The sequence below is a fragment of the Bos indicus x Bos taurus genome, chromosome 29, assembly GCF_003369695.1.
Source record: "Bos indicus x Bos taurus breed Angus x Brahman F1 hybrid chromosome 29, Bos_hybrid_MaternalHap_v2.0, whole genome shotgun sequence".
NCBI classification, from domain to species: Eukaryota; Metazoa; Chordata; class Mammalia; order Artiodactyla; family Bovidae; genus Bos; species Bos indicus x Bos taurus.
Genome location: NC_040104.1, coordinates 24,511,688 through 24,640,594, shown reverse-complemented (window position 1 = coordinate 24,640,594; position 128,907 = coordinate 24,511,688). Strand labels below are relative to the sequence as shown.

The 128,907-nt window shown below is 39.4% G+C and overlaps 8 protein-coding genes, 2 non-coding genes and 2 pseudogenes across 11 annotated transcripts; 6 read left to right on the top strand and 6 right to left on the bottom strand.

Moving 5' to 3' along the window:
- Nucleotides 1-9,518: 9,518 nt before the first annotated feature.
- Nucleotides 9,519-10,466, bottom strand: LOC113886054 (olfactory receptor 6M1-like). Its single transcript, XM_027531991.1, has one exon. It carries the CDS (start codon nt 10,464-10,466, stop codon nt 9,519-9,521), a length of 948 nt encoding a protein of 315 aa, XP_027387792.1.
- A 10,122-nt stretch (nt 10,467-20,588) lies between these two features.
- LOC113885906 (olfactory receptor 8D4) lies at nt 20,589-21,524 on the bottom strand. Its single transcript, XM_027531707.1, has one exon. The coding sequence runs from the start codon at nt 21,522-21,524 to the stop codon at nt 20,589-20,591; it is 936 nt and encodes a 311-aa protein (XP_027387508.1).
- Nucleotides 21,525-30,956: 9,432 nt separating this feature from the next.
- LOC113886604 lies at nt 30,957-31,063 on the bottom strand. Its single transcript, XR_003509490.1, has one exon. It is a non-coding gene; the product is annotated as a U6 spliceosomal RNA (small nuclear RNA).
- A 4,669-nt stretch (nt 31,064-35,732) lies between these two features.
- Nucleotides 35,733-36,677, top strand: LOC113885818 (olfactory receptor 4D5). The gene has a single exon (XM_027531497.1). It carries the CDS (start codon nt 35,733-35,735, stop codon nt 36,675-36,677), a length of 945 nt encoding a protein of 314 aa, XP_027387298.1.
- Nucleotides 36,678-44,047: 7,370 nt separating this feature from the next.
- On the bottom strand, nt 44,048-44,962 carry LOC113886053 (annotated as a pseudogene).
- Nucleotides 44,963-51,057: 6,095 nt separating this feature from the next.
- On the top strand, nt 51,058-52,041 carry LOC113886398 (annotated as a pseudogene). Its single transcript, XR_003509434.1, has one exon. The product of XR_003509434.1 is annotated as an olfactory receptor 8B3-like (transcript).
- A 1,178-nt stretch (nt 52,042-53,219) lies between these two features.
- On the top strand, nt 53,220-53,351 carry LOC113886617. The gene has a single exon (XR_003509501.1). It is a non-coding gene; the product is annotated as a small nucleolar RNA SNORA71 (small nucleolar RNA).
- Nucleotides 53,352-56,495: 3,144 nt separating this feature from the next.
- On the top strand, nt 56,496-57,428 carry LOC113886441 (olfactory receptor 8B3-like). Its single transcript, XM_027532630.1, has one exon. It carries the CDS (start codon nt 56,496-56,498, stop codon nt 57,426-57,428), a length of 933 nt encoding a protein of 310 aa, XP_027388431.1.
- Nucleotides 57,429-66,198: 8,770 nt separating this feature from the next.
- Nucleotides 66,199-67,167, bottom strand: LOC113886052 (olfactory receptor 10S1). Its single transcript, XM_027531989.1, has one exon. The coding sequence runs from the start codon at nt 67,165-67,167 to the stop codon at nt 66,199-66,201; it is 969 nt and encodes a 322-aa protein (XP_027387790.1).
- A 13,038-nt stretch (nt 67,168-80,205) lies between these two features.
- LOC113885803 (olfactory receptor 10G6) lies at nt 80,206-81,174 on the bottom strand. The gene has a single exon (XM_027531460.1). The coding sequence runs from the start codon at nt 81,139-81,141 to the stop codon at nt 80,206-80,208; it is 936 nt and encodes a 311-aa protein (XP_027387261.1). The 5' UTR covers nt 81,142-81,174.
- Nucleotides 81,175-94,847: 13,673 nt separating this feature from the next.
- On the top strand, nt 94,848-95,810 carry LOC113886051 (olfactory receptor 10G9-like). The gene has a single exon (XM_027531988.1). It carries the CDS (start codon nt 94,848-94,850, stop codon nt 95,808-95,810), a length of 963 nt encoding a protein of 320 aa, XP_027387789.1.
- Nucleotides 95,811-119,340: 23,530 nt separating this feature from the next.
- On the top strand, nt 119,341-120,276 carry LOC113885760 (olfactory receptor 10G9-like). The gene has a single exon (XM_027531372.1). The coding sequence runs from the start codon at nt 119,341-119,343 to the stop codon at nt 120,274-120,276; it is 936 nt and encodes a 311-aa protein (XP_027387173.1).
- The last annotated feature ends 8,631 nt before the right edge of the window (nt 120,277-128,907 follow it).

The following is a 128,907-nucleotide window of genomic DNA, read 5'->3' as shown; positions in this document are numbered from 1 at the left end:
TGACACTACTGAAGTTACGGGGCATGCACTCACGCATAGATGACTGTGCAATAGATATACTTACATCATATTGATTGTAGAGCAGGTGGGATTTTCTTCACTCAAATATGTTAAGAACCATGAACTTTGGCTATTCCTACTGCTTTCTGTCCATTTTCTTTAAATTCTCTTACTGCTTCTATTTGAATTCCATGTAACTCTAAGTTTTACTCTGAAACTCTTTCCCATATAACACATCCTCTTTTACGAAACCACATCAAATGGTTTTTCAGTTTTTGCTGAAGTATTTCATCTTCTTCACTTGAATGAAAAACAGAAACAAACCAATAAAACATAACCTGTCTTTTGATAAACTCTGATTACTTTTCCCAATTCTTTTTCTTATTCCTGCAGAAAAAAATCTGTCTCGACTTACACTAAGATTAATTCCAAGTGGTATATTATCATTTAATCTTATATTTTATACATTCAGCGAACCTTAATTTTAGACTGTTTCTCTAGGTTTTAAGTAGTATGTATTTTGGATCACATTTTTCCACAAAAAAAAAAAAAAAAAAAAGAAAGAAAGAAAAAGCCAGAATGGTGAGTTTGGTGATGACTCAAGAAATCAAACCCAAAGAATTAAGAGCAGGTCCTCCAACTTCTAGTTTAGATCTCTGGCAAGAACCCTGAAAGCCTTTCTGACTGAAATCTTTCCAAGTTTCAGATCCTTTTTTTTTCACTTATAGATATGTAAGTTTATGTTTGTTCTGATAATTTCTGTCTTTTGTGCATCCATTCAGAAACTTGGAGCTATTCAGAATGATAAACTTTTAGATTAGATGAGAACTAAAGGGCATATGAGATAGTCTGGTGCTAAAATAATCTGTAATGTCTCTGTTGTCTAATCACGTGAAACTCACTGTTTCTTAAAGGATCTCATTCTACTTTACTGGTCCTGATTGTTAGAAAATTTCATATTTGTATTGACGGAACTATCTCTCTGAAGTTTCATCTTTTATTTTTGTCACTCCTGTTCATTCTTCACCTGTATTGTAACTTGACTTCAGATATATCTACTTAATTTAATTTCTCCTGGAAGTAATAACTACCTTGTGCATATTAATGTGGTTACGACTGGATGAATGTGATATTTAATGATTCTTTAATTCACTTTTGAAAGTTTGCTTTAGAATGGCTCTTGGGATTCTAGCATAAAAAAGTTTAATTATAAGTAGTGCAGTCCCAGGATGTTAGAAGTGAAGTAACTAGTCACAGAAAGTTAAGGTCCCCTGGGAGACTCTCCTGGGTGTTTATTTTATTTATTTAAAGAAAAACTTATAGCTCTGCTTAAAGCCTCTGGAAACTAAAAATTTGGATAAATTAAATTAAAAAAAAGTTCATCATATATTAAAATAAATTGTTTTTCAAACTGAAACTATTTACATAGATATATGTCTATGTACATATTCAAAAAAACCTGTAGATCGACTATACTTCAATAAAAAACAGTATCCATTGGGGAAAATATTTTATTGAGCTATTATTTATAGACAATAGATAAACATATAACTTTTTGAGTTTTGATAAATGTATGCATTCATGTAGCCACCACCACCAGTATATCAATGGTGTGAAGTATTTAACATTTTTTTGAAGTAAATTGCTGTCCTCTCCCCTCCTTATCCCCTGACAACCATGGATTTGCTTTCTGTCAATGTAAGTTTGAATTTCTAGGCTAATGTATACATTCTATATTACAACATATAGCTTTGATTTGTTCCACTTAATCTGATGCTTTGAAATTAATTTGAGTGTTTCAGGCATGAGTAGTTTCTTCCTTTGTGGTATTTGAAGATTTATCTACTCTACAGATTGTGTAGCTATATGAGCTTGTATATTCACCACATGATAGATACCTGAACTGTCTTCAATTATTAATTATGAATTAAGCTTCTCTGAACATTTGAGTTCATGCTTTTGGTGAATATTTGTTTTCATTTCTCTTGGACATGTTCCTAGGAGTAGAATTACTCTATTGTTTGGTAAGCATATGTTTAATTGTACCAGAAGCTGACAAAGTGTTTTCCAGAGTTGATGTATTGTTTTCCTTTCTACTAGCCATGCGTGTGAGTACCATAGTTCCACATCCTTGCTAATACTTGGTGTTGTAAATCTTTATTTTTAGCCATTAGATCATATATAGTGGAATCATCTAATTAATTTTTGCATTAGCTTTATTGAGGAATACTTGACAAAATTGTATATAAAGTGTGCTATTTGATGATATGACATACAAGTATTTGTGAAAAGACCATCAAAGAGGTTAAGTATTAACACATCCTTCACCTTGTGTGTGTGCTTTATTGCTTCAGTCATGTCTGACTCTGTGTGACCACAAGAACCATAGCCCATCAGGCTCCTCTGCCCATGGGATTCTCCAGGCAAGAATACTGGAGTGGGTTGCCATGCCCTCCTTCAGGGGATCTTCTGACCTAGGGATCGAATCCTTGTCTCTTAAGTCTCCTGCGTTGGCAGGCGGGTTCTTTACCACTAGTGCCACCTGGGAAGATACCTCCTTCACCTTACATCAGTTCAGTTCTGTTGCTCAGTCATGTCTGACTCTTTGCGACCCCATGAACTGCAGTACACCAGGCCTCCCTGTCTATCACCAACTCCCGGAGTTCACCCAGACTCATGTCCGTTGAGTCGGTGATGCCATCCAGCCATCTCATCCTCTGTCATCCCCTTCTCCTCTTGCCCCCAATCCCTCCCAGCATCAGAGTCTTTTCCAATGAGTCAACTCTTCCCATGAGGTGGCCAAAGTACTGGAGTTTCAGCTTTAGCATCATTCCTTCCAAAGAAATCCCAGGGCTGATCTCCTTCAGAATGGACTGGTTGGATCTCCTTGCAGTCCAAGGGACTCTCAAGAGTGTTCTCCAACACCACAGTTCAAAAGCATCAATTCTTCGGGCTCAGTTTTCTTGACAGTCCAACTCTCACATCCATACATGACCACTATTATTGTTATTTTTTTTTTTTTGGCAAGAGTGCTTAATATCTCCCTTCTTAGTAAATTTCAAGCATGCAATACAGTGTTATTAACTATAGTCACCATGCTGTACATTAGATAACTGGAGCTTATTTGTCTTGTAACTGAAGGTTTCTAGCCTTTGACCAGCATCTCTCCATCTCCCTTTTTCCCTCAGGTACTGTTTACCACCATTCTACTCTTTGCTTACGTGAGCTAGATTTTTAAAATCCTGTATAAAACTGAGATCATGCAGTTTTTTTATTTTTCTCTTTCTGGCAAATTTCACTTAGCACTTAGCATGTCCTCTAGTTTCATCTATGTTGTAGCAAATGTCAAGATTTTCTTTTTTAAGGGTGAGTAAATAATATACCATTGCATACACGTATGTTTCATCTTCTTTCTCTGTTCATTCATCATTGGACTCTTAGCTGTTTCCTTATCTTTACTATTTTGAATATTGATACCATGGATATGGGAGTCCAGATATCTCTTCAAGATGCTGATTTCATTTCCATAGGGTATATACCCAGGAGTGGAATTGCTGATCTTATGATTGTTCTATTTTTAATTTTTTTCAGGATGCTTCACATTGTTTTCTATAGTACATGCATCCATTTACATTCCCACCACCAATGCACAAAGCTTCCCTTTCTTCCACATCCTTATCAAGGTAGTGTATGTTGTGATTCTCAAATGATATTAGTGACTTCAGCAGGGCACACTCAGGCAGACTAAATCTTTATAAAGTCCTGTGATGTCACATAGAGGTAATTTGGACCATGAAATCACCGGAGGCTATCTTCAGGTGTATTCTTTCATTTATTTTTATTTTTGGCTGTGCCGGGTCTTTGCTGCTGTGCTTGGGTTTTCTCAGTTGCAGCAAGCAGGGGCTACTTTCTAGTTGCTGTGTGCCAGACTTCTGGTTGCAGTGGCTTCTCTTGTTGCAGAGCATGTGCTCTAGGGTGCACAGGCTCAGTAGTTGTAGTGCATGGGTGTAGTTACTCCATCTTCCCAGGCAAGGGATTGAACTCATGTCTCCTGCATTGGCAGGTGGATTCTTAACCACTGAACCACCAGGGAAGTCCCTTTAGATTCTCTCTTGGTGTGCTGCTTTGCACATTGAACTCCAGTATATCAGATTGTGCTTCATAAATAAGCACAAAAAATACCATACCTTCAGAAGTTTACAGAATTGCCACTTGAGGTAGAACTCTGCATATCATGATAATCATTCTTTGTTGATGACTTTTATATTAATTTCAATTCTACTTTGTAGCTATGATTTATTAATATTAGATATGGGGTCTAGAGTACTGGATAAATTACTGTATTCTTTAGTAGCTCAGCTGGTAAAAAATCTGCCTGCAATGTAGGAGGCTCTGGTTTGATTCCTGGGTCAGGAAGATCTGCTGGAGAAGGGATAGGCTACCCACTCCAGTATTCTTGGGCTTCCCTGATGGCTCAGCTGGTAAAGAATCTGCCTGCAATGTGTGACATCTGTGTTCGATCCCTGGGTTGGGAGAAGGGAACAGCTACCCACTCCAGTATTCTGGCCTGGAGAATTCCACGGACTGTGTAATTCATGGGGTCCCAAAGGATTGGACACAACTGAGCAAGCTTCACTTTTAGTTACTATGGTCATTTCAGAACTTCATTGCTAACTTCAGTTGGAGACAGTCTGAAAATAGTAAAGGTTGCAATCAGTTTGGTTTGTCTTAATACATTTCCCTCAGGATTAATTTTCAAACTTAAGGGAAAAATGGAATTCTTTAGAGTGTTTAACTATAATAATAAGGCAGAAAATAATTGGGATTTTAAAAGAAAGTTTTAGGTATTTTTGTTCCTTCTTCTAAAATGGACATCAACTTTAAGAATATGACCTGAGTTTAACAGACTGAATAAAATAATTTCCTATTTATATACCAAATACCAAATATGGGATTCACTTCTTAGGTTCCAGTACATTAGTATAGAGATAACTTTAGCCTCTTCAGAAAAATTCCCATTCCAATATTTTAAAATTAAAACATATGCATTCCAGGCATAGAAAATGTAGAACAGTAGAGTGTTTAAAAATGTCACCTAAAGCATCACTCAAATTAATCAGCATTGATTATTTGGAATATTTTCGTTCAAACTTTAAAAAATTTTCATGTGTGAGATAACTATGAATGAATAAAAGAGTTTTGAAACTTTCTATTCTAACTATTTAGTTTCATATTTACTCATATGCTTTTTCTAGTGAAAGTGTAAGCACCTTCCTCTTTCCATTTGAACACAGCCCCTCCTCCAGGCTTCCACTGTATAAACTAAATGGGATGTAAGTCTTTTTAAAGTAAGGAAGACCATCCTGGACATTTTTAAATGCATGAGTGAAATTAGATACTGCTACATGAATTCAATTATTACTAGGATGTCAAAACCATAAATAGGAAAAAAAAAACTGTCACCATAAATAAAGAGCCTTTTGATGAGGGTGAAAGAGGAGAGTGAAAAAGCTGGCTTAAAACTCAACATTCAAAAAGCAAAGATCATGAACTCTGGTCCTATCACTTTATGGCAAATAGACTGGGAAGAAGTGGAAACAGTGGCAGTATTTTATTTTCTTGGGCTCCAAAATCATTGTGGATGGTGTCTGCAGCCAGCAAATTAAAAGACGTTAGCTCCTTGGAAGAAAAGGTATGACAGACCTAGACAGTGTATTACAAAGCAGAGACATTACTTTGCCGACAAAGGTCCATGTAGTCAAAGCTATTGTTTTTTTCAGTAGTCATATATGGATGTGAGAGTTGGACCATAAAGAAAGCTGAGAGCCAAAAAATTGATGCTTTTGAACTGTGGTGCTTGGGAAGACTCTTGAGAGTCCCTTGGTCTGCAAGGAGATCAAACCAGTAAATCCTAAAGGAAATCTACCCTGTATATTCATTGGAAGGACTGAAGCTGAAGCTGAAGCTCCAATATTTTGGCAACCTGATGTGAAGAGCTGACTCACTGGAAAAGACCCTGATGCTGGGAAAGATTGAGGGCAGGAGGAGAAGGGGGTGACAGGGGATGAGATGGTTGGATGGTATCACTGACTCAATGGACATGAGTTTGAGCAAACTCTGGGAGATGGTGAAGGACAGGGAAGCCTGGTGTGCTGCAGTCCATGGGGACATAAAGAGTTGGACATGACTTAGCGACTGAACAACAACAACAACAACAACTAAATAATTTCAACTCAGGCTTTTAGTGTACAGGATAGAAGCTTGTGTTTCGAGAACTGATCTCTAAGAAATTTGGGGTAATTGTCTAACAGCTTTCTTAGACAAATGAAATGTTGAAAATATGGAGGGAAACAGAAATAAAAGACATTTAAAAATGATTGATTTTATAACTGGCAAGGCCTTAGATAACTTAATATTTCCAATTATCACAAAATTGCATGAGAAAATCTAGTAAATGGGAGCTGTTTAGTAAATTTGTAATGAATTCCACTGGATCTCTTTGGGTATAGAGTGCAAGCAAAATATAATAGGATTTAAAAAGTGAGCAGCTCCAAAGCAGAAATAAAAATCTAAATAAGATTTGAGGAAGAAGTAATAAAAATAGGGCTTTTCTTTTTTTTAAAATTTCCTTTATTTATTTATTTAATATAAATTTATTTATTTTAATTGGAGGTTAATTACTTTACAATATTGTATTGGTTTTGCCAATCATCAACATGAATCTGCCACGGGTATACATGTGTTTCCCATCCTGAACCCCCCTCCCATGGAAACCCACTCCAGTATTCTTGCCTGGAAAATCCCATGGACAAGGGATCCTGGCGGGCTACAGTCTGCGGGGCTGTAAAGACTTGGACACGACTGAGTGACTAAACAACAACAATATGTACACGTATAATGAAGTCATTTTGCTGTACACCTGAAACTAACACATTGTAAATCAACTCTACTCCAATAAAAATGAAAAAAAGACTGCCAGGCACACATCTATAGTTGAAAAATTGGGTTTATTATTCACTGCCTACCACACAATTGCACTCATCTCACACGCTAGTAAAGTAATGCTCAAAATTCTCCAAGCCAGGGCTTAAGCAATATGTGAACCGTGAACTTCCTGATGTTCAAGCTGGTTTTAGAAAAGGCAGAGGAACCAGAGATCAAATTGCCAACATATGCTGGATCATGGAAAAAGCAAGAGAGTTCCAGAAAAACATGTATTTCTGCATTATTGACTATGCCCAAACCTTTGACTGTGTGGATCACAATAAACTGTGGAAAATTCTGAAAGACATGGGAATACCAGACCACCTGATCTGCCTCTTGAGAAATTTGTATGCAGGTCAGGAAGCAGCAGTTAGAACTGGACATGGAACACCAGACTGGTTCCAAATAGGAAAAGGAGTTCGTCAAGGCTGTATATTGTCACCCTGTTTATTTAACTTCTATGCAGAGTACATCATGAGAAATGCTGGACTGGAAGAAACACAAACTGGAATCCAGATTGCCGGGAGAAATATCAATAACCTCAGATATGCAGATGACACCACCCTTATGGCAGAAAGTGAAGAGGAACTCAAAAGCCTCTTGATGAAAGTGAAAGTGGAGAGTGAAAAAGTTGGCTTAAAGAACTCAAAAGCCTCTTAATGAAAGGGAAAGTGGAGAGTGAAAAAGTTGGCTTAAAGAACTCAAAAGCCTCTTGATAAAAGTGCAAGTGGAGAGTGAAAAAGTTGGCTTAAAGCTCAACATTCAGAAAACGAAGATCATGGCATCCGGTCCCACCACTTCATGGGAAATAGATGGGCAAACAGTGGAAACAGTGTCAGACTTTATTATTCTGGGCTCCAAAATCACTACAGATGGTGACTGCAGCCATGGAATTAAAAAACGCTTATTCCTTGGAAGGAAAGTTATAACCAACCTAGATAGCATATTCAAAAGCAGAGACATTACTTTGCCAACAAAGGTTCGTCTAGTCAAGGCTATGGTTTTTCCTGTGGTCATGTATGGATGTAAGAGTTGGACTGTGAAGAAGGCTGAGCGCCAAAGAATTGATGCTTTTGAACTGTGGTGTTGGAGAAGACTCCTGAGAGTCCCTTGGACTGCAAGGAGATCCAACCAGTCCATTCTGAAGGAGATCAGCCCTGGGATTTCTTTAGAAGGAATGATGCTAAAGCTGAAACTCCAGTACTTTGGCCACCTCATGCGAAGAGTTGACTCATTGGAAAAGACTCTGATGCTGGGAGGGATTGGGGGCAGGAGGAGAAGGGGACGACAGAGGATGAGATGGCTGGATGGCATCACTGACTCGATGGACATGAGTCTGGGTGAACTCCAGGAGTTGGTGATGGACAGGGAGGCCTGGCGTGCTGCGATTCATGGGGTTGCAAAGAGTCGGACACGACTGAGCGACTGATCTGATCTGATCTGATCTGATGAGAAAGAACTCACACTTTGGAGAATGTGGAATATCTCAGTGAAACAATGAACCTAAGGAAATGGGGGCTTGTTCTGGATTGGGTGTTATCAGAAAGATGTGGCAATTCTAGGATTGGGTAGCTCAGTAAATCTTTTCTGCAGTGAGGGTAGACAGAGTGAGATGTAATTGGTATGTAAAAGATGTAATTGGTAAAGAGGTAGCGGTCATTCCATTTGGCAACAAAGGAGGAGGTTTAATATTTTGTGTTGCACAGTGACCTTGTGTAAAATAGATATTTTGTCAACTTTTGTCCAACAAGTGAAAAGCATGATGATATGTAAGCATTGTTATCAGTTTGCAGTTCACTGAGACCTATTTGTGAACGTCAGATGAGTTCTGGGTCAGGTAATGATTTTTTTCTTAAATGTTATTATTCATATAATCCTCCTGACAGTGGCAGTGTGAGGCTCCCTTCTCTAGGACAAATCTGCTTTGATTCATAAGATTACATTTATTTGTTGAGCCCCTTTGGGGTTCTTATCTTCTAAGATACTCAGCAACAGGGTCAGAACTTCCACCATCTCAGGGCTGATGAAAGCTTCCTTTTTCTATCTCAACAATCTCTCCATGTGAAATCAATGTTACTTTTATGAAAATCATCTCATTTTGTAGCCACAAGTGCCCAGTAAGATAAACAGAGCAGAAGTTCTTGGCTCTATTTTACAGATGAGCAAGTGGCAGCTTAAAGAAGTAACTTACTGAAGTCCATTGAAAAAAAAAAAGTATTGTGTTAAAAAAAAAAAAAAAGAAATTAGTGCCTGAACAAATGTTAGACATCAGCTCTTAGAACTCAGTCTGGAATGTTTCTGCCTTTCTACATTAATTTATGCAAAATACTTCAAGGACTAGGGAGCCAAAGAGTCCTTATTTATTCCTGGTTTTCCATAGCAAGATCATAACGCTTGAGTCTTGGTGATATGTGATGCTTTCTCATCCTGCCTATAGACTGTGAGACTTCAGTCACGATTCTGTGTCATTCTTTACGCAGAGCAAAGTGACATATAGAGGAAGCAAGTCTTAGATGTCCTGAAACTGCTGAGTGTCATGTTCCTTTGGAATGTGGTAGAACTATCCTGCTAACTGACTCTCTCAAGACTTCCTTTACCTTTTTGTTCCTTAGACTATAAATGAAGGGGTTCAGAAGAGGAGTCACTATGGTAATGAGGACAGTGGCTATCTTGTCAAATTCCAGGGAGTGGTTCTGATTGGGTCTCACATACACAAAGATGTTGCTCCCGTAGGCAATGGAGACGACAGTGATGTGAGAAGCACAGGTGGAAAAGGCTTTCTGACGTCCTTGGGCCGAGGGGATGCGCAGGATGGTAGAGATGATGTAGATATAGGACACAGTGGTGAGCACCAGCGAGGTCAGGAGGATGAGAGAAGACAAGAGGAAGCTTATCATTTCAATGAAATGAGTGTCTATGCAGGCCGCCTGCAGTAAAGGGGCGATGTCGCAGAAGAAGTGACTAATTTCTGCAGTACAGTATGGCAGCCTGGACACCACAATAGTTGGGCAGAGCACGGACAGAAAGGCCCCCACCCAGCAGCCCAGAACCAGCAGGAGACACGCCCTGCTGTTCATGATGATGGTGTAGCGCAGGGGCTTACAGATGGCCACATAGCGGTCAAAGGACATCACCACCAGCAGGATGAACTCCACGGTCCCCAGGAAGAAGTAGAAATATGTTTGGCTGATGCAGCCTGCAAAAGATATGGTTTTCTCCTCCTCTAAGAGGCAAGCTAGTAACTTTGGAGTAATAGTAGTTGTGAATAAAGTGTCCAAAAATGACAGATTACTGAGGAAGAAGTACATTGGTGTTTGGAGACGATTATCGGTCCATATTAAGGAAATGATGACAATGTTTCCTGTTATGGTGAGCGTGTAAACTAGCAGGAGAATGACAAAAAGCAATGTCTGAAGCCCCTGGACAGCAGGAAAAGAGATAAGCGTAAATTCAGTGATGGTGGTCTGGTTTTTTGTGGCCATTTCTGTGTGGAAGGAGAAGAAACAAAGGAGGTTAGAACAGTTTAAGATGTCTTTCAAATGTTTTATGATTTTGCTAGATGTAAAAGAGAATGTTCAAGAGGGGGTGGGTTCTAGTCCTGTGTGGGACTCAATTATGTGGCTCTGGGGAAATCACTTGGCCTCAGTTTTCATCTATGTAATTGATGCGCTAGGGGAAAAAGCCCCCCCAAATAGCAACTCTGTGAATTCTTTAAACTTTAACTCTTTGATTTTTATTTGATATATTTCTTTTCTCCTTATTTCCTTCCTTAAACCCAAATCTATTCAAACTAGCTGAAATATATAATTAACTGAAAATCACTCAACTTATTTTGATCATACAATTCAAGAATAAAAAAATAGGGATTTCCCTGGTGGTCCAGTGGCTGAGACTCCCTTGCTCCCATTGGAGGGGGCCCAGGTTCATCTCTGTTCAGGGAACTAGATCCCACATGTCACAACTAAAACCTGGCACAACCAAATATATTGTTGCTGTTTAGTTGCTAAGTCATGTCCAACTCTTTTGTGACCCCCACGAACTGTAGCCTGGCAGGCTTCTCTGTTCATGTTCATGGAATTTCCCAGGCAAGAATACTGGAGTGGATTGCCATTTCCTTCTCCAGGGGATCTTCCTGACCCAGGGATCGAGCCCACGTCTCCTGCATTGGCAGGCAGATTTTTTTTTTTTTTTTTTTTTACTTACTGAGCCACCAGGGAAGCCCTTCCATGAGTAATAAAAATGTGAAAATATTAATATGAAGTAGAGATGTGAAAACTCAGATTTGTACTGCATCTGCCTGACTTCTGTCTACAATAAAATTTTTGATAAAGACCCTAAAGCTATTTGGCCTTGTAAGTCATGTTTCTTCCAGCATATGCTTCTACCACACAATAAATGGAAGATAAACACACACATTTGTATACCCTGTGGGCAATTCAAAACTGACCCCATAATTCTTGGCACGTGTTTTGTATATTTAGACATAGAAAGAACCTTAACTTTTCAGAATTGTATTTGTTTGATTCCTTCTCAATGCTGTATGATGCACTATTTTCTTGCTCTGATTTTCTTGGAAAGCTTCACAGTCCAGGGGCTACTTGTCCAAACCTGCTATATCTTCCTCTCCAAAAAGTCAAACTATCTATGCTTAGAATCCTTCATTTGTGGAAAACATGCAAGTTGCTTATTCGTGCATCTTGTTTCATATTTGATCATCTCTAACTCTTAGAAATTCTTTATTAACTTGAGGTAAAACCTTTTTCCCCAGGAACTTTCATCAGTTGGTCTCAGTACTGTATAATTAGTGTTATTCAGATGAAGTCATTCTCCTCAAAAGGCCTTCGTTTCTATTTTTAGGTTTTAGGTAATAGCCGTGATTTTTGTTGTTTAGTCGCTAGGTTGGAGAAGGAAATGGCAACCCACTCCAGTGTTCTTGCCTGGAGAATCCCAGGGATGGCGGAGCCTGGTTGGCTGCCGTCTCTGGGGTCGCACAGAGTTGGACATGACTGAAGCGACTTAGCAGCAGCAGCAGCAGTCGCTAGATTGTGTCTGACTCTTTGCGACCCCATGGACTGTAGCCCACCAGACTCCTCTGTCCAAGGGAGTTCTCAGGCAAGAATACTGGAGTGGGTTGCAATTTCCTTCTCCAGGGGATCTTCCTGATCCAGGAATCAAACCCTCATCTCCTGCAGTGCAGGTGGATTCTTTGCCTCTGAGCCACGAGGGGTAGCTGTGATACTACTTAACATACACTGAGTTCCTGGTCATTATATGCTAAGTGCTTGAAAAATTTAGGTACTATTAAAAAAGAATGTGAGAAGGGAGTGGCAGGGGATGAGATGGTTAGATAGCATCACTTGACTCAATAGACATGAACTTGAGCAAACTCTGGGAGACAGTGGAGGACAGAGGAGCCTGTGTGCTGCAGTCCTTGGGTTTGCAAGGAGTTGGACCTGACTGAACAACAACAACAGCAACAGCAACAAAATGAAAAGTGTATCGCCTACTTAGACACAAAATTTTCTTGCTGATTTTTAGGTTGGCAGTGTTTGTTTCCACATCATCTTTTGTTTTGATCTATTAATTTCTGATAGGTGACTATTAAATCATCCCTATAATTGATGTTGAATGTGTCATATTTTTCTTGCATTTTGTCAGTAGCTGTTTTAATCTGTTTCAAGGTTTTGCTATTTTATACATGTATGTTTGGCAACCTTTTGAAGTAGGGAGTAGATATTGTGATTTACATTTTGCACATGTAAAACTTGAAATTTATAGAATTTAAAGGGGAGGGAGGCAGGAGGGGGGTTCAGGATTGGGAACATGTGTACACCCGTGGCAGATTCATGTTGGTGTATGGCAAAACCAATACAATATTGTAAAGTAATTAGCCTCTAATTAAAATAAATAAATTAAAAAAAATAATTTTCTTGTCACATAGCTAGTGTGTGACAAAGCCAGATTCAGTTCCAGTTCTATCTGATCCAAAGATGCATTCTTTAGTAAAAGTCACAATCTGGATTCTTATTCCCACTTTTGTAGAGAGGGAAAAGAGGTCAGAGAGGCCCTAGTTATGGTCTAAATTATATGTTACATAAGCCTGGATCAAGACTCACTTCCCTAGTTTAGTTAATGCAAAAATGTCACTCTCATTGCTATGTTCCGTATTTAGGAATGTTGTTCTTACTGTTGTAGCCTCGTGTTCTGGGAAACAAACTCACTCAGATGGACCATGCAGATAGTGGAGTGCAGTTTATTACACCAGCGGGCCCAAGGCAGAGTCTCCTCTTAGCCAAGGACCCCGACCAGTTTTTGTGAAAACCTTATATACCATAAGTGTAAGTGCCCAAACCCACCTCCCCAAATTCCCTGAAACTAGTCTGAACAAAGGAAAAGAAAGATACAATCAAAGTTAACCCATGATTCATATGCCTCATACCTCATACCTCAATAAGCATAATAGAATGTATGATTCTATTTGGTTACACAGATAATCAGGGTATTCTTTTAGGCAATGGAGAGTCTCTTCCTTCCTGGGGCCTGGTTTTCCAGTTGGTAGGTCATTTCCATAGATACTGGGTATATAGCTCAAAGTCCACAGTCTAGCCCAAGATGGAGTCCTGCTTTCAAGCTGGAGCCTGCTTTGTCTGTTTCCTCTTTCATTACTATTTTGAATAATTGAGTAACTGGAACATTTTAGATTCAGAAAAGTCTTAGCATTGGAAGGGATATTTAGGATGAGATAGTTCTACCAAAGCAACCTCTGGTGGCTCAGACGATAAAGAATCTACCTGCAATGCAGGAGACCTGGGTTCGATCCCGATCAAGAAGATGCCCTGGAGAAGGGAATGGCTACCCACTTCAGTTCTTACCCGGAGAACTCCATGGACAGGGGAGCCTGGTGGGCTGTAGTCTACGGGGTTACAAAAAGTTGGACATGACTGAGCACACACACACAGTTCTACCAAGGGCTAAATATAAACATTCTTTTCAACTATTTTTCTAGCCTGAGACCTACTGTGGATTGCCTATTACATCTTTGTTAAACTCTGTCACAAAATCCATCATTACTTTGACTTGAAATCTGCTTACCAGTTGTTTTCATGTGTTTATTCTGAAACTCCGAATCCTTTATAAGATAAATGGAACTTTGAACATTTTTTTTCTTGCATCTAAGATGTGATGTGTCCTTTTCTCTATGAAAATAGGCCATGAATAAGCTGTGATATTTGAAACTCTTGCTTGCTCCTAAGAATTTAATTGAGAATGACTCTTGGGAATATGAGGTAAAAGAGGTTAATTACTATTATGATAATCAAAGACTTTTAACCCTGAAAATTAATCACAACTACAAATTTAGTTGGAGATGCCAAATACACATGTTGAGGCCTCTAGGGGAATTACACCATGTTTTTGCTTTATTCAGTTAATAAAAGTTTGGTGGCCTGCTTTAGAGTTTCAGAGAAACTGAAACACAAAACTTTTGAGGGAGTCCCCTAGTGGCTTAGTGGTTAGGATTCCAAATTTTCACTGCCATGGCCTGGATTCTGTCCCTTGTTGGGGAACTGAGATCCCACAAGCCACACAGAGATGTTAAAAAAAATTTTTTTTTTAAACTTTCTATTTTGTATTGGGGTAACTGCAACCATGAAATTAAAAGACGCTTACTCCTTGGGAGGAAAGTTATGACCAACCTAGATAGCATATTCAAAAGTAGAGACATTATTTTGCCAACAAAGGTCCGTCTAGTCAAGGCTATGGTTTTTCCTGTGGTCATGTATGGATGTGAGAGTTGGACTGTGAAGAAGGCTGAGCGCTGAAGAATTGATGCTTTTGAACTGTGGTGTTGGAGAAGGCTCTTGAGAGTTCCTTGGACTGCAAGGAGATCCAACCAGTCCATTCTGAAGGAGATCAGCCCTGGGATTTTTTTGGAGGGAATGATGCTGAAGGTGAAACTCCAGTACTTTGGCCACCTCATGTGAAGAGTTGAGTCATTGGAAAAGACTCTGATGCTGGGAGGGATTGAGGGCAGGAGAAGAAGGGGACAACAGAGGATGAGGTAACTGGATGGCATCACGGACTCGATGGACGTGAGTCTGAGTGAACTCCTGGAGATGGTGATGGACAGGGAGGCCTGGTGTGCTGTGATTCATGGGGTCGCAAAGAGTCGGACACGACTTGAGTGACTGAACTGAACTGAATCCCAATTAACAATGTTGTGATGGTTTTAAGTGAACAGGGAAAGGCCTCAGCCATACATATACATGTATCCATTCTACCCCAAACTCCCCTCCCATCCAGGCTGCCACATAACTGTTGAGCAGAGTTCTTTGTGCTATACAGGAGGTCCTTGTTGGTCATCCACTTTAAATACAGCTGTGTATACATGTCCATCCCCAAATCCCTAACTGTTCCTTCCCCTCATCCTTCCCCTTGGCAACCATAAGTTCGCTCTCTAAGTCTGTGAGTCTCTTTCTGTTTGGTAAGTTCATTTGTATCATTTCTTTTTAGATTCTACTTAAAAGGAATGACATATGTATTTCTCCATCTCTGTCTGGCTTACTTCACTCAGTATGACTATCTCTGGGTCCATCCATGTTGCTGCAAATGGCATTATTTCATTCTTTTTAAAGGTTGAGTAATTTATGATGTTCTCAAATAGTTGACAAAATTATGCCAGATTTTCCTTTCCCAGGAATGGCGCAATAATGGTATTTCCAATGCTCTGAAAATGATAAATGTGCCCTTCTTTCTCTGTTAAAATGGAAGAAAACTTTTTTGTTCTTGCCAAGACCTGTAAAAGGTGACTTTGTCTTCATTTATTATTTTCGACTATGCACACATATTTAGTCATGTCTAATTCTTTGTGACCTCATGGACTGTACAGCCTTACAGGTTTTCCTGTTCATGGAATATTCCAGGCAAGGATGCTTGAGTGTGTTATCATTTCCTACTCCAGGGGATCTTCCCAACCCAGAGATTGAACATGTGTCTCTTGCATCGCCTGCATTAACAGGCTGATTCTTTACCACTGAGCCACCTGTGAAGCATCATTGTGTATACTTCATCCTTAAATTAGCCTAAAAATCCTTAGGTTGTGACTTGGAGTAAGTTTAGGTGCCATTAAGTGAGCACAGGCATTTTCTAGATTGATCAAATGTAATTTCTAAAAGTGGGTAGAAACCCTCCAAAGAGGCCAGGCTTGGAATAGAGAGGTGCCATGCAGCATTACTCTCAGCCAGTGGACCCTTACATGTGTTTTTTTTTTTTTTTTGTATTGTATCTCTTGTATACTCCATTTAGCTCACATCAAAAGCTTAGTTTCTGGGACTCATCCATTTTCCTCTGTCAAAGCCTAGACACTTTGACATTTCTACCTATTAAAAGTCAGAAATTGTTGGATTAGTTAAAAAAAATGCAACTACATTTTAATTACTGGAGACACATCTAAAATAGAAATTGTGATTGAAAAATAAAGGGAAAGAAAAGGGATACACAAGACAACACAAACCAACTTTGGTAGATTGCATTATTGTTCTCAGCCATTTTGTACCCCTTTTCTTTATAAGATGATTACATGTCTCCACTTACACATCCCATTCTCACACTGGCCTTGTGACATGCTTTAGAAAATGGCAGCTGAATGGACCTGCAGTGCTCAAGGCTTGAGCTAAAGTTTGAGCTATTGCTCTGTTCCCTCTGTCACAGAGTGGCATGTCCCAGGTAGGGGCTGCTGCTTTCTCCTGAATCCAGAATAAGGACATATGTGGGGCAGAGACAAAGCACATAGGGAGCCAGTAACATGCAGTGTGGTCGAGCAACACGTCTGCTTTCTTTCTTTGTCTCTCTTTTGGCTGCACTGTGTGGCATGTGGGATCTTACTCCCCAGTTGAAAATGGAACCCATGCCCCTGAAATTGGAAGCTTGGAGCCTTAACCACTGGACCACCAGAGAAGTCTCTAAATCTTCTTATTTTTGCTAGCCAATGAAATCTGGGGGGTTGTTTATTAATGTATCATAACATAATCAAATTGACTCCTATGCTATTGAAAAGCAACTGCCAACTTAGAGGCTAAGCCCCCCAGAAAAATTCATCAAAAAATGAAATAGAGATATTAATATTTTCAAATAAAAAGTAACCTGAACGTGTTTATTGTCAGCACATCTACATAAAAGAACTACAGATTATTATTAACATCGAAGAATAGAAATTTAGATATGCAGAAAGAAATTAAGAACAACATAGAAATTAAATATATGAGCAATGTGAATTAATTTAAACTTTATAAAATAATTATAGTGGTTTCATAAAATTTTAAATATATTTATAATAAAAACTCATCATAATAATAATGTGAAATGAAATTAAGGACATACATATGTCAATATGTGATGATATTACATGTAAATATATTTGATTTTCTAATTAAAAATCTAAATTTTCAGATTGGATACAAATCCCAACTATACACAGCTACAAGAGACTTTAAATATGAGGGACAGGCTTGTTGAAAGTGAAAGAACTGAAAAAGATATATAATGCAAACTCTAAGAAAAAAAGCAAGTGTAGCTATATTAATGTTAAACTAGATGTTATGACAAGAAGTTACTAGAGCTATACTGGAATATTCTGAAATATAAGAATTCTAAATCTGTACCTACCAAAACTATGACATCAGAATATACAAAGCAAATGCTGACAGTGCTTGTAGGAGAAACAGACAAATTCATATTTGTAGATGGAAGTTTAATAATACTTAAGAGATAAGATGGCTTCTTAAGCAATAGAAAGCAGACAAAACAAATAGTAACAATAAATAAGATTTGAATAATACAATTAATAGTTTGATTCAACTAATATACAGGGTATTTCAACCAAGAGGGACAAGATAAAGAGGAGCTTTACGTAATGATAAAGGGCTCAAACCTAAAGAGTACACAACAATTGTTATTGTGTATGTGCCTATCTACAACAGCAGAGTGTCAAAGTATGTGAGGCAGAAACCAATATGACTGCAAGGAGATATACACAAGTTGACTATTATAGTTGAAGAATTAAAAAACCCTCTATGAGAAATGAAGAAATCCAACAAGCCAGGAAAAAGCATATAGTTGAACTCAATAGCAGCACTAATCAACCAGGTATAATTTACATCTACAGACTATTTCAACCCCAAACAGAAAAATACACATTCTTCTGAGACTCACATAGAACTTTCTTCAAGATAGATGTAGTCTACATTCTGGACCATAAAACACACCTTAGCAAGTTTAAATGATCAGAAATTCTACATGTTTTCCCCATACAGTGCATTATGAGTTATACAGTGTATATGAGTTTATTAGTGAAAACCATAAACTTTTTCATTATGTTTAATTCAAAACATTTTCTAAGGAAGAAATTAAAGGCATCTGGTTTAGCCTAGAAAGAAAAAAATAACTCAAATAAAGTTGTAAAATATTGCATATGTACTGGTCACACAGGAAAAAGCAGGATGTTTAGATAAGTCTGTAAATGTATAATCTCCTAATCTAGATATTCTAAGTTTTATCCTTTGATCACCAGAGACCAAATACTGGGACTGTATTAGTTTTTCCTTTGGTCAGTCTTCTTCATTAAATTGCATTTTGATTTAATATTGGCCTTTTATAAGCCAATTATTAAAATTAAAATTCTTCCTCATTTATTACAAAGTTGTTGTAATGATTTTTACCATACTGTTCAATGTTTCCTGTGCAGATTTCTATTAAAATATCTCTTTTGAGTAAAATAAATAAGAGGAAAGACTTTGTCATACTAAAAGAATTGAGTGTGTTTTTGTTTCTGATATAACTATACAGTATTTCATGATTTTGTTTTATTTTTGCTTAGATTCAGGGAACTGAATTTCTAAAGGATAGAAATTGAGTTTAAATCACAGGAATGATATTAAATTTTAAGTTGAAAATATTTGCTACTTCTTACTTTTATACTTATTTTACCTTTTATTAGTCTTGTGTGTAAATATATTTAGTAACCTGAATGTATATAATATCATATATATATATATATATACATACACACACACAATCTTTGTTGTTCAGTCACTAAGTTGTGACCGACTCTTTTCAACCCAACGAACTGCAGCACACCAGGCTTCCCTGTCCTTCACAATCTCCCAGAGGTTGCTCAGTCTCATGTCCATTGAATTGGTGATGCCATCCAATCATCTCATTCTCTGTCATCCCCTTTTCCTCCTGCCTTCAATCTTTGCCAGCATCAGGGTCTTTTCCAATGAGTTGGCTCTTTGCATCAGATGGCCAAAGGATTGGAGCTTCATCTTCACCACCAGTCCTTCCAATGAATATTCAGGACTGATTTTCTTTAGGATTGATCTCCTTGCTGTCCAAGGGACTCTACTCAAGAGTCTTCTCCAACACCACAGTTCAAAAGCATCAGTTCTTTGGCATTCAGCCTTCTTTACAGTCCCGGACAGTATCCTGTGGGGTCACTGCTCTTTTCTCCTGGGTCCTGGTGCACAAGGTTCTGTTGTGCCCTCCAAGAGTCTATTTCCCAGTTCTGTTTAAGTTCTAGCAGCTCTATGGTGGGGTTAATGGTGACCTCCTCCAAAAGAGCTCATGCCATACCCAAATCTGCTGCTCCCAGAGCCCCTGTCCCTGCAGCAGACCACTGCCGACCTGTACCTCCACAGGAGACGCTCAAACACAGTCTGTATCAGTCTTTGTGGGGTCCCTGGGTCCTGGTGCACACAAGGTTTATTTGAGCCCTCTGAGCGTCTCTGGCTGGAATGGGGCTTGATTCTAAACGCGAATTCCCCCCTCCTACCATCTTGCTGGGGCTTCTCCTTTGCCCTTGGAAGTGGGGTATCTCCTCACAGCTGCTCCAGCGCCTACTGTCTTACTGGGGTTTCTTTGACCTTGGATGTGGGGTATCTCTTCTTGACCGCTCCAGTGCTGTGCAGCTGCTGAAGAATTGATGCTTTTGAACTGTGGTGTTGGAGAAGACTCTTGAGAGTTCCTTGGACTGCAAGGAGATCCAACCAGTCCATCCTAAAGGAAATCAGTCCTGAATATTCACTGGAAGGACCGATGTTAAAGCTGAAACTCCAATACTCTGGCCACCTGATGCGAAGAACTGACTCATTTGAAAAGACCCTGATGCTGGGAAAGATTGAAGGTGGGAGGAGAAGGGGATGACAGAGGATGAGATGGTTGAATGGCATCACTGACTCAATGGACATGAGTTTGAGTAAACTCTGGGAGCGGGTGATGGACAGGGAGGCCTGGCGTGCTGCGATTCATGGGGTTGCAAAGAATCGGACATGACTGAGTGACTGAACTGAACTTCTTTATGGTCCAACTCTCACATCCATACATGACTACTGGAAAAACCACTTTAACTCCTTTCAAATTATTTTTAAAGACTCAGGACATAAATACAAGCAAGCACATATGATTATGTGATGATTAATACATAAATAAATCTTAATATGGGTGGTATGGGGGGTACATGTAAACATACAGCTGATTCACTTTGTGCAGCTGAAATCAATACAATATGGTAAAACAACTATACCCCAATAAATTTTTAAAAAACATTTTCATTATGAAGATATTTTTCTTCTTAAGAGTTTCATCAATGAGTTTTTTACTTCCTTGTTCCTCAGACTATATATCAGGGGATTCAACATGGGAATCACATTGGTATAAAATACTGAGGACACTTTCTCCTGGGTGAGTGAACTGCTGGAAGCAGGTTTGAGATACATGGACATGAGAGATCCATAAAATACAAGGACAGCTGTCAAGTGGGAGCTGCAGGTGCTGAAGGCTTTGGACCGACCTTCTTTAGAATGGATGCGGAAGATGCTGGAGAGGATAAAAGCATATGAAGTGATGATGGTCATGCTGGTGGCTACCATGTTAAATCCTCCAATGACAAAAATCAAAAGCTCATCAATATAAGTGCTGGAACAGGAGAGTTTAATGAGAGGAACGATGTCACAGAAATAATGTTTAATGATGTTTGATTTGCAGAAAGTCAACCTTAACATAAAGCCGCCATGCATCATAGCATCAGTAAAACCTACTGAGAAGACAGCAGCCACCAGCAGAGAACAGACCCTGGGGGACATGATGACATTGTAGAACAGGGGGCTGCAGATGGCGACATAGCGGTCATAGGCCATTGCTGCCAGCATGTAGCACTCAGAAATGATGAAAATACAGAAGAAAAACAGCTGGGTCATACATCCAGAATAGGATATAGCTTTATCTCTGCATAAAAACCCTGCCAGCATTTTGGGGGTAATGACAGAAGAATAGCAGAAATCTATAAAAGACAAACTACTAAGGAAATAGTACATGGGCTTGTGGAGTTGAGAACTCAACCTGATTATCAAGATCATGCTGAGGTTTCCCACTGCCGTGACTACATAAATCCCGAAGAAGAGGCAGAAGAGAGGCAGCTGAAGCTCTGGTTGGTCAGTTAATCCTGCAAAAAGAAACTCAGTCACTGTGGATTGATTTCTTACACCCATTCTCCCCTGAGAACTCTGTGGAGATAAGGAGAAAGAGTCAAATTAGACAGGCAGTCCCAGTTCCTCTCCAGTTCTTTACAATTCAGATATTCTCTCTGTGAAAACACTGAACCCCGGTTTTCTTACCCTTTGGCACCAAGCCTGTGCTTTTACTGATGGGTAGGGACCCATCAAAAGTCAGGTCCCAGATAAAACAGAGTAAGTATCCTCTCCCTGTAGATTTTGTGTGCTCAGTAGCTTCAGTTGTGTATGACCCCATGCGACCCCATGGACCGTAGCCTCCCATGCTCCTCTGTCCGTGTGATTTTGCCAACAAGAATACTGGAGTGGGTTGCCATGCTCTCCTCCAGGGGATTGTCCTGACCCAAGGATCAAACCTGCATCTCCTGCATTGCAGGCGGGTTCTATACCTGCTGAATCACTGCGGAAGCCCCCATAGATTTTAGGAACCATATATAAATTTTCACATCCTCTTTACTGTCTCAAATTCTTTTAGCAAAGTATAAAACCCTTAACTTCAGCATTAAAAATAAGTCTAATGCTAAAGAACATTGGAGAGTTTTTCTAAAGCAAATCAGTTGAAAAGGCACATAAAGAAGACCTATGTGCTTAGAAAATACTTCTGCTAATAACATAGTGGCCTAGGGCTGAAACTGCCTCCAGGATTTCCCATAGAGAAGGTATTTATTGTTAAAATTAATTATAATGTCCACATCAAGGTTTTCAAGGGTGTTTAAGAGTATTAATTCCAGGGTGTACATGAAATAAGTATGTTAGGATCATACTGGTTTCAGACATGCAGAATTACATAAAGTTAAACACGTTTTGTAACTAAGACTATTTCAGATTCTCCAAGACAGCTCTACAACAAACAATTTTTTCCAAACTAAATTGATGATAGAATCCCCCTTCCACTTTAAAACAATCATGTTGTAGCTCCAGTGTGGCTCAGAACATGTTTCAGGAAACTGTATTTTCATTTCTGCTATTTTATTGTAATCTAATCACAAGCTGATTTCCAGGTAGAAAGCATATTCTTCTAATACCTCAGTAAAGCTCGATGATGGTGGAATGGCAGCACTCCCACAAATATTTCTGCCTTGTGAACCTCTGTCAATCCTCTGAGCTAAGCCTACCTATATCACCAAGGCTACTGAGCAAGACAATGCACTTCTGCTAGTGCTGCCACTTGGGGATTTCAGTTTTTGTTGGAGGCTTTTAAGTAGTGGTTCCTGTCTTTCACTCACACTTCCCCTGCTACTGCTGCTGCTAAGTCATTTCAGTCATGTCCGACTCTGTGTGACCCCACAGACAGCAGCCCACCAGGCTCCCCCGTCCCTGGGATTCTCCAGGCAAGAACATTGGAGTGGGTTGCCATTTCCTTCTCCAATGCATGAAAGTGAAAAGTGAAAGTGAAGTCGCTCAGTCATGTCTGACTCTCAGCGACCCCATGGACTGCAGCCTACCAGGCTCCTCCATCCATGGGATTTTCCAGGCAAGAGTACTGGAGTGGGGTGCCATAGCCTTCTCCACACACTTCCCCTAGAAGGAGGCAAAGAGGGCACTTGACTTGCAGATGCCTGTCCTGGGGTCAACAAAGTCCGTATCTCTGAAAAATCAGACCAGTTTCCTTTTGGTGTTGGGCTGGTCACAGTCTGCAGTCTTCTATCTACCTAGAAGTTATACATGGCAATGTTCAGACATCTGGTCTATCATCTTCTCAACCTGCCACAGATCTACTTTTCCGCCTTGCTCTTTCTTCCCTACTGGCTCTTAAAGAAACTCTTGTGCCTCTTACCTCCATCCATTCCTGCCATATAAGGACAGAGCACACTTCCTTTGGTCACATGCATCCCCAAGTCTGTTTAAAACAAAGGAGCTTCCCAACACTGAACAGCTGTCCTCTGAGCAAGGTGGCCAGATTTTACAGAACACGTGACTTTTGCATCTGCTCTTCTTTTCCTGTCCTGAGGGATGGAGACAGGGGAACCACGTGCAGAAGAGAGATTGTCCAGTTGCCCTGAGTTTGTTGCTAAAACACCCGTGAGTCCTCCTTTCCCTTCAACTCTTGCCAACTAACACACAGGTGTAGTCTAGTCCTAGAGACCACACACAGAAATAGAAAAGGAATGTTAAAGAAGAGCCAATACTCAGCTTTTGGCCTATAAGGTCTTTTCAAGCATGCCTTCAGAATGCCCTGAATGTCACAAACTCACTAACCTCTTTCCTCATGTGTCTAATTCTCCCACATGCCCTCTGATTTTTACTGGGCTCTCGATCACAGTGAAATGTCTGCCATTCTGCCCACGTTCCTTGTTCTGTTCCAGGGCTCTGCACCTGTATTCCTTCCACTCAAGCCAGCTCACTTCTCTGTCCTGTCTTTGCTCTTTCCCAAACATTTCTGTGCTGTGGGTCCTTATTACTCAACATGGAACATCACTAACACCACTGGGGATTTGTTGCACCATCTCAGGTCCTAAGCCATACCAGCTGAGTCGGGATCTGCATTTTAGCAAGATCCGCACGTGATGCGTGTGCACATGAAAGTTGGAGAGGTGCTATTCTAGGTTTCTGTCTCCTAGAACTGGAATCATTTCTCTTTGTTCATAATTTCTCCCCAGAACCTCTCTCTGCTTCTTTTCTGTGCCAGAAAGCATTATAGGATCATTTAAAGCCCATTCTTGAAAACATCCTCTCAAGAAGGGCCTTTTGAATGGAGGATAGAGCTGCACCATTTTACATTTTGGTGTTTTTCCACCTTTACATAGTCTCAGAGATTCCATGGGAGTGTAATACGCATTCCAATGGCTTATTACAACACATAGAATTGCAATGTTTTGTTTATAGGAAGAATTTTTATACAGATTACATCTTAATCCACATAAAAATGAATAATGCTAACCAGTATTGACTTTATTTAACCATTACTAAGCAGTAGATTCTACTAGGCCTGGGTTAAAGTTTTTTATGTTGTATGTTTGACCTCCCTTGAAATGATCTACTACACTGACTCAGCTGATTCAGGCCTTATGTAAATTTTGGATTCAAAAGCGATTTAACAATTTATCTTTTTTTTCAGTTTAGCAACTCAAAAGGTAAGTTTATAAACATTTCCATGTACCATACAGTGCTATTAAAACTATGACAATTGTTAACTTGATCAGCATTGCTTGATAGAAAGATAATGCAGTCACAAGGGTGATTTATTAATATAATGTCCTAGAAGCCCCCCCTTTTATTTTTACAAAGCAAAAGCAAATAGCTAAAGTCAATTTACTACTATATTTAATTTAGTATATACAAAAAACTACACTTAATGTAATGATATAAAAATTCTTATGAGGTATTTTATATTTTTTTGTATAAATCTTTGAAATTTATAGTGTGGCTCAGATGCTAAGGAATCTGCCTGCAATGCAGCAGACCTGGGTTTGATTTCCTGAGTTGGCAAGATCCGCTGGAGATGGGAATGGCAACTCACTCCAGCATTCTTGCCTGGAGAATTCTACGGACAGAGGAGCCTGGTAGGCTATAGTCCATGGGGTCGCAAAGTCCATGAGTGACTAACACTGATTGACTTAACACTACACTTCAAATCACACTACATTTCAAATGCTCAGTGGCCACATGCAGCTAGAGGCTATAGCATTGGACAGCTCAGGTCTAGAACATAATTTAAAAAATTGGATTTGATTTTCAAAAATTGCTTCCTTTAAAGAAGGAAACCATTAACACAGAGTGGCAGAAAGAACACTGAATCATGAGTCAAATACATTTTGTTTCCGTACTAATTCTAACACGGTGTAACGTTTGACTCAGCAGAGAATCTCTGAGTTTTATGTTTTAGTCTATAAAAAATAATAAATACTTATAAAGATGGCCATGCAAATTAAATAAGACATTTTTTGCATTGTCTATTGTGTGTAAAAATATTTCTAGTATTGTAATTCCTACTTTAGAGGCTGATGATTCCATAGGTTAATTCACTAGGCTACTCAGATAAGGAATCTGAGTCTGAGATAGGTGTCCACAGGCTCTTCTCTCCCTTCCTGTGTCTTGGTGGCCTGAACCTCCAGCTTTTGGGAAAATCAGGAGGTAATTTAAAACCTGTTTATTTTAATACCTATACAACATGAGCATTGTAATTGTGAAACTCACCTTCCTCCTTGTTCTTATCACTTTAAGAATAAAAATGAGTCAGTTGTACCTTTTCATCTTGGCATGAAGCAGAAGCAGATCTAAGTGAGTGTGACTTCTGTTCTCAGTTCAATTATTTTATGCCTAGAGATATAAAAAACAAGCGTCCCCCAAGGGATTCTGATCTCTGGAGTTTAGTGGCTGGTATATTTGTAAGAATATATCCTATCGTATTCTTTTTACATAAGAAAACCTAGCCGTGTAATATCACATTTCCAGAACATTGTAATTAGTGTAGCTCAAAATCAGAAATATATTTACAGCACGTAATGAAGAAATAGAATGTATGAGGAAAGGAATGTAATACTCTCATAAGAAGTATTTTAAACTGTAGTGATAGATTTCCAGTCATATTTTTTAAAGTCATGGATAAAATTTTAATTTAAAAGGTATGTATAGAACAGTCTTTTGGACTCTGTGGGAGAGGGAGAGGGTGGGATGGTTTGGGAGAATGGCATTGAAATATGTATAATATCATATATGAAACGAGTCGCCAGTCCAGGTTCGATGCATGATACTGGATGCTTGGGGCTGGTGCACTGGGATGACCCAGAGGGATGGTATGGGGAGGGAGGAGGAAGGAGGGTTCAGGATGGGGAACACATGTATACCTGTGGCAGATTCATTTTGGTATATGGCAAAACCAATACAATATTGTAAAGTTAAATAAAATAAAATTAAAAAAAATAATAATTCAAATATTACATAAATTAGTGGCTACAGGACTGGAAAAGGTCAGTTTTCATTCCAATCCCAAAGAAAGGCAATGCCAAAGAATACTCAAACAACCGCACAATTGCACTCATCTCACACGCTAGTAAAGTAATGCTCAAAATTCTCCAAGCCAGGCTTCAGCAATATGTGAACCGTGAACTTCCTGATGTTCAAACTGGTTTTAGAAAAGGCAGAGGAACCAGAGATCAAATTGCCAACATCTACTGGATCATGGAAAAAGCAAGAGAGTTCCAGAAAAACATCTATTTCTGCTTTATTGACTATGCCAAAACCTTTGACTGTGTGGATCACAATAAACTGTGGAAAATTCTGAAAGAGATGGGAGACCAGACCACCTGATCTGCCTCTTGAGAAATTTGTATGCAGGGCAGGAAGCAACAGTTAGAACTGGACATGGAACAACAGACTGGTTCCAAATAGGAAAAGGAGTATGTCAAGGCTGTATATTGTCACCCTGCTTATTTAACTTATATGCAGAATACATCATGAGAAATGCTGGGCTGGAAGAAACACAAGCTGGAATCAAGATTGCCGGGAGAAATATCAATCACCTCAGACATGCAGATGACACCACCCTTATGGCAGAAAGTGAAGAGGAACTCAAAAGCCTCTTGATGAAAGTGAAAGTGGAGAGTGAAAAAGTTGGCTTAAAGCTCAACATTCAGAAAACGAAGGTCATGGCATCTGGTCCCATCACTTCATGGGAAATAGATGGGGAAACAGTGGAAACAGTGTCAGACTTTATTTTTCTGGGCTCCAAAATCACTGCAGATGGTGACTGCAGCCATGAAATTAAAAGACGTTTACTCCTTGGAAGGAAAGTTATGTCCAACCTAGATAGCATATTCAAAAGCAGAGACATTACTTTGCCAACAAAGGTTCATCTAGTCAAGGCTATGGTTTTTCCTGTGGTCATGTATGGATGTGAGAGTTGGACTGTGAAGAAGGCTGAGCGCCGAAGAATTGATGCTTTTGAACTGTGGTGTTGGAGAAGACTCTTGAGAGTCCCTTGGACTGCAAGGAGATCCAACCAGTCCATTCTGAAGGAGATCAGCCCTGGGATTTCTTTGGAAGGAATGATGCTAAAGCTGAAACTCCAGCACTTTGGCCACTTCATGCGAAGAGTTGACTCACTGGAAAAGACTCTGATGCTGGGAGGGATTGGGGGCAGGAGGAGAAGGGGACGACAGAGGATGAGATGGCTGGATGGCATCACTGACTCGATGGACGTGAGTCTGAGTGAACTCCGGGAGTTGGTGATGGACAGGGAGGCCTGGCGTGTTGTGATTCATGGGGTCGCAAAGAGTCGGACACGACTGAGCGACTGATCTGATCTGTTCTGATTCCTACTCCAAGATATTTGAAGCTACTTTTTTTTTTCTTAAAATTCTTTTATTGAAATATAGTGGGCTTACAGTACTGTATTAGGTTCAAGTGTACTGTAGTTATTTAGTTATTATATGTATATACAAATATATTCTTTTTCAGATTCTTTTCAATTGTAAGTTATTTCATAATATCGAATATAGTTCCTTGTGCTATACAGTAGTTCCTTGTTTGTTTATATGTAGTAGGGAGTGAAGTGAAGTCGTCAGTCGTGTCCGACTCTTTGCGACCCTATGGACTGTAGCCTACCACGCTCCTCCATCCATGGGATTTCCCAGGCAAGAATACTGGAGTGGGTTGCCATTTCCTTCTTCAGAGGATTGTCCCAACCCAGGGATCAAACCTGGGTCTCCTGCATTGTAGGCAGACGCTTTACAATCTAAGCCACCAGGGAAGTCATATGTAGTAGTAGGTATCTGTTAATCTCAAACTTTTAATTTTTCCCTTCCTCTCCTTTGGTAACCATAAGCTGTTTTCTATGTCTGTTTTGTAAATAGGTTGACTTGTATAATATTTTTTAGATTCAAGGTATAAATCATATTATATGATACTTATCTTTCTCTATCTGACTTACTTCACTTTGATTGATAATCTCTAGGTCCATTCATGTTGCTGCAAATGGCATTATTTCATTTTTTATGGCTGAGTAATGTTCCATCGTATATGTGTTCCACTACTTTCTCCATTCATCTGTTAATGGACATTTAGGTTGCTTCCATGTCTTGGCTACTGTAAATAGTGCCGCTATAAATATTGAGGTGTATGTATCTTTTTGAAGTTTGATTTTCTCTGAATATATGTTCAGGAGTGGGACTGCTGGGTCATATTGTAACTCTATTTTTAGTGATTTTAGGGAACCTTCATACTGTTCTCGATAGTGGCTGTACCAATTTACATTCCGACCAACAGTGTAAAAGGTAGAATTTCTATTCTTAATAAATAGTTCACAAATAAGATAAACAAAACTATAAAAATGATAATGCATGGAACATCTGGGAAAAGAATAAAGAAACACCACTATCAATATGAATGTCATGGAAGAATTTTTAAGACAAAAAAATAACTATCTTCAATAATTTTAAAAGTGCATGTTAAAATCAGACTTTTAGAAAATTCAATTGAAAATGATGCAAAGATTGATAATTATTGTTGGCAAAAATATGGTGAGATTGAACATCTCACATACATCAATTGGAATAAATTTTCTGAAAATAAATAACAAATAAATATAAACAATAAATATATAACATATATATAACAAACATTTAATAAAATGTTCATATGAGAATATGTATCTCATATATATAAATTGTAATAAATTTTTTGAAAATAAACATATAACAAGCATTCAGTAAAATTTTCATATCTGAGAGTTCTAAAACATCTACAAATTTGAGGATTTTATGAAGTATATACTTTGCCTTATTGATATGCATAAAATATTGTCCAATACACAGATGACCTCAAAAATCTTTAACAAAGACAATGATACAAAAAGCAATTGGTTGGGAACAATAAAGTCAGATTGAGGAGCAGCAGGTTTGTGGTAGTTGGCTGAACTCTTACTTTCTCAGTGAACACTCACATTGGTTTATTTTATGCATTTAAATCTTTGATCTGTATGGTAATTAATAAACATTATAAAATAGGGTAGGAGAAAGATAGGAAAACAGATAACTGGAGACAAATAATTGCAAATTTAATTTTTGAATTATGGTGCCATGATATGGTAATGCAGAAAAATCTTTCAAGCCAGAGGGAAAGCAGTTCATTTATCCCACAGGGATGGTTTACTCAAGCCATTGCCCCTCCATGCTCTGGTTCTTGGTGTGGTCTCCAGTGACATTTGACTTTGGAGAGCACCGGGCAGGTTTGCCTGCCCCATACCTGGAATTTGCCTCCTGTTGTGCCAATAATCCCTCTGCACTAAAATTAGCCAAGTTCCATTCCCCAAAGCCCTTTCAAAGGCTCAGCAGAATCTTTACACTCAAATATTTTTCCCCATATTTATAAATCTATATTTGCTATTGGTATATCTTAAATGGGAAGCTGCAGGTAAGTGAACCACTGCTATTTCATGTGTTCTTTGGCTTTTTCTCATCCATTTGGAGATGTAGATCCTGAAATTTCCATTGAAAGGATATGATGTAGAGCACGGTCTAGTCTGTGCTACTAATGAACTTTGAGAATTTAGCAAGTCATTTTTGTTCTCTGAGACTCAACTCTGCTGGAGTGACTTTGCATTAAAGTCTAAGACCATTTTTCATGCTGTGGTCACTCTACTTTTAGGATGAGAAATAAGATTTAAAATTAGACTATTTCCTTTTTTTTTGGTAGGTTTTATTATTTTTTAGTTGGAATATAATTGCTTTACAATGTTGTATTAGTTTCTACTGTATAACAAAGTGAATCAGCTATATGAATACATATATTCCTTCCTTCTTGGAGGTTCACTTAAATGGAGTGAGTAAACAAGAGGTTTAAATATCTATAATTCCACTGACCAAAGAGAATTCACAAATTTTAAATGTTTACTTAAATAGGGTGTTCAAATGGCACAGCTAAGCAGTACTAATGCCTTTTTGATTTCCTTACTCCCCTGCTTGTAAACTCTATCTAAAACAGGAACTTCTTAACCTGACATTTACCTAAAGCTGAAGTTATGATCTGAGTCCTCTGTCTACTTTTCCTACATTATCGCTTACCACTATTTCTATTTCAAGAAAGACATTCTGACTCTATTCAGACATTCCCTCTACTGTTGCATCTCTGTGTATTTTTTATTTCTTTCTTTTTTGTGTGGTTTTCCATTTACCATCTTTGTATTTGACAACATTATATAAATCTTTAGACTAGATTTTTGTTTTAAAAATATTTATTTATTTTGGCTGCACCGGGTCTTAGTTGCAGCATGGGAACCCTTAGTTGTGGCAAGTGGGATCTACTTCCCTGATCAGGGGTCCCCTGCATTGGGCGCAAGGAGTCTTAGCCACTGGACCCCAGAGGAAGTCCTAGAGTAGATTTTCCAAAATTATTTCTCTAGTTAGCTTCTTACAAAAATATAAAAAGCCAAACAAAAACAGTTACACAGTTATTATACAAAATGTATTCTATAAAAATATGGAACGCTTCATGAATTTGCATGTCATCCTTGTGCAGGGCCCATGCTAATCTTCTCTGTATTGTTTCAATTTTAGTATATGTGCTGCCAAAGCGAGCACTCTGTATTTTCTTAATGTTTCTTCCTTCAGAAATGCAGCATTTCTATCCTTCCCTGTTTCTGAGTTAAGAATACTTTCTAAATTTCAAGATACAGCTACTATTTATTTACATTCAAGATACTGTTATCTAGTATTCTTCTAGGCATTAGGCTAAAAGCTTTCTTTTTTTTTTTTCTTTTTTTCTAATTTTATTTTATTTTTAAACTTTACATAATTGTATTAGTTTTGCCAAATATCAAAATGAATCCGCCACAGGTATACATGTGTTCCCCATCCTGAACCCTTCTCCCTCCTCCCTCCCCATACCATCCCTCTGGGTCATCCCAGTGCACTAGCCCCAAGCATCCAGTATCGTGCATCGAACCTGGACTGGCAACTCGTTTCTTACATGATATTTTACATGTTTCAATGCCATTCTCCCAAATCTTCCCACCCTCTCCCTCTCCCACAGAGTCCATAAGACTGTTCTATACATCAGTGTCTCTTTTGCTGTCTCGTACACCGGGTTATTGTTACCATCTTTCTAAATTCCATATATATGCGTTAGTATACTGTATTTATGTTTTTCCTTCTGGCTTACTTCACTCTGTATAAAATGAAACTAGACCACTTTCTAACACCACACACAAAAATAAACTCAAAATGGATTAAAGATCTAAACGTAAGACCAGAAACTATAAAACTCCTAGAGGAGAACATAGGCAAAACACTCTCCGACATACATCACAGCAGGATTCTCTATGACCCACCTCCCAGAATATTGGAAATAGAAGCAAAAATAAACAAATGGGACCTAATTAACCTTAAAAGCTTCTGCACATCAAAGGAAACTATTAGCAAGGTGAAAAGACAGCCTTCAGAATGGGAGAAAATAATAGCAAATGAAGCAACCGACAAACAACTAATCTCAAAAATATACAAGCAACTCCTACAGCTCAACTCCAGAAAAATAAACGACCCAATCAAAAAATGGGCCAAAGAACTAAATAGACATTTCTCCAAAGAAGACATACAGATGGCTAACAAACACATGAAAAGATGCTCAACATCACTCATTATCAGAGAAATGCAAATCAAAACCACTATGAGGTACCATTTCACACCAGTCAGAATGGCTGCAATCCAAAAGTCTACAAATAATAAATGCTGGAGAGGGTGTGGAGAAAAGGGAACCCTCTTACACTGTTGGTGGGAGTGCAAACTAGTCCAGCCACTATGGAGAACAGTGTGGAGATTCCTTAAAAAACTGGAAATAGAACTGCCTTATGATCCAGCAATCCCACTGCTGGGCATACACACTGAGGAAACCAGAAGGGAAAGAGACACGTGTACCCCAATGTTCATCGCAGCACTGTTTATAATAGCCAGGACATGGAAGCAACCTAGATGTCCATCAGCAGATGAATGGATAAGAAAGCAGTGGTACATATACACAATGGAGTATTACTCAGCCATTAAAAAGAATACATTTGAATCAGTTCTAAAAGCTTTCTATACATTGTCTAATTTCATGCTTAAATCAACCCTCCAGGGGAAGTGCTGCTGTCCTCATTTTGCAATACTGAAAACTGCGATGTAGGCACCATTGCCCATACCATACAGACTAGATTCAGAACAATTCAGATTCTTTAACCAGGAGATCACAGTTTATGAGTCCAAAACCCAAGGTCTACTGGTGATGCTGGGAACACGCTTTCCTCTCTATCCAAGCCGGTTTTTATAGTGTTGGCAAAAGTTATGGCTATTGAGCACCATAGGTATCTGGAAGTAGAGATCCTAAAATGAGTGAAATAGACTTCTCTCCTGGAGGTCTCACAGTTACTCATTCCTTTAAGGGGAAGGAATTTTTTCTCCCCCCAATAGCACTATATTTATAGCATTTTAGAGACATGTATCACATTTTAAATTTATTTAAAAGTTTTATTTTGTTCTTAATTTACAAAATGATTTTCTTATCTTTCCATCTAAAATAAGATACAAGAAGGTAGAGATACTATGTATTACTTCTTCACTATTTTTGTAGTTGCTAGTACTCTTTGTTTACATAAAATATCCTGAGAATAAATGATCACTGAATTGGAGTGAATGGAAAATTCACAAATGTATGCCTAGTGATGGTTTGGCGGTTTAGTCGCTCAGTTGTGTCTGACTCTTGTGACCGCATGGGCTGTAGCCTTCCAGTCTCCTCTGTCCAGGGGATTTCCCAGGCAAGAAGACTGGAGCAGGTTGCCATTTCCTTCTGCAGGGGATCTTCTTGACCCAGGAATGGAACCCAGTTCCCCTGCATTGCATGTATGCCTAGAATTATACTTAAAAATACCTAAAAATGTATGCTGAAGAACAACCCACTATGTCAGTTAAAAATCTAATATTTACATTTACAATGCTAGATATAAGATACATTACAGTGAATTTACCATTTAGAAACATTTCAGGTATGACAAATGAGAGTAAACTCTTTCCTATCTTAGGCTCATTGGCAACAGAATCTGCTTAGAATCATAAAAAGCCTGGGAAAAAAAATCATACCTATATATTAATTTACATATTATGCTTAAAATATCTCAGTGAGGCAAACTGGGTATATTGTCATCATTTTCATTTTACTGGCAGGAAAATTAAAGTTGAGAGAGGTTAAGTAACTTTCCCTAGATCGCATGTCCCAGTGCAAAACTAATTAAGTTAAACTTGAATTGATAAGTGACCATTCTGTTATGGGATGTGAAGAGATGCATTCCAGGTGTCTTGTAAATAGCTAACTTTTTTCAGTTCAGTTCAGTTCAGTCGCTCAGTCGTGTCCGACTCTTTGCGACCCCATGAATTGCAGCATGCCAGGCCTCGCTGTCCATCACCAACTCCTGGAGTTCACTCAGACTCATGTCCATCGAGTCAGTGATGCCATTCGGCCATCTCATCCTCTGCCGTCCCTTTCTCCTCCTGCCCCCAATCCCTCTCAGCATCAGAGTCTTTTCCAATGAGTCAACTCTTTGCATGAGGTGGCCAAAGTACTGGAGTTTCAGCTTTAGCATCATTCCTTCCAAAGAAATCCCAGGGCTGATCTCCTTCAGAATGGACTGGTTGGATCTCCTTGCAGTCCAAGGGACTCTCAAGAGTCTTCTCCAACACCACAGTTCAAAAGCATCAATTCTTCAGCGCTTAGCTTTCTTCACAGTCCAACTCTCACATCCATACATGACCACAGGAAAAACCATAGCCTTGACTAGACGAACCTTTGTTGGCAAAGTAATGTCTCTGCTTTTGAATATGCTATCTAGGTTGGTCATAACTTTTCTTCCAAAGAGTAAGCGTCTTTTAATTTCATGGCTGCAGCTAGCTTTTTAAGTATCTTTTAAAATGCTTAAATATATGAAACATCTCTTTTATTTCCAAGGTTTTCAAATGTTGAGGCAGCTCTGTATTTTGATAGTGATTTTAAAACTCAAATCAGTATTTGTGATCTTCTCTTGAAACTTTTCATATGTATAAGAAATTACACTTTAGATAAGTACCCTGAGATTAATATTGAAAATCACACTCTGTTCTAGTCACCCTTCTATTTGTTTCCCCAGGGGACTATCATTTCTCTGGGTTTCCCAGAGACACATGATAGAAAGCTTTTCTTCCACATGTTTTCTAATCAGACAGTAGGTCGTTATCTTTATAATGTGCAGAACAGTGGTTTTTTTTTTAACTTTTGATTTTGTATATAGAGTGTGTCAATTAACAATGTTGTGATAGTTTCAAGTGAAAAGCAAAGGGGCTCAGCTGGACATGTACATGTATCCATTCTCCCCTAAACTGCCCTCCCATCCATGTTGCCACATAACACTGAGCAGAGTTCTGTGTGCTAAACAGCAAGACACCGTTGTGTGTACATTTAAACATAGCAGTGTGTAATGCCCATCACAAGCTCCTTAACTCTCCTTTTCTCTATCCTTCCCCTCTAGTAAGCTTAAGTTCGTTCTCTTATGTCTGTGAGTCTGAGGAACAGTGTTTTCTATTTGGTCCCTTGCCCATGATTTAACATCCTTCTAGGATGAAAATCCTAAAGCAGGAAATACATGTCCAAGTTAGAGCTAACTCAAAAGGAAACTGAATATTTTTCCAGGGATATGATGGGAACTTGCACTTTTTTTTGTTTGGGGATATAAAAGAGCAATCTGTCATACCATGGAAACTAAATATCTGCCATGGGAATTTATCAGGTTTCCTACATAAATGCCACATATAATTATAAACTATAGAATATTTTGCAGACATTATGGCTACTTTATATCATAGATGTGGGAAGTGAGGTTTAGAGAATTTCTGAAGATTGATATTGTTTATACAGTTACTGAAAGAATAAAAATTCACTCCCAGTTTGGCAATATTGCCTCTAGTCCCAGTTTGTCATTTTTGAGGACTGATGATTTGTGATTCTCATGAACTATAAATACCAGTGCTATGCTGTGTTTTATGGTCTTGGTGTTTGATTATACCAGTACTTGATGTTCAAATCCTGGGTGTCCCGTAGAACCACTTACAATCTTCTTCTTGTATTAAGTGACAGGCAAAAACTCTATTCCCCAGGGAAGCCAGAAGATATTGTCCCAGAGAAGCTTGTGGAGCCCACAGTGAACATGCCCGTTTTCCTCAGCAGGCTCACTTGCCAGGCCACACCAAGCAGATGACCACAGCGAACCATTCCCAGGTGACAGGTTTTGTCCTCCTGGGGCTCTCTCAGGTATGGGAGCTCCGGCTTTTCTTCTTTATTGTCTTCTCAGTTGTGTATCTTATGACTGTGACTGGAAATCTCCTGATTGTGGCCGTAGTGACCTCTGACCCACGCCTGCATACAACCATGTACTTTCTCTTAGGCAATCTTTCTTTCCTGGACTTTTGCTACTCGTCCATCATGGCACCGAGGATGCTGGCTGACTTGCTCTCGCGGAAGCCTGTCATTTCCTTTGGTGGCTGCCTGACTCAGCTCTTCTTCTTCCACTTCATCGGAGGCATCAAGATCTTCCTGCTGACGGTCATGGCATATGACCGCTATGTTGCCATTTCCCAGCCCCTGCGCTATATGCTTATCATGAATCGGACAGTCTGTGGGCTCCTCGTGGCGGCCTCCTGGGTGGGGGGCTTCATCCACTCCATTGCACAGGTTGGACTGACTGCCCAGTTGCCATTTTGTGGGCCTGACAAGCTGGACAACTTTTACTGTGATGTGCCTCAGCTGATCAAGTTGGCCTGCACAGACACCTTTGTCTTAGAGCTTCTGATGGTGTCTAACAATGGTCTGGTGACCTTGATGTGTTTTCTGGTGCTCTTGGGATCCTACACAGCACTGCTAGTCATGCTCCGAAGCCACTCGCGGGAGGGCCGTAGCAAAGCCCTGTCCACCTGTGCCTCCCATATTGCTGTGGTCACCTTAATCTTCGTGCCTTGTCTCTATATCTATGCACGGCCATTTCGGACATTCCCCATGGACAAGGTGGTCTCTGTGCTGTACACAATGGTCACTCCCATGCTGAATCCTGCCATCTATACCCTGAGAAACAAAGAAGTGATCATAGCCATGAAGAAGCTGTGGAGGAGGCAAAAGGACCTTCTGGATCCCCTGGAGCACTGATGTCCAGATGAGCAGAAGCAGGGAGCTAAGAATCTGAGCTATGCTTCAGTGTAGCAACCTGCCCGAGAAGACCCATAAAGTAGCCAGAGCTACGAGTACGTCTACTGCTTCTTTACTGCTTTAACCTCAGCTAAGTTCTGCTGACCTGAGCTTTTAACAAAGCTAGAAAATGGAATCAAGAGCTTCCTTGGTGGTAAAGAATCTGCCTGCCAATGTAGGAGACATGGGTTAGATCCCTGATCTGTGAAGATCCTGCATGCTATGGAGCAACTAAGCCCATGTATCACAATTATTGAGCCTGTTCTCCAGAGCCTTGGAGCTACAACTACTCAGCACATGTGCCACAACTATGGAAGCCCGAGTGCCAACAAGAGAAGCCACTGCAAACAGAAGCCCATGCTCCGCAACGAGAGAATAACCTCCATTCTTCACAACTAGAGAAAAGCCTGTGTGGCAACGAAGACCCAGCACAGCCAAAACCAAACAAACAAACAAATAAATAAACATTTTTATTGGAAGTAAAAAAGGAAGTGGAATTGAGAAGTTCTTCCAAGTTTCCCCTAGAGAAAAAGCCTCCAGAGCTATTCAGAAATGATGTTAAGCTCCGATGGCACTTTCCTTTACAATGTTGGCCCTGCTGAGAACGTTCAAACTGCAGTATGCATGGAGGTGGTGCATCTGTGTTTTCTTTTCTGATTTTGCTTCTTGGACACAAAATACATTTGAGGAGCTCAAAATGATTCTAAACTTCCAGAAGACAGCAGGGATCTGTAGGTTAAAATAAATGTCAGAAGTCAAATCATGATTTCAGGAGGCTGATTGAATTTAATGTTGATGAAGAGAAAAGGAATCATCTTGGGCAAAGTTCTTTCTTCCTCACAGTTTCTTAAAGTCATTGTCATCTCATGTCATCTCCATCATTAAGTAGTATCTGTTAAGAGCTTACTGCGTGCTGGGCATTGCTCCAAATGATTTAGTTTTATCGTTTACTTTCATTCATTCAACATTCTTATGAGATTGGTACCTTCTGCATTTCAAAAGTGAATCAGTTGCAGGTTAGAGACATAAAATAATTTACTTAAAGCCCCAGAGCTCGTTTCTGAAATGTTTCTGTTTATTTAACTTTTGAGCCCAAGTTCTTGATAATAGCTAAGACTCTCAGATATGAGAGCATATGAATGGCAACCACTCTAGTATTCTTGCCTGGAGAATTCCATGGACAGAGGAGCCTGGTGGGCTACAGTCCATGGGGTCACAGAGAGTCGGACACGACTGAGCGAAAATATCTGAAACCCAGGAAAGAATGCAAAATTGGGATATAAAGTGGGAAGAGAGATTATCCTCTGGTCACTAAATAAAGAGTGGTATAAAATAATACATAAGCACCCCTACTAGCTCTACTTCAAATTAAGAAGGTGTGGAGAAATTATTATGGCCTTCTCCTTCATCATCTCTGTTTCCCCCCAGTACCCTATCTCCTTGATCCAGGTTCCTGCATTTTCTGTCACCAAGGTAACAGTTGGCTTCTCATCTATGTCAGAAGACCTGTGCATTTTTAAACTCACTTCCATATCTAAGAATCAATTTGAAAACAAAGCAAAGCAATGCTTGTTTAACTTCTTGAATGTATTTAATCCATCAGTGATACTCTCCATGGATGCGGGATGAGATGAGGATGACATGTGTCTGTGATCTTAGCATTAAGTCATTATCCGTTGCTTAGTAAGTAAATTAATTAAATTAACTGACAGATTAACTTACTAAGTAAGTTGATTAAATTAAATTAGTAAGTAAATTACTGTAAGTGTAGTTTCCCTCCACAGTAATAGGCAAACAGGGCCTAGATCATGGGTCAGACTTGAAAGAGGAAAGGCAAAGGATTAGAAAAGAGGAAGCTGGGATATTGTAAGACAAGTCATGACAACATAGAGCAAACAAACTGTTTATAGAGTGTGTATTTCAACGGAAAGAGAATTTCAGAATCAGGAGATGTTAAGTCAGAGTCCTCTTTCAATGCACCTTAATTTAGTAGCAAAAATCTAACTGTCTTTTTATTATATTCTGAACTTGTAGCAAACTTTAATTATACAAGTTATATGTGCAAATAGATTGTAGCTTCTCAACAATCAATGTAATTTTCCTAAAAGTGTCCTCTAGCCAATAGTAGGGAAAAATAGCTAAAATTTAGGCAAGTTTAGTACACTTACTTTTATGTATAAAGTCAAATAGTTCCGTAAAAGAAGTGGTCTTTTTTTTTTTTTTTTCCAGAAAATAACTCAGTCCTTTAGAATTGTGGCCTCTCCTTCTTTCCAATTTTGTCCCTTTAAAAAAACTTCTTTATTTATGGCTGCGCTGCTTCTTCACTGCTGCATGGGCTATTCTCTAGTTGCAGCCTGCAGGCTTCTCATGGCAGTGGCTTCTCTTATTGCGGAGCACAGGCTGCAGGGCACGCAGGCTTTAGTAGTTGCTGTGCTCAGGCTCTAGAGCATGGGTTCAGTAGCTGTGGTGCATGGGTTTAGCTACTCCACCACTGTGGGAGCTTCCCAGACCAGGGATCCAACCCGTGTCTCTTGATTGGCAGCTGGATTCTTTACCACTTAGCCACCGGGGAAGCCCTTTCATTTTGTAAAGTGACATCAAAGTGCACAAAGGAGGTGTGCAGTTTACTTGATCCCATGGTGATGAAGCGAGACAGGCCTCGCGTGCACACGCTGTCCTCTGCTACAGAGTGGCTGAACCTGGACTGCTTTCTGGGCTTGTGACTGGACACCAGAGTAACTCCACGTCTGAATGTTCTGCTGACCCCAATGCTGAAGTCTGTGACTAACAGGCTGACATTTGGTTTCTCTGTTTGGTCAGGCTGGGTGATGCTCCCATTGGAGCTTAGTCTCACCTAATCTCTGGTTTGAGTCATAGATCCCATTGAATCTGTTGCTCTTTTTCCACCCATTCCTAGGCCAATTTTTTCATCCCACAGAGCTTAATCATGTGACCCCTGGCCACTGTGAAGCCAGGACACATTCACTTGCTGTCAGCTCAGACCCCAACTGAATCCCTCCTCGGCAGAATATGGGATCTTGGGGTCCATCCATTATCACAAGGAAATTGAGGGTGCTTGAAAAGCTATATTGCCAACCCATCCTTTGCCTTACTACCCTGGTTCTCTCAGCTGACTTTAATGTGACCACATACCAGCTTGGTTTGTGGACAGCCTGTGGGACCAGCTCATTCAATGCCCTAAACGTGAGCAGGAAGAGGGCTTCTGTCCTCGGCATTCCCCTTAGTCTGTTCTCAGAGGCAATGCAGTGAAGGAATATGGAGACACCCCTCTGACCCTCTGCCTCCTCTACCTATGTATTCTTTTGTTTCCTTTCAATATTTTGCTCTTTCTCTTTCTGACCAGAACCTTCATAGGTGAAACTCTATGTTCTGGTAACTAATCAGGCCTAGATCCCAGTGTCTCAAAGAGACATTAAAGAAAAACAGAAAATCCTTTTCACTCTGCCAAACTCAAGTTTCATGACTGTTATCTTGATAAAAGATCAAAAGAATCAAAACTAATAGGTGTCTTCTTTGTTTCTGTGTTTTCTCTATGTATCTATCTATGAGTCTTGCTGGGAAGCCTTTGGATTAGAAATATTAATGAAACCATGGTTTAAGGAGGGAATCTAAATGCTTCCGCTTATTGTTCATGGACTATTTTCCCTTTGCACTACTGATGGGTTCTTCTTTTCGTGAGTAGAATGGCGGAAGTTCTGGAAGAGTACAGAGATAATATGGGAAGCAAACGACTTACTCAGTGTTAGCATGTCTATCGGCATATGCCAAGAGTTCAGGTGGAATGTACTTGCATTGGCTTCCCAGGCAGTGCCAGTGGTAAGGAACCCGCCTGCAAATACAGGAGACATAAATGACCTGGGTTTGATCCCTGGGTTGGGTAGATCCCTTGTAGGAGGGCATGGCATCCCACTCTAATATTCTTGCCTGGCCAGAGGAGACTGGTGGGCTACAGTCCATAGGGATGCAAGGAGTCGAACATGACTGAAGCGATTTAGCACACAATGACTTGCACTTAAATTTAGGGGGCTGAGAAAACTAAAGAGATTTTAATATTAATAATAAAAATAGTGTTTTAAAGATACTTGACAGATGTGGTATGTCTATCATTTCTTTCTTCTAGGAGGGGAGTGTTGGGGGATGTATTTTCTAGGGTTAGCTGAAATAATTAGTATAGCACAATTGGGAAAGCAATAAGCAACATGTTGACACCTTCCTGTTACTGTTCCTACAAAAATCCTCAATAACCCTTGTTCCCATAATAGATTGTTATGGCTGAAGTTGCCCAAAGGGTAGTGATAGTATTTGGAACTTAGAACAGTGAGTTGTTCTCGAAACAGACTAAATGTCTATGCCATTCAGCATATGCAACTTAAGAGCCTGCCATGTCCAGAGTGCCTGCTGGTTTTTCAGATGAGTTGCCTGAGACAAGAATATTTCTGGTCTTTCCTGTAATATGCAGGAGTCTTCCCCCAATGTCTACTTACACGTATTTATACATAGTGTCAGACACGACATCAATTTGTCTCTCATCTATTTCTTTCTATTTATCTATCATGTATTTTTATCTATCAATATTATTACCAAAATATGATGCTAACAATGATACTTGCAATCATAATGTGTTAGTAAAAGTGTGTTTGAATAGACCTAGATGTAATTGAGGTTCTTTCAGAGTCATACAGAATCATAGATTGCTAGAGCTGAAAAAATATTAAAAATTATCTAATTCATGGTTCCAGAGATGGGCTTAAGTGCTCCATAAACAATCTGAAATTATATACTAGATTTTATGTCTGTATAAATTATTTGGAGTGAAAAGGGTATATAGATTTAAAAAGAGATTCTCAAACAGATGCATGATTCCTCCAAATAGTAAAAACCATCTGATTCAGTTCTTTTATTTTACACATGAGGAAAATAAGGAAAATGAGAAAATCATTTGTTCAAGTGCACTGGGCAAGTAAGTTGGGACAACAGGAACACTGATCTGCTTTCTGGTTCTAAACTCCCCCCGCCCCCAACAATGGCACTTCTTGAAAATAGTAAGAAGAGAGCTGCATTGATTGGCTCCTACTTATCTTTCCATTCTCAGGTCTTGCTTCTCTTTGCCCCAAGTCTATCATGTTGTGTATCTTTCGTTTTCCTGAATATGCTTGGAGCACCTCTGGGACTCTGTACCTGCAGAAGTGTTATAGGGACCACCCAACACCCCTCTTAACCTGGCATACTTCTCTGTGATCTAAGGGGAGATAACACCTCAGGAAGTGTTCACCGTCCCTTTCCCTCTGCATTAAGTGTACTTCTCTTCTTTTTCCCATAGAATCCTTGCCTTTCACATTGTAATGCTTATAACTGCTGTGGTTTCCTTTTACTACCCTGGTTCCACTATAGACTGCAAGATCTGTGGGCAGGAAGAGTATTTATCAACTCTCTTCTAAATTACATGTGTACTGTTCATTTCTCTCAACCTCCATTGTCAAGTCTAAAGTCTTACCTAGCCCATCTGTTGTTACCTAGTTAATTCTTGAAAATCCACGTTTGCCTCCCTCTAATCAATGGTTCCTACAACGCAGATTGATCTTTTAAAATATGATGTGAGCAGTCCCTTGTTTAAAACTCTTCAAAGGCTTTACATGTCCTTTAAAAAGAAAGAAAGATGCCTATAAATTTTATTGATAAGATCTTGTCTGCATTGACCTTAACCCACCTCCCCAGTTCCACTCCTTTACAACATTTGTTTCTCTCAGCCACTTCTTTCTTTGCAAATACTGCTCACTTTTTCTGAACGCTCCTCTATTAATTTTTCCTGGTTAACCTCTTCTCAATCTCAGGCCTCAGTTTAAAGACCACTTCTTCAGAGATGTGGTGTTCCTTGATCTTTAATCCAAATTATTTGTCCTTATTACTCTCTTACAAAACTCAGCACTTTCCTCAAAAGCATTCCTCACAACTTACAACTACATATTGACTTATGCATTTAAGATGTTTTTTTGTCAACTACCCCGATGATACTATAAATTCTACCAAAGTGAAGCTATGTCTTCCTTGTTTTCTACAGTATCTCCCAAAGCTTCGTGCAGAGCCTAGATCAGGGAGCAGCAGCAGAGGTGGCTCTGGTGCAGCAGTGACGAGTCCTTTAGTCTCAGCTTTGTGCACAGCCTGACCCTAACCTTGCCCAGTCATGTGGGCAAGTGTGTCTTTAAAATGTGTGCCCTAGACATCTCCCTTGGTTCACCTTAGTCCTATCCCTACCTAGTTCAGTGCCTAAAACATATTATTTAATAATATTTCTTAAATAAATGGTTATCCCCATATTTGGAGTCTATTAGGTAGAATTTGACTTGGGAATTAGAAATAGCTAAATATTTCTTGAGAGTCACCTGGACAGCAAGGAGATCAAACCAGTCAATCCAATGGAAGTCAACCCTGAATATTCACTGGAAGTACTGATGCTGAAGCTGAAGCTCCAGTCCTTTGGCCACCTGATACAAAGAGCTGACTCACTGGAAAAGACCCTGATGCTGGGAAAGATTGAAGGCAGAAGGAAAAGGGGATGACAGAGGATGAGATGGTTGGATGGCATCACTGACTCGATGGACATGAATTTGAGCAAGCTCTGGGATATGGTGAAGGACAGGGAAGCCTTGTGTGCTGTGGTCCATGGGATCGGAAAGAGTCAGACATAATTGAGTGACTGAACAACAACAATAAATAGTTTTTTGGTCTCAGCATTTTTCCTATGTGAGATTGTTTCAGGACCTGCTAGTCACATAAAGAGTATAACACAAGAGAATCAAACAGCTCATAAACATTTGTTATCACAGCCAGAATTTGATTTTCTGATACGGGGATCCTGGGTAATCTTATTTGTCATATCCAGTCTAGATGCAAGGCCTCAGAGGGTCTCTTACTCCCCTCTAAGCTGCAAATCTGAATCTCCATATTTTAGCATTTCTGTTTGGCTTTATGACCTACCATCTTGAAGCAGTAATAGGTGTGCTTAAGCACACACGTGTGAAGAAAAAGAGGAGCAGCCTCTGTGAATGGAGGCTACATGTTTAAGCACCTCAAAAGAAACATGTCATCGCCAGAAGTTTGAAACTTGACCAAATGGATCAGTTTTCTCTGTGTGAAGATTCAAGGGAGGAAAGCGAAGGCTGATCTCCACATTGCATATTTATGAAGACCTATTTCATTATCTGAGAAACGTACAAGGTATTGCCTATGTGACCTGAACTTCAAATATTTGCCCACTCTAGTAGGAATATTTCCTTTTACACATGACCCTCATGGTGTCTTGCAGCCATGGGTCAGTTCCACCTGAGGGCATCTCTCAGAGCTCACTTCACCTTCTCATTGCAGAGGCTGAAGATGAACGGTTTCAGGAGGGGCATGATGATATAGTTCAGGACCGAGACCCCTTTGTTGAACAGCATGGACTGAGTCTCTGGCAGATAGATGTCGAGAAAAATGGAGCTGCTGTAAGAGATGATCACCACTGTAAGGTGTGAAGCACAAATGAAGAACGCTTTCTTTCACTCAGCAGTGGTCCCTGAGAACAGTGGAAAGAATGCAGGTGTAGGGAACTGAGGGCAGTGTCAGCGAGTCCAGCAACACTGACGTGGATAGCACGAAGGCCAGCAGCCCCAGTAGGCAAGTGTCTCCACAAGAGAGCCTCAGTAAGGGCTCACCGTCACAAGAGAAGTGGACAATACCGCTGGGGCCACAGAGTGGTAGGCTGACCGTGAGGACGGAGTGGCAACGGACACAGAGAAACCCAGCTAGCCAGGAGGCCAAGTTGGGAACCGACATGACCACTCATCAGGGTCTCATAGCAGAACGGGTCTACAGATTGCCAGGAAATGATCCAGAGACGTGACAGCTGAGAGGAAGAAGTCGGTGGTGCCTAGGAGGAAGTAGAGGTAGGACTGGATGATGCAGCTGGCAAATGAGATGGAGCGGTCCCCTGGGAGGATGACAAGCATCTTGGGAACCACAACAGACATGAGCAGCAACTCCAGGAAGGACAGGTTCCACAGGAAGGAGGACACCTGTGTGTGCAGGCATTGGTCCATCCAGCTGAATCCAGTGATGAGTAGGTTGCCTGTGGTAGTTACAATGTAGACCACTGGCGGTCTTGGGAAAAACAGGAACTGCAGAATATTGCTTCTGGGGAAACCCAGGGGGACAAACCTTGTTACCTGAGTCCAGTTTTTAGGGCTCATTTTCAGTCATCCGCAGGGTAAATGGAACAGAAATTCATAACTGGTCCACAGTGACCAATCCTTCAATCAATCAATCAATGAGATAATACCTCATGCTTAGCAATTTCTTACATTCTGACACTTAATCTGTATTTCTGCCTGTGGGTTACTTACAAAAAGAGAAACAGATTGTGATAGCAACCAGAATACCAGTAATAACACAGATGATATTGAGCACCAATTACTTATTAGGAAATTTACAGCCAGTATCTCCTCTCTCATCTGCCCTTGAAGACAGGTAGTGCTGTGCTCATCTTGCAGATAAGGAAAGGATGACTGAAGTTTAAGGAACTCTTTTATGATCACTCAGAGTCAGAGGCATGATTTCATGCCAAGTCTCTGGCTCCAGTACACATACTACTGGACCTATTTCACTGAGGCTTATTTCACATGAGTACTGTGGTTTAGGGGAATCCAGAAGAGTAGAGGGGTCAGAGAACACCTTACAGAATAAATGCACCTCGAACAAAATCTTATTGGTTTTAAGAACTCTTCTTTTAGTGTTTGCAGTCCTTCTGTGTCTTGGCGTAATATAAAAATAATAGAATGAAAGTTTGGGTTTTCAGTGTCTTTACAGATTTTATTTTTCTTAATCAGCCAGAGAGCCACATTGGATTGGACTGTTCAGAGCCCTTGTCCTGTCATAAGGTTTTTTTTTTTTTTTTTAACCAAGACTTCCCTCTTTAGGTTAGAAATAATCCCTCTTCCTAACCTAAAGAGGGAAGACTTTGTTAAAAAAAGAAAGAATCAACAACAACAACAAAAAGAGTTGGCTCAGTGGTAAAGAATCCGTCTGTCAGTGCAGGAGATTTAAGAGACGTGGGTTCAATCCCTGGGTCAGAGAGATCCCCCAGAGAAGGAAATGGCAACCCAATCCAGTATTCTTGCCTACAGAATTCCATGGACAGAGGAGCCTGGTGGGCTACAGGCCACAGGGTTGCAAAGAGTCAGACATGACAGAGTGACTGAGCATGCACTTGTGCATGCTTCAATAAATCTGGAAAAACAAGTCTACTTTTTTTTAGCCCAAGGACCAGGAAAGGGGTAGCCAAGTAAGATAGAAAATTTTAGTACAATAACCACCATACCATAGACCAACCCCAGGGAAAACCTGTAGCTAGCTCCCCCTCCATGACAGCAAAGTTCAAATAGGAATCCATAGACTGCCTCTCTTACAGGATGTAATGATTGCCCCAATACTTTCTCTGGTGGTAGAATCAGAGAATGCTATGTAGAGTCAGGGCTTTGATTCTCACTGGGTGACAAGAGCTCCCTACATGGTGTGAGTGGAAGCCATTGAGGGAGCCTGAACTTCCATCAATACCCGTCAGTAATGAGGGAGTCCTTGTCCTCCATGAGGTCATGTCAGAGGAGGACTTAAGGGGAATCAAGACTCTTATTTTTAAAAAAGAAAATGTCAGCCAAAAAATAGAAGATACAATGTTATACTGTGTATGCTTCTATTAAATAATATAACATAAATCTTGAAATGATAAATTTACAGAAATGGAGAACCTGGTTGGTCATGGTTGCCAAAGGTTTAGAGAAGAATAGGATAGAAAGAAAGTGGTGTGGCTTTGAAAGGAAAAATGGGTGTGATGGTTGGATGGCATCACTGACTCAGTGGGCATGAGTTTGAGTAAACTTCTGGAGTTGGTGATGGACAGGGAGGCCTGGTGTGCTGCAGTCCATGGGGTCGCAAAGAGTCGGACACGACTGAGCAACTGATGAGGGAAAAAGTGGGTGTCAAAGGGAACATGAAGAAGCCTTGTGGCAATGGTAGAAACAGTATTTTGACTGAATCAATGTTAATGACATAGCTGTTATATTAAAAAAATACAATATTGTAAAGGTAAAAATAAAATAAAATAAAATAAATTAAATTAAAAAAAAGCTAAAAAAATTAGTAGCAGTCATCTGTATAAAATTAGTATCTGATAACTTGCTTTATTTTGCTTAAAAATTATAATATAACCTCAGTTATACATTTAATTTTGAAAATATATTAGTTAATATTTCTGGGTGATTGTAGCTTGTTAGCTTAGTGTCACATAATCCTGCCAATTAAAAATCCATTTAGTTAAAATACATCTTTATGTTTTATGCATCTTTATCGTATAGTATAAATTTTTTATTACCACTGACTTTGACAAGTTAGAACATATTGGGGTTGAGATACTTAAAAAGGAGTCAAGAATGAATAAAATTGAATGTATAATTTTTATGAATATTTCCACTATTTTCTGAATTTTTCTTCTGCTTGTAGTAACACTATAGTTTATCCAAACATCTAGGCTACTATTTTTTGGAATTTTTTGGTCTTCTATCATCTTTGTGAGAAGTCCTGATGAATCTTTCCTTGGAATATATCTCAGTGAGAGGGTGACCATTTGAGAGTTACACCTGAATTAGGCTAACCTGATGGTTATGGAGAGAGAAGAAAGAAAGGGAATGAGAATTTTGCTGTGTAGGTATAAGCTCAGAATTGCTCTATATTAATTCCATGTTTGCTTATATTTACAGTGGCAAAAATGAAAGAATGATTTTTCAACTCTAGTGTAGAACCCTGGCATATAATTCTTCTTGCAATGTGATTTGATATACTATAAAATTAGAGGAAGTATTTCTGTCTATTGTATTGCCTAAATAAGATTTTTTAACTTTCCATAGAAAACACATTTTAATAAAGTTCCAAGTTCTTTATCATTGCTGAAGTCAAGGAATGTCTACCTTGTGGGATAGAGTTCAACTTTGGCTTGAGGAATTTTTGGTCCCCTAGTAATTGTGAAGGGTCTGAGAAAAATGACTGGGACTCATTTTAGTGATGATTGGGTTTAAGAGATTATCCTAAGTATAATACTCACAATTTGGGGAATTTCCCAAGTATTCTTCTACCCTCTGCCCTTTTTCTCTTTACTTTCTCTTATTTAGTTTACTTAACCCCATGGCTTTAATCTCTATGGAAACAATCCTCAAACCTTCTCATGTTCTGACCTTTCTTCTTACTTTTAGCCTTTGTTGTTCAGCCACTAAGTCATGTCAGACTCTTTACCACCCCATGGACTGCAGCACACCAGGCTTCCCTGTGTTGAACTATCTCCCAGAGTTTGCTCAAACTCATGTCCATTGAGTCGATGATGCCATCCAACAAAGTGCTTTAGCTTTAGTTAGGCATTTGCCCAATTGTACACTTTTACTTGGATGTCCCCTGGTGGCTCAGCTGATAAAGAATCCGCCTGCAATGCGGGAGACCTGAGTTCTATCCCTGGGTTGGGAAGATCCCCTGGAGAAGGAAAAGGCTACCCACTCCAGTATTCTGGCCCAGAGAATTGCATGGACATGTTAGTCCATCTGAAAGAGATGGGAATACCAGAGCACCTGACCTGCCTCTTGATAAATCTGTATACAGGTCAGGAAACAACAGTTAGAACTGGACATGGAACAACAGACTGGTTCCAAATAGGAAAAGGAGTACCTCAAGGCTGTATATTGTCACCCTGCTTATTTAACGTATATGCAGAGTACATCATGAGAAACGCTGGGCTGGATGAAGCACAAGCTGGAATCAAGATTGCAGGGAGAAATATCAATAACCTCAGATACGTAGATGACACCACCCTTATGGCAGAATGTGAATAAGAACTAAAGAGCCTCTTGATGAAAGTGAAAGAGGAGAGTGAAAAAGTTGGGTTAAAACTCAACATTCAGAAAACTAAGATCATGGCATCTGGTCCCATCACATCATGGCAAATATATGGAGAAACAGTGGAAACACTGACAGATTTTATTTTCTTGGGCTCCAATGTCACTGCAGATGGTGACTACAGCCATGAAATAAAAAGATGCTTACTCCTTGGAAGGAAAGTTATGACCAACCTAGACAGCATATTAAAAAGCAGAGACATTACTTTGCCAACAAAGATCAATATAGTCAAAGGCTATGGTTTTTCCAGTAGTCATGTATGGATGTGAGAGTTGGACTATAAAGAAAGCTGAGCACCAAAGAATTGATGCTTTTGAACTGTGGTGTTGGAGAACACTCTTGAGAGTCCCTTGGACTGCAAAGGAGATCCAACCAGTCCATCCTAAAGGCAATCAGTCCTGGGTGTTCATTGGAAGGACTGATGTTGAAGCTGAAACTCCAATATTTTGGCCACTTGATCTGAAGAGCTGACTCATTTGAAAAGGCCTTGATGTTGGGAAAGATTGAAGGCAGGAGGAAAAGGGGACGACAGAGGATGAGATGGTTGGATGTCATCACCGACTCAATGGACACGAGTTTGAGTAAACTCTGGGAGTTGGTAATGGACAGGGAGGCCTGGTGTGCTGATTCATGGGGTCGAAAAGATTCGGACACGACTGAGCAACTGAACTGAACTGATTGACAGTTTTAATAGCTTCCTATCGTAGACCTGCCTCCAGTCTTCCTTACTCTAGTCTGTTCCTGCCAGTGACCACGTTATTACTTTCTAAGTTGGCATTTTGATTATTTCAAACCTGTGTCAAAAAAGAAATGATTTTGAATGGTTCCTAATGATCTCCCTAATGAGCTGACCTTGATTTGAACATTTGGAAGCTTCCTGTGTTGATCCAAAACTGCCTTCTGATCTGAGTCTATGCTGCAGACTTCTGAGAAGAGGCACTGGGGCCTCTGTAAGAGGAAGTCGTCTGTGTGACATTCAGGGAGGACAGAAACTTGTATTTTCTCTGAGTTCAGTAACTTTGATCTACAAGGCTTATAGATGGCCACTAAGACTTTACCCATGACCTTCACTACCTCACTGGTGTTTGTCCAGTCCCACACTCAGGCCTACGAGGAAAATCACTAATACTATATAAGCCTTTGCCCATGGGGCAGTGCTTCTGCTGTGGTATCCAGTCTTGGTCCCCAGGGAAATGAGGAAAAGGGGTTCTCATTCATTCATTTTTATTAAATGAGTATTTATATAATACCTACTGTATATGTGTGGTTTTACTCTAAGTTGCTATAAAAACAGTACTGAACAAAACAGACAAAATCTCTGCCCTTATGGAACTTAGGTTCAAATGCATGTGAATGTATGTGTTTGTGTTGTGAGAAGACACACCAAATAAACAAATAAGTGACTAGTGTTTCTTAAGAGCTGTGGATGCAGGAAAAGTCACTGCTTTTCCATTTGAGGATGTGCTCCATTTGGCAACAAACCAAAATGTATGCAAAATGGGTTACTTCCAATACACACTGATATTCTAGTGAACTCCTCTTAAATGCAGAGTGGGTAATTTTTCTTTCTTACAAATCATATCTCTGGGGAAAACACAATGAAAACCTAAGACTTCTTAATCAGGTCCCTAGGATTTCCCAATTCACAATAACCCCTGGGTCATATTAGCAGGTGGCTCCCTGGGCACCAGCAGATGCTATTTCCACCCCCTAGACTGGAGAGGACACTCTGGCAGAGCCACCATCAGAAATCGTGACCTGTAACTCATGTCACCTTAGAGCCTGGTGTACTGAGGTCTGTGCTCTGACTCTCTCAGTCCGAAACGCACTCAAAACAAAAACAACAGCAAAGAAGAAGAATCTCTGTTCTGGGCTGTTCATCTCTAAAATTCATCAGAACCACTTGAGAATAAGGAAGCAGAGTTAGCAAGTCCCAACACTGAAGTCTCTGTGCAGAAGGGTGAGTGTTGAATCTTATCTGTCCAGTTACTCATCTTCCAAACCTCATCTGTGGAAGCCAAGGATTCCCTGAAATGACAGCTTTCCCTCTGCTGAGATGACCACTGATCATTGGGTCTGGTAAACTGTCAGAGCAGAAGTAGAGCAGAGATGCTGTTGTCATGAGGCTAAGGTCACTGAATCTTACCCTGTAGAACTTGCCCGTTAGTGTTTTTAATACACATCTTTAAAAATTCCCTCAGCCTTTTTGTAAAGAAGAAGAAAAAAAAAAAGATACAGAGGGTTGGGCTGGGGTTCCTTCTCACATTCTTGGTCTCAGCCTCATTAGAGTGGGATTGGGTGGAGAGAGTGGGGTACTCATTTTAATGTTACCCTCTGTCCTGTTCCCACAGGTATGTCCTAGGGAAGAATGGCCCCAGGGAATGAATCTTCAGTGACTGAGTTTATCCTGCTGGGTTTAACACAGCAGCCAGGACTCCAGCTGCCTCTCTTTTTCATTTTCTTAGCAGTTTATGTGGTCACTGTGGTGGGGAACGTTGGCTTGATTATTCTTATTGGTCTGAACCCTCACCTGCACACTCCCATGTACTACTTTCTCTTCAACCTTTCCTTCATTGATCTCTGCAACTCCTCTGTCATTACCCCTAAAATGCTGATGAGTTTCGTAAGCCAGAACATCATCTCTTATGCAGAGTGCATGACTCAGCTCTGCTTCTTCTCCTTCTTTGTTATTGATGAGTGCTTTATTTTGACATCAATGGCCTATGACCGATACGTGGCCATCTGTAAGCCCCTGCTCTACAAGGTCTCCATGTCCCATCAGGTCTGCCTCATGCTGACAGTGGGTGTATATGCGATGGGGCTTGTGGGTGCCATGGCCCACACTGGGTGCATGCTGCGACTCTCCTTCTGTGATGGAAACATCATCAATCACTACATGTGTGACATTCCTCCTCTCCTCCAGCTCTCCTGCACAAGCACCTCCATCAATGAGTTGGAGATTTTCATCGTGGTGGGTGTCAATGTCATAGTGCCCAGTGTCACCATCTTCGTTTCTTACACCTTGATCCTCTTGAACATCCTTCGCATCCGTTCTGCAGAGGGCAGGTCCAAAGCCTTCAGTACCTGCAGCTCCCACATAATTGCAGTTTCTCTTTTCTTTGGATCAGCAACATTCATGTATCTCAAGCCTTTTCCTGCTGGGTCTCTGGATGAAGATAAAGTGTCCACTGTTTTTTACACCATTGTGGGGCCAATGGTGAATCCTTTCATCTACAGTCTGAGGAACAAAGATGTCCATGTTGCACTGAGTAAGACTATTAGGAAAAGGGTGTTCTGAATAGAAATTGTGTTAGCTGTTGATGTCAAATTTTAGTAAGGGCACACAATGTATGATGATATGGAGAAAAGAATTAAAATAAAAAAGCAGGTGATTTAAATAAAAAGAGAAGCAAAGTTTTTTATGAAAACCACTTTATAAGAAAAGATAGTATAAAGAAGAGGAGAATCAGCCATTCATCCTTTCATAGAAAGTAGGAAAGTACTGGGTTGGACAAAAAGTCCAACCCTATAATTCATTCTGTCATGCTCCAGCTTATTTTCAGAGATTATAAGGTTTTAAATAGAAAAAAGTGAATGGTGATGAATCCAGAAACACTAAGATTTTGAGATTTTTGACTAAGGTATGTCCAGAACTCCTGTGAAGCTTTGTCAAGGACATTTGGACTTTGTGGACTTCAGATTCAGTAAGTTACTAATTTATTTAATAAACCTCTATTGAAATTGCTGGAGAGGATTTTGTCTGGTAGATTCCTTTGTTTCTCAGAAAAGAAGATGAGGAAAATACTTCTCACTATTGTCTCTATCTTCTCAATTTAGTCTTAAGAAAACATGGTAAAGGGAGATTGTTTTTCGATCTCAGTTCAAGGACAAAAAAACTCAGATAACCATTTATAGCAGTCAGGAATGAAAAAGGTAATGTTTTATTTTATGTAAAATATATCTATTCTGCATACGGTAATGTGTATATTTCCATGTTTCTCTCAATTTGTCCCACCCTCTCCTTCCCCTACTGTGTCAACAAGGCTGTTCTCATGTCTGCATCTCCACTGCTGCCCTGAAAAGAGGTTCGTCAGTACCATCTTTCTAGATTCCGTATGATGTGTTAATGCACAATATTTGTCTTTCTCTTTCTAACTTACTTCACTCTGTATAACAGGCTCTAGGTTCATCCACTTCATTAAGACTGACTCAAATGCATTCTTTTTTTTTTTATAGCTGAGTAATATTCTATTGTATATAAACGTACAACTATTTCTGTATCCATTCATCTGTCGATGGACATCTAGGTTACTTCCACGTCCTAGCTACTGTAAAAAGTGCTGTCATGAACATTGGGGTACATGTGTCTCTTTCAGTTAGATTTTCAAAGGGTATATGCCCAGTATTCATAGTTACTTATATTTTTACTACAATGCTGCCATATAGTTTTATTACAATGATTCAGGTGTCCTGGGGTAACTGAAGGTCACTGAAACTTTTAAAGGAGGAAGGGACTCCTGCATCGAAAGTGATTGTGGGCTGCCCGTGCCCTGGTCATCGATACTGCAGGGAGAGGAGTCTCTGAAAGACCTGTCCCCGTGTTTGAAGAACCCAGCCGTCCCTTCCAAACCCTGGAGCTTTCACACACTAGTTTTTTTCTCCTGCCATTCCCTTCAGAGCTTAGACCTCGTCTGGTCCCTGGACTTGCAGGGGTTCACTTTGTCTTTGAAGTTCAGGGGCCTCTTGGCAGAAACCAGTCAACACATTTATTCTTGGTCTTCACACTGGAATAAGTTCATGTAGTGCGAAAGAGCATGGGGTGGGGAGGAAGGGCTGTAAACCGTGGCTTCTGCTCTGTGGACTTAACAGGAGTGGAGGACAACCTGTAATGTATTATTCAAGACAGCCTGTGACTGACATGCTTGTTGGTGTGGCTGACAGAGTCACCAGGCCTGCCATCAGCAGAGGGCTGATGACCTGCCTTTTGAAAAAAAAAAAAATTAAAAAAAAAAAAAAAGAAGGAAGGGAGAGTTGTGTGCTTCCAGAACTTATCCTCCAGTTGTGTATATGGCCAAATAAGAGGGAGTATGTGAGAAAAGCTAGAATTGTTACTGGAATCATTACATTTCAGCATTTAGTTCAATAAAAACCTCAAAAGTACCTGAACTTGTGTGGTGGCTAGGGGAAAAGGATGGAAGTCAGTGTGGCTGTTGACCCTAATGCTGAGCATGTGAGAAACGTGAGAAACACTCGGAAGGCTTTCACCAGAGAACAATGTAACTTACAGAGTTATTTATGCAGTGCCTACTGTGTGAGTTAAAGTCACTCAGTCGTGTCCAACTCTTTGTCACCCCCATGGACTACACAGTCCATGGAATTTTCCAGGCCAGAATACCGGAGTGGGTAGCCATTCCCTTCTCCAGGGGATCTTCCCAACCCAGGGATCAAACCCAGGTCTCCCACATTGCAGGAGGATTCTTTACCAGCTGAGCCACAAGGAAAGTCCCTGCACTATTCACAGCAGTACAAGAGAAGTGGCAAATAAGACAGAAGAGATGTTAGTCCTCATTTATAATTTATAAGGAGACACAGGAATTAGAGAGAAAAATGGTGAGTGGTATGATGGAGGATTTACAGAAAGTTTGGAGAACATATATGAAGACAGCTGGCATTATTTGACTGTATACTACATGCCAGGTACTGTTCTAACCATTTTTTGGTATTTTTTTCATTTAATCATCAAGATAACCCAATGAAGGAGATGCTATTATTATTATCAATATTTTCAGTTCAGTTCAGTCACTTAGTCATGTCCGACTCTTTGCTACCCCATGAATTGCAGCACACCAGGCTTCCCTGTCCATCACCAACTCCCGGAGTTCACTCAGACTCACGTCCACCATCTCATCCTCTGTCGTCCCCTTCTCCTCCTGCCCCCAATCCCTCCCAGCATCAGAGTCTTTTCCAATGAGTCAACTCTTCGCATGAGGTGGCCAAAGTACTGGAGTTTCAGCTTCAGCATCATTCCTTCCAAAGAAATCCCAGGGCTGATCTCCTTCAGAATGGACTAGTTGGATCTCCTTGCAGTCCAAGGGACTCTCAAGAGTCTTCTCCAACACCACAGTTCAAAAGCATCAATTCTTTGGTGCTCAGCCTTCTTCACAGTCCAACTCTCACATCCATACATGACCACAGGAAAAACCACAGCCTTGACTAGATCCTGAGGTATGGAGAGTTAATCACTGTGTCCAAGTTAGTAAGCATGGGGGTAGGCCTCAAACTCATACCCTCTAACTCTATAGCCCCCACTCTTTTCTACTATGAGAAATGATTGATGACTCAGTTAATTAAATAATATATTTAAGGACCCAGCTGGAACCTTAGGTAGATATTTCCAGTAGGTGTTTAAAATGTAAAAAATTTAGTAGGGAGAAAGGCATTTAGCATTTTCTTTTTGAGATAATCCATGAGAGACAATAAGTGAAGTGAATTACTAGAGGCTTTGTAAAATTTCAAGTAAAGATGTGAAGAAACCCCTAGGTAGACTCTGGAAAATTTCCTCTTAGGATCTGGGAAGACACAGAGAAAGAACCTGTACAATAGATTTTTCTAAAGTGATGAAGATGATAGGAAGATGGGAGCTTACTTTTGCCTCTTCCCTGGGGGATGTACAATCCCTGGAGTGATGTGTAAACTGGATTAATATATTGAGTCTCTAAGGACCTAGATAGAGAACACTGTAAATGTAAATCCCTTACTTCTTTTTTACATATAGAATCTATTCACTGGGGAGAGACTGATCAAGCTTCCACCCTGTTTATAACCAAGTGTGCTACATCATTAAACTCACAGTCAGTCTTCTGTTTATTATCAAGTGGCAAACCTGATAACAACGCTGTGAAATTTTCCTTACTGAGTGAGAAGACTCAAAGTCATAATTAGAAATTAATATTTGTAGTTCAGAAAGATTTCCAGGGCATAATCTGAAATTAAGTCTGGGCTGCTCAGACTTTTCATTTTAGAATCAAATGAACCAGAGCCTCCACTGCCTTTCAAGGACAAACACCAAGGGAGAGCTCTAAGGTTTCTGGCCACATAAGGGTGAGTTTCTGAATTCTGTTGACATCAGACCTGCCACTTTCCTGTCTCCCCCTCTCCCCACCATATTGTGCAGTCATGAGATTCAAGTGAAACTCTTAGGAGACTATATCGAAGGGGATCAGAGAGTGTTCAGAGGTTAGGAGGTGCAGAAGTATCTCAGTCAGTAAGCTCCTTTTCTATGGACAGACTCTCACTCTTCTACTTGGGCAATAACTAAACCTCCTCTAGCATTCGGTCCCTTAGTCTTTGGTTAGAGACAATCTTCTTGGTTCCAACTCACACCAGATCTAATCTGCACCAGAAGCCAGCACCATGTAGCTGGGGTCTCTGCCTACAATTTTGCTGATGAGGAGAAGGCTCAAGTGAATGAAGAAAAGGTGAAGTTAGAGAAGGACTTTCTAACTTGATCCCTCTCTCTTATCTCTTCGTTTTTCCAGCAGGCATGTATCTGTATGGCAGCATTGCCTTCTCTCTGTAGGCTGTTTGTTATGATCTTTGTTTTATTTAGCTTATCAAGACTCTAGAAAGGGAAAGCCCATGGTAAAGGCAGATTCTATGGGCCCAGGTTGGCCTAGTGTCAGACATGCTCAGTATGTACATTCTCTTGTAGGATGAGATATTGTCAGAAGGACTGAGCTGTTCCCCAAGGTAAATATTCTCTCCTGTGTCCACAGATTTTCTTAGGGAGGAATGGCTCCCGGGAATGGGTCTTTCGTGACTGCATTCATCCTGGTGGGGTTAACAGATCAACTGGATCTCCAAGTTCCCTTGTTTTTCCTGTTTCTATTAATGTATATGGTCACTGTGATAGGAAATTTGAGCCTGATAATCTTAATTGGGATACATTCACATCTACACACCCCCATGTACTTTTTCCTCCTTAACTTGTCCTTCACAGACCTCTGTTACTCTTCAGTATTTACACCCAAAATGCTGATAGATTTCTTATCGAAGGAGAATATTATCTCTTACATGGGGTGCATGACTCAGTTCTACTTCTTCTGTTTTTTTGTTGTTTCTGAATGCTATGTGCTGACATCAATGTCCTATGACCGCTATGTGGCCATCTGTAAGCCATTATTATATAATACTGCCATGTCCCCTAAAGTGTGTTTCAGCCTTATGCTTGGTTCCTACTTGATGGCATTTTCTGGTGCCATGGCTCACACTGGATGCATGCTGAGACTGACCTTCTGTGATGCAAACACCATCAACCATTATTTCTGTGACATCCACCCTCTGCTTCAGCTCTCCTGCACAAGTACCTATGTCACTGAGCTGGTAGTTTTCATCATGGCGTGCATCAACATCATTGTGCCCAGTCTCACCATCTTTGTCTCTTATGGTCTCATCCTGTCCAGCATCCTCCACATCAAGTCCACGGAGGGCAGGTCCAGAGCCTTCAGCACCTGCAGTTCCCACATCATTGCTGTTTCTCTCTTCTTTGGGTCTGGGGCATTTGTGTATCTCAAATCATCTTCTACTGGATCTTTGGATGAGGGAAAAATCTCTTCTGTCTTTTATACCAATGTGGTTCCCATGATGAACCCCTTAATTTACAGTCTGAGGAACAAAGATGTTAAAAGTGCTCTGAGAAAAACCCTGAGGAGAAGAAAGTATTGATTAGAATCAGTTTCTGTGTCCAGGTCATAGGATGGGAGAGATTTTGTGTGTTTATTCACAGTATTTGTAGTGGCAACCTTCTTACCATATTTATTTCTCATCATAGGGAAGGAAATTTAGTCTTCCGTCAAGTTGTTTCCAGTTTCTTAGAGTAGATCATCTTTCTTTTATTACTACTTTAGCAATATCCTTTCCTTTTCTTCATGTTTCCCATTTAAAAATGACATAAATAAACTAACATATTTTTTTTTTTTTTGCCACCCAGCATGGCTTTTGGGGTCTTAGTTCCCCAACCAGGGATTGAACCCTTGCCCCCTGCAGTGGAAGTGCAGAGTCCTAACCACTGGACCACCAGAGAATTCCCTTCTATTTATTTTCCTTATTGTTATTATGGACTTTTTTTTTCACTTGGAAAAAGATGAATGTTTCTGCTAATGATCAATAAAGTAACACTAGTGTGACTTTATTAGAGAAGGAAATGGCAACCCACTCCACTGTTCTTGCCTGGAGAATCCCCGGGATGGGGGAGCTTGGTGGGCTGCAGTCTATAGTCTATGCAGTCTATGGCTGCAGCTTGGTGGGCTGCAGTCTAAAAAGTCTTTTAAAGTCTTTAAAGTCATTGATTTTGAATGTTCAATAAAGTAACACTTTCTTAAATGACACTTATGCCACTGGAAGCATGAATCAGACAACCTGTCCTACCTTTTTCTTTCTCCTTACAGTGGTCAGGCATGTGATTTCTCCAAATGCCATTGTTTCACCCTTATAGGAGATTCCATAAAGACTATCAAAGATACTCCACTTTGAAGCTGTATACATTAGTCATTAAGCTACTTTCATGCTTATCTCCAGTATTTCATATTTATTTTCTATATTCAAAGTAGCACATCAGATTTTCAATATGTATTTATTTCATGAATACAATACTGAATACTGAAACTCAGAGAAGTGTAATTATTTACTTAAAGTCACACAATTTCTTTATGAAAAAATCTGGGATAAACTATTAGCCTTTTGATTTCAAATGTACTACTCTTTCTAGTATACTTTCTGTGTACTTCATTTTATTTGTATTTTAGTAAACATAAGGTAAGGCTTCCCAGGTGGCTTAGACAGTAAAGAATCCACCTGCAATGCAGGAGACCTGGGTTCGATCCCTGGGTTGGGAAGATTCCCTGGAGAAGGGCATGGCAACCCACTCCAGTATTCTTGCCTAGAGAACCCCCATGAACAGAGAAGCCTGGCAGGCTACAGTCCATGGGGTCACAAAGAGTCGGACATGACTGAGAGACTAAGCATAGCATAGCAAACATAAGATATGAGAAAACATTTGTTTTGAAAGCTGACTTTTTCTGCAAAAAAAAAAAAAAATATTTTCAGGATCTTATAATTCAGAGAACAGGCATTCCTAAGAAATAAGTAAAGCATTTCTTAGGAATGTGTCATTAGTCCATGGTCTAATAAAGAAGGCCAATAAATAAGAGGTTGCCGGGGACCAGCCCCGGCTGATCCAGGGTATTCGAAGGAGAGACGGCGTAGGCGAAGATCAGGAAACAACTGCTTAATTAAACGTTAATTAAGGATATAAAGAGTAATAGAATGAGGATAGCTCAGTAAAATTCAGTGAAGAAAAGAGGCTGAATAATTCAGCCAGAAGGTAAGAGAAAGAACGACATGGTGAGACCAAGTTTTGGTGAACAAGGCCCGCACTTTATTTTCCAAAGTAGTTTTTATACCTTAAGTTATGCATAGAGGATAATGGGGGAAGGGGTAGAGTCAGGCAGCAAGCCAGGCTTTCTTCCTGCAAACTTATCATATGCAAAAGCTTAGGTGATTTGCATCATCTTCTGGCCCAGAGGCCTGTTAACATTTTAAGACCTTTTCTTCAGAAGACTTATTTTTCTCTAAAGGTGTCTGGTCAGGAGCCACCCTCCAAAAGCATTAGATAAAGTTGCATTCCTACAGCGCAAAGATGTGGTGGGCTATAACAAGAAAAAGAATTAACTCAAGGGTCCCAGGTTACAAACATTAAAGCTACTACTTACACCAACTATATTAATCAATACACTGCCAGGGACACAGCAGGTAAGGGATATGGAAACTTAGCAGCAAACATTGGCCCAAAAAGTGAAAATCCCTTCACCAATACAATTTCTAATCAATCTTTTAACTGCTCAAAGGAATCTGTATTTAGACAGTTTAGAACATCTCCTGCCTCTCACAGTTGGGAGGCTCTGAGCAATCACATGTGGCCGGAAAAACCTATTCAGGCAGGCTAGAGGATTTCCAATGGAGTTTGTAGGTTAAACAGTGTCACACTCAGGAATTATTAACTGGAGCTGTAAGCTAACTCTTTTTTCAGAGAGGTAGTGGGGGACAGCCCCCCGTAAAGTCAGAGGTGTAGGTGAAAGCACAAAGCAGAAAGTAGGCAGACTCTGGTTTTGGGTGTAAATGCTCGAGAATTTCCAGGGGGACTCCTGAGGCTCGATCCCGCCTTTGCGATCCCGCCTTTGCGTATGCCGAGCCTCCTTCCTCATGACCTTTGTCATGGGCGGAGTTCCTCACGCTGGCTACCGGCAGTGATAGAATTCCAGTTGAGCTACTCCAGATCCTGAAAGATGATGCTGTGGAAAGTGCTGCACTCAATATGCAATATGCACTCAATATGCAATATGCCGGCTCCCCGCAAGAGGTACCTCACACAAGGCCAATAAATAAGAGGTCCCTCAGTAGGGAATGGAAAATGAGATTTAGAAGTCACACTTCATCCTGAATTTGTTTCCTTATCTGTACTTAAATTATCCTCCATTGTCCATAAAGCTTTAAAAAAAAAAAGCGAAAAAAGTTAATTTTGAATAAAAAAATTGCAATTTGGGGCAAATAGATTTTGGTAGCAGCCCAAACAGTGTCCCAGCTCAGGAGTAAAATCAAAGGCTTTTAGAGGTAAAGAAGGAAAGTTGGCACTGCAAAGAATTTTAATTTAAGGGTTGGAGACAGAAGCTAGTCTTGGCTAAACAGGATTGAGTACTAGCTATCACTTGCTATTGTTTTGTCGCTAAGTTGCGTCTGACTCTTTTGCGACCCCATGGACTGTAGCCTGTTAGGATCCTCTGTCCACGGGATTTTCCAGGCAAGAATATTGGAGTGGGCTGCCATTTCCTTCTCCTCCATAAAGCTTTTATTAAAACTTATAATACACAATGACCACACATTAATAGTAATTTGGAGGATGAAGACCAATGGCTATGGCCACATCTGTTGGGAATCAGGTAGAGAGAGGACAGTATCTTAAGGAGATAACATAGTGATTTGTAATCAAAACTCAAGTTAGAAAGAAAGAATAGAAAATAAAATTATGAGAAAAGAAAGCTCTTTCTATGATTTTCTTCTTCTTCTTTCTAGAAGGCTCTAGAAATATTATGGAGGTCACAGGATTTCTCTGGAAACCCTTTAGCTTATTTGGTACTTATAAAATGTTGAACACACATTCCTGTTTCTTGGCTTCCACATGCTACTCTTATGTGGATTTTAAAGTACAAAAGCCTCAAATTTCAGCTGTGAGAGCAATGACTATTTGAAGGAAATATTTGGGGAATAAACTAAATTTTGAACAAGATGTCTTTTTCTTTTGAGGTACTAGGAAAAAGAAAACCACTCAAAAATATGATGTGTTGAGACAATTTAAACATGTCCGAAAATAACTGTAGTAACATTTATTACTTTACTGTTTTCCAGTCTCCATACAATATTTAGATATTTTGAAATTTAGTATAGCTGGATTGTTGGCTTGTTTTTAGATGTTCAATGTTGCTAAATTCTTGACATAGTTTTACTGACCATTCATATCCCATCCCCTGATCCAATATTAGTATGTTTGATTTTCACTTAACTAGTTCTATGTATGTGAAATAATTGATCTTGGTTGAATTTTTTTTTTTTTTTCATTTTGCTTTTCTTTTAGTAACTGTTCTGATAAAATTACTTTCCATATTGAAGGGAAAATATATCTCAATAGGCAAACAGTATCTTGCTATTTGGGAGCCTTTGCAGACATTGCAGATTGTGTTCAATATGTTATATATTTTACTAGCATTTGAGGTGACTCAAAGAGTGGGTTAAAACTGATGGTTGATCTTTCATTTGATGAGACTCAAAATACAAATGAAACCCGTTTCAATCTCAGAAAAAAATCTTTAAAGTTAGCTTTCAATAATTAAAAAAGATGCATGTACCCTAATGTTTGAACTTCCCAGGTGGCACTAGTGGTAAAGAATCCACATGTCAATGCAAGAGACACTGATTTGATCCCTGGATTGGGAAGATGCTCTAGAGAAGGAAATGGAAGCCCACTCCAGTGTTCTTGCTGGGGCAATCCCATGGACAGAGGAGCCTGGTAGGCTATAGTCCATGGGTCTCAGAGTTGGACATGACTGCATATCTAAGCACCTCAATGATCACAGAAGCACTATTTACAATAGCCAGGACATGAAAGCAACCTAAATGTTCATTGACAGAGGAATGGATAAAGAAGATGTGGTACATATATACAATGGAATATTACTCAGCCATAGAAATGAAATTGGGTCATTTGTAGAGATGTCGATGGACCTAGAGTTTGTCATACAGAGTAAAGTAAGTCAGAAAAGAAAAACAACTATCATATATTAACACATATATGTAGAATCTAGAAAAATGGTACAGAGAAACCTATTTGCTAGGCAGGAATAGAGATCCAAATGTAGAGTGAACATGTGGACACAGTGGGGGATGGGGAGGGTGGGACAAACTTGGAGAGTAGCATTGACATATATACCCCATGTATAAAACAGATAGCTAGTGGAAGGCTGCTGTGTGGCACAGGGAGCTCAGCTTGGGGCTCTGTGATGACTTAGAGTGGGATAGGGGTGGGGTGGGATGGGGTGGGGTGGCAGGGAGGCTCAAGAAGGAGGAGATATATTAATATGTATACATATAGCTGATTCACTTCACTGTATAGCAGAAACTTAACACGACATTTTACAGTAATTATACTTCAATAAAAAATTATCTCATTCCTTTAGATTATTTTGGAAATGATTAATCAGAAAAACAGATATACCTACAGATTGTAAAAGTTAAGGGTGGCTAAGTTTTAATAGAGGCAATTTAGTCTTTTAGTTAGTGCCTTTAAGTACTATATAGCTATGTGGACTTCTTTTAACAAGGAGGAATACATGTGAGGAAACAAGTCAGTTATTCTATATACATAGCATAGAATTTTGAAATGGGATAAAAGGGGTTATGAGGGAAAGTATGATTCTATTGAAGTTGGCACAGCTGAGAATCAAACAGGTAAGTCATGGGATTCTTCTGTGCCTGTGTACTAGGATGGAGCTGTTTTTAGGTCAGTCCAAAAGCTTTGATATTGTAGGCTTAACAAAAGTGGTCTTCCTAGTTAGGGACCAGAATGTTCCCTGATGACATCATGAATGTGTTTAATGTGAACTTTCTCTAAGTGGGCTACTTTTGTTAGGATCAGGTTTGGAATGAGTATGACGAGGGTGCACTGTGATTAAGGGCTAAAGAAACGAGAAGTAAAAGTGGTTCTGATAATTCCTGAACTTTACTGAACCCCATTATATACTTCTCCTTATACGGCCTTGCCCCCAACACACAGAATGTCTTTAAGTCTTGTATTTTATGAGATCACTGCCTAACATCAGTTCATGATACACACCCACTTTTAATCTTTGCAAGCTCATTCAGGTAAGTGGTTCTTTACTCCAGTGCCTGAGGGGCAAGGCTGAGTAGGAACTACTTGTTGCATCTAGCAAGAGGAAATGGCTGTTGATTCATTCACCCATTTGATTATGTGACTACAACGAACAAAACATGCATTTAATATCCATTGTTGGTGATATGTACAATGAGCTGTATGTCACAAGTGAGAGAAAGTCATCGAGGCTGTTTTTCTCTTTAAAATGTAGTGGAGTTGCAGGCTACCCATGGGTTGAATGTGAGATCAGTTGTTTGTATTCAAAATTCTTACTGAAATTTGATTCTGGTAAATTGACGTACATATTGAGGACAGACACAGCGTTTCCCCAAAGCTGGCACAATTGGTTTTTCTCTCAAGCTCTGGGACATTTCCCTGTGTAGTCAGCCTGGCACCAGCTGAAGTTGTTGCTTTACATGCTGGGTCTGGTGTACAAAATAAGCACCTTTAAACATTAAAGCTCACTCAGTGGAGACATCTTATGTTCTGAAGCAGAGACACCCTCTTGCTCAGTGAGTGGGAGGCTGGTGGAATCACCTGGGCTGTTTGAAGACTCCCTATGCCATGAAGTTCAGTAGACCCACTTCACACATTAATAGAGAGAACTTGCAGGGTGTCACAATTGTTCTTAGAGGTCGTGTTGCAGTTTTCTCTGCACCTTTGCATCTGTCAGGCTGTGTGTTCCTCAGGGAAGGACAGTGAGGGAGTTAGGGAAGGGGATCCTAGTTCCCATCTCAGGGATGATGAAACTGAGGCTCAGAGATGTTCATGCTTGTTCCAACTGGCAATTTATAAGTGGTAGAGCTGAGACTAGGACTTGGGTGTTTTTTTTTGATTCTAAATATGTAAAGTTAAAAAAATATACAGAATTTACTATATACTTTCAAAAATCAGTGACACACAAACAATGATTTTAGTGAGTAAAAGGCATCTGAACACAGACAAAGGCAAAATTCTAAATTAAGAAAAATGTAAAATATCTTCACGTTTCTTTCACAGTTTATTGCCTAATTTAGAGTACGTGAACAAATTTTATACTTCCCTGCATCCATGCGTGCTAAGTTGCTTCAGTCATGTTCAACTCTTTGCGATCCTATGGACTGTAGCTCAGTAGGCTCCTCTGTCCATGGGATTCCCCAGGCAAGAATACTGGAGTGGGTTGCCATGCCCACCTCCAGGGGATATTCCCCTCCAGGGGATATTCCCCACCCAGGGATCGAAGCTGCATCTCCTGCATTGGCAGGCAGATTCTTTTTTTTTTTTTTTTAATTTAATTTAAAATTTTAACTTTACAATATTGTATTGGTTTTGCCATACATCAACATGAATCCACCACAGGTATACATGTGTTCCCCATCCTGAACCCTCCTCCCTCCTCCCTCCCCATACCATCCCTCTGGGTCATCCCAGTGCACCAGCCCCAAGCATCCAGTATCATGCATCGAACCTGGACTGGCGACTTGTTTCATATATGATATTATACATGTTTCAATGCCATTCTCCCAAATCATCCCACCCTCTCCCTCTCCCACAGAGTCCACAAGACTGTTTTATACATCAGTGTCTCTTTTGCTGTCTCGTACACAGGGTTATTGTTACCATCTTTCTAAATTCCATATACATGCGTCAGTATACTGTATTGGTGTTTTTCTTTCTGGCTTACTTCACTCTGTATAATAGGCTCCAGTTTCATCCACCTCATTAGAACTGATTCAAATGTATTCTTTTTAATGGCTGAGTAATACTCCATTGTGTATATGTACCACAGCTTTCTTTTTTTTATTTTTTATTTTATTTTATTTTTTTAAAATTTTATTTTGTTTTTAAACTTTACAATATTATATTGGTTTTGCCAAATATCGAAATGAGTCTGCCATAGGTATACATTCATTTCTGATCTAGCTTTTGCTGTTTATTTTCTTGCGCTTCCTTTAGGTTTCAATTACTTTTCTTTCTCTAGTTTCTTAAATTGGAAGCTTAGTAAGATATTTTTCTTTTCCTATTAATAACATATGCATTTAATGCTGAATATTTCACTTTGATCTTTGTTTTTGCTGCACCCCATAAATTTTGTTAAGTTGCATTTTTTTGTTTAGTTTAAACCTTAGCTTGTATAATAAGCACTCTTGACTTCTTCATTTTGCTTTGAAAGAAATGGGAATATCCATTTTTCAGCGAGCACTTAACATAAATATATTATTTAGCCTGCCTAAAATTCTACTAAGTAGTTAATTTTAATCTTACTATATTAGAAGAACACACTGAAACAGCAAGTTATTATAAAATATGCACAAGATTTTATATCAAATGACAAGTGGAATCAGGATTCGAGTACTGGTAGTTCCACCTGATGTCAAGGTCCATGTCTTTCTATCACTAGTTATAAACCACGTGGAGTGGGAAAATAAAGACAATGACACTTTCTAAGCGACCTTGGGCAAGTTGTTTTTCTCCTAATAGTTGTATTTTATCATCCTAAAAACTGTCGCTTCTTCTTTTAAACTGGAGATACATAGACAAACATTGTCTATACTATACTTTTGTAACCAGCATTTTAAAATATGTTATATTTAACACAATTATTTCATAGTTAAAAAAAGATATACTTGCTAAAATAAATGAGGCTGTGAATAGCATTTCACATACCTCTGAGCCATAAAACCTAGGTGGTAGAGATTTTCTGGGATCACCCGATCCAGCCCTTTAGTTTTCTGCATGCCAGGAGGCATGGCAGGATCTTCGTTCCCCGACCAGGGGCTGAACCTGCATCCCTTTCAGTGGAAGTGGAGTCTTAACCGCTGGATCGCCAGGGAAATGTCCCAGCCCTTTGGTTTTAAAGATGAAAAGTTTGTGACAGACATTGACACCAGTCAGTTGGCTGAAGTGAGGGGAAAAAAGGTCTTGGCTGAGCTGAAACTCAGTTTTTCTCATTTCCACCTGAATGATGCTCCTTTCCATTTTGACACGGAAATAGACGCTTTCTTGGCGGGCAAATGAAGAGAATCGCAGTGTAGGTTAGCGGAGCAGGCTGCCTGCTGGAGAGTCTCTGGAGCCTTGGCCCAGAAGTCTTCGCAGAGCCTGCTTCACCTCTGTGTTCCGCAGGGTGTAAATGAAAGGGTTGAGCATGGGAGTGACTATGGTGTAGAAGACGGTAGGGGCCCCAACGCCTGCCCCACTGGAGCGAGGCTGCAGGTAGATGCAGACCGGGGGCATGTAGTACAGGAGCACCACCGTGAGGTGGGAGGTGCAAGTGGAGAAGGTGCGCTTCCTGCCTTCCGCTGTGCGGATGCGCAACACAGCTGCGGCGATGAAGACATAGGAGATGACGATGAGTATGAGGCAACCTGCAGCCACAATGCCAATGTTGGCAAGCATGACAAGCTCATTGACAGTGGTGTCTGCACAGGCCAGCTTCAGCACTGGCGGGATATCACAGAAGAAGTAGGCGATGTGACGAGGCCCACAGTAGAGCAAGTGGAAGGTGAGGCAGGTATGGAGTGCGGAGTGCACCGCACCCATGGTCCAAGTGATCCCAGCCAGCCCTGCGCACATCCGCCTGTTCATGGCCACCGGGTAGTGCAGGGGTCGGCAGATAGCCAGGTAGCGGTCGTAGGCCATGACTGTGTACAGGAAGCACTCGGTGCTGGCCAGGAAGTGGAAGCAGTAAAGCTGGATAGCACAGCCCTCAAAGGAGATCACCTTTCCATCCGGAGTGAGGAGGCCTGCCATGACCTTGGGCACTGTCACCGTAGACAGACATGCATCTAGGAAGGAGAGGTGCGCCAGGAAGTGGTACATGGGGGAGCAGAGGTGAGGGTCAGAGCCCACGGTGATGAGAATGAGGAGATTCCCAGTCACGGTGATGCTATAGATGAGGAGGAAGAGCAGAAAGAAGAGGCTAGGATGTTCAGCTGTGTACATCAGACCCTCCAAGAAGAAGAAGTCCACCACGGTCTGGTTGGGGTCTTCTGTCTCCCTGATCATCTTCTCAGGCAGGAGAGGACTGACATCAGCAGACAGAATAAGTAGCCATTTGCCTTCCCTGAAGTGTCATTAGCCAGTTGGTTCATGTCATGGATATACATGTTCAGTTAACTCTTTTGGCCTGTTCTGGTGTTTTCTTGCTGCCCTTTCAAAATGAGTCTTTTAATATGGGAAACACTATCTTTTTGAGGCACACAAAGAACTGTAAGGATTATTTGGGAAAAGTACACTCCCTAAAAATGGCAAGAAAAATACAGATTATAAATCTTACTCTCATGGAGCCTATATATATATATATATGCATATATATATATATATATATACATATATATATATATATATATATTTTTTTTTTTTTTTGCAGAGTTGGAAACTGTGGTTCCTCTGCTCCCCTGATTTACTCTGCTGTACTGCATATGTGGATGACCAGGTTCTTATTGCTTTGAGTCATCAGGGAGTCACATCTCATCTTCCGGGAGACTTGTCCAGAGTCTGGGAGCTATTACATCAGCCAGGAACACAGCAGTCCCATGCATTCTTCATCCAGAGGGAGTTCTTTAGCCACTCACAGTCAACTCTCAAGTGTAGGAAGATGAAGCCTTAGAGAATTGAGTTAATAATTACCACAACAGATTGTTCAGTTTCATTTCAGTCTCTTCCTGTAAACCTTTATTTCAGCCTTTTGGGAAATGTTTTCCTGTTCCTTTGTTTTTAAGCCTAAAATGAAATTTAAGTTTTCTTTAATTCTTTCAATCTGTTAACTCTTAAACCTAATTAGATGTTAAATTATATGAAAATTTTCTTTAAACTGCTTATTTCTGCTGTATCTTCAGTTCTATAGGTTTTACCTAAGACTTCCTCTGCATATTTCATACCTAAATTTACACAAAGGTGTTTTATGTCTTAACTCTCAATTCTCTAATATATCAAATGTTCTGTATTCCACTTTGTCAGTTTTCTTAAAACAACATGTTTAATTTCTCTCTCCCCTTTACTGTTCCTCTCTGTCTAAGGCATAAATTGACTCTCTTTTCAATATGCAAAACTATCTGCAAGCTAATTCCATTATAAGCACAAAATCTTTATCTCCTGCAGTCCCAGGAAGAAACTTCTCTTATCTAGGGTTGCTGTCTACCTTTTCACAATTTGCCATAATCTCCCCCTGATCTCATCACAGCATTCCATCTTAGAAAGTAAATGGAATTCTTTTCGTCTCTGCTTTCACTAATCTACTCTCTATGGCTAATTTTGAACATTAATTCCTCTAGTTTCCCTTTATAAATAATATTTTATCTCATACTACTTTATTCATTCATGAAATATGTAGTATTCAGGATAATTATTAATAATAATTAGACCAAAGTACATGCTTATGTATTATTAATAATTATCCTAAATACAGTATGTTTCATGGATGAATAAAGTTATGTGAAATAGAATATTTATAAAGGGCTTCTAGAGGAATAAATGTTCAAACTTAGCCTTCTTTGGACTTAGTGTTCCATGGGCATATGTCATGTCTTTCAAAGAGAAACAGAGAAAATATCTTAGGCCTTATTTAGTTTCTTTTTTAAAAATTTATTTTTAATTGGAGTATCATTGCTTTACAATGTTGGGTTTAGTTTCTGCTGTATGACAACGTGAATCAGCCATGAGCATTATATACAATCCCTCCTTCTTGAGCCTCCTTCCCCCCACCCCTCATTCTGCCCCTCTACGTTGTCACAGAGCACTGGGCTGAACTCCCTGTGTTACACAGCTCCTTATCTAGTTTCTGATTAATGTTTTTGGTATAGAGAAGTAGAAATAGCAAGGAGCCAAGTTTATTTGGATGCTTGTAAGCTTACGTTTAGAAGGAAATGGCAACTCACTCCAGTATTCTAGCCTGGGAAATCCTATGGACACAGGAGCCTGGTGGGCTACAGTCCATGGGATTGCAAAAGTCAGACACAACTTAGTAACTGAACAGCATTTAAGGGCTTCCCAGGTGACTCAGTGGTAAAGAATCCATCTGTTAATGCAGAAGATTCAGGTTCAATCTCTGGGTCGGGAAGATCCCCTGGAGAAGGAAATGGCTACTCACTCCAGTATTCTTCCCTGGAGAATCCCGTGGACAGAGGAGCCTGTCGGGCTATAGTCCATGGGGTCACAAAAGAGTCAGACACAACTGAGTGACTAAACAACAATGATGATGACAAACTTAAGTTTAAGTCTCTGGTCAATCACTTACCAGCTGAAAGAGAACAATAATTGTGCTAAATTTCTTGGTTCCTCCATTCATCAAATTTTAAATGGGGATATTATTATTTGTGACAGTTATTCATTTACTTAGAATAGAGTAGGACACATAGTACATGACCTTAAATTTATTCATATTCATTAATTCAGTTTTCCTATAATGCTCCTGATGAAAAATTGCATAGATTCTGCTTGAACAAATTCAGCAATGGAGTATTCCCTGTTTCACAAGAGAGCTCACTCCAGTGTTGGGTAGATTGATGTATTGTAATGTCCTTTACATCAACTGTATATATGTATGCCTGATATTTCAACCAATTAGGTTTAGATTTGTCCTCTTCTCACTCACTGGAATGGATATGATTTTTAAAGTAGACAAACAGTAACAAGTGTTATTGGTTGTGGAGAAACTGAAACCTCTACACATTGGCATTCAGAATGCAAAATGGTAGAGTCCACTTGGGGAAACAGCGTGGAAGTTTCTTAAACAAGAGTTTTACTATATGATCCAGAATTTCCATTTATAGGGATGCACAAGAGAAGTGAAAACATGTGCATATAAACATAAATGTTTATAATGGAATTAATCATAACAGTCAATGCCTGGAAACAATCACGTTTGTTGGTCATCAACTGGTGAATAGATTTTTTTTTAAAGATAATCTGTACACTGAAATACCACTCAGCAATACAGAGAAACAAAATGCTAATGCAGATTATAAAATGGATAGTGCTCAAAAACATGATGCTAAGTGCAAGAAGCCAGACACAAAAAGTCACATGTTGTATGCTTTTAAGGAAACATTGTGTTAAGACAAATCTGTAAAAAGAGAAAAGTTAGTGGATACATGAGACTGGAGTGAGACCAGGGAATGAATACAGACTGTCATGAGGAATCTTTCTGAAGTGAAGGAAATGTTCTAAAATTGGATTGTTGTTACATTGCACAAGTTTGTAAATTTACTAACAATTTTTGAATTATATACTTAAATGGGTGAATTTTATGGTGTACAAAAATGAGTTATTAAAAAGGAAGAAGTAAATCAAAAGGAAGAAAGTTTGGCCAAGTGATGCAAAACATGATTTAAATAAATGGACAAATACTGTTTGCTGAAGGATAGTATAATAAAGTATTTAAATTCCTTCTAATTTTTAAAATGTTTTTGTTTTGAAATGTTAAATTTATAGAACATTAAAAAATAGAGAAGATGATATATATTGAGTTAAATTCTCCTAAAATTGACATTGTAAAATTATAAGAATCAGGGAATTAGCATTAGTACCATACCATAAACTCAAATATAGACCACATTCAAATTTCACCAGTGCTTCTCCAATATCACTTTTCTTTTCCAGAACCCGGCAGAGGATCTTAGTCTCCTTTAATCTGTGACAGTCCCTCATTCTTTCCTTGTAATTAATGACTTTTACCCTTTTGATGAGTACCAATTAATTATTTTATATAACATATTTCAATTTGGATATGTATGATGTCTTTTCTTGAGTAGATTGAGATTATGCAGTTTTGGCATAATACCATAGAAGTGATCTTGTATCCTTTTCTAGGTATATATCATTTCAGGTGTATGTGATGTCAATATGTCTTATTGGTTATGGTAAATGTCTTGTGGGAGAGATACTTTGAGACTATGCTTATATTTTGTATCTCCTCAAATTTTCACTCAAGAATTTTAGAATCATCCATTTTGTCAGGGAACATTATTACCTTGTTGTTTGTCAAATGGTGATTAAAAAATAATGCCATCAATTCTGTACATTATTATTAATAATAGGAATTCTTCTGTATGGAAGAACAGTTTCTTCTTCCTGTTTATTTATTCAATTACTTATATCAGCAGAGATTCATGAATATGTATTTTATTCTGTGATTAAACATAATGCAGTGTAATATATATTTTGTTATTCAAGTTGTTCTATTTTGACCATTTGGGGCTCCTTCAGTTTGTCACCAGTATCTTATTGATATGCTTCACATTTTTCATACATGTCCTTGTTTCCCGACACAACAGGATGTTCCAGGCTGCTCTTGTATTTTCCCTTCTCCAAACCTAGATGCCACAACTTCTCTAAAGAGTCTTTCTATTGGAGAATTGCATTAAAATTTAGAAACCAAATCTGATTTCTAAGTGCACTCCTTGCTACTGAGATGTCTTTACTCCTAGGGACCCTCAACAAATAGAAAAATATATGTATGAGTACTAACCTATCCAAACATATGCATCTATACTTATTCTGTATCATTTTATCATCATAATTTTAAAAGCTATTTATTTGTAATGATACTTCCAAATTCCAATCCAACACCACTTTTGCTCTCTTTATTTGTTGTTTCTTTCTCCAAGAGTGAGAAACCTACTTCTCATTACCTAAATTTGTCAGTTCCATATTAGATTTTTTTCTTCAACTGCTTTTGGATTTTGAGTCATAATACAAAATTATTACCTTATGTCATGGTTGAAGAATAATTCACCCATGTTTTCTTCTATTATTTATAAGCTTTCACACTTTACATTTAGATTCCAAATCTGTTTGCAGTTTATTCTTTTCTGTGGTGGAAGAGATATGGACCTAATTTTGTATGGCTTGTGTTTATGAAGACTTTGATTTTTGCATATTAAATTCCTTTTTATTACTGGTCTTTTAAATTGAGTTAGTTTTATTATTGATTCTCTGGGATTTTCCAGATGTCCTATCTATTATTTGCATATGGAGATACTTATTTTTTATTGTTTATGCAGTTTTTATTTATATTTAAAAATTTATTGGAGTACAGTTGATTTAAAATGTTGTGCTAATTTCTACTGTACAGTAAAGTGAATTAGTTATACGTATACATATATCCATTCTTTTAAATAGTCTTTTCCCATAAAGATCATTACAGAGTATTGAGAAAAGTTTTGTGTGTTATACAGTAGGTCCTTATTAATTATTTATTTCCTATATAGTAGTGTGTACATGTTAATCTCAATCTTGCATATGGAGATAGTTCTAGTTATTCTTTACCCATTCTTATTCCCCTAATATTCTGTAATTTATTTCTCTTGCTTAATTGTATTAGCTAATTGTAGGCAGATTCTTTACCATCTGAACCACTAGGGGAAGTGCAGCACTTCTAATATAGCATCAAATATGAGAAAAGAGCATGTGTATCATTACTTTGATCTTGTTTTAGTTGGAAATGCGTCTAGTGTTGTCCAATTAAATAAGAAACTGCCTGAATTTCTTATTATACATATAAAATATTATTATATATTATCATGTTAAGTATTTCTCATGTCAATTTTCTTGAGTATTTTGATCATAATGGGTGTTGAATTTTGTCAAAGACTTTGTTAAATATCTGTTAATATAGTCATATGACCTTTCCCCCACATTTATTAATATGGAGTATGATATTAATTGATTAGCTAACATTAAAACATCATCCTCTTCCAATACATCCCACTTGGTTATGGTGTATTATTTTCTTTTATGTGGTATTGGATTCTGTTTGCAAATATTTTATTTAGTGATTTTTGAATTGACATTTATGAGTTCATTTCTCTACAGTTTTCTTTCTTATACTGATTTTAAAAATCTAGTTTAGCTTTCTGTTTTATTATTTTATTCTTTATTGTCAGGCTTATTAGTTATTTTCAGTATCTTTTAAAGTACGTCTATTGCCTGTACAACAATAAGCTTTTTAATTTCTCTCTTTCCTTTCATTTTTCTCTCATATTTCAGTTGTATTATTTCAACTTTATCGCAATACATAACCTTTGTGCCTGAGTCTTCCACCTTCATTCCTCCTTTGCTTCATTCTTATGTGTACATTTATATAATTTAAAATATTGACCATCTGTATTTTTGCTGAAGTTTTCTCAATTATCTTTTGATTGGTTGATGTTCTTTCATTAGTAGATTCCTTAGGAAGGGTTGGTGAATGCAGAATTCCTTAAGTACTTAATATGTTGAATGGTGTTTTTTCATTGCCTTGATCTTTGAAGGGACAGTTGTGCTGCATATGAAATCATTGGTTTATACTTTCTCTTACTGAGTTTTTAAAAACATGTTGTGCCATAGATTCTTTGCTGTGCATTTTGCTTTTTAAATGTCGGATGTCTTAGTTAATTATTTTGCTTTTTAAATTACTTAATCATTTGGTTGAAGTCCTTGATGGTTTTATCTTCATATTTGAAATCTGGTAGTGTCTTAGATTTGCTTAGGATATCTTAGAGTTGACTTTATAAAATATAACAGAGACTAGATTTAAAAATTATATATCTATTTATAACATGAACATAACCTTGATATCAATTTCAAATAAAAACAGCAAACAAAATAAACTTATAGACTAATATCATTTATGAATATAAGTGCAAATAATCACATAGAAGCAAATACATGTCAAATAAAGTAATATTTGCATAGAGCATAAGGATATTTTAGTATCAGGAAACAATCCTTTGTAGTTCACCACATTAAGAAATTTATAGGAGAAGAAAATATTACCCAATAAATTTAGGAAACAAACCTCAATAGTCGTTATGAAAAGAATATCTTAGTATATTAATAATTTAAAACAAAATAATGGGTATAATTATTTTAGGGACAATCACATTTATGGTGACAATTTACTTGTATTCCCCTCAAAGTCAGGTAAAATAAAGAACATCTCTTTTATCCTTCACTGCTGCTGCTGCTGCTGCTAAGTAGCTTCAGTTGTGTCTGACTCTGTGTGACCCCAGAGACGGCAGCCCAACCAGACTCCGCCGTCCCTGGGATTCTCCAGGCAAGAACACTGGAGTGTGTTGCCATTTCCTTCTCCAATGCATGAAAGTGAAAAGTGAAAGTGACGTTGCTCACTTGTGTCTGACCCTCAGCGACCCCATGGACTGCAGCCTACCAGGCTCCTCTGTCCATGGGATTTTCCAGGCAAGAGTACTGGAGTGGGGTGCCATTGCCTTCTCCGTATCCTTTACTACTTAGCATTTTATAAGTATCCTTGTCAACATGATCAAATAGGAAAAAGAGAAAAGATTGTGCCAAAGAAATAAACTTCGTTTTTAATTTAGGAACAAACAAGAGTATCTGGATTCTAAAAATCAGCAGTTGCTTTGAAAAATTTCAAGAAGCTTCTTTCTAAAATTAGAACTATGTTTTTTTGCAGAAAATATAAATACTCCATGCATTCATTGAATAATAAAAAGGAAATGGTCAGTTTAAATACATTTTTGTGTGTTTATAATGCAAATGCAATAATAAATAAATATATGACAAATTCATTATTTATTGTGAAAAAGGGAAAATTGCTATAGGCTGTATGAATTACATCATTAGGGGCTAAAGATACATTACAGGTTCTTAGTCTTATACATTATAGAACCAGTTGGCTAATAGTTATCACTTTAGGTGAATGAAAGAAAAGTCTGAAGAATAAAATATGGTATTTAGGTTATAGGACAGGCAGTAGTTAAGTTTAGTTTCAACGGTATATTGCTTTGACTTGTTTAATCTGATAAGCAAAATATTTTGCTTAATTTCAATTTATCATTGCTTATCACAGCACTGTATCTGAGTGAACCAATATTCACAAGTTGAGTGAGATAGTTCTTTCCTTGTGCTTCATATTTCATAATTTTTGTTCCTTTTAATAAAATAAGACTGAGCAAAAAGAGATTTATAAATATTTCTTGCCATTTTTCTTTTTTATTCCAGATATGAGATTTAAAAAGAAAATCAAAGAAAACACTTAGGTTTTCTTTCATTATGGCAAATAAGATAGTTCAGCAACCATTTTGAGTATGAAACCAACAATTCAAAAATCAAGACCATCTGTCTGTTCTGTTAATACAAAATTAACTGCTGCAGGAAATGCATTCCAACTGTAAAAGTCTAGAAAAATAGACAAAAATCTATACATTAATTCTTTTTAGACATTGGACAAAAGGCAGTATAGGACTATGATTCCTGGAATAGGGGAAACAAATGAAGTAAGTCCTGAGAGTGCCTGAACTTAATGCCTGGAGACAGTTTCTGTAATTCAGAAACCCATAATACATAGAGTATGGGTTAAAATCCTCAAAGGTTAGTGCCTTAGTATGAGGGCTTATGAGATCAAGAATAAAAGCTGTTGCATACCTAGTCATAAAAAGAACCAAACGAAAATCTGAGAGGTGATATGTATAACAACTGAAGTAAAAAGACACAGAGTAAGATGAACAGTAGCTTAGATATTGTAGAAGAGAAAAATTCGTGAATTTTAAATGTTAGAACAGGGCCTCAGTCAACTGTAGGATAGTATCAAGCAATCTAATTTGTATGTAATTGGAGTCGAAGAAGAGGAGAGAGGTTAAGTAGAAGTAAAATAAAATAAATAATACCTGAAATTTTCCAAATTTTATGAAAACAATAGACCCACAGATAAGAGAAACACAATGAGCAACAAGTAACATAAGCATAAATAAAGCAGCACGAAGGCACACTCCCCACACAAACTACTGAATTTACTGAAAAAGAGAAAATCTAAAAGGAAGACAGAGACAAAGAAGACTCATTATACTGAAGGAACAAAGATAGGAATGACATGAAACCTTAGAAACCTGTCAAGCCAGCCAGAAGAAGAGGGAGCATCTCTAAAGCAATGAAAGAAAAAAACCTACTATCAACCCAGAATTCCATATTCAGCTAAAATATCTTATATAAAGAAGGTGAAGTAAAGATTTTTTTCAGTCAAAAGCATAAATCCCATTTTCATTAGGCCACAATTATATTTGAAAAATTTAACACTTCCTTGTCAGTTATTAATCAAAAATGTAAAAATAAATCAGGAGAATATAGAAGACTGAAACAATGCTGTTCACTAACGAGCTAACGGACAATTATAGTAATAGTAATACTGCACCAATTCCTGTAAATAAAACTTCTTTAAAAGTGGTGGGGTGATATGAGAGAATAGCATTCCCAATAGTATATTACCGTGTTAAAATAGATGACCAATGCAAATTTGATGCATGAAGTAGAGCACCCAAAGCTGGTGCTCTGGGATGACCCAGAGGGATGGGATGGGGAGGGAGGTAGGAGGGGAGTTCAGAATGGTGGGACACATGTACACCCATGGCTGATTCATGTCAATGTATGGCAAAAACCACCACAATACTATAAAGTAATTACCCTCTAATTAAAATAAATAAATTAATTTTAAAAAGATAAACTGAACTTGGTGGTATAAGCGTTTGAAGGGCAGGTTTTTTTTTTAAGGTTAAAACCAGATAGGTCAATTGTTTTCTCACTTTTAGAGAGAAACTGGAAATTCCTCAAGTAAGATGTAAGACTTAGGTGCTTATTCACTTGCAAGTCACGGCTGACGTCACTAGAGGGCGCACTCCTACCATAGCCCATACAAAGTTCTGAAACTAGACTGGTCACATTTTTTAAAATTAAAAAAAAAAGTCATAGGGATGGTATGGGGAGGGAGGGGGGAGGAGGGTTCAGGATGGGGAACTCGTGTATACTTGTGGCGGATTCATGTTGATATATGGCAAAACCAATACAATATTGTAAAGTTAAAAAAAATAAATAAAAAATAAAAGGCCTTAAAAAAAAAAGTCAAATGTATTTTCATCCATTTTTAAACACCAACTTGGTAAAAAAAAAAAAGTGACTTCCCCAAAGTAATATTAAGCACACTTTATTCAAATACTTTGGCCACCTCATACGAAGAGATGACTCATTGGAAAAGACCCTGATGCTGGGAGGGATTGGGGGCAGGAGGAGAAGGGGACGACAGAAGATGAGATGGCTGGATGGCATCACTGATTCGATGGACGTGAGTCTGAGTGAACTCCGGGAGTTGGTGATGGACAGGGAGGCCTGGCATGCTGCGATTCATGGGGTCACAAAGAGTCGGACACGACTGAGTGACCGAGCTGAGCTGAACTGAAACAGGACCTTGTTCTTAATTACTGTTTTCAACACTGGTTGAACATTCAGATTAACCACTTTTTCTCTTCTGCTTTATTTTTTTTCTCACTTTTAAGGCTAGAGAACCTCAAAATGAACTTGAAAACGAAATTTCCTCTTAAGAGTTGAAGTTGCATAAAAAGTATATACTAACCTACATAGTTCTTTCTAAAGGAGGCTTTCAAGTTTTGGACTCAGACTTAAGTTCACTTGTTGGCTCTGCAGTTGTTTAACTGTGAATAGAGGATAAAGTCCCTGGTTTGGAAAGATCCTCTGGAGGAGGTGATGGCAACCCACTCCAGTATTCTTGTCTGGAGAATCCAATGCATAGAGGAGCCTGGTGGGCTACAGTCCACAGGGTCGCAAAATACACACACACACACACACACACACACACACATAGGATAAAGTAAAATTTGTTGCTTGCTGTTTTTATGAGGTAGGTTTCTTAATTTAAAGTGATGAGATATATTTTATGTTTCTCGATTACCAGTTAAACAAGAAATTAAATTTTTTATGTAACCCTTCATTTTTGCATGATGTGTCATTGGTCTTGATGAGAAAAGAGATGCCACGTTTACTTTAATCCAACTTTCAGGTCTCTGTTCTGACCCAGGAGGCTTATTAACTGAGTTCTGCTGCTGTTTGTGCGGTGGGATGCTGAGGTGCCTGTAGCACTGAGGTGTTTTATGTTTGTCAAACAGAATTTGTAACTAACTGCTTTTTCCCATCCCCAGGGCAACTTCACCCAAGATAGCTAATTAAACGTCTCTAGGGGTTTCTCTGGAGAAGGCAATGGCACCCCACTTCAGTACTATGCCTGGAAAGTCATATGGGGGGAGGAGCATGGTGGGCTGAAGTCCATGGGGTCGCTAAGAGTCGGACACGACTGAATGACTTCACTTTCACTTTCACTTTCATGCATTGGAGAAGGAAATGGCAACCCACTCCAGTGTTCTTGCCTGGAGAATCCCAGAGACGGGGGAGTCTGGTGGGCTACCGTCTATGGGGTCGCACAGATTCGGACACGACTGAAGCGACGCAGCAGCAGCAGCAGCAGCAGCAGCAGCAGCAGCAGCAAGGGTTTCTCTTAGGATTATCTTTAGGGTTTATATTGTTCCTATCACATGAAAAATTCTATCTATTTACTCTTTTTTTTTTTTTCTGAGTAGATTTTACAAGACCTGCAAACTGTGGATCATCCTATACTTTCCAGGGCGCCAGCTTTATAAATTCCAGATCCAGTTATCTTTCTCTAACTCCTTTTCCTGAACTACTGCAGTACTTATTGTATGCTGAATTATAAACTCATTTTAAATTTCAGTTTCTAGTCATGGAATGGCATGAGTGCTCTGTCGTGTCCTGCTCTAACCCCATGGACTGTAGTCCGCCAGTCTCCTTTGTCCATGAGATTTCTCAGGCAAAAATACTGGAGTGGGTTGCCATTTCCTTTTCCAGGGATCTTCCAGATCCAGGGATTGAACCCGTGCCTCTTGCATCTACTGCATTGGCAGGCCTAGTCTTTACCATTGGTGTCACCTGGGAAGCCCTTTCTAGTCATATATTGATAGTTTATCTACATGCTCATGTATAAATGTATTTTCTTCTTGTAAGATCATAGATGCATTTAGAATAGACAACAATGTTATAATTTTGGAGTTACACTGAATATGTTTTTCTTGATTTGAATGGAATTACCTATTCATGCATATTTTGATATTCAAACTTACATCTCTGCTGTTAGAGCAGACAGCAAGAAAAATCACTGAACACACACATCTAGGCTCAGAAAATATCTGGTACACATAAATCAGTTCTCCTTCCTTTTGCCAGCTATTCAACAAGTAGAGTTGATTTTGGAATAGAATATCATCATATTTCATGGGCTATACTTACTCATGTATATTCAAAAGCAAAAATTCAGACATCAAAACAAAACATCTTGAGCACTCTGGGATTGAGGGGCCCTCCTTGGACCCTGGCAACATTATCACAAAAAAGGACTAATAGAGCAGACCTCATCTCCTTGCAAATACGTATATGCGCCATCCCATTTGTGTCTCCTCACTCATACTCAATTGTTGTGGAAAATGCCAGGATATGGTAGCATGCATTCTTCTACCATCTCATATGGTCTGTTTAATTAATATCCAAGAAGTCAACAGGGAGATCTAGTCATAAGGAAATTTATCCTTGATATACCCATGTCAATTTTACCAAAGTAGAGTTCTGTGCAAGCTCAGGTCGTGATGCAGTGCACATTTCATGGCTCCCTTACTTTGCAGTGGAAGTGCCCTCTCAAGTTAGAGTTCACATACCATTGTTTATCAAAGTAAAAGGCAGAGAGTGAATATGGGAAAGCCACTTACTTCCTTGAACTTCAGTTTTCCCACAGTTACATGGGAATAATAATGCTTACCTCATATAATTGTTGTCAAGGTCAAATTATATGGTTTGCATGTAGGTTACTTGTAACCTGTAAAAAGCTATGTGGGTATCAACTCAGGGATTAGAAGCAGTAACACACATGTAGATGGATGCCACAGTGAGAGTTTTTATGTGGACAGTTTACTTATCTTAGATTGTTTTCTGCCTGTTATCATCCTTGTTGAGTGTTTTAATTGATTTCCATTGTTATTCAAGGAGGAAACATGAAAAACCATGTTCAAAAATAGGTTACAATGTAGAACTTTCCAAGGTTCCCACTCCATATCTAGAAGTCATCAACTCTTTGTATGAATTCTTCATTCTCTTTCTATCTTAAAGCTCCCCAATTATCTGGTGTCTCATCTGATACCCTAAATTTTAGCATTTCCCATATGTCTGTGATGCATGGAGTCAGTGAGGCTTCACGACCTTGCGACCTCCCAGCCTCCTTAAGGCTGCCTTCATTTCTTTGTTGCGGAGTGTGTAGATGATAGGATTAAGCAAGGGAGTGATGGCTGTGTAGAAGACAGCTACCACTCCATCCAGGGGTTCCTGAGAGCCAGGGCGCAGGTAAATGAAGGTGCAGGGCACATAGTAGACAATGACGACTGTGAGGTGGGCGGCACAGGTGGCGAAGGCGTTGCGGCGCCCGTCGGCGGACCGGATTCGCAGGATAGCAGCCATTATGTAGCCATAGGAAGTGAGGATAAGCACAAAACAGGTGAGGGCCAGGAATCCAATGTCCACAAGGGTGATCAGCTCGTTGATGGTGGTGTCAGCACAGGCTAGACGCAGCATGGCAGGAATGTCACAGAAGAAGTAGTCTACCTGGTTTGGACCACAGAAAGGCAGCCGGAATATGAAGCTTGTTTGGAAAAGTGAGTGGAGGGTGCCTCCCAGCCAGGTGCCAATGGCTAGATAGTTACAGACACTGCGGGTCATGATGGTGGCGTAATGTAAAGGCTTACAAATGGCTAGGAAGCGATCATAAGCCATGAGTGTGTACAGGAAGCATTCAGTGCAGCCCAGGAAATGGAATGAAAAAAGCTGGATGACACAGCCTCCAAAGGAGATAATCCTACTGTCCAAGAGAAAGCCAGCTAACATCTTGGGGACAATGGCAGAGGAAATGGTCATGTCCAAGAGGGAGAGGTGACATAGGAACCAGTACATGGGGCGGTGGAGCTGGGTGTCCACCAAGACCGTGAGGATGATAAGCCCATTCCCAGAGACGGTGAGGGTGTAGATGACAAGGAAGGTTAGGAAGAGCGGTGTCCCCAGCTGTGGTGGGTGGTGCAGCCCCACTAAGATGAAGTGAGACACGGAAGTGTGATTTCCGCGTTGCATCTTCTTGCTGTTCACATCTGCCAAAAGAAGCAGCAGAAGGGAAAAAGCGATGCTGTAAATTCTGTAGGCACGGGATATATATTCTATGTCACTGCCAAATATGGACCGAAAAGGATCTTCAAAAGAGAGGTCTTCTCTAGCTCTTGTTCATAATCGTTCTTTCTCTTCAACCCCTGATTCTGAGATTCTGCTTGAATCTCAGAGCAGATTCAAGCAGAAAAGAGCAGCTTTTCTCTCCAGGGTTAAAACCCGTGTAACAGATTATGTGTATATAGTTCCGGAGAGTGAAGGAAAGACCATACACAGAGATAGTCACGTCAGAAAGAAGAACAATTATATAATGCCTAAACCAGCCTAAGAAGAAATGACTGTTCTATTGTTTTCCTTCAGTTTGATCTCTGATCTGCATACTAGAGAGTTAGGTTATAGCTTATTTACTTACTGACAATTGGAATTATATTTCTTAATGTAAGTTTGCCAAATAAAAAATGTGTGTATTTTTTAAAATGCACTCTCTGGTTTATACATCAAACATAAAATATTCAGAATCTTTGAAATTATGGGAGGAATATCTATTTTTATAAATTCTATTTCAAACATACACAAGCCCTTTAAAATCATTCAGGTTAGTGAAGCAACACAAAATCCAAAATTACAACAGGATACCTGTTGTAATCTATTCTCTCTGCTTCTGCCTGCGTGCCATCCATCTTTCCATCCATCTATCCATCCACCCATCCAGCATGCATCTGTCTGTTCATATGCCCATTCAGTAATATACTGTATACTGTATCTTAAGACCATGGATGCTGAAGTCAGACGTTGTTTAAACATCCTAGCTCTTCCACTTTGACTCATTGGAAATCTTGGAAATCCTATGGACAGAGGAACCTGGTGAGCTACAGTGCATGGGGTCACACAGAGTCAGACATGACTGAACGACTGAACAACGATCTTGGAAAAGCCATTTCACCTGTCTTTGCCTATTTCTAGAAATGGGAACAACTGTAGTGTCTACTTTATGGGGCGTTTGTAAGGATTAAATAAATTTACATAATTCACACTAACCCTCAATGACTTTAGCTATTATGTGTCAGGGTTCTGTATTAGAAAAATTCAGGCATTGTATCTGTGCCTCAGGTCTGAAGTGAACCTGTAACTTCCAGTGAGTTGTCAAATAGTAGATTTGAGTTCTCAGAATTTGCAGCATCATCACAAAGAGGCTTTTCTCCCAGGACTACTGGTGACAGGCATCAACCACAGTGAAAGGAAGAAATCAGAAAGGTGGCTAAGAGGGTGCTAGAGCTCTTTCAGACACCGAGGGGTTATGGGAGGTATATCCTTCTTAAGTGTCCCTTTTCCCCACTGATATTAGCTCTAATAGTCTTTTTACCAACTGGAAGCAAGTATCCAAAATAGTGTGTTACCTTTTTGAGAATTCAGGGGTCACCCAGAATCACTCAGAAGGCTTTGAAAAGTGTGGAATGAAATTTGGCTTCCAGCTGGACAGCTAGCAGGCAAAAGGACCAAGATGGCAGCTGTGGCTGACCTCTTCATCTTCTTCTACACCATGAATCACTGTGTATCCATAACCTTTATTCCTTTCAGTCTTCATCAGTGCCACAGAGACGACTCATCAGTGAAGACAGGTGTTTTGGGGACTGAGCAATTTCTTGGATCATGAGATTTTCCTTGTTAAACCTAAGAGAGTCCAGGGCAAACCAAGACAGGTGTGTACCTTAAGTAAGAGTCTAAACCACATAGACTCAGACAGCAAAGAATCTGCCCACAATTCAGGAGACCCGGGTTTGATCCCTGGGTTGGGAAGATCCTCTGGGGAAGGAAGGAAATGGCAACCCACTCCAGTATTCTTGCCTGGAGAGTTCCATGGACAGAGGAGCCTGGTAGTCTACAGCCCATGGGGTCGCAAAGAGTAGAACACGACTAAATGACTTTCACTTTCTTTCAAACCACATAGAAACTAAATAATCTCTCCACATGTAGCTACAGAATCTATTTTGAAGCAACTTCAGAGGAAATTCTTAGAGGTTTCCTGGGCATTTCCTTGATTACCAACCTTTACTGGCATCATGGTGCTCAGGCGAAAATTCAAACACACTGGCATGCCCTATGGGAACAGAGACACTCGTAACCTGATATCCACATACTTCCTTAGCCTCCTCTCTTTGTGCTCTATCCCACAAATCTGTGCTGTAGTCAAACATTCCACACACCCCCTCCTTTCCCTATACATTAGTCCCTTTAGTATGTACTGGCCCTGTTCCACTGATGCTTGAAAAATTTCTACTAATCTTTCAAGATCTCATTCATGTGTGATGTACTAAGTAAAGACTTGCCTCCTTTTTCCCCAAAAGGCCTTTCATTCTTTGTAGCCACCACAGTACTTCATTCACATTTCTATCATAGGTTTACTAAGCAAGTTGCAATTTGCCCTCTGTGTGCCTGATCTACCCCATCAGGCTGTGAATTCCTATGGGGACTTTGTCTCATTTTTCTTTTGATCCCAAATTTATAGCATATCTTGCACAGAAAGATTTTTATGTTTTATTGAATAGAAGGATTCCCCTCTGTCTTGTCTGGATTCCCTATTATCTAGACCCTTAATCTAGGATAACAATCAGTTATGTCTTATAATCTAGGACCCCAAATCATAAGAATTCCAATACTGAGACTGTCACTACTTACTATATTGTTTTGAGCAAATTTCTTAATATGCCTAGTGTTGGCTTCTCATTTGTAAGAGAGAGAGAGAAGGGGAGGGAGAGAGAGAGAGACAGAGAGAGAGGGACAGAGAGAGAGAGAGAGAGAGAGAGAGAGAGAGAGAGAAAGGAGGCGTTTGTGCTGATTCTTACCTAAAAAGAAATAGCTATCTTTTCTATATCAGTAAGGGTTCACACTGTAAGTTTTGTTTTGTTCCTACATACAGAAAATCAATTTTCCTCCTAGCCTTAGTTCTCTTCTGTACTATAAATTTTTCTCTTGTCTCCCGGTTGCCTTGGCATCTCACTCCTCATTCATTATTATAATTTATTGTTCTCTCTGCACAATAGTGTATGCCACATGAAAGAATAGTGAAACATCCTACTAGTCTCTGCATGAATCAAACACACACCATCTCTACCAGCTCTTGCTTACCATAGCTCAGATCCTCCTCCCAACCCCAGATTCCCCATAATGTACACGCATGCGTGTGTGCTTAGGCTTCCCTTATGGCTTAGCTGGTAAAGAATCCTCCTGCAATGTGGGAGACCTGGGTTTGATCCCTGGGTTGGGAAGATCCCCTGGAGAAGGGAAAGGTTACCCACTCCAGTATTCTGGCCTGGAGAATTCCATGGACTATAGAGTTCATAGGGTCGCAAAGAGTCGGACACGACCGAGTGGCTTTCACTTTCACTGCACAATAATCATCGTTTTCCCCCTGGAAAGAGAGAATACCCTATTGATGGTTTTCCTATTTATAGCTAAAACTGCTCCAGTCCTGTGGTGTATACACTTTAGTCAGTACCACATTATATTATCAGCATATGATATATTCATCCGTGTAATGGGAAAGGAAGCAGTTTCTACAAGCAGTCTTGGGGAAAAGGACATGAGTACCCATATACTAACTTTATCTGGCCATTTGTACTCTGTATGAACTGGACTAGGCTTGAAATAGATCTTGAAGCTTACCAGGGTCCAAAACTGAGAGGTAAGTTGACCTTCAATGAGCAGAGTATGAGGCCCCTCCATCCCTTGTAAAGCCTAATGCTGGGAAGAGATCTCAGGTGTCTGCACTGTTTCCAAAGTCTCTGACATACTTCTAATAAATGCAAGTCTCCCAGCAAGTTCTGTTACTAGCCCTCATCTCCCTCTCCGAGTCTTCTCTGCTGATGGCCACTACCTGGATGTGACTCTGCCCCGAGGATACTGTGTATTGCTTGCCGCAGCTTTTTCACGCTCTTTGCTGTTCTTTGTAGAGGCTCCTTTCTGAGCTCAGCAGGTTCCCTGGTCCCCTCCTATGACATGCCCTTTCTTGGCTTTGTCACTGAGCTCTTTTGGTGCACCTTTCTTGGCTCACCATCTTCTTTATAGCTTTTTTGAAGACATTGGCAGCAATCTCCCTAGGAGACTCCTCTGGGGTCTCCCTTTCTGGCAAGTAGGCTGTTCCTTCCTATAGTCCCCATGGGGTGGAGGAAGGGGGCTGATGTCACTTCTGCTTCACCCTCCAGAGGCTATTAACTTGCCCAGAAATAAGCTTCAGTGTCTTTGTTAGCAGTGAAACGTGAACTATGGCTACTCAGGAAGTTTACTTACTTGCTTGTACTGTTCCTGTAGCATAGAATCCTCCTAAGATCATGTGGATATATGTAAACTGATTCACTTTGCTGTATACTTGAAATGAATACAATATTGTAAATCAACTATACTCCAATACAAAATTAAAAAAAACAAAAAAGTGTAAAAAAAGGTGAGTGGCCAAGATGGTGGAATAGGAAGACCCAGAGCTTATCTCCTCCCATTGGCATACCAAAATTACCTCTATCTACAGAGCTATTATTGATCAGAGTGACCTGACAACTAGAAGAAGAGATTTTCTACAACTAAAGATGTAAAAAAGGAACCATAATGAAATGTGTAGGAGGGGTGTAGACCCATACCCCCAGATAAGCAACACATAAAAAGGAGCATAATCAAAATGGCAAAAGTTCTCCCCAAGAAGCTACAACTTCAAGCTCCACATCAAGCTCTGCAGATCAGGGGTCTTGGCACCAGGAAGATGAGCTGCCAGAACATCTGGCTTTGAAGGCCAATGGGACTTGCTTTCCGGAGAGCTAGAGCGATGTAGGAAATGGAGAGTCCACTCTTAAAGGGCACACACAAAATCTCACATGCTCCAAGACTCAGGGCAGAAGCAAAAACTTGAACGGAACCTGGGTCAGGTCCAAATGCTGATCTTGGAGAGCCTCCCGGAGAGGTGGGAGGCAAGTGGGACTCACCCAGCTACCGAGGACTTGCTGGTGGCAGCCATTTGGGGGACCTCACTCTACCCTGAGGACACTGATGCTGGCGAGTGTCCTTTTGTAGTCCTTCCTCTATTTTATTAGTGGCTGGGACTTGACCCATCTCATCAGCCAGTTGATACCACTTCTGGCCAACCATCCAGTTTCACGGGGATGCAGGTCCACCACCTGCAAGTCCTCAGTAGACCCCTCTGAGCCCCCAAGCTGCCCTAGGACTTGGTTCTGTTCAACAGAATACAAGGGACCCAGCCTTGCCAACCCCCTGGCTTACACAGTTCCCGCCCCCTAGAAACCCAGTCAGCCACCTTAGGATCCAACTCCATCTGCCAGTGCTGTACACTTTAAACTTACCCAGTCCTATATGCAATCATATTTCAATAAAACTTGAAGGAGAAATTAATAATAAAATGACTTATTTAAAAAATGCATACCAACAATGATTTAAAGTAAATAAAGCATACTAAAAAAGATATTTAACAATTATTTATTGATCTATTCATTGCCCAGTGTTATTTCAGAACTACAAATTCCTCTGTTATCATAATTAGAGGATTCCATATAATGCATTTACATAGCCTTATGTGGGATTTTTACCCACTAAGTAAGCAGTATGTCCTTTTGTATTTGGAAAAGTCCATGTTCTCTACAGAAGTTGCTTTTTTTCAAGGGTAAAATGGGGGTGTGCTCTAGGTCACTTCTCTAAAGGGCTGTCCAAGCTCTAAATATGTTTGATTTTTAAGGGACTGCCAAGTTTTTCAAATTCCATCTCGCTTAGTCTCTTCTTTGCATACTGGATGGTCTAGACAGTGCTGCCTGAAATAGTGTTGCCTGTAGTAGTGTAGTGTCCTCAGTTCAGTTCAGTTCAGTCTCTCAGTCATGTCCTACTTTTTGTGACCCCATGGACTGCAGCACGCCAGGCTTGCCTGTCCATCACCAGCTCCTGGAGCTTACTCAAACTCACGTCCATTGAGTCAGTGATGCCATCCAATCATCTCATCCCTTTTCATCCCCTTCTTCTCCCACCTTCAATCTTTCCCAGCATCAGGGTCTGTTCTAGTTCTTTGCATCAGGTGGCCAGAGTATTGGAGTTTCAGCTTCAGCATCAGTCCTTTCAGTGAATATTTAGGACCGATTTCCCTTAGGATGGACTGGTTGGATCTCCTTGCAGTGCAAGGGACTCTCAAGAGTCTTTTCCAACACCACAGTTCAAAAGCATCAATTCTTTGACACTCAGCTTTCTTTGTAGTCCAACTCTCACATCCATACATGACTACTGGGAAAACCATAGCTTTGACTAAATGGACCTTTGTTGAAAAGTAATGTCTCTGCTTTTTTTTTTTTTTTGAAAGTTTATTTATTATTATTTTTTAATTCTATTTTATTTTATTTTTTAACTTTACAATATTGTATTGGTTTTGCCATATATCAACATGTCTCTGCTTTTTAATATGCTGTCTAGGTTGGTCATAGCTCTTCTTCCAAGGAGCAAGCGTCTTTTAATTTCATGGCTGCAGTCACCATCTGCAGTGATTTTGGATCCCCCCAAAATAAAGTCTTTCCCTGTTTCCATTATTTCCCCATCTGTTTGCCATGAAGTGATGGGACCAGATGCCATGATCTTAGTTTTCTGAATGTTGAGTTTTAAGCCAACTTTTTCACTCTCCTCTTTCACTTTCATCAAGAGGCTCTTTAGTTCCTCTTCACTTTCTGCCATAAGGATGGTGTCATCTGCATATCTGAAGTTATTGATATTTCTCCTGGCAATCTTGATTCCAGCTTGTGCTTCTTCCAGCCCAGCGTTTCTCATGATGTACTCTGCATATAAGTTAAATAAGCAGGGTGACAATATACAGCCTTGACGTACTCCTTTTCCTATTTGGAACCAGTCTGTTGTTCCATGTCCAGTTCTAACTGTTGCTTCCCGACCTGCATACAGATTTTTCAGGAGATAGGTAAGGTGGTTTGGTATTCCCATTTCTTGAAGAATTTTCCACAGTTTGTTGTGACCCACATAGTAAAAAGCTTTAGTGTAGTCAATAAAGCAGAAGTAGATTTTTTTCTGGTACTCTCTTGCTTTTTTGATGATCCAGCAGATGTTGGCAATTTGATCTCTGGTTCTTCTGCCTTTTCTAAATCCAGCTTGAGCATCTGGAAATTCACAGTTCACATACAGTTGAAGCCTGGCTTAGAGAATTTTGAGCATTACTTTGCTAGCATGTGAGATGAGTGCAATTGGATGGTAGTTTGAACATTCATTGACATTGCTTTTCTTTGGGATTGGAATGAGAACTGACCTTTTGCAGTCCTATGGCCACTGCTGAGTTTTCCAAATTTGCTGGCATATTGAGTGCATCACTTTCACAGCATCATCTTTTAAGATTTATAAATAGCTCAACTGGAATTCCATTACCTCCACTAACTTTGTTCATAGTGATGTTTCCCACGGCCCACTTGACTTCACATTCCAGGATGTCTGGCTCTGGGTGAGTGGTCGAACCATTGCGGTTATCTGGGTCATGAAGATCTTTTTTGTTTAGTTCTTCTATGTACTTTTGCCACCTCTATTTCAATCTGAGTTAAATTCAAAGGGCATTTTTACAATAATTAGTACGTGACATCCATGTATTCATAGCATCTTTGGCTTTAAAGTTCATTCAAATTCCAACCCTAGTACCTCTATAGGATAACTGGATATGGCAGCATTAGCTTCAATTGACAGATGATGAAATTAAAACACAGAGAGATGGAAGGAGTCCTTCCTGACTCCTGATCAAGTACGCTCTCTTAAGAGGATTCTATGCTACAGGGCATTACAGAGTATTGAGAAGAGTTCCCTGTGCTATACAGTAGGTGCTTTTTAATTATCCATTTTTAGTATGGTAGAGTGTATTTGTCTCTTCATTAACTAGTAATGATTTAATCATTTTTAAGGCCATTTGGGTTATCAACTGTGAATTGCAGATCCATGTTCCTTGCTCAGTTTTCAAATTTGAGAGGTGGCTTTCCATTTTTATTGATTTGCAGGCATAATTTATTTTGAATTTAAGTTCTTTGTCAATTATCTGTATTACAAATACTATTTCCTACCCTGCAACTTGTCTTTCACTCTCGTAATGAGACTTTGTAATAAAAGAAATAAATTTAAGAATGAGAGATAGTAATGAAATTTCACAATATCATCCAAAAGTCAAACAATTAAAAGATATTCAGCTTCAGTTTTCATCAGAAAGAGAAAAATTATACCACAATAAAATATCACTTCACAATCATTAACAGGACCAAAGTGAAAAAGACTGATGACGCCAAATGATGGTCGTATGTGAAACAACTGGAAATTCCATGCACTGACACTGGGAGGATAAACTGGTAAAACTCTGTGGCAGAATCTACTAAAATGATGATAAAAATTCCCTGTGACTCAGCATTCCACTCCTAGGTATATATCTGATAGAAATACGTGTATATGTTTGCCTCCATTTAAAATAAATAAATTTAAATAAAAAAAGAAATACGTGTATATGTTTATACATTTCCAAATGTGTATCTGAAAGGAAGAGATATTATATATAACCTACAGTATATAACATATAATATATAATATTATATGTAATACATCATGGGGGCTTCTCTGGTGGATCAGCAGTAAAGAATCTACCTGCAATGCAGGAAACCACCTACCAAGCAGGAGATCTTCCCTGGGATAGGAAGATCCCTGGAGAAGGCAATGGCAATCCACTCCAGTGTTTTTACCTGGGAAATCCCATGGACAGAGGAACCTGGTGAACTACAGCCCATGGGATTGTGAGAGTCCGACATGACTTAGTGACTATACTACCACCACGATACATTATATATAGTTTTGCCAAAGAAAATTTCATATATACATACACACAGAATGTATATTCTAATAGTTTAGCACTGTTTTAAATAAGCAAAATTGGAAACTATTCAAATGCCTTTCTATGGTTGAATTAAAAATAAATTGTAGTATATTCACACAACATATATTAATATATCAAAGAGAATCTATGCTCTGTAACTTCATGTATAAACAGCTTCTGCACTTTTGATTTGTGTCCATTTGTTTATGTATGATTAGGTTCAAAATATTGAAATGTGTATATTACCATATGTGAAGTAGATGATCAGTCCAAGTTTGATGCATGAAACAGGGCACTCAAAGCAGGTGCACTGGGATGACCAAGAAGGATGGAATGGGGAGGGAGGTGGGGGGGTTTAGGATGCGGGGGACACATGTATACCCTTGGCTGATTCATGCCAATGTATGGCAAAAACCACTACAATATTGTAATTAGCCTACAATTAAAATAATTTAATTAAAAAAGCAAACTTTATTAAATATTTAAATCAGTAGCTCTCAACTGTGATTTGAAAATGTCTGTAGAAATTGTTGATTGTCTCTGGTACTTGTGTTTGTGTCTGGTGGTCATGGATGCTGCTAAATATCTCCGAATGCACCAGATAGCTCCCCATAAGCCTTGTTTTGCTCACAATGTCCATAGTGCTGAGGTTGAGAAAACTTGATCTGGATCTAAAAGTAAGCAAAGATGTGTAAGATCACAATAATAGAAACTGCAAAACATTTTTGAGAGATATATAAAAGTTGCTGAAGAAATGATGGATTATAAAACGCTCACGGCTTGGTGTTTGCTGGTGGCTCAGACGGTAAAGAATCTACCTGCAATGCAGGAGACCCAGGTTTGATCCCTGGGTCAGGAAGATCCCCCAGAGATAGGAATGGCAACCCACTCCAGTATTCTTGCCTGGAGAATCCTATGGATAGAGGAGCCTGGTGGGTCCATAGTGTCACAAAGAGTTGGACACGACTGAGTGACTAACACTTTTACTTTCACAGCTTGAAAGACAAGATTTTAAAAATTGTTTCTCCTCAAGGGCTCCCCATACGGCTCAGTGTTAAAGAATCTGCCTGCCAATGCAGGAGACACCAGAGATGTCTCCATCCCTGGGGTTTGATCCCTGGGTGGGGAAGATCTCATGGAGGAGGAAATGGCAACCCACTCCAGTATTCTTGCCTGGAAAATCCAATGGACAGAGGAGCCTGATGGGCTACAGTCCATGGGGTTGCAAAGAGTTGGGCACAGTTGAGCCACTGAGCACACACATTCTTCTCAAATTGTTAATAGATTCAATGCAGTTCTAAATATAATCTCAGCACTTTATTCTATAGACATGTGGACCCTATAGTGTATATTCAAGTGGAGAGAGATTCCAAAATGGCCAAGATAATCCAGAGAAGTTAAAATTAATAGATTCACAATACCAGATATCAAAAATCACCATGCGGACTTCCCTGGGGGTTGAGTGGGTTAAGACCTTGGACTTGCATTGCAGGGGACCAGAGTTTGAACCCTGGTTGGGGAACTAAGATCCCACATGTGATTTGGCATAGCCAAAAATAAATAAATAAGTACATTAAAATATTTTTAAAAAGTCAGTATGAAGGTTTCCTCTAGATTCTCAAGTTTTATTTGTGTATTATCTTAGTTAGTGCTTTTGAGTTTTCCCCCTTTATTTAAATCTTTACTTCATCTGGGATTAGTTTTATTTTAGATATGGTATAAAGATGCCATTATTTTATAATAATTAAGAATTATAGCAGTAATTATCTCATTAATTGAAGTGGTATTTAGAAAATTGGTTTAAGTTCCCAATTGTTTTGTTTTCTATAATATAGTATGATTATAAAGCTCTTTAACTTTCTAACATATGATCAAAGAGAATGAGACGCAAAATTTGTATTTTAAAATGCAATCAATTTAGTTTAGAGCATTATTTTTCATGGTTGGCTTGTTTGCTTATTTTCTTTAAAATGTCTTTACCTAAACAAATGAAGTAATGACTACCACAGATATCTAAAAACAGCTGTAAAACAGTTTGGGAATTTAGACAACTAAATTTAAATCACCTTAAAATATGCTGAAAGAAAGAGTGAGATATGAGATGGAGCGCGGAAATAAGAGATGATAATTGTCGGTTCTGGGCAATTTTAAGTTGAAAATAAACCATTGTGAGTTTATCTGCATCATTGATGAGGGAATAGGGTAACAGTCCTTCTTTCCCCTTGGGTAAAACTGCTAGCTCCAGAAAGACATGAACTCTTCTCAGGAGTGTTCAAATAACAAACATACAGGGAGATACACGTGTGATTTTTAAAAACTTTTAATTAGATTCTTTTTGTTGTTTTTCTGATCATTCAGGAAACCCAAGGGTAATCCAATTCCTTGTGAAAGTAAATCAAATTAAGCTCCTGCCTGTCTAGCTATGTTAGTTTCCATTCTTTGCCCTTTAACTAGTTGGGTCCTATAACAGAAATGAACCGCTCTTTCTCCACAGGCAATCACAGGTATGCCAGCTCCTTGAGTATTAACTTGCAAACAAGTACCTTGATGTAGCATGTAGAAAGTTAAATATTTTGGCAGGCTTGAGGGTAAACACAAATGAGTTTTATATTGTAATGAATCACATAGTGCAGGTGAGTTCTTACAAACGTAGCTTTCTCTCATTTCCACTTGCTTTCCTTCTTAAGCTTCCATTCAGAGATAAGATATTGTTAGATTTCCTTCTCAATGTGGCTATCAAGTCCTGTCTGCCTGTCTTTTACTCTGTCTCTGTTTCTAATTTATTCTTTCTCTCTGTTTGTATGTATGTATATATACAAATTTCACACACACACACACACATATATATATACACACAACATATGCATATCTGTATATACAGTTAGTAATAAGGACCTATGATTAGTTACTAAGTTGCTATGGCATAAAAGACAAGTCAAACACTGATAACTTTCATTGATACTTCTGCCTTAGGTCTCAGGCTACCTTGCAATTCACCTGATGAAAATTTTCATACTTTAATCTAAATGTGATTTTTCCTTATGATGGGACCCCATTGGTGCTGTAGAAATTTTTGAGATACATTTGTTCTGTGTTTTGAATTTTGATATCCACATAGGTTGTTAGGGTAAGTGTCTCTGTTATTTACTCTTTCATTTGAAATACAGCTTTAATGTAGCTTAAGGCACATTGTGTGGAGATAGGATCTGTTGTGTATGGGTTTTGCTAAGAGCAGAGAACCTCATTTCTCTCATGTTGATGAGTCTTCACTTGAAATATACTATCAGTCTTGACCTTGACAATATTTTGGATTAAATTAAAACCATCATTTCTGCCTTACTTTCCATAGTACACAATTCCAATGTTTCTTGATGTTATGCTAACATAGGTCCTTTTCTCTTACAATGGTTCTGTATTTCTTGTCACAAGTAGTAGGTTTTATGTAAGAATCTGATACTTGATGGAATTGTCTTCCCTTATGAGGGCATCACCTGGATTTATGAATATGAGGAGTAGAAGGTGGGGGGCAGGAATATCATCTCTAACAAAGCCAATACTATAAAATACTTATATATTTAAGATAGCAATATGTGTCAATATACTAGAAGCCAGTCCCTACCCAGTGGATTGCAGTTGGGAGAACGTGTGAAGTTTATGTTCTTAGAGCCTCGTGAAAGACTATTTAAAATAAGACAAGCATGTGGCCAGCAGTGTTATGAGGGTTGCTGTTTCCTAGATCATATGGGAGGCGGTAGGGAGACGGCAATGGCACCCCACTCCAGTACTCTTGCCTGGAGAATCCCATGGATGGAGGAGCCTGGTAGGCTGCAGTCCATGGGGTGGCTAAGAGTCGGACACGACTGAATGATTTCACTTTCACTTTTCACTTGCATGCATTGGAGAAGGAAATGGCAACCCATTCCAGTGTTCTTGCCTGGAGAATCCCAGGGACAGTGGCGCCTGTTGGGCTGCTGTCTATGGGGTCGCACAGAGTCGGACACGACTGATGCAACTTAGCAGCAGCAGGGATTCTATATGCAGTTTAGACTCTTAACCTGCTCTGAGACTATTTCCTATAAAAGCAGATAGTGGTGTTAGTGAGACGTGAGTACCAATAACAGTGGTGAAATCTTCCTCAAAGTTGTAGCTGTGAAATTGAGAAGTCGCTATAGCACAATGAGAATTTACTTTTCCTCTCTACTCACCTCTCTGTCTGTCTCTCTCTCCATATATCTATATCTATACATTAAAAAAATAAGGCAGCAGCTTCATATAGTATGCTATCATTTATTGAGTACCTACTAACATAGGCACTTTACTAAATACCTTGCATTTATTATCTTATTTTGTACTGACATCTTCACTGAGACAGGTGATCCTGAGCTGTGAGATTAGAGAACAAACTGAAACTTTGGTTTCAACATTGTGAAGCCTGGAGCAGAGGACCAAGCTGACATGACCTATGGAGAATACCAAATAGAAAACTTGCATTGTTTTATGGTGCTACGTTAGTGATATTTATGATACACCAAGAGAAATTTACAATGAATTTCTACCAATTTTTTTGCATGTATCTGTGTATGACTCTATGTCATTGAGAGTGAGATAGAAGATGAAAATGTTCTCTCTCCTTTTACAAAGGAGACTTATGATAAGCAAAGTGGAATATAACTCTAGAATTATGTATGATGTATGATGCAGATTTCATATAAAGGATGAGTTGTCAATTCTCGACTAAATGCTGGTTGCTCTTGATATTCCCATAGAGAGAGAGAGAGAGAGAAATCAAAAGCCTGGAGAAATGACGAACATGAGCCTAGTGACAACGTTCGTCCTCACGGGCCTTCCCCATGCACCAGAGCTGGACACATTCCTCTTTGGAATCTTCCTGGTGATCTATGTCCTCACCGTGGTGGGGAACTTCCTCATCCTGCTGGTGATTATAGTGAATCCCCACTTGCACACCCCCATGTACTACTTCCTAACCAACCTGTCCTTCATTGACATGTGGTACTCCACGGTCACTGTGCCCAAAATGCTGATGACCCTGGTGTCCCCAGAAGGCAGTCCTATCTCTTTTCATAGCTGTGTGGCCCAGTTTTACTCCTTTGACTTCCTGGGCAGCACCGAGTGCTTCCTGTACACCGTCATGTCCTATGACCGCTTCCTGGCCATCAGTTACCCACTCAGGTACGCCAGCATGATGAGTGGGAGGACTTGTGCCATCCTGGCCACAACCACGTGGCTCAGTGGCTCTCTGCACTCTGCTGCCCAGACCACACCGACATTCCGTTTGCCCTTCTGTGGACCCAACCAGATCCAGCATTACATCTGTGATGCACCATCTGTCCTCAAACTGGCCTGTGCAGACACATCCACCGTGGAGATGGTGATCTTTGTCAACATTGGGGTGGTGGCCTTGGGCTGTTTTCTCCTGATAGTGCTGTCCTACGTATCCATCGTCCATTCCATCCTGAAGATCCGCACCTCAGAGGGGAGATGGAGAGCCTTCCAGACCTGTGCCTCCCACTGCATTGTGGTCCTTTGTTTCTATGTTCCCCTTGTTTTCATTTACCTGAGACCAGGCTCCAAGGAGGTTGTGGACAGGATTGTGGCTGTTTTCTACACTGTGATGACGCCCCTTCTGAACCCTGTGGTCTACACCCTGAGGAACAAGGACGTGAAGAAAGCTCTGCTCAAGCTTAAAGACAAAGTAATGTATTCACAGAGCAAATGGTCTCTGCAATGTAGACTTGCTCATTAAAAAATATAGTATTAAATAGTATCATATAGCATAGAAATATAGTATAGTATAATATAGTAATGTAATTTTTTCAATGTGAAATGTACTTTGTCAATAGTTCTCAATATTAAACTATAAACAAAATACTTGGAAATATTTGTTTCACAGATTTTTAAAAGGAATTTAAAAATTGCAATTTTTAAATTTACTGTGAACGTGCCATTCACTCATTTATCTGCAACATGTTTCTTTTTACTTTTCCCCTAGTTTTGTTGACTTGTAATTGATTATGACATCATTTTTACCTTTTTAAGAAGGAAATATTTAGCCTGGATCTTGGATGCAGAGGAATGAATTATTTATATATACTTACATTGACAATATACTTTTTTGTTTATGTCTTATGCAACGAATTGGGGATATAGAATTTTGGGGACACAGTTCAAGGATAGCACGAATTATCGGAGGTGACTTCCTCATGGGTGCAGTTGTGTACCTGTCTCCTCAATTCTTTTTGTGGCTGTGTGTGTGTCTGTATATATATGTGTGAGTTGTACGTGAAGGTCCCAAAGTAACTAGTCCTCTTCCCAGCACATTTGACCCTGGTCAGTGCTCCCACATTGAGAGTCCCACACTTCTGAGCAGTTTGCTGTCTCTCTAGGTATGTCTGCCAGGACAACCTGTGGCTCTGACAGGCTCGTTTTAGAGACTGGGAACCATCACCACCTTCAAAGAGCCCTGGAGTTTCTCAGGTTTGGTTAGTGTGATCCGGAGGAAGCTACCGTCAAAAATCTCCAGTCTCCATCACATAATCTGACCTTGATTTCCTGTTTTAATGGACCAGGTGCCCATATTCAGCACAATCATTCTATGCTGGGTCATTACTATGGATGTTGGTGATGGTCATGTTGCTCAGAGAGCTCCTACTCTCAATATTTTAGAGTCTTGGAAATTCAGATTAATCAAACCTCAACCTTCTCTAGGACAAGGACACCTTACATTGCAGGGAGCCAAGGGTGCTTCCTACTTAGAAAGCAGAAAAATTAAAGTGCAATTAAGTCACTTGGTAGCATGGAATTTCAACATATTTCTTTTACAAGTTAGAAAAATGAGGCCTGGTAAAGAAAAAATAGCCTAAAAAACTCAATGAATAGGTACACAGCCCATACAAGTGGACTTCCATGTGTAATGCATGAAGTGCTATAACTGCATGCAGACAAAAGCATGTATTGGCTCAAATAAGTTTAGAAATAATTTTATGCTCTGTATCTCTGTTTCTCATCTGTGAAAGATCTTGTCTCACAATACTTTCAGGAGGATTAAATGAGTTAGTAGAAGTAAAAGTGCTTTGAGTGATACTGATTCACAATAAATTCTTAAAGTTTTAAAATTCAAACCTGGGACTACCAGCCAGATAGCATGATTTTCAGAATCATTTCTGAGTTATTTCAATGATTCCTTAGCCACTAACATAATATTTGAAAAATGCATGAATATAACTTTCCTTAAATCACTGATAATAAATTACTGTCATGATTAACACCATTACTGATTACAATGTAATTTTTCTAATTATTTTGATAAATTTGACATTTCCATATTTACTAGTTTTCACATAATTCAACCATAATAAAATCCATGAAACACTAATGTTATATGGTCTTAAATTATTCCAGAACAATTGAGAGACAAAAGCATAAACATTTTTGAGCTTGGGATATACTGGACATTTTATAAGTTAACCATTATAGATCAGATCAGATCAGTCATTCAGTCGTGTCCGACTCTTTTCGACCCCATGAATCGCAGCATGCTAGACTGCCGGGGACTAGCCCCGGCTGATCCAGGGTATTCGAAGCGGGGACGGCGTCAGCGACCTATTTATTTAAATATTTTATCAAAGATATAAAGAGTAATAGAATGAGGATAGCTCAGTAGGAAAATTCAGTGGAGAAAAGAGGCTGAGTAGCTTGGTTTATGCAGGAGACCAATAAAACTTCAAGACAAGAAGTTTGTACCACTTACATAGGCCGCAGGCATCCTTCCATTCTCCCGAAGGAGAGGAGACACTGAGGCCTCCCCGGTGGGCTCTTAGAAGCCCAGGCATAATTAGTAAGCATGGCGGGTTCCGCGCTCCAGATGGAGACTCAGCCAGAATTTGGGAGAGAGAGCGACATGGGGAGACCAAGTTTCTGTGAACAAGGCCCGCACTTTATTTTCCAAAGTAGTTTTTATACCTTAAGTTGTGCATAGAGGATAATGGGGGAAGGGGTGGAATCATGCAAGGACAGCAGTTCCTGGTCCTAATCGAAGCCAGGCTTTCAAACTTATCATATGCAAAAGTTCAGGTGAATTACATCATCTTCTGGCCAGGAGGCCTGTTAACATTTTAAGAAACTTATCTTTCTCTAAATGTGATTATTCCAAAGTCAGGCACCAGCCTCCAAAAGAGCATTGGACAAAGCTGCATTCCTATAGGGCAAAGGTGAGGTGGGCTCAATCAAGAAAAGAATTAACTCAAGGGTCCAAGGTTACAAACATTGAGGCTACTACTTACATTTCTATACACCCATTATATCAATCAATACACTGCCAAGGACACAGTAGGTAAGGAGTATGGAGACTTAGCAGCAAACATTGGCCCAATAAGTGAAAAACCCTTCACCAATACAATTTCTAATCAATCTTTTAACTACTCAAAAGAATCTGTGTTTAGACAGTTTAGAACATCTCATGCCTCTCACAGTTGGGAGGCTCTGAACAATCACATGTGGCCGGAAAAACCTATTCAGGCAGGCTAGAGGATTTCCAAAGGAGTTTGTAGGTTGAAACACTGTCACATCCGGGAATTATTAACTGGAGCTGTAAGCTAACTCTTTTTTCAGAGAGGTAGTGGGGGACAGCCCCCCGTAAAGTCAGAGGTGTAGGTGAAAGCACAAAGCAGAAAGTAGGCAGACTCTGGTTTTGGGGGTAAATGCTCGAGAATTTCCAGGGAGACTCCTGAGGTTTGATCCCGCCTTTGCGTATGCCAAGCCTCCTTCCTCATGACCTTTGCCATGGGCGGAGCTCGCTCCCCGCACTAGACCTCCCTGTCCATCACCATCTCCCGGAGTTCACTCAGACTCACGTCCATTGAGTCAGTGATGCCATCCAGCCATCTCGTCCTCTGTCGTCCCCTTCTCCTCCTGCCCATAATCCCTCCCAGCATCAGAGTCTTTTCCAATGAGTCAACTCTTCGCATGAGGTGGCCAAAGTACTGGAGTTTCAGCTTTAGCATAATTCCTTCCAAAGAAATCCCAGGGCTGATCTCCTTCAGAATGGACTGGTTGGATCTCCTTGCAGTCCAAGGGACTCTCAAGAGTCTTCTCCAACACCACAGTTCAAAAGCATCAATTCTTCAGCACTCAGCCTTCTTCACAGTCCAACTCTCACATCCATACATGACCACAGGAAAAACCATAGCCTTGACTAGACGAACCTTTGTTGGCAAAGTAATGTTTCTGTTTTTGAATATGCTATCTAGGTTGGTCATAACTTTCCTTCCAAGGAGTAAGCATCTTTTAATTTCATGGCTGCAGTCACCATCGGCAGTGATTTTGGAGCCCAGAAAAATAAAGTCTGACACTGTTTCCACTGTTTCCCCATCTATTTGCCATGAAGTGATGGGACCGGATGCCATGATCTTTGTTTTCTGAATGTTGAGCTTTAAGCCAACTTTTTCACTCTCCACTTTCACTTTCATCAAGAGGCTTTTGAGTTCCTCTTCATTTTCTGCCATAAGGGTGGTGTCATCTGCATATCTGAGGTTATTGATATTTCTCCTGGCAATCTTGATTCCAGCTTGTGTTTCTTCCAGTCCAGCGTTTCTCATGATGTACTCTGCATAGAAGTTAAATAAACAGGGTGACAATATACAGCCTTGACGTACTCCTTTTCCTATTTGGAACCAGTCTGTTGTTCCATGTCCAGTTCTAACTGTTGCTTCCTGACCTGCATACAAATTTCTCAAGAGGCAGATCAGGTGGTCTGGTATTCCCATCTCTTTCAGAATTTTCCACAGCTTATTGTGATCCACACAGTCAAAGGCTTTGGCACAGTCAATAAAGTAGAAATAGATGCTTTTCTTGAACTCTTTTGCTTTTTCCATGATCCAGCAGATGTTGGCAATTTGATCTCTGGTTCCTCTGCCTTTTCTAAAACCAGCTTGAGCATCAGGAAGTTCACGGTTCACATACTGCTGAAGCCTGGCTTGGAGAATTTTGAGCATTACTTTACTAGCATGCGAGATGAGTGCAATTGTTTGAGCATTCTTTGACATTGCCTTTCTTTGGGATTGGAATGAAAACTGACCTTTTCCAGCCCTGTGGCCACTGCTGAGTTTTCCAAATTTGCTGGCATATTGAGTGCAGCATTATAATAACCTTATAAAATAGGTACTGTTGATACATAAGAAGTCAAAACTGAACATTAGGTTGGCTACTCAGATTCGCACAGTTAGTGAGGAATTTGGTCAAGGCTTAACCCCAGATATCTGACACCAAAGCCCATTGTGTTAAATTCTACCCTGCATTGCTACCACTAAATATCAGGAAACTTTTAACTGTTTGGGGGAGCAGGACAATATCATTGGACGTCAATAACCACTGAAATAAAAAAGCGCAGAGTTTTGTACAGTTATGTGTAGTTTACATATCAAATGTAGGTTTTGGAACAACTCTCCCTCATATACTGTGAAAAGAACCTTAGTTACTCTACCTCTGCCTGACTTAGATTCTAAATGCTTCATCACACTGCTTACTTACATGCTCCACATTAAGTTGTGGACTCCTGAAGGAGAAATACTGTCTTATCCTGTATAGTAATCCACCTTCATAAATCTTGGTCTGTTTTCTTTATGATGTTCTCCCTGTTACAGGCACTTTCCACTTCCCAGGATGTTCATACTTTCTGAGGGACCCAAGTTCTTATGCACACTCATAATATTAGATATCACTCCTAAACAGGGGCCTTCTCTTTCTCACCATGCTATTCCTGATTTCCTTTTTCAAATCCTTGTTTGTCAGGTATTTCCATTAGGAGATAAAACTATTGCATCAAATTTCCTATGTCTAAATTTTTTCCCCCTCTTTTTCCTCGTTTGGCTTGTAGGTGCTATGATTGAAGCAGTATAAATTACCCTAAAACTCAGAGGGTCTGCCCATAATCATTCCTTGTACATTTCTAATTTATACAATTGAAAAAGGGATAAGAGAAGAGATAAATAGAGATGATAGAGGTGGGATGGAATGAAAGATCTCAGAAAACAAAGAGTAATGGATAATTGGAATACTTCAGCAATCCTTTTTATTATCAAATATTAATTGGAGCTACTTTATTGTATAAACACTTTACCATCTCATTATTAATAATAAAAAGGAATCAAATAATTCAGAGTGATGTTTGCTTTCCACTTAAGAAATGATGAAAGCTGAGCAAAACTTTCAACACATTATGCTGTATTTTGATGTATTCTCTTGAGTCCCTCCTTGAAACAACCACTGTGGAGCACTGAATTTGTCCTCTGAGACTCATTAGTATCATGTCATTCCCCTGTTAACCTGAAATTTTAAAATATTGTTTGTAGTAGCGTGATATGTATGATTGATGGCTTGAAGTTATATTTTCTGTGTTAATTAGTACTTGAAAAGGATCTTAAATTATAGAAGTAAATAGTTACATTATAAAAAGTAAATAGGTAACGGGTCTTCCCTTGTGGCTCAGCAGTAAAGAATCTGCCTGCCAATGTGGGAGAAACGAGTTTGATCTCTTTGTCAGGAAGATTCTATGGAGAAGTAAATAGCAACCCACTCCAATATTCCTGCCTGGAGAATCCCCTGGACCTAGAGGAGGTTGGCAGGCTATAGTCCATAGGGTTGAAAAAAGTCAGACATGACAAAAGTGACTGAGCCCACGTGCACACACACACACACACGCACACACACACACACACACACACATCTGTATTTAAGGCACAGGAAATCCAGAATGTCAAGACAGCATGTGTGCTCCAAAAACTCTGGTACTGTGTACCACCAAAAGTGAAACCCATAAGTAAGCAAGTGAGGTTCAGATTGTCATAAAGTGTATACGTGGTGCCATAGTAAACTGCATGGCATCTAACTGAAGTTAGATAGCTGAGTGAGTCACAGTCTGAAAATAAAATTACATAGAAGATAAAATATTACCTCAAACATATAACTCATAATTATAAGAGGTAGCATATGAATAATACAAAATCTCTTTCAGCTTATGTGTTTTGGCATCTGACCCAAATTCACAGAGCTTCTACTTTTCAGGCCAAATCATAATGTATTCTGAGTCTTTTAGTTCTAAGAAGAAAATCTGGACACAGGAGGCTAAATTCAAAACATTTCAGATCTCCTTCTTGCTCTGATAATCTCAATGCCCAGACCATGCATTCATATTGCCCAGGACCTGCCTCATCCAACCACAAGAAGCCAGGAGGCGCATTCCTGCCATGTCCCTGTGGTGGGCACGTGGAGACATTAGGTGGACTGCGTTAAGGTGTTAACTTGTTTACAGTGTGATCCTCTTTTTCTCACTGTGGGCAAAATGAAGACAAAAATATCTCTCTTCTTCCTTGGTAAAATGTGGGGCATGTTTTCTGCATTCAAGGTTATCATCAGCAAAATATTTTCAAGGAACATTGTTCTCATATTTTGGATACCCATCCTATCAAAAGTGACCAGGGGTCATGCTTATTAGTTTGAAAGAAACATTTATGGAACCCAAAAGACACTAGATGAATATCATATGTTAATTACTGTAAAATGCTCTTTGAATTTCTTTCTTTTTTTTCCCTTTTTTTTAATTAATTTTTTTTTTTTTTTTTTACTTTACAATATTGTATTGGTTTTGCCATACATCAACATGCATCCGCCATGGGTGTACACGTGTTTCCCATCCTGAACCACCTTCCCACATTCTTCCCCATACCATCCCTCTGGGTCATCCTGGTGCACCATCCCCAAGCTTCCTGTATCCTGCATCGAACCTGGACTGGCGATTCATTTCTTATATGATATTATACATGTATCAATGCCATTCTCCCAAATCATCCCCCCCCATCCCTCTCCCACAGAGTCCAAAAGATTGTTCTATACATCTGTGTCTCTTTTGCTGTCTCGAAAACAGAGTTGTCATTACCATCTTTCTAAATTCCGTATATATGTGTTAGTATACTGTATTGGGGAGAAGGCAATGGCAACCCACTTCAGTACTCTTGCCTGGAAAATCCCGTGGATGGAGGGGCCTGGTAGGCTGCAGTCCTTGGGGTCGCTAGGAGTCGGATATGACTGAGCGACTTCACTTTCATTTTTCACTTTCATGCATTGGAGAAGGAAATGGCAAACCACTCCAGTGTTCTTGCCTGGAGAATCCCAGGGACGGGGGAGCCTGGTGGGCTGCCGTCTATGGGGTCGCACAGAGTCGGATACAACTGAAGTGACTTAGCAGCAGCAGCAGCATACCGTATTGGTGTTTTTCTTTCTGGCTTACTTCACTCTATATAGTAGGCTCCAGTTTCATCCACCTCATTAGAACTGATTCAAATGTATTCTTTTTAATGGCTGAGTAATACTCCATTGTGTATATGTACCACAGCTTTCTTATCCATTCATCTGCTGATGGACACCTAGGTTGCTTCCATGTCCTGGCTATTATAAACAGTGCTTCTATGAACATTGGGGTACACGAGTCTCTTTCAAATCTGATTTCCTCAGTGTGTATGCCCAGCAGTGGGATTGCTGGGTCGTATGGCAGTTCTATTTCCAGTTTTTTAAGGAATCTACACACTGTTCTCCATAGTGGCTGTACTCGTTTGCATTCCCACCAACAGTGTAAGAGGGTTCCCTTTTCTCCACATCCTCTCTAGCATTTATTGCTTGTAGACTTTGGGATCGCAGCCATTCTGACTGGCGTGAAATGGTACCTCATTGTGGTTTTGATTTGCATTTCTCTGATAATGAGTGATGTCAAACATCTTTTCATGTGTTTGTTAGCCATCTGTATGTCTTCTGTGGAGAAATGTCTATTTAGTTCTTTGGCCCATTTTTTGATTGGGTTGTTTATTTTTCTGGAATTGAGCTGCAGGAGTTGCTTGTATATTTTTGAGTTTAGTTGTTTGTCAGTTGCTTCATTTGCTATTATTTTCTCCCATTCTGAAGGCTGTCTTTTCACCTTGCTTATAGTTTCCTTTGTTGTGCAGAAGCTTTTAAGTTTAATTAGATCCCATTTGTTTATTTTTGCTTTTATTTCCAATATTCTTGGAGGTGGGTCATAGAGGATCCTGTTGTGATGTATGTCAGAGAGTGTTTTGCCTATGTTCTGCTCTAGGAATTTTATAGTTTCTGGTCTTATGTTTAGATCTTTAATCCATTTTGAGTTTACTTTTGTATAGAAATACAAAAAACCTCAAATAGCCAAACCAATCTTGAGAAAGAAGAATGGAACTGGAGGAATCAACCTGCCTGACTTCACACTCTACTACAAAGCCGAAGTCATCAAGACAGTATGGTACTGGCACAAAGACAAATATAGATCAATGGAACAAAATAGAAAGCCCAGAGATAAACCCATGCACCAATGGGCACCTTATTTTTGACAAAGGAGGCAAGGATATACAATGGAGAAAAGACAATCTCTTTAACAAATGGTGCTGGGAAAACTGGTCAACCACTTGTAAAAGAATGAAACTAGAACACTTTCTAACACCATACACAAAAATAAACTCAAAATGGATTAAAGATCTTTCTTTCTTTTTAAATTGGAGTGTAATTGCTTTACAATGTTGTGATAGTTTCTGATGTATAACACAGTGGATCAGCTATGCCTGCCTGCCTGCTAAATTGTTTAAGCTATGTCTGACTCTTTTCGACCCTATGGGCTGTAGCCTGCTGAGCTCCTCTGTTCATGGGATTCTCCAGGCAAGAATGCTGGAGTGGGTTGCCATGTCCTCCTCCAGGGGGTCTTCCTGACCCAGGGATCAAACCAGTGTTTCTTATATCTCTGCATTGGCAGGCAGGTTCTTTACCAAGAGTGCCACCTGGGAAGCTTGAATCAGCTATACGTTTACTTATATTTCCTTCCTCTTGGACCTCTATCCCCCACATTTCCATCCTACCTCTCTAGGTCATCATAAAGCACCAAGCTGAGCTCCCTCTGCTATACAGTAGCTTCCCACTAGCTATCTATTTTATGCGTGGTTGTTGTTCAGTCACTAAGCTGTGTCTGACTCTTAGCGACCCCATGGACTGCATCACACCAGGCTTCCCTGCCCTTCACTCTCTCCTGCATTTTGCTCAAATTCATGTCCATTGAGTTGGTGATGTCATGTAACCATCTCATCCTCTGTCATCCCTTCTCTTCATGCCCTCAGTCTTTCCCAGCATCATGGTCTTTTCCAATGAGTCGGCTCTTCACATCAAGTGGCCAAAGTGTTGGAGCTTCAGCTTCAGCGTCAGTCCTTCCAATGAATATTTAGGGCTGATTTCCTTTAGGATTGATGAGTTTGATGTCCTTGCTGTCCAAAGGACTCTTGAGAGTCTTCTCCAGCACCATAGTTCAAAAGCATCAATTCTTTGACAGTCAGCCTTCTTTATGGTCCAACTCTCACATCTGTACATGATTACTGGAAAAACCATAGCTTTGACTATATGCTTTTTAATACCCTGTCTAGGATTGTCATAGGTTTTCTTCCAAGGAGCAAGCATCTTTTAATTTGGTGGCTGTAGTCACCATCTACAGGGATTTTGGAGACCAAGAAATAAAATCTGTCACTGTTTCCACTCTTTTCCAAGAAGTGTTTGCCATGAAGCGATGGGACTGAATGACATGATCTTAGTTTTCTGAAAGTTGTGTTTTAAGCCAACTTTTTCACTTTCCTGTTTCACCCCCATCAAGAGACTCTAGTTCCTTTTTGCCATTAGAGTGGTGTCTGCTGCTGCCACTGCTAAGTCGCTTCAGTCGTGTCCGACTCTATGTGACCCCATAGACTGGACTATGCAGCCCACCAGGCTCCCCCGTCCCTGGGATTCTCCAGGCAAGAACACTGGAGTGGGTTGCCATTTCCTTCTCCAATACTGAAAGTGAAAAGTGAAAGTAAAGTCACTCAGTTGTGTCCAACTCTTAGCAACCCCATGGACTGCAGTGCACCAGCCTCCTCCGTCCATGAGATTTTCCAGGCAAGAGTACTGGAGTGGTGTCAGTCATGTGCATATCTGAGGTTGTTGATATTTCTCCTGGCAATCTTGATTCCAGCTTGTGATTCATACGGCCCAGCATTTCACACAATGTACTCTACATATAAGTTAAATAAGCAGAGTGAGACAATATACAATCTTGTCCTACCCCTTTCCCAATTTTGAATGAGTCTGTTGTTCCATGTCTGGTTCTAACTACTGCTTCTTGACCTGCATACAGGCTGTATGTACTACACATGGTGGTATGTATATGTACTACACATGGTGGTATGTATATGTTAATCTCGCAATCTGTCCCACCCTCCCCACTGTGTCCACAAGTCTGTTTTATACATCTGCATCTCTATTCCTGCCTTGCAAATGGATTCCTCTGTACCATTTTTCTAGATTCCACATATATGAGTTAATATACAATAGTTGTTTCTCTCTTTCTGACATCACTCAATATGACAGATTTTAGGTCCATCCACATCTCTACAATGACAAAAGAGGCAAGATTATACAATGTAGAAAATACAGTCTTTTCAATAGGTGTCTGATTCTTTTGCAGCTCCATGGACTATAACCTACCGGTCTCCTCTGTCCATGGGATTTCCCAGGAAGGAATACTGGAGTAGCTTGCCATTTCTTGCTCCAGTGGATCTCCCTGACCCAGGAATCGAACCCACATCTCCTTCATTGGCAAATAAACTCAAAATGAAATGGCAAGGGTAACATAGAATTTTGAAAGAGCTAACAAGGTATCAGCCATGCTTTAGGAGGTTGGTTTATGTTTGTAGTACTGGTGGGCCATCTGAGGAGTTGAGCTGCATGGAGACAGCCATGGACCCTCACCAGTTATTCCTTTGGCATTATTTTGCAAACATTCTGCCTGGCTTTCATGTTCCCTGTTCCTTTTATAAATTTGACTCTTTGGCTTTTTGAGTTTCTTTTTACCTGGGTTTGGGCATGTGGGGGTATGTTTTAACTGATAAATACTTTTTATAAGTTTGCTTTTTCCACTTAAAATATGTATTGTAATCATCCCTACATATCAATATCCAGTTATTTTATTTTCTGGTTTCTTTTTACATATATATGCATGTAATTATTAATTAATTAGGTTATATTACCCATCTCATATTATTATTTTCATCCTTAAAAGTATATTTGCTTGTTTTTATCATCACTAGTCTTCAGCCTATAATTAGTAACCTGATTTTATCTTTTTACTCCTCTCTCTATGCTCCTATAATACACACATTGTCAGTTTGTTTTACACAAACTGACAATGATAGCCACACCCCCTCCTATTAGAAAATATCATGAAAATCCCTCAAGGTTAATTGATGTGATTATAAATAAGTCTTTTATTAGCTGCTACATATTTCATGATATAGCAGTACCATGATTTATTCAGCCATTCCATTTAGGAATTTTCACTCTTTTTAGTTGTTTTGCAAATATAAGTTATCTATTAACACATATATGAATAAATTATTAGCACTGGTTCTTTTATTTTTATGATGTAGCTTCCTGGACTGGAATTACTGGATTAAATTATATAAATATATATAAACTCAGTAACAATTACCAAATTACTTTCTTAAAACTATTCATATTTATACCAACAATATATAAGATAAAGCTTTTTCTTTCATCCAGGCCACCAACAGATATTTTCACTATTTGTCCATCTAACGAACCGAAGAATTGATGCTTTTGAACTGTGGTGTTGGAGAAGACTCTTGAGAGTCCCTTGGACTGCAAGGAGATTCAACCAGTCCATTCTGAAGGAGATCAGCCCTGGGATTTCTTTGGAAGGAATGATGCTAAAGCTGAAACTCCAGTACTTTGGCCACCTCATGCGAAGAGTTGACTCATTGGAAAAGACTCTGATGCTGGGAGGGATTGGGGGCAGGAGGAGAAGGGGACGACAGAGGATGAGATGGGTGGATGGCATCACTGACTCGATGGACGTGAGTCTGAGTGAACTCCGGGAGTTGGTGATGGACAGGGAGGCCTGGTGTGCTGCGATTCATGGGGTCGCAAAGAGTCGGACACGACTGAGCGACTGATCTGATCTGATCTGATCTGAACGAGTATGAATTAGTAACCTGTTCTGTTATTTGACATTTTACTGACTAGTAATGAGTTTACTCTATGAAAGAAAGTGAAAGTGAAGTCGCTAAGTTGTGTCCGACTCTTTGCGACCCCATGGACTCTAACCCACCAGGGTCCTCTGTCCATGGGATTTTCCAGGCAAGAATACTGGAGCGGGTTGCCATTTCCTTCTCCAGGGGATCTTTCCCATCCAGGGATTGAAACCGGGTCTCGATGGTTCAGAGGGTAAAGCATCTGCCTGCAATGCAGGATACCCGGGTTCAATTCCTCGGTTGGGAAGATCCCCTAGAGAAGGAAATGGCAACCCAATCCAGTACTCTTGCCTGGAAAATTCCATGGACGGAGGAGCCTGGTGGGTTACAGTCCATGGGGTCGCAAATAGTCGGACATGACTGAGTGACTTCACTTTCACTTTCTTTTCAATGAGTTTACTCATCTTTCCAAGGTTATTTTAATCATCAACTGTGAATTGCTGATCTGTATTCTTTGCTCAGTTTTCCAATTTGAGAGGGGGCTCTCTATATTTTTTGTTGATTTGTGAATACAATTTATTTTGGATCTAAGTTCTTTGTGAAAAATATGTATTACAATTACTATCTCCCACTCTGCAGCTTGCCTTTCACCCTCTTAATGTGACTTGGTAATAAAAGAAATGATAAATTTAAGAATGAAAGATAATAGTGAAATTTCAAAAAGAAAACATTCACAATATCATCCAGAAATCAAATAACTAAAAGATACTCAACTTTATTTTTCATCAGGAAGAGAAAAATTCCACCCCAATAAAATATCACTTCACACCCATTAGCTGCCAAAGTGGAGAAGACCAATGATGCCAAATGATGGTCATATGTGAAACAACTGGAAATTTTATGCACTGACACTGGGAGAATAAACTGGTAAAACTCTGGCAGGATCTACTAAAACAATGATAAACATTCTCTGTGACTCAGCAATTCCATTCCTAGGTATATATCTGATAGAAACACATGTTTGTGCTTATACAAATCTGAATGTGGCTCCAAAAGGAAGACTGTTTTTGTTTAGTTGCTCAGTTGTGTCCAACTCTTTTGCAACCCCATGGACTGTAGCCCACGAGGCTTCTCTGGTCATGGGGTTTCCCAGGCAAGAATACTAGAGTGTGTTGTCATTTCCTTCTCCATTGGATCGTCCTGACACATTAGGATCAAACCCACGTCTTCTGCATTGGCAGGCAGATACTTTACCCCTGAGACACCAGGGAAGCCTCAAAAGGAAGACATATAGCATATAACCTACAAAATATAACATATATAAGATTATATATTATATATAATATATATAGATTTTCCAAAGAAAATTTCATATGTACATACACATGAAACATATATTCTAATTTTTTGTATCACTATTTTTAACAGGCTAAATTGGAAGCTATTCAACAGACTATGTACTGTTGAATTAAAAATAAATTGTGGTATAGCCACACATTGGATTATAGCAAAGAGAATCTGTGCTTTATAACACATGTGAAAATGGTTTATGCACTTATAATTTGTGCCCAGCTGTTTTGGTTCAAAATAAAAAGCAAATGTTTATTAAATATCTAGATCAATGGCTTTCAACTGTGATTTGAAAATGTCTGTAGAAGTTGTTGATTGTCTCAGAGGCTGGCATCTAGTGGCTAGAGATCATGGATGCTGCTGAACATCTTATGATGCATGGGACAGACCCCCACAAGACTCGTCTTGCTCCCAATGTCAGTAGTGCTGAGGTTGAAAAAACCTTGATCTGGATAAAAATATAAGTAATGATGTATAAGACCACAACAATAGAAACTGAAAAATCCTTTTTGAGAGATATATAAAAGTTTCTGAAGAAATGATGGATCATAAATTGCTCATGGCTTGAAAGACAATATTTTAAAGATTCTTAAAACCACTATGAGGTACCATTTCACACCAGTCAGAATGGCTGCGATCCAAAAGTCTACAAATAATAAATGCTGGAGAGGGTGTGGAGAAAAGGGAACCCTCTTACACTGTTGGTGGGAATGCAAACTAGTCCAGCCACTATGGAGAACAGTGTGGAGATTCCTTAAAAAACTGGAAATAGAACTGCCTTATGATCCAGCAATCCCACTGCTGGGCATACACACTGAGGAAACCAGAAGGGAAAGAGACACGTGTACCCCAATGTTCATCACAGCACTGTTTATAATAGCCAGGACATGGAAGCAACCTAGATGTCCATCAGCAGATGAATGGATAAGAAAGCTGTGGTACATATACACAATGGAGTATTACTCAGCCATTAAAAAGAATACATTTGAATCAGTTCTAATGAAGTGGATGAAACTGGAGCCTATTATACAGAGTGAAGTAAGCCAGAAGGAAAAACATAAATACAGTATACTAACGCATATATATGGTATTTAGAAAGATGGTAACAATAACCCGGTGTACGAAACAGCAAAAGAGACACTGATGTATAGATCAGTCTTATGGACTCTGTGGGAGAGGGAGAGGGTGGGAAGATTTGGGAGAATGGCAATGAAACATGTAAAATATCATGTAGGAAACGAGTTGCCAGTCCAGGTTCGATGCACGATGCTGGATGCTTGGGGCTGGTGCACTGGGACGGCCCAGAGGGATGGTATGGGGAGGGAGGAGGGAGGACGGTTCGGGATGGGGAACACATGTATACCTGTGGCAGATTCATTTTGATATTTGGCAAAACTAATATAATTATGTAAAGTTTAAAAATAAAATAAAATTAGAAAAAAAAATTCAAAAAAAAATAAAAGATTCTTATTCTCCTCAAATTGCTTACAGATTCAGTGAAACTCTAGATATAATCTCATCACTTTATTCTGTAGATATGTGGACCCTGTAGTGTGTTTTCAAATGGAGAGGGACTCACAAAATGGCATAGATAATCTAGAAAAGGAAAAGCTTGAAGATTTGAAAGACCAGATATAAAAATTCATTATGAAAGTTTTCCCTAGATTTTCTGGTTTTGTTTATATGTTGTCTTAATGCTTTGTTTTTTCCTTCTTTATTTAAATCTTTACTTCATCTGGAATTAATTTCATTTTAGATATGGCATACTGTCAGTATTTTCTGCAAAATAAAGAACTATAATTTAGTTATCTTATTAACTAAAGTGCTATTTATAAAATTGGTTTAAGTTCTCAACTCTTTTCTCTACCTGTAGTATGGTTATTAAGCTCTAGCTGTATTACATAAGATCAAAGAAAATTAGTTGCATAATTTTTATTTTATTTTTTAATTTGTTTTGTTTTTAAATAATTCTTCAAAGATTCATTTATTTACATCACAAGTGTTCTTTCTTCTTGAAATATATTTGACATATAACACTGTGTAAATTTAAGGTTTACAGCATGTTGACCTGATGTACTTACATACTATAATTGCCATTGTATCAATAGTTAGCACCTCTATTATGTCACATCTAAATTTGTATTTTAAAATGAAATCTACCCCCCGCCCCACACACAGTGTTCTTGAGCTTGATATATTTTTTTCTCATTCAAGTTTCAAAACCAAATAAAATGCAATGAATATAGTTCAATGCATCATTTTTTATGGTCAGCCTTCTTTGTTTTCTTTAAAATATCTTTACCTAAACAACTATAATAAAGAATGCCATAGTTATGTATAAATTCAGCTTTTAAAAATGTTGAGAAATTCAGCAGTTTTAAATCACCGTAAAATAGGGTGCAAGAGAGAGTGAGATATAAGATGGGAGTACAAAAGGAGATGATCACTTTTGGGTTCTGTGCAATTTTATGTTGAGAATAAACCATTGTGAGCTTATCTGCAACACTGATGAGGGAATAGGATAACTGAATCCTTCTTTCCTCTTAGGTAAAACTGCAAGCTCCAGAAATACACGAACTTTTCTCAGGAGTGTTCAAATAACAAACACATAGGGAAATATATGCGTGACTTTTAAAAACCTTTAATTAGTCCCTTTCAATTGTTTTTCTGATCATCCAGGAAACTCAAGAGGAATCTTATTCCCTGAGAAAGTAGATCAAGTTATGCTTCTCTGCCTGTCTAGCTATGTGAGTTTCCATTCTCTGCCCTTCAACTAGTGGCGTCCTAGAACAGAAATGAACCACTCCACAAACAACCACAGGTACACCTAATACTTTGAGCGTTAACTTGCAAACAAGTGCCTCGACATAGCATGTAGCAAGTTAAACATTTTGGCAGGGTGAGGGATAAACACAAATGAGTTTTATATTGAAAGGAATCACATAGTGGCAATGAGTTCTTAGAAAAGTAGATTTCTCTCATTTCCTCTTGCTCTTGCTTTCCTTCCTAAACTTCCATTCAGAGGTAAGATACTTGGGGATTGTTAGACTTCCTTCTAAATGTGGTTATCAAGTCTTTGTCTCTATTTCACTCTCTCTTTTTCCCTTTATTTCTCTCTTTATATATACACACACACACACACACACACACTCACTGCATACATATGTATGTATTTGTTTATACACACAGATATACATATCTGTATATATACAGTTAGTAATGTGCTGTGCTGTGCTTAGTCTGTCAGTCATGTCTGACTCTTTGTGACCCCACGGACTGTAGCCTGTCAGGCTCCTCTGTCCATGGGATTCTCCAAGCAAGAATACTGGAGTGGGTTGCCATACTTCTCCTCCAGGGGAACTTCCCTAGTAATAAGGACCTACGAATAGTGACTAAGTTGCTATGGCATGAACATACAAGTTGAACATCAATACCTCTCACTGATACTCCTACTTTAGGTTTCAGGCTGCCTTGCAATTCACCTGATGAAAAATTTCATACTTAATATAAATGTGATTTATCCTGATGATGGGACCCACTGGTGCAGTAGAAATTTAAGAGACATATTTGTTCCTTTTTTGAGTTCTGATATCTACATAGGTGATTACTGTAATTGTCTCTGTTATTTACTCTTTTATTTGGGCAATATACCTTTAATGTATGTTTTTAAAATACATTGTATAATATATGCTGGGAAAAATTGAAGGCAGGAGGAGAAGGGAATGACAGAGGATGAGATGGTTGGATGGCATCACTGATGTGATGGACATGAGCTGGAGTAGGCTCTGGGAGTTGGTGATGGACAGGGAAGCCTGGTGTGCTGCAATCCATGGGGTCACAGAGTCAGACAGGACTGAGCGATGGAGCTGAACTGACCTTTAATGTAGCTTAAGGCACTTTGTGTGGCGATAGGATCCACTGTGTATGAGTTTTGCTAAGAGCAGAGAAACTCATTTCTTTCATATTGGTGAGTCTTTCCTTGAAAAACAGTAACAATCTTGAAATAAACTATATTTTGGATTAAATTAAGAATATCTACCTCACTTTTCACTGTACACAATTCCAATTTTTCTTGACATTCATGTAAAAAATAGGTTCCTTTCTCTTCTGTTGGTTCTGTATTTTTTTGTCACAAGGAGTAGATTTTAAACAAGAATCAGATACTTGATGGAATTATCTTCTCTTATGAGGGCATCACTGTGTTTTATGAGTATGAGGAGTGGAAGATGGGGGAGGGATACCATCATTAACAAAGCCAATACTGGAAAACACTTAGATATTTAAGATAGAAATATGCATCAAAATATTAGATGCCAGCCTGTACCCAGTGGATCGTGGTTGTGAGAACACATATGAAGTTTATGTTCTTAGAACCTCCTAAAGGTTAGTCTTCAGGAGATAGTGAAGGACAGGGAAGACTGCTGTACTGCAGTCCATGGGGTCGCAAAGAGTCGGACATGACTGAGCGACTGAACAACAACAACAAACGTTAGTCTAGTCTAAAATTTTAAAGACAAGCATGCAGCCAGCAGTGTTATGAGGGCTGGTATTTTCTGGATCATATGGGAGGTGATAGGGATTCTGTATAGAGTTTAGATTCTTGAACTGCACTGAGGGTATTTCCTACACGAGCAGGTGGTGTGTGTTAATGAAACAGCAGAACTAATCAATACTAGTGATGAAATTTTCCCTTAAGCTGTAGCTTTGAAACTGTAAAGTCTCTATAGAACAAGATAATTTATTTATTTTGTCTCGCTCCTTCTCTCTCTTACAGTCTCTGTCTCTCCATATTATCTATACCTATATGGCTTTTTAAAGCAGGACAACAGTATCATATAATTTGCTATCTATTATTGAGAACTTACAAAGCACTGGGTACTTTGCTAACTACTTTACATTATTTATCTTACTTATCTATTGTATATGGGTTTTACTAAGATCACTGAGGTAGGTGATCTTGTGCCCCATATGAGATTATAAATGAAGCTGACACATTGATTTTCAACTTTGTGAGATCTGAAGCACAGAACCCAGGTGACCTGACCTATAGAAAGAATCAAACAGAAAATTTGAATTGTTTTATGGTGCCAAGTAATATATATATATATATATATATATATATATACACACATACATACATATATATATATATAAAACACCCTATATATGTTATATATATGATTATATATATATTATATATATTTATATATATATATTGTTCTAGAAGGTATGTATGTATACATACCTACATATATATATATATATTGTGGGTGTTAGTTCTAGAAGGTCTTGTAGGTCTTCATAGAACCATTCAACTTCATCTTCTTCAGCATTACTGGTCAGGGCATAGACTTGGATTACTGTGATATTGAATGGTTTGCCTTGGGAACGAACAGAGATCATTCTGTCGTTTTTGAGATTTCATCCAAGTACTGCATTTTGGATTCTTTTGTTGACTAGGATGGCTACTTCATTTCTTCTAAGGGATTCTTATCCACAGTAGTAGATATAATGGTCATCTGAGTTAAATTTATCCACTCCAGTCCATTTTAGTTCACTGATTCTGAAAATGTCAATGTTCACTCTTGCAATCTCCTGTTTGACCACTTCCAATTTGCTTTGATTCATGGACCTAACATTTCAGGTTCCTATGCAATATTGATCTTTACAGTATCGTACTTTACTTTCATCACCAGTCACATTTATAACTAGGTGTTGTTTTTGCTTTGGCTCCATCTCTTCATTCTTTCTGGGTTTATTTCTCCATTGTTCTCCAGTAGCATACTGGGCACCTACCAACATTTTCATTATAGGGAACTGGAATACAAAAGTAGGAGGTCAAGAGATACCTGGAGTAAGAGACAAATTGGCCTTGGAATACAAAATAAAGGAGGGCAAAGGCTAACAGAGTTTTTCCAAGAGAACTCACTGGTCATGGCAAAAACCCTCTTCCAACAACACAAGAGAAGACTATACACATGGACATCACCAGATGGTCAACAGTGAAATCAGATTGATTATATTCTATGCAGTCAAAGATGGAGGAGCTCTATACAGTCAGCAAAAATAAGACTGGGAGCTGACTGTGGCTCAGATCATGAACTCCTTACTGCCAAATTCAGACTTAAATTGAAGAAAGTAGGGAAAACCACTAAACCATTCAGGTATGACCTAAATCAAATCCCTTATGATTATACAGTGGAAATAATCAAATCAGGGATTGATCTGATAGAAAAAGTCCCTGAAGAACTATGGATGGAGGTTCATGGCATTATAAAGGGGGCAGTGATCAAGACCATCCCCAAGAAAAAGAAATGCAAAAGTCAACATGGTTGTCAGAGGAGGCCTTACAAAAAACTGAGAAAAGAAGAGAAGCAAAAGGCAATAGAGAAAAAGAAAGATATACCCATTTAAATGAAGAGTTCCAGAGAATAGCATTGAGAGATACCCAATGCAAAGAAATAGAGGAAAACAATAGAATGGGAAAGACTAGAGATCTCTTCAAGAAAATTAGTGACACCAAGGGAAACTTTCATGCAAAGATGGGCACAATAAAGGACAGAAATGGTATGGACCTAATATAAGCAGAAGATATTAAGACGAGGTGGTAAGAACACACAGAAGAACTATACAAAAAAGATCTTCATGACCCAGATAACCACGATGGTGTAATCACTCACCTAAGGTCAGACATCCTGGAATGTGAAGTCAAGTGGGCCTTAGGAAACATCATTATGAACAAAGCTAGTGGAGGTGATGGAATTCCAGCTGAGCTATTTTAAACCCTAAAAGATAATGCTGTGAAAGTTCTGCCTTCAAATGCCAGCGATTTTGGAAAACTCAGCAGTGGCCACAGGACTGGAAAAGGTCAGTTTTCATTCCAACCCCAAAGAAAGGCAATGTCAAAGAATTCTCAAACTACCACATAACTGCACTCATCTCAGATGCTAGCAAAACGAAAGTCACTCAGTTGTGTCTGACTCTTTGCAACCCCATGGACTGTATCAGTTCAGTTCAGTTCAGTCGCTCAGTCGTGTCCAACTCTTTGTGACCTCATGAATCGCAGCACGCCAGGCCTCCCTGTCCATCAGCATCTCCCAGAGTTCACTCAAACTCGTGTCCATTGAGTCGGTGATGCCATCCAGCCATCTCATCCTCTGTCGTCCCCTTCTCCTCTTGCCCCCAATCCCTCCCAGCATCAGAGTCTTTTCCAATGAGTCAACTCTTCGCATGAGGTGGCCAAAGTACTGGAGTTTCAGCTTTAGCATAATTCCTTCCAAAGAACACCCCAGGACTGATCTCCTTCAGAATGGACTGGTTGGATCTCCTTGCAGTCCAAGGGACTCTCAAGAGTCTTCTCCAACACCACAGTTCAAAAGCATCAATTCTTCAGTGCTCAGCTTTCTTCACAGTCCAACTCTCACATCCATACATGACCACTGGAAAAACCATAGCCTTGACTAGACAGACCTTTGTTGGCAAAGTAATGTCTCTGCTTTTGAATATGCTATCTAGGTTGGACATAAATTTCCTTTCAAGGAGTAAGTGTCTTTTAATTTCATGGCCACAGTCACCATCTGCAGTGATTTTGGAGCCCCCCAAAATAAAGTCTGACACTGTTTACACTGTTTCCCCATCTATTTTCCATTAAGTGATGGGACTGTATGCCATGATCTTCATTTTCTGAATGTTGAGCTTTAAGCCAACTTTTTCACTCTCCTCTTTCACCTTCATCAAGAGGGTCTTTAATTCCTCTTACCTTTCTGTCATAAGGGTGGTGTCATTGCATATCTGAGGTTATTGATATTTCTCCCAGCAATTTTGATTCCAATGCTTCTTCCAGCCCAGCGTTTCTCATGATGTACTCTGCATAGAAGTTAAATAAGCAGGGTGACAATATACAGCCTTGACGTACTCCTTTTCCTATTTGGAACCAGTCTGTTGTTCCATGTCGACTTCTAACTGTTGCTTCCTGACCTGCATATAGGTTTCTCAAGAGGCAGATCAGGTGGTCTGGTATTCCCGTCTCTTTCAGAATTTTCCACAGTTTATTGTGATCCACACAGTCACTGTATAGTCCATGGAATTCTCCAAGCCAGAATACTGTAGTGGGTACCCTTTCCCTTCTCCAGGGGATCTTCCCAACCCAGTGATCAAACCCAGGTCTCCCACATTGTAGGCAGATTCTTTACCAGCTGAGCCAAAGAGAAGTCCAAGTTTGTAGCGTATCCTTCCTCTGGTGGATCTTCCCCACCTAGGAATCAAACTGGGGTCTCCTGCACTGTAGGCAGATTCTTTACCAATGCTAGGTAAGTAATGCTCAAAATTCTTCAAGTCAGGCTTCAACAGTATGTGAACTGTGAACTTCTAGATGTTCAAGTTGGATTTAGAAAAGGCAGAAGAACCAGAGATCAAATTGCCAACATCCATTGGATCATAGAAAAAGCAAGAAAGTTCCAGAAAAACTTCTACTTCTGCTTTATTGACTATACCAAAGCCTTTGACTGTATGGATCACAAGAAATTGTGGAAAATACTAAATGAGATGGAAATACCAGACCATCTTACCTGCCCCCTGAGAAATCTGTTTGCAGGTCAAGAAGCAACAGTTAGAACTGGACATGGAACAACAGACTAGATCCAAATAGGGAAAGGAGTACGTCAAGGCTGCATATTGTCACCCTGCTTATTTAACTTATATGCAGAATACATCATGTGAAATGCCAGGCTGGATGAAGCATAACCTGCAATCAAGTTTTCAGGGAGAAATATCAATAACCTCAGATATGCAGATGACAGCACCCTTATGGCAGAAAGTGAAGAAGAACTAAAGAGCCTCTTGATGAAAGTGAAAGAGGAAAGTGAAAAAGTTGGCTTCTAACTCAACATTCAGAAAACGAAGATCATGGCATCTGGTCTCATCACTTGATGGTAAATAGATGGGGAAACAATGGAAACAGTGACAGACTATTTTTATTTTTGGCTCTAAAATCACTGCAGATGGTGACTGCAGCCATGAAATTAAAAGAGAGTTGCTCCTTAGAAGAAAAGCTATGACCAACCTAGACAGCATATTAAAAAGCAGAGCCATTACTTTGCCAGCAAAGGTCCATTTAGTTAAGGCTATGGTTTTTCCAGCAGTCATGTATGGATGTGAGTGTTGGACTATAAAGAAAGCTGAGTGCTAAATAATTGATGTTTTTGAACTGTGGAGAAGACTCTTGAAAGTCCCCTGGACTTCAAGAAGATCCAACCAGCCAATCCTAAAGGAAATCAGCCCTGAACATTCATTAGAAGGACTGATGCTGAAGCTGAAACTCCAATACTTTGGCCACCTGATGGGAAGAGCTAACTCATTGGAAAAGACCCTGATGCTGGGAGAGATTGAAAGTGGGAGGAGAAGGGGATGACAGAGGATGAGATGGTTTGATGGCATCAGTGACGCAAGGACATGAGTTTGAGAAAGCTTCAGGAATTGGTGATGGACAGGGAAGCCTGGTGTGCTGCAGTCCATGGGGTCACAAAGATTCAGACATGACTGAGCAACTGAACTGAGCTAGCAATATTTATGATACAACAGTGGAAATTTAAAATTGATTTATCCTTTTTTTTTTTTTTTTGCATATATCTGTGTGTGTTTCTGTCTCTCTGTGTGAGAGAGAGTTAGAGAGGTAAGAGAGGGAGAAGACAGAATCATTCTATCCTTTTTTTCAAAGGCGACTTGTTATAAACAAAGTTGAGTATGATCCTAGAACTATGTAGCATATATGATGCAGTTTTTGTATAGAAAATGGGTTTTCAGTTTTTGATTAAATGCTGGGTGCTCTTGATATTCCCATAGAGAGAAGGAGCGATCAAAAGTGGAGAAATGACAAACGTGAGCCTAGTGACAACATTCATCCTCACGGGCCTTCCCCATGCACCAGAGCTGGACACATTCCTCTTTGGAATCTTCCTGGTGATCTATGTCCTCACTTTGGTGGGGAACCTACTCATCTTGCTGGTGATTATAGTGAATCCTCACCTGCACACCCCCATGTACTACTTCCTGAGCAACCTGTCCTTCATTGACATGTGGTACTCCACGGTCACTACACCCAAAATGCTGATGACCCTGGTGTCCCCAGAAGGCAGTCTTGTCTCCTTTCCCAGCTGTGTGGCCCAGCTCTACTCTTTCCACTTCCTGGGCAGCACCGAGTGTTTCCTCTACACCGTCATGTCCTATGACCGTTTCCTGGCCATCAGTTACCCACTAAGGTACGCCAGAATGATGAGTGGTAGGACATGTGCCATCCTGGCCACAACCACGTGGCTCAGTGGCTCTGTGCACTCTGCTGCCCAGACCACATTGACGTTCCGTTTGCCCTTCTGTGGACCCAACCAGATCCAGCATTACATCTGTGATGCACCACCCATCCTCAAACTGGCCTGTGCAGACACGTCCACCGTGGAGATGGTGATCTTTGTCAACATTGGGGTGGTGGCCTCAGGTTGCTTTCTCCTGATAGTGCTGTCCTACGTGTCCATCATCCATTCCATCCTGAAGATCCGCACCTCAGAGGGAAGATGGAGAGCCTTCCAGACCTGTGCCTCCCACTGCGCTGTGGTCCTTTGCTTCTTTGTTCCTTGTGTTTTCATTTACCTGAGACCAGGCTCCAAGGAGGTTGTGGACAGCATTGTGGCTGTTTTCTACACTGTGATGACACCCCTTCTGAACCCTGTGATCTACACCCTGCGGAACAAGGAAGTGAAGAAAGCTCTGTTGAAGTTTAAAGACAAAGTAGTGTACTCAGAAAGCAAATAAGCTATATTATGTAGATACACATATTGAAAAAACTTAGTAATATAATTTAGTCGTCAACAAGAAATGTATTACATTTATAGTTCTCAATATGAAATTTTATCTAAATCAGCTAGTGAGGAATATTTGTTTGACTAATTTTTCTGAGGAATTTTTAAGGCCACATTAGGTTTTTAAACATGAGATTTCAGTTTATTCCTTAGTGGTTCAGATGGCAAAGAGCCTGCCTACAATGCAGGAAACCTGGGTTTGATCCCTGGGTCAGGAAGAATCCCTCCATAGGAGAATGACTATCCACTCCAGTATTCTTGCCTGGAGAATTCCTGGACAGAGGAGTCTGTCACACTACAGTCTATGGGGTCAAAAAGAGTCAGACACGACAGACCAACTAACATGTTAACACACTTTCACACTTCCAGTTTATTAATTTAGTGAAACCAAGGCACATATCAAATTATCTTAAACTGCATAGTTCCTTGCAATGTAATTTGGTTTGACCTCTTCTATCGAATATCATTTAAAAAATTTGTTGGAGTGTAGTTAATTTCTAATAATATGTTAATTTAAGGCATAGAGCATAGCAATTCAGTTATACATATACATATATTCATCCTTTTTCAGATTCTTTTCCTATGTAGGTTATTATAGGATGCTGAGTGGAGTTCCTTGTGCTGCATCATAGGTCCTTATTCATTATCTATTTTATATATAGTTGTATATGAATGGACTGGTTCCCAAATGGGAAAGAAATACATCAAGGCTGTATATTGTCACCCTGCTTATTTAACTTATATGCTGAGTAAATCATGCGAAATGCCAGGCTGGATGAAACACAAGCTGGAATCAACATTGCTGGGAGAATTATCAATAACCTCAGGCATGCAGATGACACCACCCTTATGGCAGAAAGCGAATAGGAACTGAAGAGCCTCCTGATGGAAGTGAAAGAGGAGAGTGAAAAAGCTGGCTTAAACCTCAACATTCAAAAAACTAAGATCATGGCATCCAGTCTGATCACTTCATGGTAAATAGATAGGGAAACAATGGAAACAGTGACAGACCTTTATTTTCTTGGGCTCCAAATCACTGAAGATGGTGACTGCAGCCATAATATTAAAAGATGCTTACTCCTTGGAAGAAAAGCTATGACCGTTCTAGACAGCATATTAAAAAGAAGAGACATTACTTTGCCAACAAAGGTCAATCTAGTCAAAGCTATGGTTCTTCCAATAGTCATGTATGGATGTGAGAGTTAGACCATAAAGAAAGCTGAGTGCTGAAGAACTGATGCTTTTGAACTGTGGTGTTGGAGAAGACTGTTGAGAGTCCCTTAGAGTGCAAGGAGATCAAGCCAGTCCATCCTAAAGGAAATAAGTCCTGAATATTCATTGGAAGGACTGATGCTGAAGCTGAAACTTTAATACTTTGGCTACCTGATGCAAAGAACTGACTCATTGGAAAAGACCCTCATGCTGGGAACAATTGAAGGTGGGAGGAGAAGGGGACGACAGAGGGTGAGATGGTTGGATAGCATCACTGACCTGATGGGCGTGAGTATGGTGAAGGGTTGGTGAAGGACAGGGAAGCCTGGTGTGCTGCAGTACATGGGGTCGCAAAGGGTTGGACATGACTGAGTGACTGAACTGAACTGATATGAATGTTAATCCCAGGCTACTAACTATTATCTCTCACCCCACCTTGTTTCCCCTTTGGTAACTATAAAGTTTGTTTTTGGAATCTGTGAGTCTATTTCTGTTTTGTAAATGAGTTCATTTATATAATTAAAAAATATATAAAAATACCACTTTCTCTATCCATTCCTCTGTGGACATTTAGGTTGGTACTATGTCTTGGCTATTCTAAAATAGTGTTGCTATGAACATTGTAGTGCCTGTATCTTGTCAAATTATGGTTTTTCTCTGGATATATGCACAGGAGGGGATTACTAGATCATGTGATATTTCTATTTTTACTATTTTAAGGAGTTCCATACTGTTATCCATAGAGGTTGTGACAATTCACATTCTCACCAATAGTGTACAAGGTTTCTCTCTTCTCCACAGCCTCTCCAGCATTTATTATTTGTAGATTTTTTGAGGATGGCTGTTCTGACCAGTGTGAGGTAATACTTCATTGTAGTTTTCATTTGCAATTCTCTAATTATTAGTGATGTTGAGCATCTTTTTATGTGCTTTTGGCACTCTGTATGCCTTCCTTTGGACTTCCCAAGTGGCTAAGTGGTTAGAATTTGCCTTCCAAGGCGGGAGATGCAGGAGATGTGGGTTCAGTCCCTGGGTGTAGAAGATCCCTTGGAGAAGGAAGTGGCAACCCTTTTCAGTATTCTTGCCTGGATAATCCCATGGACAAAAGAGCCTGGCAGGCTACAATTCAAGAGGCTGCAAAGAGTTGGATACAACTGAGTGACTGAGAATGCAGCATGCAGGCCTTCCTTTGAGAAATGTGTATTTAGATCTTTTGCTCATTTTTTGATTGAGTGGCTGTTGTGTTTTTGAGAGAGTTGCTTGAATATTTTAGATATGAATCACAGAGTTGCTTGAATATTTTAGATATGAATCCTTTGACAATCGCTTCATTGGCAAGTATTTTCTCCCATTCCATGGCTTGTCTTTTTGTTTTGTTTATAGTTTTCTCTGCTGTGCAAATGCTTTTAGTTAAATTAGGTCCTATTTGTTTATTTTTGCTTTTATTTTCATTAATCTAGTAGGTGAATAGGAAAGCTACTTCTGCGATTTATGTCTGAGTGTTCTGCCTATATTTTCCTCTAAGAGTTTTGTAGTGTCCAGCCTTATATTTGGGTTTTTGAACCATTTTTACTTTATTTTTGTGTTAGAGAGTGTTCCAAACTAGTTCTTTTACATGTAGCTTTACAGTATTCCCAGAACCACTTATGAAGAGACTGTCTTTTCTCTACTATATATTCTTGCCTCCTTTGTCATAGATTACTTGGCCATATGTGTGTAGATTTATTTCTGGGCTTTCAATCTGGTTCCATTGGTCTAAATTTAAGTTTTTGTGTAGTACTGTACTGTTTTGATTACTGTAGCTTTGTATTATAGTCTGAAGTCAAGGAGCCTGATACCTCCATCTTCACTTATCTTTGTCAGGATTGGTTTGGTTCTTCAGAGTCTTTTCTGTTTCCTTATAACTTAAATATTTTTTTACTCTAGTTTTGTGAAAAATGTCATTGGTCATTTGATAGGGATTGCTAAGAATGTGTAGATTGCCTTTTGACATATAACATTAGTAGTGGGTGTACAAAATAATATTTCAATATTTGTATATATTGCAAAATACCACAGTAAGTTTAGTTAACATTTGTCAAAATTCATAGTGACAATTTTTTTCTTTTGTAATAACTTTCAAGATCTGTTCTTTAGCAACTTTCAAATATATAATAGAATGTTATTAAGTATGATCACCACATTGTTTGTGCTGTCCCATGACTTATTTATTTAATAACTGGAAGTTTTCACCTTTTGACCCCCTTCATTCATTTTGCTCACTCTCCATCACCTGCCACTACCATATTCAGTTCAGTTCAGTTCATTTCAGTCACTCAGTCATGTCTGACTCTTTGTGACCCCATGAATCACAGCACGCCAGGCCTCCCTGTCCATCACCAACTCCCGGAGTTCACTCAGACTCACATCCATCGAGTCAGTGATGCCATCCAGCCATCTCATCCTCTGTCGTCCCCTTCTCCTCCTGCCCCTAATCCCTTCCAGCCTCAGAGTCTTTTCCAATGAGTCAACTCTTTGCATGAGGTGGCCTAAGTACTGGAGTTTCAGCTTTAGCATCATTCCTTCCAAAGAAATCCCAGGGCTGATCTCCTTCAGAATGGACTGGTTGGATCTCCTTGCAGTCCAAGGGACTCTCAAGAGTCTTCTCTAACACCACAGTTCAAAAGCATCAATTCTTCGGTGCTTAGCCTTCTTCACAGTCCAACTCTCACATCCATACATGACCACAGGAAAAACCATAGCCTCTTCAGTCAAGGCTAGACAGACCTTTGTTGGCAAAGTAATGTCTCTGCTTTTGAATATGCTATCTAGGTTGGACATAACTTTCTTCCAAGGAGTAAGCATCTTTTAATTTCATGGCTGCAGTCACCATCTGCGGTGATTTTGACATTAGCAATTACTATTCTGTTTTTTATATCTATAAACTTGACTATTTGTTGTTGTTGCTGATTCCACATACATGTGTGATCATAAGATATTTATCTTTGACTTAGTTCACTTAGCTTAATGTCCTCAAGGTCTGTTCATGTTGTCACAAATGGCAGGATTGCCTTCTTTCTCATTGGTAATTTATATTAAATATCCCATTATATATATGTGTGTGTGTGTGTGTACACATCTATACACACATATATATACTGTGGTGAGATATATCTATATCTATCTATCACAGTCAAGAATGAAAGATAAGGTATTCCCTACAGTAACAATATAAGCATTGTATTCTGAATATTTTTCCTAGCCTTCCTCAAATGGATCCATGTTCTTTCCATAGAGTAACTAGTGAAGAAAAATACCACACCATTTAAAATTTCTTAAATTTTGGCTTTGCCAGCTGATAAATGGAGAGCTGAACCAAGTCCACCTTAGAAAAATACTTTACCCTGCAATTAATTCCTAGTTCATAAGCGTGGAGTAGGAATTGATATCTCAGCATCTGAAAGAGTCTTCTTGTTGGCTTTCTGACCCTGTAGTAAGTAGGAGCTGTTCTAGGCCATGTGGAAGCCCTTGGTCTTCCCACTTTCAAGAAGAGTCATAAAAACTTTTGTTTTTGAGGAGACTCACAGAGGTTAATAGTACTATCAAAAATTAGAAAGATTCAGGATGAAAATTTTGATTACATTCCTGTTTAACTCTACAGCTGCAGAATGATACAGAATCATAGATTTAATGGTATAGTGACTAAAGTCACAGCTCCTGATCTAGATGTGGTCTGCTTAGTGTGTGTTAGGACAGCCACGAGTAAGGTGATCTCTAGCTGTTAATCACTTCTAATTTGTGAAAATTTCCAAAACACAATCTCATGCATAAAAATTTTCATATACATAATAGTTACATGCATAGCACACATATTTCATAATGCTAAAATGAGATATGTGTGAACATGATCCAGTTCGAAACAAAATGTTGCGTGAACCCCTGGAGCATCCTTTGTGATTTTCTCCCATAGCAATCTCTTCTCTTGGTATGAGAGATAACAACTACCCTGACATTACTGTTAGCACTCCCATTGATTTTCTTTTACCAGTAAGTTTACCAACTATGTTTCATTCCTGTTTTGAACTCATATAAATGGAACCATGCAGCAGCATTTTAACCTAAAAATATCTGTTTAAAATATTTGACTTTGGTGTCTGTAGTTACTTAAAATTTTAAAAAATTCTGTAGTATCTGTTTTATGAATAAGACTTTTTTTTTTCCTCTGCTTTTCTGTACTTCCTCTCTCTTCTTTTCAAACTGAACAACAATGTGAAAACATCAGATAATATCTTCTGAACAATAGTTTTTTTTCCTAAAGAAGTTCTCTTGATAATTTTTGCAAGGCAGGTCTGTTGGCAACAAATTTGTTTGTCTGAGAAAGTCATTATTTTACTTTCAAGTTGGAGGATAATAGTATTGGGTTTAGAAGTTCAACATGATAATTTTTTTTATCACCTTTTAAATATTTCACTCCACTCTTTTCTTGATTGCATGGTTTCTAATCATATTTCCTCTGAAATTCAGAGTGGTTTATGCATTTTGAATCCTAGGTCCTTATCAAATTGATATTTTGAGCGTATTTCTCTCATTCTATGTGCTGTTTTTTACCTTCTTCATGATGTCTTTTGGAGGATGTCTTATTTTGAGCAGTGTGGAAAGTTGAGGAGCCTGACACTTTCTGATTAATAAGGAAATCCTCTCTATTAAGTATAGCATCTTAATTGACTTAATTTTTTTGAAATATAAAACAATCCTAGTTTTGATAATTATATTTTTATTACAGTGTTGCAATGTACTTTTATTACAAAGTTTCAATTGCCCATTGGGTAACTGAAGATCAGCTATTAGTATACATATATCCCCTCCTTCTTGAGCCTCCATCCCACCAGCGCCCCATACCACCCCTCTAGGTCATCACAGAGCACCGAGCTGAGTTCCCTGTGTTATACAACAGGTTCCAACTAGCTATCTGTTTCATACATGTCGGTGAACCAATGCTTCTTTCTTGATTCTTCCCACCCCTCCTTCCCCCACTGTGTCCACATGTCCATTCTCTACATCTGAGTCTCTATTCCTACCCTGAAAATAGTCACATCTGCACCATCTTTCCAGATTTCATGTCCAACTCTTTACAGCCCTATGGACTATATACATATGCACTAATATATAGTATTTGTATTTTTCTTTCTGACTTACTTCACTGTGTATGACAGCCTTTAGGTCCATCCACATCACTACAAATTACCCGTTTTTTTCTCCTTTGCATGGATGAGTAATATTCCATTGTATATATGCATCACAACTTCTTCATCCATTCATCTGTCAATGGACATTTAGGTTGCTTCTGTATCCTGGCTATTGTAAATAGTGCTACAATGGATATTGGGGTACATGGGTTTTTTTGAATTATGGTTTTCTCAGTATATATGCCCAGTAGTGGAATTTCTTGCAATACCTGCCGTCTCATTTGGGATTCTCTTACCTTGGACGTGGGGTATCTCTTCATGGCTGCTCCAGCAAAGCACAGTCGCTGCTCCTTACCTTGGATGAGATTGCCCCTCCTGACCTTGAATGTGGAGTAGCTCCTCTCAGCCCTCCTGCATTGGCGCAGCCACCTGTAGGAGAAATCCAAGTGAGATGGTTGCGAGAGGGCATCAGAGGGCAGACACACTGAAACCACAATCACAGAAAACTAGCCAGTCTGTTCATATGGACCACAGCCTTGTCTAACTCAATGAAACTAAGCCATGCCATGTGGGGCCACCCAAGATGGACGGGTCATGGTGGAGAGGTATGACAGAATGTGGTCCACTGGAGAAGGGAATGGCAAACCACTTCAGTATTCTTGCCTTGAGAACCCCATGAACAGTATGAAAAGGCAAAATGATAGGATACTGAAGGAGGAACTCTCCAGGTCAGTAGGTGCCCAATATGCTACAGGAGATCAGTGGAGAAATAACTCCAGAAAGAATGAAGGGATGAAGCCAAAGCAAAACAATACCCAGTTGTGGATGTGATTGGTGATACAATCAAGGTCCAATGCTGTAAAGAGCAATATTGCATAGGAACCTAGAATGTTAGGTTCATGAATCAAGGCAAATTGGAAGTGGTCAAACAGGAGATGGCAAGAGTGAATGTCGACATTCTAGGAATCAGCGAACTAAAATGGACTGGAATGGGTGAATTTAACTCAGATGACCATTATTTCTACTACTGCAGGCAGGAATCCTTTAGAAGAAATGAAGTAGCCATCATGGTCAACAAAAGAGTCCAAAATGCAGCATACTTTGCTGGGACAATCAGCACATAAGAGGCAAATGTTGAATAAGAGGGAAAAAAGTTTAAATACATGAAATTTGATGCAATAACTTTATCTACTAATGGAAATATCTGACAAACTGAAGTTATTAGGGACTTGAACAAGGAAGGCAGGAACAGCATGTACAGAAAGAGAAGGCCCCTGTTTAGGACTGATATCTAAAATTATGACTGTGCATCAGAAGTTGGGTCCCTCAGTATGTATAAACATACTGGGAAGTGGAAAGAGTCTGTAGCAGGGAGAGCATCTTAAATAAATGATACCAACAATTATGAAGGTGGAATACTACAAAAAAAGACAATATTTTTCCTTGAGAAGTCCATACCTTAATGTGAAGCTCACAAATATATAGTGTTATAAAGCACTTAGAATCTAAGTCAGGCAGAGTTAGGGTAGCTAAGGTGCTTTTCATAGCATATGGGGGAAATAAGTTTTTTTTTTTTTAAAAACCTACATTTGATATATAAACTACACACAACTGTACAAAATTCTGTTCTTTGTTGCTTCAGTGATTATTGATGTTAACTGATGTTTTGTCCTCAAAGAATTAAAAGGTTCCTGAAATTATGTTATACCAATACAGAATTTCACTAGAATTTCACTCCATGGGTTTTGATGCTGGGTATTTGGGTGCAGGGCTTCCCTGGGGGCTTAGATGGTAAAGCATCTGCCTGCAATGTGGGAGACCTGGGTTCAATCCCTGGGGCAGGAAGATCCCCTGGAGAAGAAAATGGCAACCCACTTCAGTACTCTTGCCTGGAAAATCCCATGGACAGAGGAGGCTGGTAGGTTACAGTCTCTGGTGTTGCAAAGAGTCAGACACAACTGAATGACTTAACCCAACCCATTTGGGATTAAACCTTAACCACATTCCTTACTAACTGTGTGAATTTGAGTAAGAAACCTGATCATCTTCAGTTTTCTACATTAGGTATCAGTAGTACCTATGGCATAGTGTTCATGTAATGATAAGGTCTCTAGTAAAGAATAAATAAGGTGTCTAATATATCCCAAGCTCAATAACATTTATGTTTTTGCCTCTGAATTATTCCAGAATAATTTAATTCCATGTAA

Excerpts from the sequence above, each read along its gene's own strand:
- LOC113885818 (XM_027531497.1), top strand. The coding sequence starts at position 35,733 with ATGACCACAGCGAACCATTCCCAGGTGACAGGTTTTGTCCTCCTGGGG.
- LOC113885760 (XM_027531372.1), top strand. The coding sequence starts at position 119,341 with ATGACAAACGTGAGCCTAGTGACAACATTCATCCTCACGGGCCTTCCC.
- LOC113886051 (XM_027531988.1), top strand. The coding sequence starts at position 94,848 with ATGACGAACATGAGCCTAGTGACAACGTTCGTCCTCACGGGCCTTCCC.
- LOC113886054 (XM_027531991.1), bottom strand. The coding sequence starts at position 10,466 with ATGGCCACAAAAAACCAGACCACCATCACTGAATTTACGCTTATCTCT.
- LOC113885803 (XM_027531460.1), bottom strand. The coding sequence starts at position 81,141 with ATGCAACGCGGAAATCACACTTCCGTGTCTCACTTCATCTTAGTGGGG.
- LOC113886441 (XM_027532630.1), top strand. The coding sequence starts at position 56,496 with ATGGCTCCCGGGAATGGGTCTTTCGTGACTGCATTCATCCTGGTGGGG.
- LOC113886052 (XM_027531989.1), bottom strand. The coding sequence starts at position 67,167 with ATGATCAGGGAGACAGAAGACCCCAACCAGACCGTGGTGGACTTCTTC.
- LOC113885906 (XM_027531707.1), bottom strand. The coding sequence starts at position 21,524 with ATGGGTGTAAGAAATCAATCCACAGTGACTGAGTTTCTTTTTGCAGGA.